This window comes from Colossoma macropomum, unplaced genomic scaffold (assembly GCF_904425465.1).
Source record: "Colossoma macropomum unplaced genomic scaffold, Colossoma_macropomum, whole genome shotgun sequence".
Taxonomy (NCBI): domain Eukaryota; kingdom Metazoa; phylum Chordata; class Actinopteri; order Characiformes; family Serrasalmidae; genus Colossoma; species Colossoma macropomum.
Window position 1 is genome coordinate 20,661,966 of NW_023494784.1, and position 121,896 is coordinate 20,783,861.

The 121,896-nt window shown below is 38.1% G+C and overlaps 4 protein-coding genes and 2 non-coding genes across 15 annotated transcripts in view; 1 reads left to right on the forward strand and 5 right to left on the reverse strand.

Annotated features, from left to right (window-relative positions):
- The window catches only part of tfcp2l1 (transcription factor CP2-like 1), a 13,288-nt gene extending 3,616 nt beyond the window's left edge, over positions 1–9,672 (reverse strand). The window contains exons 1-11 of one of the 2 annotated variants that reach the window (XM_036591595.1): positions 9,289–9,672; positions 8,701–8,849; positions 6,756–6,829; positions 4,329–4,434; positions 3,539–3,645; positions 3,265–3,417; positions 2,937–3,047; positions 1,702–1,799; positions 580–631; positions 367–433; positions 169–259 (exon numbers count right to left, since the gene is read on the reverse strand). In XM_036591595.1, the coding sequence (XP_036447488.1) occupies positions 169–259; positions 367–433; positions 580–631; positions 1,702–1,799; positions 2,937–3,047; positions 3,265–3,417; positions 3,539–3,645; positions 4,329–4,434; positions 6,756–6,829; positions 8,701–8,849; positions 9,289–9,350 (1,070 nt within the window). In that variant the 5' untranslated portion in view covers positions 9,351–9,672. Of the gene's footprint in view, positions 1–168; positions 260–366; positions 461–579; positions 632–1,701; positions 1,800–2,936; positions 3,048–3,264; positions 3,418–3,538; positions 3,646–4,328; positions 4,435–6,755; positions 6,830–8,700; positions 8,850–9,288 lie in introns of both variants that reach the window. The other variant, XM_036591517.1, reaches the window with a different exon arrangement.
- Positions 9,673–12,246: 2,574 nt separating this feature from the next.
- Positions 12,247–94,387, reverse strand: clasp1a (cytoplasmic linker associated protein 1a). Of its 9 annotated transcripts, XM_036591720.1 has the most exons (43): positions 94,280–94,387; positions 92,270–92,882; positions 74,341–74,419; positions 74,082–74,185; positions 73,630–73,721; positions 73,276–73,351; positions 72,290–72,387; positions 63,375–63,445; positions 46,771–46,914; positions 44,203–44,279; positions 43,954–44,046; positions 43,662–43,807; positions 43,016–43,151; positions 42,394–42,464; positions 42,061–42,120; positions 41,517–41,594; positions 41,177–41,344; positions 39,528–39,574; positions 39,240–39,410; positions 37,327–37,434; positions 36,912–36,938; positions 35,949–36,104; positions 34,770–34,931; positions 32,914–33,017; positions 30,417–30,440; positions 29,374–29,618; positions 29,099–29,162; positions 28,819–28,821; positions 28,446–28,609; positions 28,055–28,133; positions 27,807–27,950; positions 27,496–27,591; positions 26,738–26,884; positions 25,902–26,008; positions 25,222–25,344; positions 24,505–24,652; positions 23,214–23,454; positions 22,023–22,079; positions 21,309–21,481; positions 21,043–21,171; positions 18,539–18,745; positions 17,861–17,977; positions 12,247–15,150 (listed from the first exon to the last, which is right to left on the reverse strand). In XM_036591720.1, the coding sequence occupies exons 2-43, from the start codon at positions 92,462–92,464 to the stop codon at positions 15,064–15,066; spliced, it is 4,818 nt and encodes a 1,605-aa protein (XP_036447613.1). In that variant the 5' UTR covers positions 92,465–92,882; positions 94,280–94,387; the 3' UTR covers positions 12,247–15,063. The 9 variants fall into 9 exon arrangements, with proteins under 9 accessions (XP_036447613.1, XP_036447697.1, XP_036447780.1 ...); XM_036591804.1 differs by lacking the exon at positions 25,222–25,344; XM_036591887.1 differs by lacking the exons at positions 34,770–34,931; positions 36,912–36,938.
- Positions 94,388–96,490: 2,103 nt separating this feature from the next.
- On the reverse strand, positions 96,491–101,571 carry nifk (nucleolar protein interacting with the FHA domain of MKI67). Its single transcript, XM_036592466.1, has 6 exons — positions 101,313–101,571; positions 100,046–100,168; positions 99,684–99,792; positions 99,403–99,614; positions 99,254–99,313; positions 96,491–97,356 (listed from the first exon to the last, which is right to left on the reverse strand). Exons 1-6 carry the CDS (start codon positions 101,433–101,435, stop codon positions 97,162–97,164), a joined length of 822 nt encoding a protein of 273 aa, XP_036448359.1. The 5' UTR covers positions 101,436–101,571; the 3' UTR covers positions 96,491–97,161.
- LOC118812574 lies at positions 98,263–98,389 on the reverse strand. The gene has a single exon (XR_005007563.1). It is a non-coding gene; the product is annotated as a small nucleolar RNA ACA64 (small nucleolar RNA).
- Positions 99,867–99,994, reverse strand: LOC118812568. Its single transcript, XR_005007562.1, has one exon. It is a non-coding gene; the product is annotated as a small nucleolar RNA ACA64 (small nucleolar RNA).
- A 1,488-nt stretch (positions 101,572–103,059) lies between the features above and the next one.
- Positions 103,060–118,610, forward strand: LOC118809448 (high affinity cGMP-specific 3',5'-cyclic phosphodiesterase 9A). Its single transcript, XM_036572792.1, has 14 exons — positions 103,060–103,262; positions 106,406–106,567; positions 106,761–106,812; positions 106,888–106,990; positions 108,998–109,140; positions 109,230–109,289; positions 113,345–113,522; positions 114,141–114,263; positions 114,366–114,458; positions 115,776–115,843; positions 115,925–116,027; positions 117,101–117,205; positions 117,363–117,509; positions 118,428–118,610. Exons 1-14 carry the CDS (start codon positions 103,175–103,177, stop codon positions 118,608–118,610), a joined length of 1,608 nt encoding a protein of 535 aa, XP_036428685.1. The 5' UTR covers positions 103,060–103,174.
- The last annotated feature ends 3,286 nt before the right edge of the window (positions 118,611–121,896 follow it).

The window sequence follows — 121,896 nt, forward strand, 5'->3', positions numbered from 1 at the left end:
AATCAATAAATTAATGCATTTTTACCATCATTGGGGGCTGTTACCATGGTAACTTGATTAACCATCACCATGCACAGGCCTAGTCAATCATGTATTTGAGTGTATCTTACAACTTTTGTACTGTTGCCCTTGAACAACAGTTTCTGGTGGTGACATGAGATGACTCACCTCCCTTTAATGTTGTTAAACAGGCGGATCCCATCCGCAGGACCACAAATCTGAATGAAGTCATCTCTACTCATCCTCAGCAAATCAGCACCTACAACAGACTCCTAAGTATATCTAGTCTCTACATTGGACTTTGAAATTTGGAGGCCATAAAACATAAGCTGTGGCATTCTGCTGAGGAATCCTGGTGAGCCCTACCTGAGAATCTGAAGAAGAGCCTACAGAATGGAGCAAATCTGTTCCTATGGAGCCACTCCTGTGTTTCCTGAGGGGAAAAAGATGGCAGAAGCGGCTACATGGCAAAAAGAAGAAGAGTCCTTGTAATTAGGGTAGCAGCCACTGTCTTCAAATACATGCCTAAAAAGATAAGAAAGCATGACATTAACATAATGACCAGCTCATCATACTTACATCAGAGCAGCTGGGCAGGAGTAGCACCCCCTGCTGGTTTGGAGAGCAATATCTATGTAAAAAGGAGGGAAAGCTTAGCTGTGATTGTTGATCACTGTTGATATAAGTATTCCCATCAAAAGTTTGAGATTATGTTCATGAAAGGTTATGATCAGGTCTTAAGACAAAAATACCTGCAAAAGCTCTTTTTTAACATAAATCAGCAGCTACAAATACTTTGGGTATATTTTAGCAAAACTCAGCCTTTTGTTCATCAATGTGTCGTCCATAGCACAAAGAGCAGTAAATAATGATTCAAATGATTTTAAACCACTGTTAAAAGTATATATTGAAAATCTTTCAAACCAGAGGGTTTTAAACAGCTGACATCACAACAAAGATATATAATATATGGGTATGGCAATATTCCCTTGTAAGCCCATTTGTCAGTTATTCCTTCAGTTTTATAGTTTATATAGTTTTATAGACACTATGGACATATAGCTTTGTGCTTCTATTTAATATATTCTATTAATATATTAACCTATTGTAAAACTGTGCTAATTTATTTTTATAATGCTAAATTCCCCCAAACTTTTGATGGCCAACAAATATCATAATACAGTATTACAGCTGAGAGGAAAATATTTGTTGAGTATTGTATTAATTTTTTAATACAATATTGGGATTGTAATAATTGCATTTTAGAGCTGCAATATGTAAGATTTGTTTGTTAAAAATAAAAGAAGTAACAAATTCTGAGTCTGCTAAAGTTTTTCAGACCATGTCATAAGCCGTTATGTAGTAGATAATTCACTTACATGCTCAGAAGTTTGGACTGAGTTCTCTTTGAACACTCTTTCAATGCACTTGCGATGATTAGATTCAACCACTCAGGAAAAGGTCCAAAGTACAATGTTAAAAAAGTTCTTCCACATTTTGCTTGCAGTTACACATTTCCACCAGAGAGGTCTCAAAATCCTCAAAACTTACATAGTGCAGCTTTAAATAAACGTTATGTAATTAACATTTTCAGCTAACTCTCTAACAATTTATGTAATTTTCCTCCTCAGTCCTTATATGTTTAAATATACTGAAGGAAAGACATGAACTGGCACATAGCTAATGATGGGGGAGACTCACGTGTCTGTGAAGCCGTATGAAGTGGTTGAGCTATGACACACAGCTGACGGACCATTGCTCAAGTCATTGATGGATGGGCTATCAGGCCAGGGAGAGCACTGCAGAAGAGAAAAAAAACATTAATTGCTTCCTCCACAAGGTTTCTGCTGAACTTCAATGAATTCTATATGTAGGCTACTTTCTGCTTTACATGCAATCACTCAAAACCTCCACCTCTTGTGAGAGAAGCAACCTTAGTTACTCTATTACTAAGGCTTGTCTGGACAAACTAGAACAAAGGTGAGAGAGTATACTTTAGACCAGAGATGGGGACCTCTAGTGCTGGTTTGCTGGATTCCTGCTCAAGCACAGCTCATCATTCAACTCATCAGTTAATCTCCAGTTTTAGTAGGTGTGTCAAAGCAAAGAAATCAGCAAACTGTGTTGGACTGTGGTTCCCTACTCTTGGTTTAGACCAAGCTGATCAAACTCCAAGGCAAAATGCAGGCATATACAGACAAACTCAAGGACCACTATAGATCCCAAAGTATGCAGACAACCCTCTTAATTAGTGACTTTAAGCTAATTTAGCTATTTTAAGGTGCACCCATTATTGACATAGACATTCAGTTGTACACACACAGTTTGTATAATCTCTATAGAAAAGCTTGGCCAATAGAATGGGACACCCTTGAGCAGCCCACATGAGACATAAGGTCACCATGTCCAATGCTGAGCTTTAGCCCAGCGCTGGGCTGAGGAGCAGTGGAACTGGGCTCTCTGGAGTGATGTAATACCATCCAATACCTGGCGTCTGTAAAGCAGAACTAATCATTCAACATCAGTACCTGACCTCACTAGTGCTCTTGTGGCTGAATGCAATCAAATCCTCACAGCAGTGTTCCACTATTTAGTATAAAGCCTTCCCAGAAAAGTAGAGGCTGTTAATGCAGCAAAAGCTGGGAATGGTTGGGTGGCGAACTCCCTTGATTTCAATGCTTGATAAGCAGGTGTCTACAATGTTTTGGACATACAGTGAATCTGCTATTAGAAAAAAACCTACTTATTTTAATAATAGTTTACTCTTTGGCTCTATTCAAGTTCTGTCTTTGTTAACCTAGTGATGAAGCTTTTCATGAAGTCACATAAAAGAACATAGTTATGTTATGTATTTATATTTATATTATGATTCTAATCATAGGATCAGTTTTATCCATATTGCCAACATTTTATCCATATTGCCAACATTGTCTTACCTCTGTGAGTATAGTGGTTTCATAGGATGGTTGATATTTTTCCCTGTCTAGAAGATTCTTCTTCTCAATCTTCTCTCTGTCTGTCTTCAGTTTGCGATCTGCTCCCTTTGGCTGGATGATAACGAGAGGTTTTATTTTTAAGAAAATGTCTCAGCACAGTGTCTACTAGTAATGTTACTGCATTTCAGATCATCGTACTTTGCATACTAAAGCATTAAAGAATAACATGTTAATTTAATAATATAATCTGAATATAATAATATAATCTGGATAGAGAGAACTCTGTTAGAGTACACTATGTTAAAGCCTCTGCTGTGGATGATTTTACCTTGAAGACTTTGATTTGGCAGCTGGAGGAGTGCACATGCTCCAGGTATTCTCCATGCTCATTCTGCGTGAAAGTATCCACCTGAATACGGAAGGGAACTCCTTTCTCTCCGCCGTGTTTCCTGAGTGTAAACTCAGTGCTGATGCAGTTTACCTAGAAACACAATAACACATGTAGATCACAGCAAAACACATCAGTCAATCGCTACAGGTTGCAATATAAGTGAAAGACAGTGAAATGATCATTAGTAACAGTGTAACAGTGGCAGAACTACCTGAATGAATACTGAGGCATTTTTGACAGGATTCCAGAGAAATTCAATGGTGTTGAGTTGCAGTGGGTGTGCACAAGGCTCTATTATCCCCACTGAGAGGGGAATATCTGAACAAAATCAACAAAATGAGTTTTTATACTACACTGGTATTACAGTTGAATGAATATCTTTTCAATTTTGTACATATTTCTTATGTAAATGTGTACAGGATAGAACTTTACACTCATAAAGTATCAAAAAACATTAAATAAACCAAAAAAATTGCTGGAATTATTACATAAGTCACTGACAGGCCAAGCAACTAGATTGTACCGTCTGAGCTTTCCCACCCTTACAGGGGTGGATTCAAGGGGTGACTACTTTGATGGGAGTAATGCTGTTTCTATTAAACATGTAGAGAGATGTAGGTTTTATTCCACTACAGGGCAACACTGCTTTCACTACACAGGCGGAAATATAAAACTTTAACTTAGTGCTGTATCCTTAAAATGTAAAACAAACAAACAAACAAACAAACAAACAAACAAAAAAACACTAGAAAAATAAGTCTGGTCGTAACCAAAGTATTGGAATGGACCAATGATTTTTTTGGGCATTGGCTGAATTATGTGTCAAACTATTGCATTTACATGTTTTCACCTGGCATTCCTTCAGTCTAACGCCATGGTCACCCCACAATAACTCTGAGCCCTGCTTTTGCCACCCCAGTCAAATTGGTACAGATCTGGCAGTGGTTGTGGTGAAACAGCAGAGTAAACCATGGCTGCAAAAGCCTGAGAAGAAGACCCACCGATATCAAGAATTCTGTCTCCTGGCCGGTTCCACCTCCATCCCTCCAGCTGCATGCGCTCAGTGTACTGCAGACGCCGGTCATGAAACACTACACGCACAATGCTCTGCAAACATTCCAGAGCAGCATTAAAACAGAGACAGTGCCAGAAGCTGAACAGTACACCATATTTCACACTTCACAAAACAGACAGATTTTTTTTTTCAGCTATTGAAACAGGGATTCACTGATCATTACATTTTATGGCTGATTGCTCTTTCTTTACAGATGGTCAATTTTTGGGATAATTTTTAATAGCCAAAGGGTTTTTTCTGTTGTTGTTTTTGTTTTTTGTTTTTTATAAACACTGTAAATCTGATAGAGACTAAATGAAATGCAATGATGTGAAGAAGTGTGGTGTTTCTCTTGAATGACACAAGATAATGTAGTTTCTATTCAGAATAGTAAAATACAACCCCATTTCCAAAAAAGTTGGGACGCTGTGCAAAATGGAAATAAAAACAGAATGCAATGATATGCAAATCATGTAAACCATATTTTTAAAGGAAAATACAAAGACAACATATCAAATGTTGAAAATGAGAATTTTCTTTTTTTTTTTTTTGAAAAATATGTGCCCATTTTCAATTTGATGCCAACAACATGTTCCAAAAATTGGGGGCGTGTTTACCACTGTGTTTCATCACCTCTTCTTTTAAAAACACTCTGTAAGTGTTTGGGAACTGAGGAGGCCACCAGCTGTAGTTTTGAAAGTGAGTTTTCCCAGTCTTGCTTGATATAGGATTTCAGCTGCTCAACATTCAGGGTCTCATTTGTCGTATTTTTCTTTTCATAATACGCCGAATATTTTCAGTGGTGACAGGTCTGGACAGCACGCAGTCCAGTTTAGCACCTGGACTCTTTAATATGGAACAATGCTGTTGTAATACATGCAGAATGTGGTTTGGCATTTGGCATTAGCAGATGTTGCCAAAACATGTATATTTCATTCAGCATTAATAGTGCCTTCACAGATGTGCCAGTCACCCATACCATGTGCACTAATGCACCCCTATACCATCATGAATACTGGCTTTTGAACTGTGCACAGATAACAAGCTGAGTGGTCTTTAGCCAGGAGGACACAGTGTCCATGATTTCCAAAAAGAATTTCAAATTTTGATTTGTCGGACCACAGAACACTTTACCACATCTCTGCAGTCCATCTTAAATGAGCTCAGGCCCAAAGAAGGTGGCAGCATTTCCGGATCCTGTTTCTATATGGTGTCGGCTTTGTGTTTTAGAGTTTTAACTAGCATTTGTGGATGCAGCAACTAACTGTTTTCACAGACAGTGTTCCTGAGCCCATGCAGTGATTTCCACTACAGACTCATGTCTATTTTTAATGCAGTGCCCTGAGGGCCCAAAGATCATGAACAGCCAATAGTGGTTTTTGGTCTTGTCCCTTGCATACAGAGATTTCTCCAGATTATCTGAATCTTTTAATTGTTTTTATGTACTGTAGATGATGAAAAGCAAAAGTTCTTTGCTATTTTATGTTGAGAAACTTTATTCTTGAACTGTTGCACTGTTTGCCTGAGGAATCTTTCACAGAGTGGTGAAAGTAATGATTTCACTTCTAGTTTAAAATACAAATCATAAAATTGCCAACTTAAAAAAAAAATCTTTTAACATTCAAATGTGTGCATGATTAAAACCCAAGAACACTGAAGGTACAATGCTACTTGCTGAATACATAGGCTGACCAAAGATGGGTAAGAAGAAACACTCCTACAGTTCTCATAACATTTTGCTGCTTGGTCTTTTCTCACAGTACAAACTAGATTTGTTTTCCCAAAACCTAACTGCAGATTCATGAAGGCTGAAAAAGCAACTGCATCATCCTCTAGCTGTATTACAAAACATATCATAACATTACATTATATACAAACAAAGGTTATGTACCACTGTTTCTTAACCCTTGTCCTGGAGGGCCACTGTCCTGCACTTTTTAGCATTTTCCATCCTCCCAACACACCTGATCCAACGAATCAGCTCATTAACAGCCCATTATTGAGTTAAAGTGGGTGTGGTAAAGTAGGAAAAGCACTAAAATGTGCAGGGCAGTAAGCCTCCAGGACCAGACTTGAGAAACACTTATATAGCACATCAGATGGCATATTGTTCTGATCTATCTGTACTGTAACTCTTCTTAGGTAAATGTTTAAAACATTATAATTAGATTGTAAAAGAATAACAAAAAGCACGAGGTTCAAGATGTAGTGATACTACCAAAGTCTTCAATGATGGCACTCAACCTCCAAAGTGGAGAGGAGGTTAAGCAGCCTGTACCGACAAAGAGATGAATACACACAGACAAAGACAACAGGTCATATCAGGTCACAAGAGAAATAACATATATACAAATATACAATGCCTTTTACCTACCTTTACACATTTGCTGCTTATATGTGAATACGCCCTTAGTTTTCTGTTAAGCATACGGATTTCATAGGACTGACCTACATTAAAACAAACCTGATTACAATCAAATGTTCATTCATCCAGTCAGAAACATAAGAACAAAAAGAAATTTATAGTGAGTTAATTTAGTCTTTAAACAATTTACCTTTGCTTTTCCCACATCTAATAAGATCACCCTTTCTAAAAACTGTGGCAAAAAAGTGATCATAAACCATTTCATTATTAGAATGAACAGTGATTAGTAGTGACCCTGCTATTACTCATTAAACACAACTATTAATTAATGAATTATACTGTTTATGTGAATAATCGATAATAATATTACTTAGCAGAACAATAGAGTGAGGGATAACACGTTTGTTTTTGTAATTTAATACACATCCAGTGCATGTTTCCAAATCAAGTTTACCTTTGACTTTATACTCATGTAAGCATGTATTAAACAGACAAACATGAATATCATTATTACTGTTGCAGAGACATTTGGTAATTACAGTATATTCTGCACAGACTTTTATTCTGAAAGGTGGGGCTGTGTGTTATAGTTGCAAGCTTCAGGGAGCCTCGCAGTAAAGTTAACAGTAGGAGCCAAGAGCCTTAGCACTGATATATATATATATATATATATATATATATATATTACAGTGCTAAGGCTCTTGGCTCCTACTGTTAACTTTACTGCGAGGCTCCCTGATATATATATATGTGTGTGTGTGTGTGTGTGTGTGTGTGTGTGTGTGTATGTATATATATATATATATATATATATATATATATATATATATATATATATATATATATACATGTACTGGAAATATATTAAATAACAAACAAGTGTCTGGATATTTGTCCCCCTAATTGTGGTCATATGAACGGTTTTGAGACAAAGTTAAAAAAAGTTTGCATTTATTTATTTATTTTGCATTTAACCTTCTTATGATGTTTGCAGTCCTGCACAAGATCACAAACATGCACAAGTACTGTTCCTCACTTTCTGAGGACTGCTAATAAACATGATTTCCACTTGATGTTTGAAGTCCTCTACAGAAAATTATACACCAATAAGAATGTTTTAACAAACTCAACAAAACATTGGGGTTAACGCAAAAATTTTACTTCTCATGGAAAATTAGGCAAACGTAGAGCAGAATAAATCAAAGCACACTTTTACACTTGACACCAGGATATTTAAAAGAAAAGTGAACTGTACAGAGACAGCAGAAGTAGAAGAGGAACTCAGCAAATGCTTAAATCGGTGTTTGCTAACTTTGATGTGATGATGTCTTAAGTTTTGATAAAATCACACAGTAACTGCATTTATTAAATCATGTACCAGAACAGATGTGTTGCTGCCCTTGATTTTAAACCTTCGCATGACAGGGGACAAGATGAATTCACACAGCCCACATATATCTGCATTCAATAAACAAAACATTTTCACTCACAATAAAAATACATAACCAAATTAAATATTACTATGTAATCAAATTAACAGTCATTAAAATTTTAGAGCAAGTTTAGTTTTAACAGTGAATCACTATGAGGTGGTCTTTATTTATTTATTTATTTATTTATTTATTTTATACTAAATTAATCATTAGAAAAGCTAATAATCTCCAGGTCGTTCAAGTATAAATCTAGCCTTCAATCAAGACATGCACACAACCCTGTTAGCTTCCTTTCTCAGCTACATTTTATCTCTGTATAACAATCTACAGAAAAACAGCCTTTTCTGCAAATACTGAGAATACAGAATCCATCAACAGCAATAACTACTGTATACAAAGCAGTCCTTGTAATGTTGAAACACAGAGATATAGGAGTCTGAATATCAGACCAGGTCAAAATGATCAATGAAGCGTGCATAAATCTTTCCTCTAAGTACCTCTATGTAGATAACAGTAGATACCTTGGTTTAGGTAGGTGAGCGTTTCATCTTGAAGTTTGGCTGCAGGGGATGTGGCTGCACAGAGAACATACTGAAAGGGGGCCAAGGGAGTCGTGTTTTCAGCAGATGGCCCCTCGGTCTCATGCTTCATGAAGGGCGCTAGTGCTTCTCTAAAGAGCATGGAAACAGAGTAAACCAGAAGCAGAGGACAAAATGTCATTACTCAACATGTGAGTAGATTATGAGAATTGTGCTGGTTGCTCCTCTAAAATGGATTATAAATGACATCATATGCTGGAGATCTAATACAGAGGCAGTAATGAAGAAGAAAAAATGAGTTATCTGTCATTTTCTTGAGTCACTATACCTGTGAAGCACTGAGCAGTTCTTCACTTGATAGTTCTCAGTAAACTTTGATCAAATGTTTAAAATTGGATCTATAAAAAGATGTGAAGTTGAACGCATCCTACTCTGTTAAGCAGCTCCAAAGTGCAAGAGTGTCAACATGTGTAAATCATTTCAAACAGAGACACAACTGCATTTAGAGTTCACAAAACAGACAGACATTGTCTCTTCTAAGCTTATTTGAATGATGCTGCCCGTCCTTACCGTATAGAACTGGCCTGTGTCCTTTGCTCATATGTTTCTGGTTGAGAGTGCCAGAAGAGCATTATGTCCAGCTTTTCTCCTGCCCACAGTAAAGGTGATGTTTTCCCCACTGACTGAAGCTCCTCAGCCCTTTTTATCCCTGCAGGACAAGCAGCTTATTAGCATGCCTCGGGCGACCTTTGAGAGAGCCTGCTGTTTACATCATCAACGCTTTCCACCAGCCCAGTTCAACACCAGATTATTCTCCCACAGCTTAAAAGTCCTGGTGCAACCACAGCACCAGCTCCCATCTATTTACTTACTAACAGTAAAGACACATACTGCCCATGATGGTTTTTGGTCAACATTAGTGCTGCGCTCACTACAAAGAAACCTACACAAATCTAACATGGCTAGGATGAGGCAAAGTTTCCTTCTGTTAATCATTAAACCGAAGAGTACATCCCCCAACACACACACACACACACACACACACACACACACACACACAAACAAACACCTCACCATTACTTGTTTTTATACAATGTCGTATGTAGTGTAACACATACTCATATGTGTTATATACGGACCATTTAGCTCAAACTGCAGTCCTACTGTAAAATATATTAAAAACAAACAAACAAACAAAAAAACAATTGAATTGTTCAGATGTATTCAGACGTTAGATATTTACAGGTATTATGTAATGATCTACCTAAAGGCTTTACCATTAATTGAGAGAGTAATAAGCTAAATACAACCATTTCCACAAAAGTCGGGCCGCTGTGCAAAATGTAAATAAAAACAATGCAATGATGTGCAAATCATTTAAACCCTATATTTAACAGTAGAAAGACAACTTATCAAATGTTAAAACTGAGAAATTTTTAAAGTTGAGACAGGGGCAACAAAAAAAACTAATTTTTTTTTTTTTGGTCTGGCTGTGATCTTCGAGCCCTCAGGCTGCTTTAAAAACAGACATGATTCTGTAAAGGAAATCACTGCATGGGCTCAGAAACACTTCTGATAACTACTGCAGGTGAACACAGTTTGTCACTGCATCTACAAATGCAAGTTAAACCTCTACCATACAGCCCAGACTCGTCACCCATTGAAAACATTTGGCACTGTATGAAATGAAACATAGGACAAAGGAGACCCCGAATTGCTGAGCAGCTGAAATCCTATATCAAGCAAGAATGAGAAAACATTTTACTTTCAAAACATGCAACGCAGCGCTAACATGCCCCTGTCCCAACATGTTGCTGGCATTACATTCAAAATTGGCATACATTTAAAAATAAATAAATAAAAAAAATCTGTTTCAACATTTGACAGATTGTCTTTATGCTGTTATCAAAATAAATATAAGGTTTGAATGATCTGCAGTGTTTTTATTTACATCTTGCACAGCGTCCCAACTTTCTTGAAAACGGAGTTGCATATATAAAATCATCTTTTATAGCGTACTTCACTGTTGAGAGGTGACTGTCCCAAACCCTAACCCCTAAATTTCAATTACTTATGCAACTTCTTTTTCCTGTATATGCTTTTCTCTTTTTAAGACTTTTAAGATTTATTTTAAAGTGAAGCAGTAGATATACATTTCTCATGAGATTAATCTTTAAATCAAAAGTTCTTTTAAAAACAACTGTCCTGTATTTTCATGCCACTACCAAAACATATGCAGAGTTTTAGTCGATAGCTGGAGCCTTATTTTAGCCACATTACTGCATTTCAGAGCAGGAAATGAGACTTCAGCCCCTCATGGTCACATAGTGAGCAGATAGATTTTGTTGTTTTGAAGTAAAGGTGTCCCAGAGTCTGAAAATCAGTGTGTAACAAAATATTCACTCTGTCTAATCTAAACACATAATTTCTGTAATTAAATAAACTTTGTTTTACTGAAAATATGATTTTATATGTGTATGTTTAAAGCTGTGTTTGCTGGTCATGTACTGGCTAGCATTTTTGAGTTATGCTCAAAATCAAGTAAAATTGGCACTACTGAAACAGTCACTACAGAAACATTTGGTGAAGTTTCAGTACTGTAATCATTGCATTTACACTATCACTAACAGAACAGTGTTTAATTATTTATTTGAATAAACTGAATTAAGCCATGTTATTAAATAAGGTCAAAATATGTTCTGAGTGTTGACTTCGAGCCATTTTGGTAGAGTGATCCATACAGAGTCATCTGATAACACTATTGGAATAAATACAAATTGCATTAACACAATAAGTATTAATGAGCAGTGATTTTATGTATCTCAATGCTTTCTTTGAACCAGACTTCTTATGGCAGCCCAGCAATATTTGTAGTTAGCATCCTTTACCTGTTTTGGCTAATCCATCCTTTAGGAAATTAACCTGCATTTAAGTTAATCTGAATGAATTTTGTGTTTTTACAAACAAAATGCTCAGTACTGTATAACTAGCTATATGTAATACAAATTCTCTAAGCCTTTTCCTAAACCTTACCCTAACCTTGATCTTAACCCCATAAAAAAATGTTTGCTCTTTCAGTTTTAAACAAACAGGTTTGTAGCAGAAATGTTTGTTGCATCCACTGTAGACCAGCTGTCCACAGGTAGGGACATTTTTTGTAGGGATTCTGATATTCAATATCCTCCATGTACAATATCTGCTGCTGCCAATATGTAAACATCTATGAAGTGCAGAAATGATGTCTGCTTGAATTAGCATTACAGAGTAATATAATATTTATACAGAGAGACAAATGCAGTAAAATGAAAAAAATGCAGACATTTTCACCTAGTGTCCCCTAAACATTCAGCCCTTCCAGAAAACAATAACCACATCAAATATCGCTTTAAATGTTGATCAGATCTAAATATCTGACACCTGTAGTAAATAGAAAAGCCAACAGATTAAAGATGGAAATGCACTCTATGCACCTGTCACTCAACACTCATCAATTTCAGTGGTAGCATAATGAAGCAACAAATCAATTAATAAACTTTCAGGTTGGTTTATTTCTAGGGCAAACAGACTTAGGTTGCAAATCTATCACAGGTGGCCCTTAAAAAGAAAGGAGGAAAAAAAAAACAAAAAAAACAAACAACTGTACAGCTGTCGTGATAAAAGAAAATAAATGTATAAATACAGATATGAGCGGTAAATGACAAAACAAAGTTATAACACACAGAGAACAACTGGAATACTTTTTTGTGGCCCCCACATTTCCACAGATTATCAAGAAGGACTTAAAGCTAATACTTGCAGTGTTAAACCTCATAGTTGGCTCCTTTTACTATTGGCCCCAGTTCAAACAATATTAAAGAGTCTTGCATGGTCCATGGTTGGAATCAGTTCATGGCCACTTGACAAAGAAAAGCTGCATACTACCAAGGCACGCACACGTAGTGTACCTTTGTAAAAGCCACATGCCCCAAAATGTAGTACTACATGGAAACTAGGATGCCTTCAGCACCTGCCCTCAAATTGTACAACGGTTTTGTTTATGGAGAAACAGATGGATGAAGTTTTGGTCGACTGGTTAAGCCCTGTTAAAATTTCTGTGCTCAGCTGCCTCCTCTCGTGGGGAAAAGAATAATACTGTATTTACAGACTGACCACGCTTCTCAGGAGGCAAGTTCTCTGAAACAGCAACAAGGCCAGTCACTGCACCGCAAGATGGTCAAGTTCCAAAACATGCAGGCTACTTGCTAACGTGCAAAAGAGTGCAAAACCCAAATATTTTTGCTCTTCTTTGTGACAACTGCAAAGCAACGGTGGAAATTTATGTACAAAAAAAAGCATCTGACAGCAAAAGCTGCAGAAGGAAAGGTGAAAAGTTTAGACAGTCGACAATGTAACACGGTATTTAAAGTTCATTTCTTTGAGAGCCAATTTCAAGGGACTTCGTGGCGCCATGGACACATGCACTGCGTCTACAGCGCATTTTCACATTTCAGTCAGAGTGCACGCTCGTTAGCAACCATCGTAGTGGTCAAAACATACTATGAGAAAAGAGAATATAAGGCATGGTAGTGTTCGACATTTCTGTCACTATCCACGTGTCCCTCAAAACCACTGTCAATTGTAGGATGTTCAACAGAGTCTATGTATTTACGCAAAGCTTTATTGTAAGCAGCAGGATCATTACAGATTTTAGAGTTCTGGACTTGGTTTAGGATTCAGTGGCACTGTGATTCAGGGACATACAGACTGAGAGCAGAAGTTTCAGAGTTTCAGGTTTGCTTCCCTGCTTGTCAAGTTTCGCTCATTTCTTCCAATGCAAAGTGAAGCACCTGTGAACTTTTGTGCCTGAAATGAATTTGATTTTTGTAACACCCCGTAAATTCTTTTTTCCATCACTACAACTTTACATCTTTTTCACTGATCTAGATTTCAGATTGTCTTTTTATTTTTTCAAAACAAAGAGGGCTTCTTTTAATATCTCTGTTCATGTAATATAGTTCCACCCAGGATTCTGTGATGCTCTTTACACTGTGGCTTTCATTATTATTTTGTAGAAATTGATTCAAGTTGAATATATACACTAAAACTAGTATTTTGGATATCTGCTGTTAGCAAAATGTGAATGTACCAATGTAACAGATCTCAGCAGGTCAGAACATCAGTCCTTTGATTGCATTTGCTTCACTTCTAGACATAAAGGATGTCATATGAAGTTTTCAGTGTGATTAAATAGTTTAACATGGCTCTTGTGATTTTCGAGGAAATTAAAAACAGCATCATTTTACTGATGAAATTTGCTATTTTTCCACACGAACACATTCACTACTTGACTGGACATTAGCCGCGGTAATAGTGGCTAGTATTCAACTGCTATGACATATCGTGAGCCACTGACTGCAGAAAATTTGTGCTGAATTTTGTGAATGGATATGCAAAATCCTGGGATGGCTCTATTAGGAACATACTTCATCCAGTAGCTTGTCCTTGTTCTCACGTGTGGTTTTGTACCACTACATCTGGGCATAATTTACCATAAAAACTAAAAAGCTATTTCATATCTTTATAAAGAAAAGCAACTCAAAATAATTCAAATCCACAGACTTTAAACAGCCTTTAGACTCCACAGCCTTCAATGATGAACATAAAGCATAAAATTCAAAGATAAAAGTTTCTCCACAATATTTTCTGTGTTGTAAGGTGTGCAGATCTGGTGGCATGTCATTTTGATACAAATAAATTTCTACATTTAGTCTTACATTTTTTGGTTGTCATTTTGCCTTAACCTTAAAACAACTCTATATCCTTGTTTATGATCACATTTAAATCACTCGGCCAGCCAAATGATCCTCTACCACTAACTGAGATTCAAGTGACGTACTCAACCTACACAACTGTTCCCTATTTAAAACGCCCCAAATGCTCTTGTAAAACTCCATTAAGCAACAAACAACAATGTAAGTATTGCAAACACTATAGATTTGAAAAAAGACCACATTATTAACTTTAAATATCAAGTCTTAAATCATTTCTTCAGAGATGAAGAAAGTCAATGCTTCAAAAACAACAACAAAAAAAAAACAATAACCTAAAAGGTGATGCCAGTCAAGGAGGATCTGATCCCTAATAACACACTGGAAAAGAAAAACATTTCTCTTTCTCAGTTCACACTTTCTTTACATTCAGAAAAGAAATAAAGGAAACAAAAATCAAATTGGGCAAAATGTCTTCCCTGGAAATATCCAGGAAGACAACAAGAGAATAAAGAGGAACAAAGAGGTCTGAAGGAGGCACAACTAAGTTCCCACTGGTGACTGCAGGGCACTGATGAGCATGTCCTCTAAAATCGGGTTAGCTGTGGGACGACACATCAGAGGAGCTGCTGCTGTTGCTGTTGGTGGTCTGGGCTCTTTTGATGTACAGGTTCAGCAGCTTCATCTGTGGACAGAACATCCAGCATTATTGTGAAACATGACCACAATGACAGTGAAATGCAGCGACTAGGTTTGATGAAAATGTTAGCAAACTGAGCAAATTATTTAGCTAATATTTTTATAAACCGTTTCCAAAACTGTGTTGGTTGTTCTTAGGATGTATAAGAATTAATGATGAATAAATTAATAAACTAATGATGAATAAAATTACTTAACAAGTACTAATGTTGAAAACTTTAGTTCTTAACTGAAACAAATGACCAGAAATACTATTTATTTCATAGGTGAGTTTTTGGCTCACCTACCTATAATGTTAGCTTCAAGCGCTTTTGACTTGCTGGTCCAACATTCCACTCGAGTCATTCTGATCTGGATTTGTTTTAGATTATTACTGTCACAAGGTCTATTTTTGATTCTCCTTCAGCTTTTTGAGAATTAATAAACGACTAGAAAATAGGTTAATTTGGATAAAAAAAAACATGACCTATAAATTTAGGAGAAATCTCTGCTCACAAAATAATAGTAAACTTCATCAATAGGTTACACTGGCCTAAAACAACAGGTCAGTGCAAACTATTGATCTTTCATCTTTAGCTGAGAGAACAAAAACATTGAGAACTCACTTGCTTCTCAAGTTAACTGACACCTTGAAAGAAGGACACGATATTCTCTTTGATTATATAATCTTGGAGAACACTGTTGATTTAAATAGCACACGATTTTTCATTGTACACATTTTTGTGTGCTTAGAGAAACTGTAAGCATATAACCAGTGAAGCCACCACTCTGCTATTATGCCACTATTTAGTGTCCCCTAAAATGGGGGTCACAAATACAAATAGTATAATAAATATACAGTAATAAAACATATGTAGAGAAAGATAAGAAACTATCTAGCTAGCTTGTCAACTGAAAATCAAACTGGCTAAATGGCTGTTGTTTCAATACTATGGAAACATCTCATATTTTAATGGATATTGACAAAACTTGAGTTTTTCCGAAAATCCATCAATATTGATGGCAAGGTAGGACTTTCAGTTCTTATCAGAACATTTCAAATGGAGTATTTTTCAGAGTATTCAAAGTCTCTAGACTCTACGTAGATGAATATACCATTCAACAAACCAGGTTTAAAACTGACAAAATAAGAGAACACTGGATTTTCTTTCTTTTTTTTTTTGTCCTGAAAAAGTAAGAAAGCTAGCCAGAAAACTAACTGCTACTCATGTATCCTCACAGTAACAGGGCTACTCATACTGAGAAATACTCTGCAGTGTTCTTGATGGAGATGCATTTAGTGTGTTATATGTTTCATTAGGTTGGATGTATTACAACACTCAGGAGTTACCAGATTAAGGCATCTGGGGGCTTTACTTATAAAACAAACCTTAATTTTATACTAAATTCAGTTCTCATAATTTGTGTGTGAATGATTTATAAAAATCAGTGTATGCTTAAATGGATGCATGCAACTCTGATTTATAAATAAACAGTCAAACAAATGGTCGTAGAAATGAGGGCACGTAAATGAGCTTTACAACCCCACCAATCTTTTAATTGACTGGCGTCTGATTGTTTCCTGCAATAAATGCTAAGAACGTGAGAAAAGATTGTGTGTTTTCTTCCACAGAGTCACTGGTTTAACAAAAAATGAATGAATTAATAGTATTTGTTGTGCAGCCTAGTTGCCTATAACGTTTGAAAGAAAAAAAAAATGTATCTGTGTAAATCAAATTTTATTTAAACTATTTTTATTTTGCATAATCTACAGTGGAAACATCATACTTATCATATATCTAAGAGAAGCATGTGTTCACCGATCACACACGCTCTGCACACTGGTAGGCACAGCAGGCACGGTGGAGGGGCAAACAGAGCTTCTGATACAGCTGCATGCTACGGTCTCAATTTAGTTCATGTTTTGTGACAAATGTAAGTATTTGATCCTTATTTGATTTTAAACTTAATCCCAATCCAACAAGAAAATAGATCTAGATCACTGGAGGAAAAGTCCATGTGATTGAATATATGCGTGGTTTGATAGGCTTGATTTCTTATTAGGTAAATCCAGTGAATGGGTTAAGTTAGTTTTGCCCTCATGTCAAACTGATCCTGTATTAGGGACTGACTGCCAAAAATGTGTACGTCAGATTGGAAACACGTCAATTTATGCACTTTTCAAATCAAAATTTAATTTTACAAATCACTACTTTAAACATTAATTTTCACATGTGACTATTTTAGGATCAAATCCATGCATAACCATCTTTAACAAATGTGGCCCCTGGTATTTTTCCCCATTTAACTTAGCAAGTCTTTTTACCTTCTTTGGCCGCACTGTTAGAATATCAAAAATTTCAAAGATTTCTGAGCTTTGTTTCCATGACTTTACATGACTTTATTTGAGTGACTACTTAGAACTTGTTTTGGAGCAGCTTTAACTAACTCAAGTTAACTTGAGGCAATGTTTCATGCCAATAGATGATCAACCAAGTCACGGTCTCCAGAGGTCAGGCTAAAAATGCTCCCTCCACACCAGTGTAAAGCAATTCAAGGACAAATTACTTGAAATTGAGATAAATATAACTGCTGCTCCAATACTTGGAAGAGACAGCAATAAAAGGGAAGCAAATAAACAAAGGGGAGAATGATAAAGGGGTTGAACTGAGTGGAGAGGGGCAGAGAACTTTGAGCTAGTAAGCATGAGACTGTACCTTACTGCCCGTCAGCTGTGCCAGGTGGGGCTTGAGCTCCTCACCGATCACAGAGTAGATGGCCACCAGGCAGAACACACTGGCCTTGCGAACACTGCTCTCGGTGTTGTCGTAGCCCTGCGGGCAGACAGAGAGGAGAGTGTGACTGACAGAGAAGCACTCATGTCATGCACACATAAGGGTCAAAGGATAGCAAAGGGACTGATGGCAGTGTGGTACATGAGTAAAGAACAAATAAGGTACAAATAAGACAGAGTGTTCCCATTTTAGACTATGCTAATACAACAAATACTGACCTCTTTTTCTCTGCCAGCTTTGCCAAAGGTCAATTACCTAGAAAGCTGTGGCTCCAATAACATTAATGGATGAGGATTTTGTTCTGTATTGACCATGAAAGGTACTTGCTGAATATGAAAACTGATCATTTAAAGTTGAATTGAATAATAGTAATATGATACAAAGAAAAAAAATATTTTCGACCCATTTTTTATCTGTAAAATTATACAGTTTCTGTCCCAAAACAAAAGGAAAAAAAAAAAAAACAAACAAAACAAAACATTATATATATATGCATTTCTACTGGTCCTTTCACTGGAAATTAATAGGTTTATTAATACATTTATGTTTATTTATCTTAAAAAATAATATGTTAGCTAATAAAAAACATAAGGCACCCACTTGTAAGAGTCCAGGAATTATGTCTGGCAGCAGTTGATGGAGGGATTCCTTGGCTATGCGTTCGATGACTTTAGTTTGCATTTTGATAGCCGCCAAGTTGATGGGGTAGTCTGCGGTCTGTACAATCGGACACAGAACCTTGATGCACTGTTCTGGATGGATGGAACCAGCTAGGGTGGAGGCAGACTCTTCAGCAGCCCTTACAACCTGTGTGTAAAGCAGAAAAAAGAGAATGCATTCAAGTTCTGCTGCATTAAACGTCAACAACAAACATCAAAGCCTTCCTTTACAAAATTCTTTAATCCCTGTACACAAATAATATATGTATATAACACTGACAGTTCAAAAAGGCAATACTGAAGGTAACAAGGAAACAAAAGTATTAAAAGGTTATTAAAAAGTATTAAAAAGTATTAAAAGATTTTTAAAAAATCTGGTTCCTTATTGTGCTTGCAGGGGTGACAATGTTTCTCACCTGCATAGTTTACCAAAAACACTAGAAGTCTGCCAGTCAGGAAAAGGGCAGTGGATAACATTCCTCTGTATTTTTATCATTACCATAACATCCATAATCACACTGAAGTCAGAGGAAATAGTTTTGTTACAAATGTGATGTGTTGGAACCTTGCTGGACCTCCCATTTATATAATCCAGTATTTTTTGTCCAAAACCATTACTGATATAAATTACAAAGCTATCTATTCTTTTATTCACAGAAATTACTCACAAAGTAAGTGACCAGTTTAAGCTAACAATGATGTGCAACTCAGCAAAGAAAACTGCAGGTAAAACATTCTTCAGTATCTTTAATTAGAGAACATAACTGCACCATATTCAATAGAAACTATATAATTTAAAGGCCCTGCACCGCTTTTTGAAAATCTGAAAAATATTTCAGCAAATAATTTTATCTATTTCAGTTACCTTCTAATTTTTCCCAAAAACTATATTAAATTGAAATCTGACCATAAACAGTACCACAGAGAAGCTGCTGCAAGACTGCGATTTTCAGGTTCTTGCTCAGAATCTCCTTCTTAACGTTCAGACAAGTGAAGCTGTGTTGATGTGATCCTATTTCCAGCCTGTGTCATACTGAGGTGCCTACACCTTACATATTTGTTTGTTAGTTAAGCGAAGGTTTTTCATTTCAACTACGTGTTAACACAAAGCTGAATTTAACTTCTAAATCACCAGTTCCTGCTCTAATTTTCCCGTTCCACCTTAAATGGTGCAGCAGGTATTATAATAACTGCTACGCCATTTAAGGTGAAATGGGAAAATTAGCTGGCAAATATGAAGCAAACTTCAGCCTCATATTATTAGCTGCGAATTTGTAACTCCAACATGATCTGACTATGAGCTGGACTAACATTATACCGGCATGTTATCTCTCCCTTTCCTTTTTTTTGAAAAGTCAGGGGGTGCAGGTGCCCTACAGAAAACGGAAGAAATTAGAAAAAGTTATTGGTCTCAGATAACGTTAATGTTATCCAACGTTGGCTAACATTAATGTAGGGTTAGAAAGCTAAATTAGATAACACAATTAGCTAATGTTAGCCTGCACATGCAATATAAGGTAGATTATGAGTCACTGTAGTCAATGTGTTATCTGTAAAAAAAGAAAAATTCAGAGGTCATTTCATGCACTCTGCAGTGCCCAATAAATGTTGGACTGAAGCAGAAGTATGAATAAATTCACACGCTTGCTGCTAATGTAACATTTTCAGAAAGGAGGAAAAATACTGTGCTGGGCCTTTAAGTTATACTGACTCCACACAACCTTTCTTGTCAACAGGCTTTTTATTTTATTGTTCTGTTTTAAAACATCAAGTTATGAAAAGATACAAATATGTACTTTTTCTCCTGGGGAAAAAAATATTTAAGGTACACCTATTTAAGGTGGACATTAAATCCACTGTTGTCCCTTTGAGGGATGTTTGTACCTTGATGACTGCAAAATGTAGCTGCACAATACCTCTTTTTTCTGACAGTGTGAGCAGAAAAAAGTGAGTGTGAACTAAAGCTTTTCCTTGCAGACGTGGGTGTCTTATGCTTCATTTATTCATTCATTGATCTGTGCTAGGGGTGGGCTGCTTGGGATTAAGCTGTAACCAAGGTGTTCTGTTTCCACAGGTGCAGATGTTGGATTTTCTCTGGGATTAGAGAGACCAATTGGCTCACTGTTTTTCAATCCTGTGAAAAAACAGGGTAATGTCCCTGAATCATACGTAGGCTCTATGAATGAGGGGTTACTGTGTTTCTTGGAAAATGTCTACATGGTCTTGCGCTTGGGCATATCTTCTACCACAAAAGCGGTTTAGCCTTTTTAAGAACAATATTTAGAAACTGATGAAGTATTGAAGGGATTCAAATAAGACAGGTTTGTTTGACATAACTGGTGAAGGTGACCCGAGAAATCAATATGCAGAACAGCCCATTGACATGTAAGAATATGTACTGCACAGTTAATGCTAAAAGGAACATTAAAGAAACATGTTTTTAACCTCCTTGTGAGAGTCTTTGTGAGCTTCTAGTGTCTTCATGATTGTGAGTTCTGCATAGTTCTTAAAGCGGGCCGGCTGACTCCTTAGGATCTCCTTTAGGACACGCAGAGCCAGAGCCCGGATGGTGTGCTGTAAGAGAAAACGCAAAGTGACACACAGTTTTCACATATGAAGTGATAGTGAGACTAAAATTGTGTGTGACTTTTACAGATATTCAGCAGTTACCATGTCAGTGGCAAGTGCAATTGGCCATTTTTAAAACTCACATCTTTGTCTCCAAGTGTCTCTAGCAACAGCAACAGGATGGTTTTGAAGTGTTCATCCCACACAGCCATGCTGTCCTCCCGTGTGATCTTCAGTAGCTCCACTAGAGCCCCTTTTCTCTCTTCCACTCGCTCGTTGTGGTTGGACAGCTCTTTCAACAGGTCTGCCACCAGATCTAAGTGGTTCAGAGGAACTTTAGTCAGAGTAAAGCATAAATCAGGTAAAATATTCTACCTCAATTAGTCACTGGGCTAACTGTAGCATTGTCACAGAAACACTTCTATTCTAGACTAAGGTGACACTAAAGTTAACAGAGCCAAAACATAAGAGCTAGTGTTCTATTAAAATTCTGTTAGTTTGTTATGTACACGGTCTTGTACTGCAACTTCTATGTAGACAATAATCTAAGTTAAAGCTTTGTTAGTTTTCATCCATGGCAAGAAGCAATGACAAAGACTGGAAAAAAACTTAATGTTAATACAGTTTAAAAAACGTACAAACAAAAATTGTACAGTTTTAAGTTACTGCACTTCATTAGTGATTCAAGCATGAAAGATCTTTATAGCATTGTCAGCACAGAAGCAGCCATGCCACTTAAGATGAGACGGGTTAAATGGGAAACATTGAAATGAACTGGACTGAAAGGGGAGGAAACACAAATGCCCAAATGTTTGCAAAATGCAGCAATTCTCGTATTCTACTGTGCAGGCCTTTACCAGGAGCAAAGCCCTTGTGGAGCACCATCTTGTTTTCACCACACTCCTGCCGACGGCCTGTAGAGGGGGAAGGAGAGGAGGAGGGAGCATAGCAGGGGATGTGATGACAAACACTCGGTGAAAGCCAAGACCCTCCCTCAATTCTCCCCTACTCCCTTCTTCCTCCATAAAGTGTGCACACTATATACTATGATGCTGTAATCCAGAGAGATGGAGGGGGTAGCGGAAATACTACTGTTTTTCATACTCATTTAAAACTATGACTTTTTAATCCAATTTTCACAACCCCTTAGAATTCAACACACCTGTCTTACCTGCTACATCGTTGGCTAGGTTAGCAGTAGCAGAATAGCACTGACTCGCTATGCTCATGTTTAACACCACGTCCACTCTGACAATTAAAATAAAAGAGCAACCAAACATAACCAGTTTATAACTTTACACCTGGTATGCTGCTGCTTTTTACAAGAAGCACCTATTCTTTATTTATCTTCTCTTTTTATTCCTATAGCCTCCAGTCTCTGTATAAAACAGTTGGAACAATGGATTCTGGATGCTACACTAACTATGGCCACTGTTTCTTTAGGCATCTTGTTTCTTAACTTACCTAGCTTCAAACTAACTTCCTTAGAAAGGAAGGAAGAAAAAAATGTATAAATGATGTAAATTAATATTAATAATTTCATTTACTTATAATAAGATAGCTTAAATGATTTCCTCACAATTAGTTACCCTGTATTTTAAGTTGCACATACTACATTATGGGCCTTATAGCAACTGAAGTAACTGTTTATTAACCAGTGCCGTTTTTTACTCATAATAAGTAAATGAGCTGGTTTGATCTGTGGCAAAACTGCAACAGCCTTTACAGAGTTCACAAAACAACCCAAACTCCACTAAGTACCATAATAAAGTGCAAAGATAAAGGTTAAATTGCAAGCACACAAAGTGCTTTGTATTATGACCTAGCAAGTTCATTTTTGTAGAAAAACACTTTTACTGCAGAACACTGATAGCTGCACTGAGGAGTATTTTCATTTTATGTCCATGTATGACTTTTGTTCTGTTTATCTTATCTTTTTTATGTTTTCTCACTCTAACAAAGACAGTGACAGCTCCCGAGTATGAAGTGATATGGGACAGACAAAGTGAGCATGACAGAAATAAATTAATGGCAGAACAAAAACTTACAATCACGGAACTGGTCCACATCATCATCAAACACAGCCTCTTTCAGAGCACTTTTATCGTAACCTCCGATGGTGTCTCCGTAGCCATACGGTGCAAACTCGCGTGTCCTTGGCCCAGCAAAAGCACGAGGAGAGGGCGTGTTGAGCAGGGACGTCTTATTATCCAAGGCAGTGCGGCCTCCTTCGACTATATCCAAACCTAACCGAGAATCAGAGCCTGGAGATGCTGCTTCCCTGCCAACCTGGGAGAAAGTTGAGAAAGAAAAAAGTGCAATTACTGAAGAAGTACTTGAATATACATACAGACAAAAATTTTGTCTGACCAGAGCTGTCAACGGAATGCAAAATCCATAGAAAAATCAGTGGCGTAACTACAGAGAGGCAAGGGGGCAATCAAACCAGGGCCCCAAAAATCTTTTGGAAATATTAAGAAATTGCATTCTTTGAGAGCATGAACGTGCTTGAGGCCTAACAACAGCAAGTAAGCAAGCATATTCTACTGTCACTTTCTTTGATGGGAGGGTCCATTTTCTTTGCACTGGTGCCCATAAAATACTTGTTATGGGAAGAATTAAATCAGACACTTTTTATACATATTTTGTTGTGACACCCTTACAAACTTTTCAGTAATAATAAATATGTGAACCACTTTACACTGTGGTTGATTGAGAGCATTATGTATTGGTTGATACTGTCTTTTTGGGCTTATTTGGACTTTTCCATGCAGTTTCTAAGAAACAGCTTACAATGGATTTTGTAGCAGACACTAAGCAAGGTTAGGGAGATCAGGGTTGAAAGCACTGACCAAGAAAAATAATCTTCCCATCTTGATCTTTCCAAGTCTCCTTTCAAGATATTTTCATTGGTTGATTATTTTAAAGAAGCAGGCTTCTCTTTCATTTTATTTGACACATGAGGAGTAAACTACCGTTAAAGCTTATCTATGCAGCGAGGAGTACTACTTTTGCTCTGTGCACCCTGCATGGAACAGATCTTCCTGTTGAATAATAAAGATGTATACAGCGTAACCAAGGAACCAGTGAAAATTTACATTTGTCTTTTGTTATAAGTGAGCAGCCTTGCCAGCACTACCCCAACATAGGCAAGGGGTAAAAGGCAAAAGCTGCCTTTTTCACATTAGTGGAGTACAGGTTATACTAATGAATCCAAGCAAACCTTTTTATTGCATTATCTTATTCTGGACATCTGTGTATCCATTAGGTATAGTTCAAGGGGAAAAAAGGGGATACAAAAATATTGGACCTAACGATATTACTTTTAAGAGGACCTACCGCATCATCCTTCTTGCATTCACGTCTGATTGGTTCATTGAGATCTTCTTGGCTGCGGTAGCTAAAGCTCTGGATGGCTTCTGTTACACCACGTAGTGAACTATAGATCTCATCAGAGTTCATATTCTCTGTGTCAAACTCCAACATACTGTCCAGGAGAAGAGAAGGGAAGAAAAGAAAGGTATAAGTATCACATTTCACTTAAGGGTTGAGAAACAGTCAGTGGCTCTCTACTGTCTTGCAGAGTGCAAAATGAAATGAAATAAATTTGTGTTACTGAGTGTTCCTCCAATCAAATGTGAGATGCAAACAGCAAGTGGCAAGCAAAAATCACTCTTTTAAATATGACAAGATGACTCCCGACAGTCTGCATGTTACTTTCATAGAGATACTTTCAATTAATCTAGTGTACTGGAGAACAAAGCAAAAACAAAAAAAAAATGTCACTGTCGAAACGCTTATGAACTGCACCTCTTTAAGTGGATAGCACACAACATATGAAAGTTATGCAATATATAAAAATGTTTAGGCAATTAGTAGGATGACATTACATATATAACACACTTCTACTGTTATTTAGAAAGCTTAAACTCTGCAATATAAAAAGGTTTCACTGAAAAGCCAGATGTCATATCTTGATGGGGTTTGTCATGAGTGAGTGGGGTCTTAGCACCTGCGCCGCCCCTCCTCGCAGTGATAGGCTAGCGGCTGAGTTACCTGGGTGACAGTGCGCAGCGGAGGGCCCTGAGGGAGGGGGCGGCAGGGACTGAGGGGTGAGACGGAGGAGGAGGGGGAGCTGGGTGCTTTGAGAACCCATCGACACTCCAACCCCACAATCGACTGTGCCCAAAGAACAGCCAGAGAGGAAGAGAACAGGGCAGGAGGGGCACAAAACACACAGGAGAGGAGAAAGGAGAAGAAGAAAGTAGAGGAGGGAAGAGGAGAGAAGAGAAGAGGAGGGAAGAGAAGAGAAGAAGAGGGAAGAGAAGAGGAGGGAAGAAAAGAGAAGAGAAGCGAAGAGAAGAGAAGAGAAGAGAAGGGATGTAGAGGGCAGAACAGGAAGAGAGAAAAATAGGCTAGTTGGAATGTTGAGATTAGCAGTATGAGTTAAAGAGAGTTTAGAATGATGCAGAAACCTGTAAACTGCCATCTATGTTCTGTGAGGTGTGCTGCCTACTTTTAGAACAGTAAATAAAACTAGTAAATAAAACACAATAAAACTGGACTGTAACTCTAAATGTACGGAGCAACCTCACTTAGAACTAGAAAATAGTTTCAGGTTTTTAGGGCGTCTTGAGGAAAGCAATAGACCACCCCCCCCCCAGACTATCATGCCCAGAGTGTCATCATGCATTAGTGGGGTAGTGAAGTCAGAATGAGAGGAGAAGACATTATACCTGGGTGAAAGACCACTGTGGGAGCAGTTTGTGGGGGAAGTGAGGGGGCTGGTCCTGCTGGATGGGTGCCTGGGTTGTGTACGCCCCATTGTGCTGCTTGGGGAACTCTGTGATGTTAGAAGAAAACAAGAGTAAAATCTGTAGTCAATTCAGCAAAACACACAACTAGACAAGCAAGCATCAATGCAGTCTGTGACTTACAGTAACTGAATTTAATACAGAGCTATGTCAGCATTAATCACCAAATTCCATTTCAATTTTTCACAATTTTGCATAATTTTGCATCAAAACTCCATACTCTTGCATCGGTGATTGCTTATCTATGCAGCAAAGTACTGGGAAGGCTTTACACTAGATTTTGGATCATGGCTGCAGGGATTCACTTCAGCCTTAAGAGCATTAGTGAGGTCAGGGAATGATGTGAGATCAGGCCTGGCTTGCAGTCGCAGTCAATGTTTTAACTCAATCCAAATCTATCAATCTCTTATGGACCTCACTTTTTGCACAAGGACATTGTTATGCTGGGACAGAAAAGGGCCTTATCCGAACTGTTGCCAAAAACTTTGAAGGAAGTGATTTACTGAATATATTTGCACTGGGTAAACAATACACTCCAGGGAATGTTTCTCCTCAGCTCCAGAGTCCAATGGTGGTGTGTTTTACATCATTCCAGTCAACACCTGGCACTGTGCAGGGTAATCTTAGGCTTGTGTATGGCTTCTCAGCCCCTCCATAATGCCCTCAATGAACAGTTCTTGTGCTGTCTAAACTAATTATACAGGGTTTCAGAGACTCATCAACAGAAGCAAAACACTCAAGGGGCGGCAGACATTTACCACTCCACTGGTGTTGCTGGAGTTCTTCAGGTGGCTGTGAAGGAGCTTGGTGGCTCCATCCTGAAATGTCTTGGGCAGAGCTCCCAGGAGCATGGTGAACTCAGGCGTGTTCAGCTCAAAGAGAGAGATCAGCACCACCTGGGCAGCCTACACAACACAGAACACAGTCCATCAGCAATGCAAATCAAAGATCTGACAGTCTAATCCAAGCATGCTGAAAAACTTCATGGATGAAGCTGAAAACTACAAGAGGTAATACAGACAAGGAACTAATCACACAGACAATTCACATGTAAGACTTGTGTGTCAAAGTACAAATTCTGAATTCTGATAATCTTGTGATTTTACACAGTTTAGACCTGTTTTATCTCACATCACACATCTTTAGCTGTTACACTTATACATGCATGTGGTTTAAATCACTGTTATTTTGTCAGAACAAACAAAATGTGTTAGGCAGAAGAGAAAAGAGAAACAGCAGTTGTGCAGTGTGCTTTCTGCACAGCTCTGCAACTACCACAAATCAGAAAGACAGAGGACAACAAAATTAGAATGTCATTTCTGATCTGTCAATCTTATTTGCATCATTAACCCCTCTATCAAAAGGGGTAAGAACTGCGATGTTGAGAATTTATTCGGTGAGGCAGTAATATGCAGGTTAGAGACAGAGAGGTCACGTTTTAAATGTCACACTCTTGCAGTGGTTAGAGGCCAGTGGTGCGTGCTGGTTGGCGGTTAGACCAGTGGGAGGGCACTACCTGCTTGCACCTTTCCTCCAGGTTACTCTCTCCAGGCAGCAGGGCTGTAGTGCTGGGCCTGCCTGAAAAGTCCTCACTCGCCCAGTTATGAAGGGTCTAGGCCACAGCGGCAGGGCAGACAGTGTAACAGTATAAGACAATGACAAAGACTGATCGCCAACTCTAGGCTGCCTTAGGCTGCTAACACGGGAAATGTGTAGATCTTGCAGTACTGAGATGAAGTTCAACCATAATATTGCTTTTGGTTTCATCCATGTCTTGCGCTTATAGTGAACACTGATGACCTGTGATCGGTCACTGTGGTGACATACCTTTCTGACATCAGAGCTTTTGGGTTCTGTGGTCCAGGTGATGATACGGGACACAGCTAATCTTGTCTCGCTAGAATTCACAAAGTCTGCAGGGTCCATCTGCCTTGCCAAAGACTCAATATACTTCAGGATAGCCACTTTCACCTGTCATTTACAAGAGCATTTACTATACAAAGCCAAAACAATTTATAATTATTCTTTATTACCTGCATACTGTACTACAAGAAAGACTTGAGTATAGCTTTTACCTTCAAATTGGGAGTTTGAGTTTGATCAACAATGAACCTCATAAGGATGTTAAATTGCTGGTCAAATGGGAAAGACTCACTGCAAGACAGAAAGAAGAGATTAAAATGCAAACAAAGAGTCAAAGTAGCACGTACAGTTGTATATGCAAAAGTTTGAACATCCCATGTCAAACTGCATGTTTTGTTGCTTTTTCAAATGAAAATAGTTTAATGTAAAATAATTTAACAAATTTAAAAATGGCATTTTCAGTTACATTCATTAAAATGTGCGGTGCTATGTTCTCTGTACAGAATATGCGCTTATTTTCATTTATTCAGAAAATGAACAAAACTTTATTTGACCAAAACTTTTGCATACAACTGTTAATGAAGACAAAATGAATCTTCTAACCGAGTGACATCCAGAGCTTTCTGCACTTTAGCCTGAACTGAGCCCAAGAGATCAGCTCCCATCTTCTTAAGTAGCTGGGTGAGAAGGACAAAAAGCCAGTCCTGCAGATCCTCTCTGTGAACAGTGATGAAGTCTACTAGAGTCTCCAGGAACATGCTGAACACCTGAGACAGAGAATCCATTTATTACCATCATGGACAAAGAACTTAAAGTTTAAAACATGTAGCTGAAGGATGGATATCCAAATAATCTGGTTCTAGTCACTTATCAATGTTTGGCAATCTAAAAAAAAGAATGATATGGCACAGCATACAACAGTATAGAGATTAAATACATCTTTGAATGGAACAGTGAAAAACCAAGCTTCACTTACTCTCTGATATTAAAATATCCACACCAAGGGAGAACATGCAAATAACAAAAACACTCCATTAGTGGTCACAAACCAACATGTTTTGGAAATGTTCCCTAAACCTATGATGAGAAATATGTAGTGTGAGAAAGACATGCTATTTAACATGTTTATATTTATTAATGAAAATTCTACACCATCATCTCTTAAGTGTTTAAACCAAACAGAATTGGTAATTCACTTGCAACAGACAAAATTAGTACACAACTGAAAGCAGCATGCAGTCTTCCCTGTAGGTTACCTTGCTGTGAGGATCTGCAAACATCCTGGTGAAGATCTCACATAATCTTTTCAGCTCCACTCGGCTGGAACATGGACAAACACTGGAATTAGTGCTGTCCCATTAGTACTATCCTATGCAATTTGCACAGTAGCTCCAACTTCACATAACTATATGTCATGGCTGTAATCTCACATATAAAAAGGAACACAGGTTTAACTGGGCATATAAATAAAGCAAGAGATTACCACCTGGAACTTCCTTTACTGTGGACATTAAGGCTTCTCCAGGCTTACCTAAGAACACGTTGGCTTTTGAGCAAGTTCTGCAGGCCCAGAAGACCCTCCTTCCTCTCAGACCAATTGGAGCTGGCACAGTGGTTCAACACCTCTGCAACATCCTCCGTCTGTCGTAGGTAGTGCGGGATACCACCATTCCGTGAGCCATACGAGCGCTCAGAACAAGCACTGGATGCATCACTGTTGGCATCATCATCTGAATACATCCCTGGAGACTCATACCGCCGCCTCATAGGCTTGCGCTGGGAAGAGTGCACAAGAGGTTACAGAGGCTCAAAGTGCAAATAAAATCTATAGACTAACTATAATGTTATTACTGAGAGTTCAGCCAGCCAGAGGAGTTAATTCAAAAGATTCACCAAGCACAAGTCTTTTGCATTTTGTCTTTTGCCATGAGAAGGAAGCCATGCAGGATTTAAGTAAGAACAATACATGGCTATAATGTTAAAGATGGCTTTGAGATTTTCTTGGGATATTTATAAGATAACTGCTGAATGGCAAGATACCTAGGTATCCTAAAGCTCATGTATGTCAAGTATTTCCAACAGTTTAGCAATGCACTGAAAGCCAGTCCAGCTTATATCATTAGTACAGTAAGTGCTGATGATGTACTGTCTCACAACCGACCGAAGTAATTAAATCTAGTTATTTATGAAGATGAAAAATCATGTTACTGCTATACCAGTCTGGTTATTAGAGACTTTGGTGAGATATGCTTTGGTGGAAATGCATGGATTCACTGAGATGTGTCAAACACTTAGAAATCAAAACACCATACCAAAATGAAGTTTGCAAAATTCACCTGAACAGATATGCATATAATACTTCAATCACTTGTATTAACAAACTGTGGAAGATGCAACTGGTGAAAACCAGTGAGATGAAGGCGTTGATTAGAAACGCTTAATAAATTAGAAATGAAATGCTTGTGGTGGTTTCTGAAGTGCTTTCAGCCTCACTCGACACTCACTGCATGATGATATGAGTGACTTTGCGGATTAGTGGATAAGATGGCAATACAGTGTGAATTCAAAAACTACCTTATTCCTGGAGTCTCCTAACAGCTGAAGATATTACCAGACAAACAAGAAAGGAAGAGCAAAGAGACATATATATTTCAAAGAGGGCTCCGATACAGTTTGGAAATTGTACCCAGGCAATCACAGCTGTGTAACTGACATGGCTGCTACTGAGGTACTTAATTCAGAGGAATATACACTGGTTTACATAACAAAAGCTGTGTCTCAAAGTCATAGGTGCAGCGAAGGAAGCCTGTATTTCTCTGCCATTTTGTCACTGGAGACAGTCCCACTTTTTAGGATCCTTCGAATGCGGTCAAAAAAGGACCCATTCATTTCTGAGAAATCGAAGGACTTAACTGGTGTATCCTTTGAGACCTTCAGTCTCCCACAATCCTTCATGCATGGCGCAAAACCATAAAAAAAAAAAAAACCTGCCGCTATAGGCAAAATGCTGTTTCACCAAAGTAATGTAATAAACTGTAACAGTTAATGTTTGTTCAATGTATGCTTTAACTGTGTTACATTTTTTACATCAATACGCTATGATGTGTCTGTCTACAATGTGCGCAACTAAAATGCTCGAACCTGCATAAGTGAGCACTGAAGAGCAGCTTTAGTATAACAGTGCTAACAAGGTCTCTCCAACCTTGGCTGCAACCTTCACTTTGAGACACACCTAATGTTTAATCTATTAAAAGTGTTTTCATAGATATCTTAAGAGTTCAAATAATTCCAAGCTTGGCATTTTTAAGCATTGTATTGTAAGGTTAATTTGGTCTTTTATTTTGACCCTAAAAGTTTATTTCACAACAAGACAGAAAACAGACAAAGCCCCTGTTCACACCTGATATTAACTTCCATCTCAAGTATATTATAATACCTCACATGTACAATGAGATGCTGACATTTGGATTTTCAATGTGTCTTGAATGCATTTTCAGTGACCACTTGTGATCGGACTAAAGGAAGAATGCCATGTCATTTCACATTGCTGCATGTGTTGTCAGACAAAAATGTCCAGCGAGTATTTCCATTCATGTACAGTGAGCTATTAAGCATATTTAGATTGCATAGACTTTTAACTTCGCATTTAGACTAACAGAGAATAAGACACACAGTAAATTAAGCAGCCCTTTTTTACTGTCTGGGATGCATCAGGCCTAAAGGTCTGCTACCCAAGTGGAGCCCAATGGGGCCCGACAAAACACTAGGTTTTGGTTTGGGTTCAGGACTATTTTTCACGTGCAACATCATTCTTGGATCAGGCTTGGCTGGTTCTGGAACAAGATTTTTTTTTATGAAGTAGATTTTACACACTTATGCATTCTCTCTATCTCTCTCTATCTCACATGTGTACTTTTAATCCTCATCTGTGTCTTTCAACATCAGTCTCTGTAGCTCAGTGACAGCAGGAATCATATCCGAGGCTAACGCATCCGAGGAGCTAACGTGAGTTTATTGCCTTCTCAGAGTCTTTGTTGGTTGAGCTGTAGCTGAATGTGCTCTAAATCCAGACTGTGTGATTTTAGAAATCTTGTTCTGACTTGCACTGTAATTTTGAATAGACCATCACGTACGAACAAAGGCTACAATATATATTTTTTTCATTGTACTTTTCTATCCATGTTACGTCAAACACAGCCTTTACAGACAGCTCTGTTTTCAAACAGTATCAAATAAAGCTGCTTCACTGAAAATAACACTGGGACTGAACACAGAGACACTGAGCAGAGCTACTAATGCTGTGCTGTGAAGCTAAATGCCAGGTGGTGATGTAAAATAGGCTGTAGAGACACAGCATTGTCCTACCGTGTCTTACCTGCATTTGTTCATTAGCGTGGTATCTACAATGGGTTCGGAATCCGAATGTTGGTAATTGTGAATTCTTATGAGTGCGAGAAAATGAGCGCAGTATCAGACCGATAACGGTATCGCCATTGATGCAACCCTACTGGTAAAATCAAAGCTATTTAGTTTGTGGAGTGGGAGAACGCCCCCCCGAATGAAATAATGGATGATCAAAGGAGTGTGCTGGTTGGTGGAAAGTGGATCTTTCTCCTTGCTTCTAAGTTTGCCCAAACTGTGTTAAGCACTCCCACAAGTAGCAGCAGTGGTGAGAAGAACACAGCGGGGCTAATTCAACAGTAGATCAGAGGAGGGTGGATGTTGTTCTCTGACAGGTACGACATAATAATAATTTGATAATAAATATTTTTAGTGCAGATGTAAAAAAAAAAAAATACAGCAAAGCACTGTAAAACCATGCCTTTAATCATCCATCTCTGCAGTGGGCTGGGGTCGAGTTTGCGGTCCAAATTTAGCTGTACCAATCAGGCCAAGTCGCTCTCATTGCTGGTTTACGTGAGTAATCACTGTGCATGTCCAAGACACACTGGACCCTGTTCACACCTGTCCATTTATGATCTGATCACCCAACATATATGTTAATGCTAGGTGTGAAAGGGGCCACAGAGAGACACTGTAGGCTATAAATGATGGGGGAAAATAATCTTACCAGTGCATCAGCTACAGCAGCTTCAACCTCTGTCCCTGTGTTCAGAACTCTCATGGCATTGACAGAGGCAGAAATACGGGCCTGGTGGATTAGCCCAAACCGATCTGAGAGAAATAAGAGAACACCAGAGGAGGAGTTAGGAGCGCCACACATAGAATTAAAAAAAAGATACTTACCTTGCATGTCTGTGAATAGTTACATAGCTGGCACAACATTTGGAGAGAAAGGGAACAAAGACTGTGAGACGAGTTTACAGAAGATGGATATAAATAGAGACCAAATCACCAAAAAAATCATCAAAAAAAGCCTCTAGAAAATCAAAGAGAATGAATTCAATTATGAGCAACTGTAATACAAAAACAGGCAACAGCATAACAAAACCACACAGCATCAACGTCTTCAATAAACCACAGACCAATTACAAGTCACAAAAAGCAGATATTAATTCCATTTTTACATTTAGTAGCACCCAAAACTTGCACCACTGGGGCTCTTGAAAAGCACAAAATCCATGAATTCCAAAGGAAGGACAAAAATAACATGAAATGCATTGCACAGATACCACAAATGACAACTGAAGACAACTGAAAAAAATTATTCTTCTTATGCGCCAACAACAAAAACCCAGCAAACCAGTACTGTTTGCACCAAAAATAATTCCTTAAATAAAACTTCATACATGGAGCTAAACGAAACAGAACTGTCACTGTCCCAACAAACAATTCAATCAGATGAAGCTACAGGCAGCTAATAAGCATTATCTAGTACAAGGATGAGCAACAAAAACATCTGCATGAATATGGCACAACAAGCGTAAAACTTCACACTTCAGGATACTTGCTCCAAAGAAGTTAAATGTACTTCAGTGTAATCAACTAACTGTTTAACATACGATAATCAAGTCCGTCAGTTGAAGTGTGAAAATTTTAGCCTGATTGAGCAACACTAGGTCAACAGAATGAAGGCATGCTTGAGTGGAGGGCAGGGAGAGGGGGGCATGCAGGTCACCTGACTGGCCCACGGGGTCTGCCGTGGACAGCGCACTGGTGGAGCGAGAGTGGCGTCGGGAGGCTGCAGGGGACAGGAAGAGGGGGGTAACACCCCAGGTAGGGTTAGTGCTACACTACACCACCCAAACAGAGTGCCATCCGTGGCAGGAGACAAAATTCAGCATGCGCCCTTCAAAACCGAAAAGCTATCTAACTATGAGCAAGACATACAAGTGGTACACTGGTAGCTGCGGCCAAGCAGCGCGAGAGACGCAACATTTCTCCATTTGCCACTGTAGGAGACATTCACAAGCAGTGAAAGCAGATTAGCAATGAACACAAAGTACAATGAAGTGTACATTGCAGGTCACTTGCTGCCTTTTTTCTCTTAGTCATGTCTCTCATTGAAAGAGTAGACTCTGTCAGATTTTACAGATTAGCCTTACTGAAAAAGCATGTAGTAAGCACAAGTATGTAGTAAGTCAGAAATCTGAAGTAAATGTATACTGTCTGGACAACATGCAAAAGTAGTTTATATGGGTTTTAAAAAATAAATAAATAAATAAATAAATAAATAAAAATATTCAGGGATCTTAGGTCATTTGGAAATGCAAAGTAGTGGCACAGCAGTAGTGATTACTGTAGGACCTTAAGAAAATTAATACATGCAAAACAGAGGGCAGGTAAGAGAAGGAGGATCATTAAGGGGGACTGTGGGAAGGGACCGTTTGATTGGAAGATCCATAGAGAAGGGCCAGAAGGATTCTTGTGTACTGGGGGTTTGGGACTAGTGAAGGGATTGTAGAGTAGAGGGCAGGGTAGTCTGCTGATGGTGGGCTCCATCAATCACCTGCATGGTTTACTCACCCAGAGGAGTGAAGCCCCGAGCGGGGCTGGTATCACGGCTGCTCTCGCGACTGGTGTCACGGCTGCACCCCTGACTCATGCTGGGGCGGGGGATGCGGCTGCTCCGGGCTAGCGTGCGGTAAGGAGAAGCAGCAGGAAGAAGAGCTTTACCACACAGCCTGGCTGTTAGGACACACGTTAGGGCGTTAGTGAGGCCACAGTGAGGCCAGAACCAGGACAAAGGACGGTTGCTGGAGAGACAAGGGCTGCGCTAGGAGCTTCTGATGTCACTCCATTTTAGAAAAGGTTAGATACTGAAAGCAAAAGCTCACCATTTTGGTTGAATTAGTCTGTGCAGACAGTCTAGGTAGCCTCTGACAACACAATTTGCAACATTTAAATATGAACCAACAAAAAACACAACATGCTAGTGAAGTATCAAAACATAAAATCTAGACAACAATTTTAATTAATTAATTTATAAAATTTAATTCCTTTTTAAAAAGAAAACCAAAATCAATATTGAATTCAAGGTATTTTCAGTAAAAATCAGTATCAGAAATATTTACTGGTCAGATCTTAAAAGAGGCAGCTTTTCCAAATGTACAGACATGACAAAGGACTGGAAGACACAATGATATCAACGCATAGTGACAAAGCTGATGAGAGGCACAAATGGAAGGATCTGGTTAGTCATCCTTACCATTATACTGTAACAAGTATATCAACTACATGACCAAGATAGCAGTGAGAAGCCACTGACTCAGACAGGAAAATAACAGCATCAGCATCCTAATCAACAGCTGAGCCAAATGCTGAGCCATTATTCCTTAGAGAGCCATTCCATGGCTCTGCACTGATGGTATTTGTAAGGAGAAGATGATCCTACAAATGCTACAAACAGTTCAGAGCATTCTGAACACATCGCTGCAGCTTGCCATTTATGTAGTGTAATTCTTCAAACCACATTTGATGTGAAGACTCTTACCTTTCCCAACAAATGTTAGCATGAGGCTAATGACAATAACAATAATTCTACCTTATTTGTGTCTGTAGAGGTTCCACAAGTATTGCTTTGAAGGCTTCTTGAATTTAAAAAGATTTTTCTTAACAAATCTGCTAATCTTAGGTTAGTGGATGCTCTCTTTAGGCTTCTAAGCTTTGAGAACCTCTCATCCTTAAGACACCGTGTGCCCTTACCTAAGCCCAGCCTACTAGGGCTGGTCTCTCGGCTGCAGCCCTGGCTTCTTGGGACCCTTGTGCGCTTGTCAGTTGGTGTAGCCATGGCAGTAGCCCGTGGGATTCTGCCATATGTGTGTCCCAGGAGCTTTCCAGGGGAGCTGGAACGGCTACCAGCTGCCAGGAACAGAGCCAGAAGAAACAGTGAGGATTAGTGACACAACAAACAGATCACTTTCTGCAGCAACTGGAAGTGTTCAGTAATAGCTCCATTCTTCTCACAGAATACAATTTCTACTAATTCAAAGCTGAATTCATTATAGCAGCTTTTAAAACATCCAGGCTACTTATCTCAAGGAGTTTCTGTACTTAGCATTTAGTGACAGAAGGACAGCTGCATGGCCCACTTTCCGCACTCCAGAATGTCTTCACTGATTTATAGTACGGCACTTAAAATACTGACACCTATAATGTGAGACTAGAACAATTAAATTCCAATCTTTCATGCCAAATAGAAGACAGCACATATATCATAGCATCTGTACAGCTGTGAGCTGAGCTGACACTATGCCTATGACAGCATCTAGAGATTTCAGCTTTGATGGAATTCAGGTGCATAAACAACTGCAAGACTACTTTGATCCAGGATCTACTTCTGCTGTAGGGGGAACATTATGTGAGTAAGACAACATTTGTGCTGAAAGAACGAAAGACTACTCACATACATATAAACATAAAAAAACTAAATAAATAAATAACTAAATAAATAAAAGTGGGGGGTGGGGGGGGCGGATATTTCTTAAAATAATAATGACTACAACAACAATAACACCACCACTTTCTATACCTGAAAAGAAGAAAAAAAAACAACAGATCAAATTAAAACATGCTCTATGGCACAATGAGACAACGGGTAAGGTCATGCAGGGTAATGTTTAGGTTCGATGACGTAGTAGCTTTGCTTGGATGAACTTGGGGGCTTACCACCAGTGGGGTTAGCTGATCTGGATCCTTGTGTATGGAGGCGAGCCGGAGGACAGGTGAAAAGGAGCCAGTTATAAAAGATGCTCAATGTGACATGATAAACCAGCATGCACCAGGCAAGATGTTTCATTAATCCATGCACTGGTCAAATTAATTTAGTCTATTAGAGGACAATACAGTCCTGAACTGCATGTTAACCACTTTCAGCATGACGCCAATCTGTGTTACGAGAACACTGAAAACAGCCAACAGAGAAGCAAGATGTATGATCACAAGGAAGAGGTGCCATACTGGAGGAGTATGCTTTACTGGAAATGGAAAAGGTGCTCCCACAGATTTGGGCTGTGGATAAGTGATGCCATCTGCTGGAGCTGCCTGGAAATGACTAAGAAGGGAACAGACTGTGAGCACTTACGCTGAGACTGAGACACCACTTTAGCTCTGCTTCGGCCTCGGCTGTCCGTTACTGTAGTGTTAGAACCAACAGCACTGCCAGAGCTCTGCCGTCTTGTGCGCACACGACCTGTCGATATCATATGCAGAAAGGACCAGTGTTAGAGTTCTATAGAGGTGGAGTGAAAGAGCTGGGGGAAAACATACAAGGAGAAACAAGCTTTTATGAATGAGAAGAGACAGACATTAATACAGGGGTAGGAATTCATGAAAATTCACCAAAGACCAAAAGGCACCAAAGACTTTCAAATATCATTTGGGCTGTTCTTGACATGCTTTGAGAAAAAAAATTTCTATTTTGTGTCTGCGAAACCTCTTTTGCATTAGTATCATATACTATCTGGTTATATGCAGCCCTGTCAGTGTTCCAAGGTTTATGTTAAAGACCTGAAAAGTAAGAGCTTAAGAAAGTAAACTGCCCAGTGAAAAGAAAAGTCCAGTGAAGTGAATGCAACGGTAAATTATGTAAAAATATGCAAATAAATCACTGACTAAATAAATACATACATTGACTAAATATCCTTGCGATTTGGCATCATACACATAACTGACAAAATCTAAGTACACTAGATTACAAAAAAGTAAACTATTTCATATGATAAAATGTATTTTGTTGCCATCCAAAAAAAAAAAAATCTTAATTTTTCTTTTTTTTCTACATCATTTGAATATAGCTGCCTCTTACAATGTATGCAACCAGAGAAATGCTCCAAAATTATTTGTAATACAATCTCTTAGATGAATTTATATTAGAAGTTGTTTTGGCCTTCCTCAGTAAAGTTACTATTTTACTATTATTTTTGTTTTTGGACAGTGACAATTTGCATTTGTGGTCAATCTAAAGAAGAGCAAATACCAAAAACATCTAAATGGTACAAAAAACATTTTTTGTAAAGTAATTATTCTTTTGTTTGGGGAAAAAAAACAACAACCAGATCAAACACTGACTTCTAAGAAAAAAAAAACAGTTTGTTATGGCTCCCTATTAAGTTTGAAAGGGGTTGGTAAACCATGCAGATGGATCATGCAGAAGTAGGGTCACCACAGTTAAGCTGCCTTTAACATAAAGAGAACACAGAGAACAACACTGCCTATAACCCTCCATAGGGCTCAGACCAAGACACGTATATACATAAATACATACACAAATCTTACCATCTATTTTACCAGGTGTACCATCTTTGGGGCAAAAAAACAAACAGGGGAGTGCAGGGTGAAGAGGAGAAGTATAAGAGGCAGAGATTAGAGTCAGTTAGGTTGGAGGAAGCGTGGAAGACAGGGCTGTAACCAGAGTTAGGTCTTGCATGGAAGCAAAGGGCGAGAACAATTTATGACTGCAAGTAAGGGAATGAAGACTAACCTCTATAACACATTGTAAAAGGTAAGGGTTTAAAACATCATTGGACAGGACATACACAATATTAACCCACATAAAGACCAGATTATATAGGTAGTGGCAGAGAAGTGTTTAAGATGAAAGATAAAAAAAACATTAACTACAGCAGCACCGCTCACAAATTTAAGCTGTTTAGTATGTGCCCTGACTTAAAAGACCATGATCAGGAAAGAGCAAATAAATAAATAAATACATAAATAATATGGAAAAAAGCCTAAAACTACATAAACCATCGTTAACAAAATCAGAAGACATCTGTGACACTGTTTGTCATTTGTTCCTCATCAGAGCACAGCTTAATAGCATCTATGGTGGCCATCAGCTTTATTAATGGGCTGCTATGGCCATAAAAGCCAGTGGTTTTCGTGAGCATTTCATTAGAAGTCCTTAATTAAGGATGAGATTAGAGAAAATATGGACAGAGAATTTTTAACAGCACAGCCCTCAGAGCTGATCCTGAGTTCTGTAAGGGGGCTTACCCAGGGAGGCATAGGATCCTGGAGGCAGGGCTGCGGCAGAGCTGAAAGGGGAAGGTGAAGGTGTGGTGGACATGCGGGACTTGGCACTGGCAGCAGCATTCACATCGATGTCGCTGCGAGAACGCTGGAGGGACCCGGGCGTGGAGGGAACTCTGGAGCTCACAACCTTACCTGGTGCAGAAGAGAGACATACCAGACATGTTTTCAAAGGACATCTCATGAAACAGAAAAAGTAATCTTTGATGTATCATTGAATATGTGTCTGAACACATACAGCGAGAAACTTACTTCTGGTCATGCTGCCTCCTATAACGCTCTTCACAGACAGCGGCCGACTAAAGAAAAAAGTTAAATAAGATTTGTCAGTGACAAATCAATAAGTCATTTGTCAGTGACAGCAATGGTTCTGAAGGGGCTAAGAAAAATGGACAAAGATTTCAGATGAGCAGTTTCCAAAAGGTGACAGGTCTGTCAAGCCAAATACTCTGCAAAAACACTACAAACTTAAGGGTGAGGGCAAATAAGCTGACAACAAAAATGAGGATCCAAGAGCTTTTCTGGTAGCACTGAGGAGATTAGTTTTACTGACAGATTAAAGCAGACAGGGCTGCTATGGCAACAGAACACAACTAAGCTGAATTCAGAAGAGCAGAAATCACGTATTCACACAGCAGTCGCTGTTATGTGTTTAAAATTTAAATTAGCCTATTCATGCAAATAACATCTTAAATCTTATCTATCTTAACCTTCAGAGTTAGGGCCAACATGACAGGGGTCAAAACCTTTCTACATATTTGATATGGTTAGTATTAGCAAATATGGTTTAACTTTAAGAATCTTATTCAGCTACATGTTGCACTTCTCTGGTGAGAAAGGTGATTCTAAGTTTTGTGAACAGCAGCCATGGTGACTGTGTTTGGTGTTTTGTGTACTGCACTCGAGCGACGATTGAGAACATCACTCCAGCACTTCAGCGGTAATGCAGGGAGAGTGATGATCTCACTTTCTCTAAATAGACAAATCAAGCAGATGCTAGAATGTTGGAGATGAGATCATTGCCCAATATCCAGCAAGATATCATTATGCTGGGAAACACATGCTTCGATCACTGCGCATGCTCCTTTTGCCAAGGCTGCCAAATCTTTCTGCAGTTAGAGATTACTGCCACTGATACAATAAGATACAATGGTTGCTTGGCATATCAAGCTGAAAAGGTGACTTCAATATAGCAAATTAATTGATTAGTGAAGTATATCAGTTCTTATTTTGAAATACAGTCATTCAGGATTTAGGACGCAAACCCATGCAACCCTGTAGTACCTTACATTTCTCCCCATGTCAATTAGCATTAACAGGAAATTTCATCCATTTTTCAAAATGTCTGCATATTTAAATGTTAAAGATGTAAACGAAGTTGTTCTGAAGGATTTGATTTCAAATGGTCCATTCTAGAGAAAGTTACCGAGTTAGTTTCGTTCAAAGGATTGGTGATAGGTACCAGACGTCCTAAATGTTTAAATGTTTCCAAAAGCTACATCACAGGAAGCCATTAAACAAATAGTTACAAACAGGCTTTCTGATGCCTGAAACTTTTTTTTTTTAATGTTTTGAGATAAGGTTTTAGCCTAAAATGCATTTTTAAAAATACCTTAATTGCAGAGAGGTGTTCTAATGCAAAATAATCCCCCCAAAAACAATTTTTTTGTTCAGATTTATCACTATTTTAACATGATCATCATTACATGTAAAACTCCTGTCACCATCATAAATAAATCAGTCACTAATTTTTTCAACAACGCACCATTTCACACCAAACCACCTTGAACAGCTGTTTACATCTCAATGATTGAATTATGAAGAAATTTTGATAAACTGGTGGAATTCCCTTTTAAACAAGCAGAGTAAAGTGTGTGTTTGGGTGTATTAGTGTGTCTCACTTGAGGCTCTCCTGTGAGCTGGAAGAGGAACGGTCTGACTGAGGCAGCGACACTATGCTGTCAGAACTCTTCAAGTGAGACTGGAGGGCTTTCTGATAGGTCAACTCGAGAGCCTGAAACAGGTGCTCCGCCTCTCGGCTGTAGTGCCCATGGAATCCCCAGTAACACCTGCAAACAGCAGACAAATATCAACTCCTCAGTCTTATTCCGACAGCTGGAAAATACTGACATGCAAACACAAATGAAATGCAGGGGCCATCATTTTATACTCGCAGCAACTCTGTACTATTTTTGAATTAATCAACTTAATAACATGCACCAAAATACTGAACAAACTTACTTTCTTGCTACAGATCTGGCCTCCGAATCAGCATCATGAATCCCTTTTTTGATGGTCTCTGTGAGAACTGCAACATGCCTAGGATAATATGGAAACATGGCTAAGCGCAACTCAAACCAGCTGCAAGCTTCTCACTCTTACACCAGTCTTTAACAAGCAGCGACCCACTGTCTTTTGAAACTTCTTGGACCTGCTTCCAGACCTTTCACAACAGCAAAAGCAGCCCAAAGAGAGAGAAGAGAGAGTCGGAGCCCAGTGCTCCTTATAAAAGGGCTCTAGGGAATATTGCCATGGAAACGGTGGGGACGCATGGTTGCCGCTCATCAATTAAGGGCCTTGAAAGGAATCATTGGTCACCCGTTCAGCCAAGATGAGACAAGTAACACACACACACACACACTATACAAGTTAAATGTCACAAAAACTGGAGCTGATCAACACGTGTGAATACACACCCTCCATGTGAATGAAGAAAGCGTTTTTTTCTTCAGGGTCTGCATTATGCGAGTATAAAAGGAATTCTATCTGGACTTTCTGGACTCACCTCTCTAATGTATTTGTCTGCCATTCCTGCAATAACAGGTCTAAAAATTCATAACACCGTCTGAAGGAGAAAAGAAAAAAAAAATTCAACATTTTACAGCCATCTAAAATATTTAAACAGGAGAGAGTTTCTGCTAAGCAAAACAGCAGGCATCAAAGTTCATTATGAAGTGGTAATTAATGCCTTTATATCCATTATTATGGAGTGCATTTATATCCATTATTGCCATTTTAAATAAATGGTTCACTGAAAAATCAAGTTTACACAACTTTCTCAAACAGTCAATCACCCTATCCTTCCATATTCATTACCAGTAGAAGTGAGTGGTCTTACCTTCGAACAGCCACTGATTTGGATGTACAGTTACTGGTGATTATAGGGATGAGACGAGGATAGTGCGTATGCTGAGAATAAGAAAACGGGCGATATGAGGACAAAAATTATTTTCCTGCAAGGATTGACCTGTGACACTAATGTTCTAAATAGTGATCATTTCGATTATGATGCTTTAAGCACCATAAACTACCATGCTGCACACTTTCAAACATGTCTATATAATCACAGTTTCTTCATCATTTAAAAGTAATGTAAACTAACAAAGAATTGTCAAGATTCTGTCAGAGTTTTCTCTTTATGATCCAAATTTCAGGAAAGTGACCTGATGACCATCTTGGAATTCTGAACATATACGTCACATGAATTAAACAGTGTAACATCACTAAATATAAGGCTTTGAAAAAAATTTGTACTGATTTTCACTTGCAGTTCACTTCTAATAATTGCTGGGTTTCAAAAAAGATTAATTTTTATGATATTTATGAAAATGGAGAAGTGCAGCAGAATGCCTAAATAGTTTTAGGTTAAACAGTAGTGATGCAAAATAAAGCTCTTTATACAGGTGAAAGGTCTTTAAGATACACTAGGGAAAAACTTCATATTCTCCACAGACACTCACTCGTAAGATGAGGCGGATGGCGGCCACGCCTGATGTGGCCATGACTTTGGCGCTGTTGGGCACAAGATTAAGCAGTGTGGGCATTATAGTCTCTGCTCCGTGGTCAAATTTGTTCCCCAACACTGAGGAAAGATGCCTGAGAGATGACAAACAACTAATCAGTCAAAAACTTCAGTCAAAACATAAAAATAAGCTGATTACAGGTTGAGAGACATGTATCAGCCAGACATTTGGATGACAGTAAAATATGAAGCCTGTTCATATATCCATCATGCAGCTGCTCTTTAAAAGCAAAATTCTACTCAACGCTTCAGTCAGTTCTGTCTCACCTCATTAGAAACACATTAAGATGAAATAATTAAGGACCTGCACTGGAACATGCTCCATCACCATAATCCACACTAAATTTTAAAAAGCCAACATGAGTTTCCATATAAAATTTGTGTTTGATGTAATACAACTTTTAAGAGGATAAGATGGAATATATAGCAGAAACTGACATGTTCGCTCAGACAGGGGCTTATTTTTCTTCAGAACCTTTTTCTCTAAATTTTACCCTTGTTTTTAACATATTACTGCAGTTGACAAAATGTAACTAATCATATCATAGTACAGGGTGTGGAAAAAACACAGGAGTCATGCGTACCCAAGGGTGATGCATGCCTCCCGGACGACTTGTGATCGCAAGTCTTTTGCAGAGAGCTTGAAGGCACCTTCCAAAAGTCTGAGCTGTTGAAGAAAACCTTCATGTTCCGTTGCTCCAGCCAGGAGCAGTGACCGCACTTTCTTCAGCTGGGAAAAGCGAAAAGAAATAATACCTCTTTATCTCCATTTAAAGCAAGAAAAGAACTTACCAGAGCACAAACACTCTAAAACTGTGCAGGTTAAGAAATATGGTGGAAAAAGTGAAAGATCTTGGCAGATTGAGCATCACTTACAGCAGCAACTCTGTGCTCCCAGTCATGTTTGTCATCTGACAGCACCTCACGAATCTTAGTCACAGAGTCCTCCAATTCCCTACTGGAATAGATCTGTCAAAACAATAGTGGTTATACAGTACATTCATAGGTTTAGATAATAAACTGAAGTAAAAGAAAGCAAAGAAAGAAAACAGTCTATTCTGCATTTACTTCACATTTGGTCTTACTGAGTCATGCTGCGTTTAAAAAATCATTTGTGTGCCTTACCTGCACAGCAGGAACATCTTCAAAAGCCTTGATAAAGTCTTCCTCATCAACAGCTCCTGCACTGGCTCCCTCCTTCCCTGTAGACAAAATCAGCATATATACTAAGTGGCTAAAATGGTAACTTGTTCAGGAAACAACAATTGTTTTTTTTTGTTTTGTTTTTTTTTTTCAAACCAGTGTCCTTACAACAGGCCTGTCCTTACACTAAATATTTGAAGCTGAGATTAAAACATCTGACAAAAATATCAGAACACAAAGAGGCTAATTATTTCAGTTCAGTGTAGGAACGGTCACATAGGAGCAGTCAGTAAACGAATGGTTATTCCATCTAACAACAACAACAACAACAACAACTAATAATAATAATAATAATAATAATAATAATAATAACAACAACAACGTTCTGTTATAGCGTCATTTCTATCACTGTATAAATCCCTTCATGCCTTGCCCAAAAAACAAAACCAACATGTACCCAGTGATGTTACATAATTCAAATCTGATGGCTTAAACGTGTACTTTTGTTCCTTAGGTGTCTTCCAATATCATTCTTTCACAGTTGACTGCTCAGTTATTATCAGACTACTACTCAACAATAGTGTGCAGTACTGTACCAAAGTCATGTAAAGGTGTTCATCTGGGCTGTAAGAACTTATTTGTTCAAAAAAATCCTAACATTAAAATGAACACAAATAAATAAATAAATAAATAAATAAATAAGATACAGTGTGATTTGCTTAACCATTTCTAAAGCTCTCCTTGAAGAAGTTCAGTATTAACAGTTAGCATCCAATACCTAGTTCAGCTAATCCTTCGATAAATTAAATCAGTGTTGCTGTTGATGGAATTGAACAAATCCTGCAGAAAGAAGTCAGTAACTAAATGTGTTCTTCTAATGGTATTTATTTAAAGAAGATATTAATAACATTAAAAACAAAGTCATTCTATGTTTTACTTTTTTTGCATTTATTCTAAAATTGTATAGTGTTTTGACTGGCAAAAACACAGCTGCTGTTACTTTTGCACAGTACTATCCAAGTGGCTTATTTGTCAGCTACATTAAGATGACAGCGGCTTGAACGACTACTTGTGCCAGGGTTTGTTCTGATTTGTTAACCTGCTGTATTAATATCTACATAACTAGATTATACAACCCCATTTCCAAAAATGCTGGGAGTTTCGCTGCGCAAAATGTGAATAAAAACAGATTGCAATGATGTGCAAATGATTTAAAAATTGAAACTAGTACAAAGGCAACATAACATATATAACTGACAATTTGTTTACTTAAAAATATATGGCCATTTTGCATTTGATGCCAGCAACACATTTCAAAAAAGGTAGGGTCAAGGGCATGTTTACCACTGTGTTGCCTCACCTCGTCTTAAACAACACACTGTAAGCATTTTGAAACTGAGAAGACCAGTTGCTGTAATTCTGAAATTGAATTTTTTCCCCATTCCTGCTTGATAAGATTTCAGCCGCTCAACAGTTTGGGGTCTCCCATGTCATATTTTTCACTTCATAACATGCCAAATGTTTTCAAGGAGTGACAGCTATGGACTACAGACCGGCTAGTTTAGCACAATGGCGTTTTTACTACAAAGCCATGCTGTTGTCGTATGTGCAGAATGTGGTTGAGCATTGTCTTGCTGAAATAAGCAAGGCCATCCTTGAAAAAGATGTCATCTGGATGGCAGCATATGTAGCTCTAAAATCAGTATATATCGTTCAGCCTTAATTGTACCTTCACAGATGTGCAAGTCACCCGTGCCATGTGCATTAATGCACCCCCATACCATCACGGATCCTGGCTTTTGAACTGTTCGCTGATAACAAGCCGAATGGTCTCTCTTTCACTCTCCTTTTAAGTCGAGGATGCAGCGTCCATGATTTCCAAAAAGAATTTCAAATTTTGATGGGTCGGACCACAGGACACTTTTCCATTTTGCCTCGATGCATCTTAAATGGTCCTTGGGCCCAGAGAAGGCGGCAGCGTTTCTGGATCCTGTTTATATATGGTTTCTTCTTTGCATTATAATAGTAAAGCCTGCATTTGTGGATGCATGAACAAACTGTGTTTACAGACAATTTTGGAAGTGTTCCTGAGTCCATGAAGTCATTTTCACTACAGGATCATGTCTTGTTTTTAATGCAGTGCCGCCTGAGGGCCCAAAGATCATTACTAGCCAATATTGGTTTTCGGCACCGTCCCTTGCATGCAGTGATTTCTCTGGATTCTGAATGTTTGAATGATTTTAGGTACCATATATGATGAACTTCGCAAGTTTTTGGCTATTTTACGTTGCGAAACCTTATTCTTGAATTGTTGCACTATTTGCCCATGCAGTCTTTCACAGAGAGGTGAATGTCTCCCTATCTTTACATCTAAAAGCCTTTCTGGGATGCTCTATTTATACCCAATCACATTACTGACCTGTTGCCAATTAACTTAATGAATTTTTTGAAACATGTCAGATTAAAAACTGGCATATATTTAAAAAAAAAACATTAAAACGTCTCATCAGCTGATCAGCTGAAGCTCTGAAGAGTAAGAGAGTGAATTACCTGCAGCCCTGGGCCCGGAGGCTGAGCTGGGGCGTCTCATGGAGCCCATGCTGCCTCCTCTTCTGCTGCTGGAGAAGCCTTTAGAGGAGGAGGAGGAGGAAGATCTGCCCCCGTCCACAGAGTCCTCATCATCAAAATTCTTATCTGCAGAGAAAAGGTTCAACATATAAGCAATGTGTTCCACACTTTCGGCAATTACAAACAAGCTGCACTTTTGCTGGAAGAGGAATTAATCTCTCTCCACATATTAAATCTGGTACAAAGTGTAAGACAAAAGTAGCCCATTTATATTTTGTAAAATCCATAAGAACATTACTGAATCCATGTTTGACCACATCCCTCAGCAGGCGACAATTACAGCACTCTAGAGGACATCAGCAATCTCACAAACAGCAGTAAAGTAGAATATCGGCAGTCAAAACAAATGAAAAAGAGTGTAGTGAGTGTAGAGTGGAGTGCAGCTTACAGGCACAGATCTTCTTACACATCAGCTTCCTCAGCATGCTTTCAGCCAAGATCAGCCACAGCTCTAACACTCGACATCACAGACAACAGAAGAGCTCCTTCCTCTCCACTGTGTGCTCGTTTTTGCGCGTGTGCACATGCTGGGACGCTTTTTAGCCAAACAAAATGCTGTGAGAGGGATCTTCTGAGGTAAACTGTCAGTAACTATCCCAGTTCTTCACAGGCAGTAGGACTGAGGCTGCTCATGACCATGAGGTGAAAGGAGCTACAGGGACATCTCCCTCTGAGGGGACAGTATACATCCACAGGCTGTAATGTCACCTTCATTTGCATTGTGCCCTGATCTCTGCTCTGTGGCCATTTTCCAAAAGCTACAAGGGAGTGGCAAACACTCTGCTCTCAGCTTCATGATTATTTGCCTACAATAAAAAGGAGTAAGTGTTCATTGATTTGGGTCTTAAGTGTGTTGACTAATTACTTTGCAAAAAGATTCTGAGGCTGCTGATTCACTGGTAGGCATGTGACCAAACTATATTACTAATCATTCTGACTAAAGCACAGTATTCTATGAATAGAATGAAGAAACCTCTTTACACCAACTGAATGCAAGTTAGATCATGAGTTAGGGTGTAAAGTCTAACCTAAACCATATTTGAAAGTTTGTTATCATACAGTATCGTAGCACCGACATAAAGAATTTCAGTTGCACCAAAGACACATAACGCACACCATAACTAGTGCTAGGGGTGGGTGATATAGGAAAAACATAATATCATGATACCTGAAGATATTTTCATGACACACAATAAGTATCAAAATATTTCATTTCTCAGAGGTCTGATAAGTTGGAGTAGACAAAAAATGGTGCTACATTTAAAAACAAAAAACTAAGAATACAATTTTTATTCAACATTTTTACATACTGCGTGGCACTAAACATAGTTAAACAGGACTAATGTTGCATTCTTTGTAATAAAATATGCGGTTGGTCATTTTTAAGTGCAAAGAATATCACCAAAATACTCAAAAAACACACTGTAACATAGTAACTGATCACTCTGACAAAGTTTAAAATTTATGTTCCTTTATTCACAGCACAAATATAATAACTAACTGTGCTGGACTTTTTGTGTGGTAAATCGTGGCTGTTAAAAAAGTAAAAGATTAGTAGCCTACGTTGAAAAAATCTGAATTTCTGTTTAAGCTAAATGTGTGCTAGTCATTAGTAGCAAGCAGGTTCCTGCTCTGCATAATATGACAGTGTTTTTTGCTTTTTGTTTTTTTTGACAGTTTGACCCATGCCTGACCCTGCATATCACACAAAAACAACAGACTATGGCTGGTCACTTTACATGTCAGTAAACCAGTGTCTTCCTTCAAAGGTAGGTGGCGATAGCCAGGCGACAGGCGAGACCAGAATGGATCACTTGCATCTTGCACAATCTAGACTAGACCTGTGTATATAAGACAAATGAACCAATCCAAATGCATTGAGCTTTAAAATAAAGAATTGTACTCAACGTATTTATGTCTTGTATTCATACTCGATATTTGTTCATTCTGCCCTGCTGCTTATGGTTTTCAGTATAGGGTTGTTAAAAACGGGATTGATTTTCAAAAATAAAAACAGCAGACTTTGCACCTGCTAAAGTTATGTTTTAAGGTGAGGTTGAAACTTTTTTTTAGAATCTCATTAATTCAACTGTAGGTGCAGTTTATGTTCAAATTAGGCTATGGCTGAACACGTGCAACTGGCTACTGTTGTCAAAGTAAGCTTCCAGTTGGTACAATTAACTTCTTCCACTTCTTTAAAGCAATTTGCAATGAAATTCTACACCATTTCTAAAGCAATTTGAGGAAAAAAAAACGTCTAAAAAGGGCAAGTCAATACAGAATAAAAAATGCTCAGAAGACCCATTATGCACATGAAATTTAATAGAAGAATCCAATTTTCAACAAAGGTCATGTGGATGGGACACCTTAAAAAGAGCAAACACCGTTGTGCATTTAGTATTCTGACTAAATTAGTGAAAGCAGTACTCCATCAATCGGTGACACAAATGTTAAGCTGATTAATCTCCAAAAGGACCACAAAAGCAAAATTGTGCATATTCTGCAAGGATCCCCAAACGATGAGCTCAAATCATTGTGCTCTCTTTATTATTCTCTTATTTTCTTGGCACAGGTTGTGCAGTAACTAAAAAAGCACCAGCTACTATTGTGAGACATCTTTCTTGTTGACTGTAACTTAAGTCTCCATCACAGCAGGATCGAAAGCTTTCAGATGTCAGACACTATTTATGTATTAAAGTTTATGCAGGTTATGATTTATCATATGGCAGGGACAAACTCTCAGCAAACACTAGGCTATTCATTTCCCTCTAGGAGTTACAAAACATCTATTAGTCACCCATGAAGATATGCTGTGCAGACACTGTATCATGAGGCACTGGATCTATGTCAAGGTAGGTATGCCTCCCTCTGCTGGTAAGAATTAAAACCACATTATTCAGATCAAAATCTACTTAACTGAATTTACACAAATATAAATATAAATATAAATATATGAAATCTACTAATGTACACAACCCATCAAGGCATAGGCATCACATCATTGCAATATATATGAAGGACCAAAGTGCGAGTACTTTGACAAGAACAGAAGTCAAAGCATTCAGGCCAACAGGGCTCAAGGTTTGCTCCATATCAATGACAAAGAAAAAAGGAAGAGGCACTGGTGTAACAGGAAGGAGCCAGAACAGGTTTAACCCTGCAGTTCAACAGATTTGGAGCCTCCCATACAAATACCAGTCAAAAACAAGCATGAGAAAAACATGTAACGCTAACCCAATACTCTTAAAAGAAAATGAAAGTCAATACACTTAACAAAAAACACTTAACAAACGCAGATACTTTACACTAGACAGACACAGAAAGTTCATAAAAATCCACAGACGGATGCGTTTAGAAGCGCAAATAAATGTAGAATAGTCCGTTTCTAACTCTTGGTACACCTCGTCATCAGTTTGCCTAATAGCCCTGCTGCAGAGTGCAGTGTTCAATCCTCTACACGGTGTTGTGCTCTCAGAGCTGCAAGCAGAACTGCAGGTTGCAGAATCCTTATTTCACTCCATTCTGAATCCTCTTTTTATGCCACCCTTATAATCCCCAACCAGAGATTTCTGTTTGGGGATTTTCAGAACCTCTGCCATCATCCATCCTACACTTCTCCTTGGCCACAAATGAAGAATATGGTTTCCCTGACTTATTTTGTGTAATATTAAGTTATTCTGTGAAAAATTAGAGACAGGCTTACAGAGTCTGACACTTTCTGAAACATTCTGAAGATTCCTTACTAAGTCAGTAGTGGTAAAATTTAACATTTTGATATTTTCCAAATATCTCATTGTATGATGGTATCTGATTATATTCGGGTTTGCATTAAAAATTTAATGAACTGATGATTCCTGAGCACTGCTACTCCAGAGCTTGTTTAAAGTACTGTTCTGTTTTATTTTCTTGAAATTACCCCAAATGGAACTTTACATACTGTGTTTATATCAATGTGGCAACAGCTACTGTACAGAACATAAATGTTATCATGGACATAATACTCTATCAATACCAGTGTAGACAATACTGGTTTATCAATACCAATATATCACCCATCCTTTTGTAAAATTAAATGTTGGTAAATATGATGCATATCATGTAACAATAAAGAAGAGTGGGAAACGACCTAACATTTTACTTTTTGCTAAATCATTTTATCAAATATTTGATACAAGCAACCTACATTTTGACCTTTAGCGGCATGTAAGCAAACGTTACAACTTTCCTGACAGGTGGGGTCTGCTCTAACAAACTGAAGGGCAAGTTGTAACATTGGCTAAAAGTCTGGCATGTTAACACAAACACAATTTAATATAATTCAATGTTTCGAACCTCTTGTGGTCCACACTACATTGAATTAAATGGTTTTCCAAAATACAACCTTCTGCCTCATAGCAGGTCAAAGCTCAAATACAGCCCAGCACCTTTATTCATGTAGTCCATTTACACAATAAGATTGTGCTAAGAAGCATGTTCACTTATTTCGTTAAGCATCTAACTTTAGAACCCAAAGAGTGTCTGCTTCTCCACCGCCAGATAAAGTTCTCAGAGAAGGCTGCTTGTCACTTGCCCTGAAGTAACTTCAGCTGATCTATGACAATATTAGCGCTGCTGAAGAGTACAGACCAAACACACATGTAATGTTTGCTCACTCAGTTCTCACTGAGATATGGGACCATGTCAGCTGCTGCGGTCCTCCATATTGAACAATAGCACTTAGGGAGAGGCACAAGGTTCAAAATACAGAGAACAAAGAACATTCTAAAAGATATTTCTGACATAGCCTGCAGTGCTGTTGGTATTAACAGAGAGGCTTTAGAAAACTTCAGCGGAATTAGACACACTCTCAAAATAGATTTTTTTTTTTAGTGTTTTCCAATAAACCTTGTCAAAATTCTGAACAACACTGCAATATTTCAGCTTTTTGAACTGAATTATTTACAGAGCTGTGCAAAAGTTTTAGGTACATGAGAAACCTGAATTTCAAAATGAACTTGGTGGTCCGCATTATTATCAGAATAAAAGCAAATATTTTAATCTAATACAATAAATAGTGATTGTATGTGTGTCAATGTGCTTATATAACCATTTCTAAACCTCTTCTTGTGGAAGCCCAGTATTAATTGTAGTAACCATCCAATAGCTGGTTTGGTTAATCAATCCTTATGTTTAATCAGGAGATGAATGTGGTGGCGTCAAGGGAAAAAACCCAGAATCAAACTTGCGTTCTTCTAACCAGTTAAAGACACCAACTACTAGGGGTGGGAATCTCTAGGCACCTCACAATTCGATTCGACTACGATTCAGAGGGCTGTGCAGTGATTATAAAATGATTATCGATGCATCTTGATGCATCTTTTTTTCTATACAGGATTTCTATTTTCTCACTGTGTCAGGACTTGGTACTTTTAAAGCAATGTATTTGTAATGATCCATAATGAATTTACTTCCAATATCTTTTATTAATAAATCAAACGGAAGTGATGTGGCAAGTGAACTGGAAGGCTCTCATTCCCTGCTATTAGTTGGAGCACATGAGACGCTGCTGCCACTCATCTGTGATAAAATGCGCTGTTAGGGTGAAATAAGATCCAGTGGTAATGGATGTCCACGCAGCACTTGTTACAGCTGTCCTGCCCATTTTCTTTAGTGATTTTATAACTTTGGTTTTGGTCTCGTTCGTTGTAGAGACGGGAGGGGGGGGTCCGTTGTGTCAGTAAAATATCTTCAAGGCAGGACGTGTGCAGCATAGCGTGAAAGCCCTGTTTCGCAACGACTGAGAATTGGCGTGCAGACTGCAGGTCACGTAGCAATGATGCGTTATTCGCATTTATAAGCAGCGCAGTTGATTCCTGGTTAGTTAAATCTGCAACGAGAGACTGTCAAACACAAAAAGTTGTGAAGATGAAGTCGCTTCTCTTTCGAATTTTCCTGTTCCACCTTAAATGGTGCCGCATTTACATTTGGCGCCTCAGTCAGAATTTAAGGTGGAACGGGTAAATTCGAACAAGAAGCTGGAGAATAAGAAGCGACTTCAGCCTCGGAAAACAGTTGAACGTTGAAAGACATTTTACAAGAAACTATTCAATTTTTGAGGAAAAGTTTTCTGGCGGAGATGGGAGGAAAGCGGCTATAGCTAAAGCTTAAAACAGAACAGAGTCTGTGTTTTCGTATATTTTTTAACCCAGCTTATACTAGGACATTCGCACATACTGAGACATACTGGACATAAATGTTGTGGCTGCCACGGTGGTCTGATTTTTGTTGAAAGGACAAAATGGCTCTTCTTAACATTTGTGTTGCAGCTGCTGACCTGACCTGGCTTTAATGCAGAGGGAGCCGGTCGGATTTCTCGCTCATCCAGTAGTGTTTTTGTTGTGTGCCGCCACAGACTGTCCGGGCGCTGCACTTACCCACTTCCAAGTTCCGCCTTTTGTGTTCCGTCAACATTACGTTATAAATTAAATATTTAGAAAATCGATTTTTGACATTTGTGAATCGATTCAGAATCGTTCACGTCCGCATTGCGATGCATCGATTTTTTCCCGCACCCCTACCGACTATTATTTTGAAAATAATTTCATAATTTTTACTTTATTTATTTTTATTTGTATTTATTCTAAAGCTGTCAAACAATTCAAATAATTAAGCAAAAGCCCATTATCTTGTGTAGTCAATCACAATTCATTTTTCAGTAATTCAATAACATTATTTTCATTGTGTGAAGACAGAATTTTCATAAACCTTAACATGAAAAGCACATGAATGCAGGGTAATCATAAAAACAGGGTGAACACAATTTTCAAATTTTTATTACTTATTACTAGCAATGATAGTTGCTGTTCCATCTCCTCTGTGATTATAGCCCTCTCGCTCTCCAACCGCTACGTTATATCTTGTTTTAATAATAGTTTTTATCCATTGATTAGGCCAAGGTTCTCTCACAAGCACCTCCCAGTGTAGTGTGATGTTGCAGCATCAGCATGTTTTGGGCAGCTGGGCTTCAAGGTGAAAATATGGATGGTTCAAAGCGTAGAAAAAATCTTCAATGGTGCTAAAAAAAAGTTAGTGCCATAAATATTTTACAGTGCTAACCAGTCAGTAATGTCTGAACACCACTAATTTATTCTAATGTTATATAGTGTTTTTACTTGCTAACACACTTTCTGATTAGATTAATTGTTTTATACTATTTGCTTATGTGCCTAAGACTTTTGCACTCTTCCCTTTGTGTCTAATTGTGAAATTAATTTAGAGCCATGTAAAGAACAAGAGAAAAACCAGAAACAAGATCATGGTCTGTATTCACAAAGCTTATGATTCAGGATCAGATTCCTCTTTTGTTTACTTTGATTTTACCGACTGGAACATCTTGATGCCTCAGTGCAAATGTGAAACATGCTCCTCTTAACCAAAAACAGAAAGAAATTAGCAGTTTAGCTTATGTTATCTGCAAAAACAAGTTACAGAAATTCTAAACTTTAAATACGTGGTTTGATAAACACAAATGCGAGTAAGCTCCAACAAACTCTCAGACCCTTGGTAATATCACTGAAACCTTGAATAATCTACAGTGAACATTATGGTCACACTAATTTGTATTTCCAGTAATGTTTTTTGGCTACCTTGAAAGATAATATTGGCTGTGTTAAGCTTGATCCACTTCTGATTGTTTGCTACTTATGCTGCTACTGTAGAGATGACAAAGAGGCACTATCCTCAACCAGGACAAAATGCACCACATGTGCAACAGATATTTTTGGTCACTGCTTTCCTTTAAATTTTTAAAAGGTACAGTAATATTTAACAAGTAAGGTTAGGGAGAATGAAGAAAGATGACATTTGTATTAGTATTTACCTTAAATTTAAGTCTAAAATATTGAAAATAATAAATAGATATTGCTGGGTGAGAGAACATAGAATTATATTACGGGTGTTGCTCACTCTGAGGCAATAGACTGACCTTTCTGCACGTTTAAATCACAAAGGCAGCAGCTTAAAAGTCAATAGTCAGTATTTATGCCCTGGCCATCAACATATTTTATTGATTTTATTGACGAAGTGGAAAGAAGTAAACACAACCTCTGCTGCAAACTATTTTAAATAATAACATTTTATGCAAATGTAAATGCAGTTACTTTAAATTTTATGAACGTAATCAGAACCAATTTAACTAATTAATTGACTCATTAAAACTGGTTATGCAGGTAAAGAATTGTCATCATAAACTGTCAGCTGATGAATATTGCAGAGTGTAATGTTTCTCTGACTCTTCAAACCTTGCTAAAACTCTAAAATCATGGGCCCCTCTAAGCAGCTGGCTGAGAACCTGAAAAAGAAACTAATTTATGCCTACAAAGGAGACTGTAAAGACATTGAAACACTTTCAGCTCACAGTTTTCAGGGTCATTGAGAAATAGTAGTTAAGGGGAACTGTGGAAGTCAAGACGAGATCTGAAAAGCTACAAAAACTCTTAGAACTGCTCATATGCTTGTTAGGAAAGGCAAACAAAACCCCATATTAGGCTTGGGTGGTATACGGTATATCAGTTTGCAAAAATGATGACGATACTTAAAAATGGTGACGCTTTTTCAAAGTTATGACGCATCCAATTTCTATTCCATGTCTGAACAGATAAATAAACACACTCTACGCATTTATATTTTAGAGGGCTCACTGACTGATGAATCAGCACCCGAACCGCACATTCACTCCACAAACCAAAGAACATGCTCAATTACATCTTTCATTTCAACACCAGTCACTCGACTTTGCGCTCTCCTCTAAACAAGTGTGCTGCTCTGGAATACAATCAGGTAAGATTGTGGTAGTAGAGAACAGAAAATGAAGGAAGCCAACTTCAGCATCGTAAAAAAACAAACTTCACTGAGCTTAACCAAAGCTCAGTTAATTTAAGGGCCATATGACCATCATAAACATCACGACCATCATGAGGCTAACCAGCTCCACTCTAGCAGCACTGTTTAACATTTATCAGCTGTTCTGTAGATGGTTTGACATTTATTGAATGATGGCTTGAAAACGCACTGTGTTCACTTATTTGGTAACCACATAAAGCAAACTACTTTTCTTCGATTTTGAAATAATCCTAGACGAGACAGAAAAAAGCGTTAAAAGTGACTATCACCAGCAGCTAATGTTTTTTTTAACGCAAGATAAAATATATTAGGTTTTAGGAAGGTGTTAAGGTATATAGAAAAAAAGGTGCTGCTCAAGCCTACCCCATATGACAACAAAGGGCCTGCAGGAAGGTTTAGCTGACACAGGAGTGGTGCACTGTTCTACTGTGCAGCACTGCTTGCACAAACATGACCTACATTGGAGAGTTATCATAAGGAAATTTTACCTGCAAACTCATCAGAAAGGGGAAGGCCTGAAGTACACAAAACAATATCAGAGACATTTTGAAAACAACTGCTGTGGACTAGCAAGGAAAAAAAGGAGCAGCATTTGATGAAAAGAACAACTTGCCAACTGTTAAGCGTGGAAATGGATTGATTATGCTTTGGGGTTGTATAGCAGGCAGTGGCACAGAAAACACTGCACCGGTAGTTGGAAGAATGGATTCCACCAAATATCAAATTCCAAATTTTGGAAGCAAATGTGGCAGTCAGACAAGAAACTAAAGCTGAAAAGAGGCTGGCTGTTACAACAGGACAATGATTCAAAACAAGCTGAAGCTGGGATGGCTCTCAGTCACCTGAATTACACATCAGTGAAAAATATACTGTCTGTGAAAGTGAAACCTACCTAAATTGTGTGGTTGGATTATTGATAATAAAACTGGACTGAATTCAACATTAAAGTACTTAGATCGGATAGGGGTGGGAGAGGAAGAAAAACGGATCAGGACATCCCTATTTAGCTTGTTTGGCGCCAGCAGTCAGCTGAGAGATGATCAGAATGAGGAGGAGACTCAGCAGTTTCTGATATCAAACTTCTCTAAAGATAGCAGAATATGACAGCAGTGCAGTGGAAGTGTTAACAAAGGGCATTTTCCAGAACATGAACCATCTGAAATACATAATTCATAAGACAGGCAGAAAATTAATTTATAGAACTGAAAAATAAAACAATTAAATGCTCCTCAATGATACAGCTCAAACACTGATTCACTGTCTCACTTCCATCCGCACTTAGAACATTATTCACTTGCTGCAGCTTTGATCAAAAATAAACCCATAAAGTAGGACACCTCCAGATGCAGTAATTACAGCCACCATTTTTGAAACAACATAGGTGTAATAAACACAGTAAACAGTGGTTTTCCTTTGAGTCACTCCATCACTGAACTGCCATTAGAGTTGAGTGATAAAAATATCCAGCCTTCATGTCATAAAATCATATGATTTCGACATTAAAAATACAAACACGGTTCTTGGAATACTGCATCTAAATGACTCAGTGTGTGACCTGATGTCAACCAGGCATTTTAAGAGTCTGGCAGCAAAAATTGTAAAAAGAATGACTGCTGTAAAAATATATAAACACATAATAACATAAACATAACACAACCACATAATACATAACAGACAGTATAAAGCTGTACAACCATACAGATTCTTGAAAAGTATCAGTTTTAGAGGCCATATTAGCCACCTTACACCGCAACCCCCCATCTGCTCTGAAGCTTTGCCTAAACGCTAGGAAATGGAACAACTACTTATTCATTATGGATTTCAGCTGTAACTTATACCCTTCACATGCAGCTGTTGAGGGTTAAGTACCCGCTGTTTTCACCTCTGCTGCCAAGGCCATGCTGCCCATGTGTGAGGATAATGGCTTCTGTAGAATCCATATGTTCTAAAGAATGCCTATTTGTGATGTAGGCTGAAATTCTGGGTTAGTAAAAGCAACAAGACATTGAAAATGACATGCAGTACTGTGTAAACGTTTTAGGCACTTGATCCGCTTCATCAGTAAGCATTTATTTTTATCAGAAGAACAAGCACAAATAACATTAACACAACAAGTAGTGATTTAATGCATGCTTTTGTGTTCATTAAACCATTTCCAAATCTCTCCACAAGGCAATCCAGTATTATTCGTAGTTATCATCCAATACCTGGCTTAACTAAACTACACTTTAAATCAGGTGTGCTGGTGATTGAATTGAACAAATCCATATCAAGCTCAACTAAGTAAGCATTACACTGCCTTCTAAAACTGTTACAGCACAAAGTTAGAAATTACAACGTCTTCACAAGACCCATAATGTCTCAAATGTGTTTTCCTTTTTAATACATGTTACCGTTTGTTGCAACATAAATGTGACTGTGAAAGCTAACAAGTGTTGAAAAGAATTAAGTAACAAATTAATTAAATAACTATGACTGGCTCAAATAATCACAATCAGGCGATAATGTGACAATTGTGACTACCAGTGACAAATCCATGAATGTACCTGTATCTGTACAATACCAGTTAAAGGAAAGAGCTAAATAAAGCCAGCAGTAATCAAATGACCAGCAGCCCAGATCTGACGCTGTCATTTTAACTCTAGAGCTCAGAAATAAAGAGATGCTCTTACATAATAGTAGAACATACACAGCAAATCTATCTTTGTGTTTTCAGCTTCTCTATACCACCCAAATCCCTCCTCCTCCTCTGCACACTGTTGCAGAGTCATATATTATTACCTGTTTTGTGTTGACAGAGTCACTGAAGTCCTAGAAGTCTGCAATAGCCATAGCACAGTTAACTGTTACTCAGCACCATCCATTTTTTTGTTACTGTTTTTTTTTTTTTGTTAATTATTTCGTCATCTTCTTCTTCTATATTTTTAAACAAACTTTAAAATGGCAACAGCCTTTTACATTATGTTAAAATTTCTTGATGAATGGGCCAATAGAAATGGTAAAAATGGTCAAAAATAAAATCTTGATCCATTCAATTTCGTTCAAAGCTGAAAAGGTTTTTTCCGTCTCCTGTAAAGTTCCTGTTTTGGAGATATGAGGTTTTGTTGTGACAGAGAGGATTTGTGGCTTTGGAACTCCCACCAAGCAGTCTTTCTCCAGCGAAGGGTGCTATTAGCACATTTCAGATCGAAGGGAAAACATTGCATTTTTTAATTAATCACTATCTCTCACTTTCATTACCATTTAAAATTATTTGTTAAGTGATTAAGATTCACATTTCATCACATTTCCTTTTTTAGTGCCTTTTTTGCTTTTTCCAGTCAAAATTTTCTGCTTTTTTCTCTTTTGGTCAAAAAACTGAGAGAGTCACTTTTAACAAACTTCAAAGTAAAATTTTTGGTGGCTGCAATTTCAGCACATCTCTACTTTTTAGACAAAAAAAAAACAAGCAAGCAGTTTTCGCTGGTGGTGCAATGAATAATTCTGAACTGTATGTGGTCCTTCCCAAAATAGACAGCAATAGAGTCTGTTTAACATTCCACTCATCAATTCCAGACAAAACAGACAAAGAGAGGGAGACAAAGAGAAGGCAAATAAAACCAGTCCAAAACAAAGGAGGGGGCGATGACTGAAAGCAGGAGATAAGAAGAGTGGACCACAGAAATATAAAAGAATAACTGCAAAGAACACGAGGCAATGGAGACCGCTTTCACCAGAGGTTTGTTCTCATTGGTCAGGTGTAGTGAGGCATTACAGTGAACAGTGATACATCTCACTACTGTTTTTGTCAGACCAAGCAGAACAGTATTTAGTACTCACAGATAACGATTTAGATACCATACCATAGCCTATTTAAATCTAAGCAGTTTTTCATACACACACACACACACACACACACACACACACACACACACAGAGTTAGTATTGGTGCCTTTTTATGAGTACGAGTAAACGAGCACGGATTCATGCCGATACTCGATACTAGTATCAGTATCGAGGCATCCCTAGGGAGGTGCAGAGGATGACGTCACATGAATGCATGATATGTCTATTACATCCTAAACACCTTTAGAAACAAATTACAGTCAGTTCTGTTTTTGTTGGTGTTTTTAACAGTTGATTGCAGTTATTTTTGTAAAATAAATATTTTGGTTGGTTCAAAAACTCCTTGAAAAAGGTCTTCTCCATTTATCAGAGATATGAGTTGGCAACAGAACTGCATGATTAGCTGTTCTAGCTGACACAGTTCCGCATCAAAAATAGAAATGCATAACAGGCTTAAAATTCCATCCGATATAAAAGACTAACTGACAAATAACCTTTAACACCTCATTATTACTTACATAAATGTGATCAATAATAATCTAGTTCAATACACTGTGATCTTACATGAACGATTCTTCTTCATGCACTGAAATGTTCATCTGCAGAACCTTTGCCAGATTATGAAAAGCAAGGAAATCCTGCAATGCTGAAACGGTCACTTAAAGAGGGAACAAACTATTCCGATCAACTCCAAATCAGATAGCACAGCTGGCCCTTTATATGGGGTATATCGAACCTCTAACACAATCCTCTTCCTTGCTTAAAATGACTGAAGGCTAAACATGCCCTGAAGTAAGACTCCTGAGACCAATGGAAAAAACGCAGACTGCAGAATTAACACACTGACGTGTTAACATTAAGAACACCACCTTTCCACCAAAACATGCACACTGATTCAGAAGAGCTGGGCAGAGTTCAAAGATTAGTTGCCAGGCATTCCTTTTATCATTTGTCCTTGAAACTAAAGAGGGTTTTCTTTTCTGATCCTTACCTTCCCCTGTTGTCATAGTGTAAGCGTCTTTGCCACTCATACAGAGAGAACACGAAGAAAGCGCTGCCCTAGTTCCTTCACAGTCTCTCTCGCTCTCTATCTCTCTCACTATCTCTATGGTCTCCTGTCCCCCTCCCTCTCTTTCCTTCCTACTGCTCTAGTCTTGTGACTGCACCCAAGACAAAAGCCACCCTACTCTCACTCCTCTAACAAAAGGCTGGAGCCACGACTACAACGTGCCAGAATTTTATATTGCTACGTAAACAGTAATTTCGTCTGTCTGCTCTCTTTTTGCTCCCTTATATAAAGTGTATAGAAGCGCCTGGAGGGTGAGCATGTATCAGTGTGCAAAACACTGCCCGCACTTCTCCACAGGAAGCAAAATGTCCGGATGCCCCAGGCCTAGGACAGCAGATTTATAAGTGCATGGAATATTAACAAATGAAAGACACTTCCTATTACAGAATGTTATTAAACTTTCACAACTGCAACACTAAGATGCTTTATACAGAAAAATACTGGAAGTCAAGTGGCTACACAATTTCAGTAAACGCATGCCCCTCACATTCAGTTTGGTTTCAGAGTGGTCTGTGCTACCACAATTAAGAGTTTTTTCTTACTATATAGGTCAATACAGAGTAAGCAAGAGCTACTCAGGCTTACGCTTGCTCTTCAAAACTGGAAAATGAAGCAGATCCTCCAGATTTATGACACAAAACTGGTCTCCTGGCAACCATGAGGGAACATATACAACTACAGCACTTGTAATGGAAGTCGCTCATCACAAGTGTTTAGTAACTCAGTCAAAGAAGTGTGAGTGTAGAATAACAGCGCTTGCCAAAAGTTGAGCACTCATGCGGTGAGGCAGCAGCCTTAGGCCACTCATAGTCCCTAATAAATACAGTGGTGAGATGTAATAAATTCAGCATCAACAAGCTTCTGATAAATGATTTTAATCGCCTATAAGCTAATAAGATATTAATAAGGCAGATAGGAAGTATAGACGCACCAAAATTTCAGCCACCAAAAAGATTTGGCTGAAAATGGTACTTTTGGTCTTTGGCCAAAAGAATAAAACGGACAAAAATTGTGACTGAATAAAAGACAAAAAACTAAGACTAAATATGCCTATAACGACGTGTCACCACCTAAGACTTTACAAAGAACTTTGATGGTAATAAAAATAAGAAACAATGATTAAAAATTTTGCAGCTCGAGACACATTTAAACAGCTTAGCAGATCAACAGTGAAGATGTCAGCTGTGTAGTGTGCTAGACAAGCGATTTGCAATTACTGTCCATGTTGAGTACCAACAAGGGTTGAATAGCCAAGCACTTCTCCACGACAGACTTGATACAACTTGAAATCACGATATCCCACTTGATTTGTAGAAAACAGCAAAACAACCCAATCAGAATCAGCCTACAGACTGTGATTATATTACTAAGTTCATTTTATGCAACCAGCTTTTAACTTGGCTTGACTGAGCCAACTTACTGTTCTTCGTTCTATTATTCTATAACTACCTGGGATACTACAGTAATGACCTAGCAACATCTTAGCAACAACCTACAGTACCAAAGCAACAGCTGAGCAATATCTTAGCAACCACCAGGGATACCACAGGAATGACCCTGCAACACCTTAGCAACTCGCTGAGATTTAATGGCAAGAGCTTTGTCAAGCCAACTTAGAGTTTGTTCACAAACTTTCCCCTTCTAGTTATTTCTTGTCAGCTTTTTTCAGTTTCAGTTTTTGGCACATTGCGTCCTGAATTTTGGTTTTAGTTTCGGCCAAGAATTTCATTTTGATGGATCACTAATATGAATCATCTATTTCCAAACATCTTCATCTAAAAAGGGGCAAATTCCATAGAAATAATATTTTTGTTGAACACAATGCTGTTAAGAACAAAATGGGGGGGGGGGCATTATGGACCACTTGCTCGCCACCTGAATAAATTAACTGAATGCCATGTGTACTTGTTTGCCTTTTCACCTACTACTTTAGTCTGCGATGAGAGAATGTAACATATGAGGCCCCATACTGACCCTCCTGTAGGCAAACTCAACTACTGAGCTCTGAGCTACTGAGCAGCCTGCAACCCTGGCTTTCAGCCCAACACAAAACATGTGGGACAGAGAAATAAACACATACACACACACCCTTATCAGAGAGAAGGAGAATGACCTTGAGTCTAGGAAATAACCTATGGCCCTATTTGAAGTACATCCAAGTACTGGTACTGGTATTTTAGCATCTCAGACGGCAGATTCAAGTTTATTCCCTGCTCGCATGCAAAATATTGCATACATTGCTTTCAGTGAGAACGTTGCCGCGATCAGCTTCGAAAGGGATAAAAAAAAGGGACGTCTCTAATTTGGTAAGAAAAAGAAACATCAAATCATGCCAAGAATCTGGTGTTTAATCCATCTCTTGAAATAAGAAAGGAAGCTAGATATCCAACATGAGCTCCCTGTACTACACTGTAGTAGTGTTCATTCATATCTCTTCACAGAAATAACTGTACATTTACTGGGTTTACATGCCACATGGAAACCATGCCCAAAAACCTAAAGACAAGCTGCAAAGTTCTGTAACTCAAGAATCCCTGTATGACTCAGTTATCTTAGTGATCAATGTTGCAGACAGGACTTCAAGAGCTTATGTGCACTTCGCGTGATCAAACCTGCATTCAATTTAATTCAGCTTCTCTAAAAGCCTTTTAAATAACTGAAGCACAAATGGACAACTAAAAGCTCATTTATTCCAATGAGCCTCAAAGCAAACAGTCTATAAGCCATATTGTTAACATCCCCCCTGTCTTACCTGAGCCAGAAGAGAGGATCATGTTCCCAGATCTTTGGACTTCATCAAATCTGCTGAAAATTACATTCAATCTGAAAAACAAAGGGAGAAACATAGAATGGGTTAATTTGCTCTTCAATAACACAACAAAGAGGTGCCTTTATATCTGTTCTCTGTATTTCAGTGAACTGCAATCACTACCCGAACAACAGTTATTTTCACAAATCTGCTAGTACCTATAGCGGCACAGCTTAAAGGCATGCTAGTAATAGCCTGTTTTGTAACGTCATGGCCGCTGATTCTCAGAACGACGTCCATATGACTGAGGTTAGTGTCAGGTATGTTGCATAAACAGACATACAACATGCAGTTTCTGAACAGTGCAGCAAGAACAGTGTATACCAAGGTCTGCTTTACCTGCTGTTACTGCTTTAACACTGTATCTGAAAGTTTTAGAATGAGCCTGTTGTGCTTCTGCAGAACTTTCAAGTTAAATAACTGCTTTACTCCAGGTAGTAGTAGTACACAGGCTTATCTGGGGTCAAACCCAGGGAGAAAGGGGGGGCATCATATGCCCAGATAAAACAAAATATGGGAAACTGCTTTGCTCCTTTTATTCATCCCAACTGGCTCATGTCTTTGTAATCAGCATGAATGAATCAAGAACAAAACACATACATGACTACAGCTGTCTTATATAACGAAAACTTTCTTCTTGCGCTATATTACACATAATGCATCAAGTCTTCTACCACACTGAAAAATACAGTGAAAAATCAGATTCCAACTCTGATTAGTTTGGCAGCCAGAAGTGATGAGCCTTCACTAGGCTTCATGCTAGAGATGAAACGGTTACCGGTTTCACGGTAAACCGCGGTAAAATTAATGACGGTTAGTAGTACTGTTTGAACTTTAAAGTATCGTTAAAACCGCGGCCGATTACCGCGGTGTGAAAAACTCGCTGCACAGAGTCAAACAAGGCAGATTTATTCCCTCAGATGCAGCTCTGTGTGTGTGTAGAGGGGAAGGGGGAGGGGGAGAGAGAGGGAGAGGGAGAGAAGGGAGAACATGGCGGAATATAGTGACAGAGATTCGGAGATATTTCAGCCTTCTAAGGAGACCAAGTCTGACGTTTGGTCATATTTTGGGTTTTATAAGAATGCAGAAGGAAAGTTAATTGAAGATGACCACCCTGTCTGCAGAACAGGCCTAAAGAAAATAGCGGCGAAAGGGGGCAACACATCCAACCTTACGAGTCATCTTCGCGACCACCACCTACTACTTTTTAGAGAATGCAAGGTTAACTTTAACGTACAAGTCTGTGGGGACTTTGAAATAGAAGAAATGTCATGGTTTGTGTGGTTTAACTTATGCTTATGGTTCGTTAATAATATAAAATGAAGCTTTTAGCATCCAAAAAAAAAAACAATCAACTGTGAATCGAAACTAAAGCTTTTAACACACATTTCTGTGGAGCAGCGTCTCCAAAATGAGCTCCGAGTTAAGAGTCACACAAGCTCTGGAACGAGACGCTGCAAAAGTTCAATCTGCACAGCTCCCCTTTCTCGTCTCGCTTGCAGTGTTTACTTTCTGAGAAGAGAATAGCACTGTCTCAAATCACTCAATGTTCCCTACATAGTGCGCTACTTTTCTAACAAACACGATCATCATTAACAAGCAGCTGAGGTTTAAATAGGGAATTTGTAACCTGTTGTTAATGTTGATTATAGATGACTTAGTCGAACATTTCCTGCACTCTTTGGGTGAAGGATTTGCTATTTCATGATCCACGAAGTGCACTACATAGGGAAGATAGTGTGCTTTGAGACGGGACCTCGCGTGAGTAAACGCTGTGCTGCTTTTAGGAAAAGCAGAGTTTCAGAGATTAAACTTCAGGAGTGTTTCTGCCGCAGCTCAGATGCATGTTAATTTTAAGTTATGTTTTAGTTTTCAAATGCTTTTAGAGAAGCAGCTCCACAGGTGAAGACACACTGTGTGAGTTCTACACTGTCTGCAGCTCACAGCACGGTCATGCAATTTCTCTGTGATTTTGGCTGTTTATCCTGGTGCACTGTATTGATTAGGAGTACAGCGACAATAATGCTGCAATTGCAGTTCGGACAGAAATCCCCCGAGTGCAACACTTCTTAGAAGTAGTAATTTTCCATTAAGACCCACCTCAGAGTTGGTCCAGATTTAATTCTCTATGCAGGGAATTCCCTAGTTATTGTAATTGTTATTATTATTATTATTAATAATAATAATAATAATAAAATAATTACAGCAGTAATAATAATAATAATAATAATAATAACAGTAATAATAATAATAATAATAATAATAATAATAACAGTAATAATACATTTGCTATTCTTTTGTTCACAGAGTATTACAAGTATTGCAAGTAATACAAAAGTAATACAACAAATGTATTGACTATATTTTTATGTTTATGCAAACAAAAAGTGCATATTGCTGCCAATTCTATTTGTGTTAATATAAAAGTTGGTGAAACGAATTTCAGTTTGTATATCAGTATTTATTTTTTTATTTATTTTACTTTAACACATTTGAACAATATCGCGATAATCGTGATAATTTTGGTCATGATAATCGTGATATGAAATTTTAATATCGTTTCATCTCTACTTCATGCATGATGGAGATTACAAGTTGCAAAAGGGGGCTACATCTAAGATCACAGCATCAAGGACAACCAGTCAAAGCCTTGTTGAAGGTCAGCAGCCACTGCTGAGAAATATTAAGCGGCATGGCATGCAAGCCTGAATAAGTAGGCCCAGTATGCAGCAAACCCTCTCTGTGTGCACCCTGAAAGCAAGAGATTCACATTCTGGACACCTCCAGAAAAATTCCTCCTACACCCTCTCATAGCATGCCTCAATCAAAGATGAGTGACTCAGACATACTTCCCTAGGGCACTGCGTATGAGAGATGAATCTATCCAATCTCTGTAAAACTCTCTGCAAGCTTATTCTGCCGTGCTGGATGGAACAGCACCTATGACTTACTGACAACAGGATTTAACTATTATTAGAAAGGTTTTCCGTTCAGTTCAGAGAGGTGGAAAGGGGGTTTTCCTACATATTCATGCTATTATAAAAGGACTGACACAGGAAGTGCTGTTAAAGAGTTCATCTATTCAAAGTATGCTAAATATACAAGAGGCACACCATATGTATTGGGGTACTAGCTACAGCGTACACAATCTGTGGTACCAAGGTTTCATCATCACTCAGCATTATATCACTAAACAAAGCACCTGACAGACAGAAAAATCGCATGGCCACACTGGCAGGGTCCAAAAGTCTATGTCCTATATTTGTTGTATTTTTATATACTCTTATGACATTTGCGTGGTATTATGTACCAAAAAGTCATTTTTTTTTTTAACATAATCATTTTCCAACCTGTCTTGCTGAGAATTAAACAGGCTGACTGTGTTACTGTGTGTTTAAGTAATGTATAAGATATAAGCAATGACTTCTGTTCTGATTGGCTGTCTTGCGAAATGCCTCAGTCAAGGCTGAAACACTTGTGATAACGTCACTGTTCATTGTAAGATCTAAGCCACTGCTAGCAGATTAGGTGGATATTAATGACATCACAAAAATAACACAGTCAAAACACACTGGCTAGATTTGCAGCTTACTTTCCATTTATGGACTGTATGGGCTGGGAAGTGAACGGTACATTTAAAACATTTAAATATACTACATTAAAATCCTTTTTTACTACATGGCAAAGGGAGCTTGCTGGACATTCCATTCCAAAACCATGGGCATTAATATGGACTTGGTCTGCCCTTTGCCTCCACTCTTTTGAGATGACTTTCCGCAAGATTTTGGAGTGTGTCTGTGGGAGTTTGTGCCCATTCAGTCTAAAGAGCTTTTGTAAGGTCAGACACTTATGTTCATGAAGGCCTGGCTTGCAATAGACGTTCCAATTCATCCCAAAGGTGTTCACAGACATGCCAACCTTGGGAACATATTTTGCACAGCACAATAGTACAACAATATTTATTAAAAAAAAAAAAAAGAAAAAAGTAACGCTTGCACACAGTCATTTTTCCACTCACTGCCATATCAAGTTTAGTTATTCAACAGGGTCTACTGCTCTCTCTTCCAGTCAGCATCCTCCTCATCTGATGTCATGTTTATTTTAACTGTAAGGCGCATGCACGCACACGCACAAACACACCTACTTTCTAGGTAACGTTATTTCTGCAGCACACACATTTGCTTTTTTTTCTATCCAGCCATGATTTGCTTCTCTCATTACAGTAATAATAATAATAATGATCATGAGCGGGTTTGTGTGGGGCTGCACAACATGACTTTTGCATGTGAAAAGTCACGTTTAACAGTCTGCAACACTCAGACAGTATAACTTAGCGTTACTTTGCCAACATAAATGCCTGATGAACAAGCAAACTAGCTTGCAAATTCCGTAAAATTTGGCTAACATTATTAACATTACCCATTTTCCCCAAGGTTGGCAGGTCTGCATTAACTTAACTCAATTCACAATTTCAACTTTCCACACCCACCCCAGTTTGTTTACCTTTGCAAAGGAATAAAAAGCACTTTCCTGCCTTGTAGAACCAATGAGACTGAGTGAGGTGGGTGAACAAGAGGGATAAAACCTGTGTTGCTGTCGATTTGCAGCCTCTTGAAATGACTGACATTACGCATTTGTCATCCCTGGGGAATGAACCCAGCACTACCATTGGTCGAACTCTTCTTCTTTTGTTTGTCAGAAGGCTAGACACTGCTGCCAGATACACAGCTAACATGAACAAAAAGGCATTTCACCACAGTTCTGCTTCAAGTTTATAGCCAAACAAAGCAATTACTCGTTATGTATTTCACGCTCAAACTTCTTAAAAACATTTTGCATGTTTGCATGGCTAGCCAATTAGCTCACTGAGGCTAACCTGCTGGGGGCAAGTGCTTCTGAGTAATATGCTCCTGACTATTGCCTCTTTCCTGACCATGCACATACGAGTGGTGAGTCAATGGAGCTCTTGTCTTTATGGACCTCACTTTGTACACAGGAGCACAGTAATGCTGGAACAGGAAAGGGCTTTCGCCAAACTGTTGTCAAAAAGTTGTAAGCATGTAATTGTGTAAAATATCTTCGCATTAACATAATCCTCCCCTGGAACTAAGGGGCCTAGCTCTAATGCTGAAAAACAGCCCCAGACCATCATTCCTCCTCCATCAAACTTTACTGCTGGCACTATGCATTCTGGCAGACAGCATTCTCCTGGCTTCCAATAAACTCAGATTTGTCTATCCGACTGCCAGATAGTGAAGCATGATTTAACACTCCAGAGAACACTTTTCCACTGCCCTGGAGTCTGGCAGCAGCATGCTTTATACCACTCCAGCTGATTTTTGGCAAGGCACATAGTGATCTTAGGCTTGTATGCAGCTGCTCAGTCATGGAAACCAATTAGCTCTGCTGATGTTGCTTTTAGAAGCAGTCTGGAACTTTGCACTGAGTGACACAGTGGAGGATAGCCTTTTTTAGTTTGTTTTTGCTTTAACATGCTACACGCTTCAGCACTCAGCAGCCACACTCTGAGTTTATGTGGTCTACCGCTTCGTAGCTGTTCTGTTGCTGCTCCTAGATGCTTCTATTTCACACATTTACAGTTGACTGGGGCAGATCTAACAGGGCAGAAATTTCCCAAACTGACTTGTAGCAAAGGTGGCATCCTATGACAGTGTCATGTTTAAGGTTACTGAGCTCTTCAGTATATAACCATTGGAAGGGGTGTCCACGTACTTTTGGCCATATAGTGTATATCAAAAAAGTTGCTTAAAGTCTTCACAACCAAGTGACACAAAGAGTCTGAAAATTAGAGAACTACTGAAGTGAGCCCTTGCCTTTTTGAGTCCAAATCACATTTTTCTCTATACTTTACATTTGGTGAGCAGTACAACATGCCTCTTTTACTTTAAATGTAAATGAGGTAGATACATACCAACGCTGATTGCTAAACCCTTATACAATCTAATGCTTTTAAAAAGAGATTTCTTTTTGCCTGACTAAATCTATGCAAATTGTCTGTGTAGCTCCAAATCAGATTATTTAGCATCTACTTCTCCCTTAATGTGCCAGGGACCACACTACAACAGTACGGTCAATTTGACAGGTTCTTTAACTCCACATTCCCACTGTTGTGGCACCTTTAAAGTCTTCCAAATCTTTTGTTTGGGCACCACTTTAAAACAAAGGGATGGCATAGTAACTGCAGGCTTAGATACACAAAAAAACGATTCTGATGGAACATATGGGCAGAAGAACTCAGCATTTTAATTCAACCCTTCTTAATTGTGTGGTAATCTCTTACAGTAAAAGGATTAGAACTGGATCCACAGACCATGGTCACAGGTTGGCATGGAGCTGAGCTGACTGAGCACCCACCAGGAAAATGCCACTAATCTAATTATTAGCTCTTCTTTCTTAAATGGATCTAAAATTAGCAATTAAAAATAGCTTAAGTAAGACTGCACCACAGAAGATTTATGTTGCACAGTTGTAACTTGCAATGTAACAATTTGAGATTTCGACAAAACAATGGACAAGGAATTTTTCCATGAAAAAAAAAATATATATAACATTACATTTTTAAAATGTATTAAACTTTTGAAAATAAGGCACACTTGCAATGGAAAAATCTGCTCGTCTTGCAGTAAAAGTGAAAAGGACGAATATTTATACTACTCACTCAATATAAAACCAACAATCTCAAACACAGACATTTTCTCCTTCCATAAAAGTATGTTTACATTTATTTACATCCCTAGTCTAGCCTGAATGTGAATGGGGAAAAATTCTGGCATACAGACAATTGATCACAGAGCCACTCCAGCATCATGCTTTCATCCCCAGGCAGAGTCTAATAGAACCTCTCTCACAGCCTTATAAACACAAATGACATGATCTGAGGAACAGACGCTCCCCTCAGGCTGACCCCAGTTTCAAAGGGAGGGTAAAAGAAGCTCAACAGATAAACATCTCAGGCCACACAAATAAATAAACAAACAAATAAACAGGTTAATATATAACTGAGCAAGCTTTCTAGAACTGGGTGATAAAGCTATGTAAACACAAATTGATGATGATTGACAAGTAAGCCAAAAACAAAGATTCAAAGACAAGAACTGCTATTTTGTGAAAAAGAAACAGAGGAGACTAGAGAAGACTAATTTACATTTTAACAGATTGCAAATAATATTTACATGTATTGTTTTACCCTTCCTTTGCATCAACGATGGAATGTGTCTGTCATTTAAAAATAAAATCACATGGCTTTGAAAATTATTTCTTTATAGCACATAGTTTCTTCAGCAGGGAGGCGCTATTAGCAAACAAGTCACTATAAAGAGAAGAAACACAAATGCATGTGGTTTGCAGTAACTATTTTCAAATCGACAGGTGAAATACTTTAAAAAAAAGTTGAGTTTTATAAAAAAAAAAAAAAGTGCTGAGCATTATATTATTTAATATGGAGTGGGCCGTATTAAATAACACAATGGTTTAATATAAGGTCTAGGTTGAATTGGGCCACATCTGTATGTGTGTATCTGTATGTGTTTCCCACATGGGAGGGCAAAAATTAGAAATATAACTTCAAATATAACTGTAATTTCTTTAAAAAAAAAAACAAAAAAACAATTATTTATATAATAAAATACACCTAATTATTTCGTATATTACATAGTCCCTTGTGGCAGACATCTCACAAGTGCCTGTCAAAAAGCTACAGCTCAAAGGGCATGAATCAGCTATGAATCACTCCGACTGGATTTCCTCTCAGTATGCATGTGTTAGCCCTGACACAGCTGTTCCTCAGTACAGAGAGCAGAGGAGCTAATCTTACCATTACAGTGCTGGTGTACAGAGTTAATTCAATTAAGCTGAGAGAGAGAACATGCAAACCCTTTACCAAACACCAAACGGCATGAGAGATTGGACGACTCACACGTCCCTAGGGGTTTTATTTTCAGACTCCAGCTGTCACACAAAAGTTGCCACTGAAAATCAGTGTTGGCCAGAGGCTGGGAGCATGTCTTCTTCGGAGCGGATCATAGCAGCCAATAAAACTCAAAAGTTGTGATATAGGGCCCCATTCCAAGCTTCAAATTAGCACTTCTCAAAAGGCTCAGATATTGGACTGGATGTTTTTGCTGAAATTTCAGGCTATCCTGTCACATCACTGTTTTTCTAAGGCTGTTTTCATATCTAGTTTATTTACTCCAACCCACAGTGTTTAGTTTTTTGTATCTTATTAACTTGTTCAGTCTATTTCATATTGCAGCAGTAAGAGTGCATCAAATTGTACACAAGTGTTTGTTGTTTGGTGAAAAACATGGATACATACAAGCACTCAGTCACTTTCACGTTGGCCTTCATTAGCCCCAAAAGTTAGATTGCGGTGTGTCGTTTTTTTAATGATCGATTAGTTTAATTCTGTACTGATTTGATTATAACTAATCAGGCTGGTGACGCCTGGCCCCACTAACGGAATATGTTCCATGGTCCATGTGACAAAATACATTTTTAAATGCAATATTCTTCTATCACTCATCAGCCCTTATTAGCAGCAGCTCATGCTGCAAGAATGATATGAGCATCTGTCAAGAATCAAATGTTAAAACGGGTGCATTAAGAGGAAAATAACACTGATGTTCAATACTTTGAATGCAGTCCAACTTGGCTCAATATACCATAACTACAAGAAAACTTGATCTAAACGTGATCCACTTGTTTATGATTCAGTGGAAGGGTGTTTAAGTTGACTTTGCAGCGATGTGGTATGTAGTTTGTATGAATGCAAGAGAAAAATTTACAAAAAGAAACCAGAGAGCAAAAGATGCATGCACAGATTGAAAGGCCTATCTCACCGTGATTGTGGCAATCCTTTTTTGCTGAGGTCCACCCTCACCCTCTCTCCAACATGTCTATATATCTCCACAAGGCAATTCATGGCACTGTCCCTCACCTGGAAGGACACAGAGGAGGGATTCGGTACGTTTCTAAAACATTTATGAAGTACAAAGCACTTATCAGAAAATAAATACGGTAATACAGAACATAACCCTGTTTGTATCTGTTGTAAAGGTTAGAGTTCTACCTCTAAAAATGAAAAAGGAAAATTAAGATAATTTCCACAGAAAAATAGCACAAACAAACTCAAATATGGCATGTATCAATGTCTAATTTATTTAAATCGGTGGTGATTTTCTGACCAAAGGACCGCTGGAGTCTGGATATTTTTGGCTGGCAGACTATTCTGGTTTAGTTCATATGCACAAAGTTTAGGTATCATTTTAGTATTTCATACCAATCATGGTAAAATTTGGTAACATTTTCAGATATTTTTTGAACATTCATTCTTAGAATCTGTTTCAAGTCTTTTATTTCCTTATATAAGTTGCAACACTAAAAAACGATTTGATGTTTGAACTTGCCTTAAATTTTGAGTTCACTGAACTTCTGATAGTCAATTAATTTTGAGAGTTTTACATTCTCTTGAATTATGTTTGAAGTTCAGTTAACTCAACATTTTAAGGCAACCAGATTACTTGCTTTAAATTAAAACACTGAACACATATTAACGCATGCAAAGTACACACAATTTGTCAAGATATATTTTCAGGGTCACTAGCTCAAACAACCACCAGGGGGCACAGTGGACTAAAGAAGAACAGAAAGAGATTCTGGGAACAAAGGCAAAGCCAATGCTTTAGATTTTTAATGGACCATATGAAGAAGATTATCTTACATGATGCAAGTTGAAATAATCTTTGAGTCATTATTTTAAAACAGGGAATACTGATGTCCTTTGCTTATGCTCAAACTAACATGCACATTATAAAATATAACATACCTGACTTGTGGGGTCTCCTAGCAGATTACATATATGTGGTACAATTTTGCTAAGGGTTAGGCCCTGGGCACCATATCTGAAACAGAAGAGACACATTAATGTGTGTGGATTAGATTTAGTAAATCAAGGAGAATAAACAGGTCTATCTACTGATCCTCCAATGAAGAAACAACATTACAGCAACCTGCAGTTACTATTAATATTTGTCTTAACAAGTTGAACGTATTTTGTGATCAATTCTGCCAGTATTTATAAATCCATATTATGTCTTAAAATCTAAGGTAGCACAGGTAGCAGTTTAAAGTGCTGCATCTAAAAGAAATTACTGAAAGTGTCCATTTTACAGAGACTTACGTGTTTAGTGTTGCAATGAGACAAAGACAGACTCCTTCCCTGGTCCTGTTGTTTTTGTGTTTAAATCCTCCCAGCATTCTGTCCCAAACATGCTGCAAGGACAATCAGACAAATGCATTTGCTTTAATTCAATTTAATGTCTGCTAATCTTATTAAGGATCTCACAACTCCTTCCTCTCTGAGCCTGGAAAATTGCCTATCAACTAAGTGAAATCTGTTCTTTAACTAATCTCCTGGGATATTCCTCTTTCAGATAACCAAAACCTAAAAACTGTACACTGTCATAGTTAGTGACGCAGCTATAATAATGCTAGAGATTACAAAAAACATGCTTCTCTGCTCATACGCAATGCTCATACATGCATACCTGTGAAAATTCACCTTTGGGCACTTTTTTCCCCACTTTATGAGCATGGTTCATGCTTTCATGCGTTATTCATAATTTTAGCTACCTGGGGATTAGCAGCCTGGTCCATGATCTTCAGCAGCAGTGTCTGGTCCTGGTCTCTGACTTGATCTTTGGCATCACCTAACCGATCAATCAAGCTAGGTAAAACTGCAAGCAGACAAAATAGCATGTAAATAACCAATACTCTGCAGTTAGTCACATGAGAAAGAGGAAATACACATCTAGTAGACATAACTCCTTGTATAGCAGTTCATACAGAGACACAAACATCTTTTTTCTTTACATTAAATATATTTGACTACCTGTTCCAACTTGGGTCCGAAAACGGTCTTGCAATCTCGTCACTAAAGCAGACAAAATGTCCATTCCCAGCAGAGCCAACTAGGGGAGAAAAAAAAAGAACAAATGAGTAAAGATTAATAAACATGAACAGAAAATGTGTGCAAATGACAAGTACTGATTCTATCATAAGCCTCTGGTCCTGTCACTCCACTGCTTGATCAAAAACTGAATAAGCAGGGCAGAGAGGGGATGGGCGATACAGAAAAAAAATGGAATTTTTATTCAACATTTCACATACAGTGCTGCACTAAATCTAATAAAACAGGCATAATTATGCTCTCTTTGTAATGAAACATGCAGCCAGTAAATGTTCATTATTTTTTAATTTCATTTTTTAATTTCAGTATAAATTTATGACCATAAAGCAGTCAGAGAGAAAATCATAGGCATCAGAGAGAATACCAGTAACAATGGAGAAAGGCAGAGATTTGAAGTAGTTTGCCCAAACTGCTAAATACAGGAGCAATGAAGGAGTTAGCCCCACTCAAAAATTTAACAAGGAAATTCCTAAGTAATTATACAATAAACTTCTTAATGAGCACATGGTCACACAGCCATAGACCTTTCACACATTTTACTACATTTCTAGCCTGTTTATACGTAAATGTTTTGGAACACAAGCAAGTAAACAATGTGTTTAAACAATTTCAAAAACAGCTTGATCATATTACATTTTCATATTGGGTATGATCTTGATACAGTACATCACTTTGCTGGTGTAACATTACTAAGAGTACAGGAGTCTCTTTGGTTGTACCGCGAGTAAACACACAGACACGCCAATGACTTTTGCAGTTTACTCCCTTAAAATGTGTCCTGACATTTTAATACCATAATAACCTATCAATTCAGTTTAAAATGTTTATTTACTACTTTGGACATGTTCAGCTGCTTACTATTTGCATTAATCTTAAGCTACATCAGAGTGATGCTTAAGCAGATTATGACTGTGTCCTTATTTAAGATTGGATTCTCATTCTGAAAAACTGTTGCATCTTCAGCAACTGGACAGAATAGATTTTGGAATGGATGTTTTAGAAAGACTTCAATAACTGCTACAATCAGTGTGAGAGATTATAAGCTTCATTAGAACAGACTAGCTAAAGCTGAGACCACCAATCAATTTCACAACTATTACTGATAATAGCTCTGAAATTCATAGGTAAAATGTAACCTGTTTTCCTCCTTTTAGCATGGTTTTACGTCATTTATATGTGCAGCAATAAATTGCCTTCGCTAGCTGCCACACTAGCAAATGCCATCTGAAATGGCAGGATATCTGTTTCTTAATTTCAGTGGAATGTTCAAGATTAAAGCTTTGAAGCTTTGTCACTCCCTCTGGGACAAATGGAAACTCTCCAAGACATAACAAATCCTCAATTGTTAAATGTGTGGTATTTCATAATAATAATAATAATAATAATAATAAACAGCTCAATTAAACAACTGTTCCAAATTGTTTATAGTACCAGCACCAGAATAAGGTGATATTTATATATTCTTTCCTCAAATGGACCTATGCGGCTGCCGTCTAAATGCTAATCCTTTTAGGGTCACCATTCTATGCCTCAACCAGATCACTAAAAGACATCTTTTCAGTCTTCTACTACAAATACACTACTATCAGAGCACTTCACTGTACCTACACACTCAGAGACGTGTGCTCCATCAGCAGATGGGCTTGAAGGTATAATCCTGATCCTTTGTTCTTAGACAAAAGAGAATTACAGTAATTATGGTGATGTCTTTAAAAGCAAGCTCGGAGTCAGCCAAGCCACATCAGCTGAACAGAACAGACTTGCAGGCAGCAAAAGAAAAAAAAAAACATTTTTGTCCATCTGATAACTGAATAACTGATGCATTTTTTTAATGAAGTTTACTTCTCCTTTAAGTTTTAGCATGTCTAACTCCACATTATAATAAACTAAAAAATATTATAAAAAATAACATCCACCTCTCTAGTTAGACTCAGGTTCTGGCTAAGGTGGAATATGGTGCACAGGACTGTAGCACTCGCTGTGTGCCGGTGTCCAGGCAAGACAACAGGGCCTTCCTCTGCCTCACTGATTTGTCAGTCACTAAGGCCACTCTCAGCCATAGTCACTGGCCTACTCCCCTCAGACAGACAGACAGATGGTACAACCCCGTCCCACTGGCCTGCAGACCAAACCCATCCTCTCATGAGCGAATGGCTGCTTTCTTTTTCTCTCAGACTTCAACACTCTTCATTGCTATTTTTATCTCTCACTTCCACCACAGAGCCTGGGAAAGGAGGGGCATTGTCTTCCCTGAGTTTTTATTTCTACTGCTTTGTGCTTCTTTTCCCCCTCAGTACATGCTTTTAACTGCTTTAAATCTAGGCTTATTACTCAGTTAATAACCTTAAGATTTAATATTAGTCATGTACAATGATATCAAAATCATATATTAATTGAAAAAAAAAAAAAAATTAACGACATATTTATTGTAGCCCAGAAGAGTAGCACATTCACATGGAGGAAACTGTGGTCTACTGCCTTTTATTCATTTTACTGCATTTGTAACACTCTACAAATGTTACACACACACACACACACACACACACACAAACAAACTACATATCTCTTGTCAGAAGAAAACCTCATATCTCCAAAATGCAGCGATATACATACTTATGCGCACATACACACACACACACACACACACACACACACACACACACACACAGGTAACACAGTTAAGCCTGTCACAACTGTTACATCATCTTTTGATCCTAAGAGCTGACAGCAATTATTTAAGATGGGCGCTATTTCTTTCTACAACATACATGTAAATAAAAAAGAAAATACTTTTAATGAGCCACATCACGGGTCTAACAACAAAACATCAAAGTGCTGTCCGGTGCTTTAGAGGACATGTTTAGAGGACAGCGGTAAGTACTGCGTGTTTATTTGAGCTCAAGACGTGCCTGTCATCATTCGGGAGCTACTAGGTATTGACAGCAAGATATCAGTCAATGACGGCACACAACATACAAAAAGGACAATTAAATTGTTAACCACAATCATTTATACAGCACTTACTCATTGGCTACAATTTCATGATCCTGATAGGTCTAAACACAGCATTGTCCCCCTTCATTGTAATGAAGTCCACACTGGAGCACTGTATCCAGGCCAGTTATACTACATCCACACTACCCATACTGCAGCACTTTATACAAATGCACAGTTACGGAAGGGTGCAAATATCTCTGTCCACTAACAGGATCAGTACAGGATTACAGGATGAACTGGTAACTTGAGAGCATGTAGAGATGTAAACAGCCATGCTAAGTAACAGATACCATGACATGAGGGAGAAACTGTCTTCATTTGCTTGGCCTCCATAAAAACATTATAGAATTTTTTTTAATAGGCAAAAACTGTTGTAGACACTGAATTGTGAAGCCAAAGTACAGACAAGCATTTTTAGTGACTTGTGGTTACATACACCATATACGTACATAAAAAAACAACATATAACTAAGCCTCCAATCTGTAAATATCATTCAAGAGATTTGTCTGAAGTTGACATGTTATTTCCTGGTGGCCAAGAGCCATTGAATAGCATTTCTCTTTTACGTGGGTCTGTTTTTGTTGCACTGTCTTGACAATAGTCAGGCCCCACGCATCAAGCAAAAACAAATTCTGTCACAATTATCGTACGAATTATTGTATGTCTGATCTTTCAGCTTATTTATCCCTATATGCTGACCAGTAAGATGACCACAACTATTTTCTATATTAATTTTCTATGTTGCAAGAAGGAGAATGTGACTTGAGTGCATCGGTTGGGTTGAAGCAAATAAATGAAAATAAAAGAAAATAATAAATGCAATTATTAAAATAAAAATAAAAGTTCTAACTTGTTGCCATAACCTGTTTAAAAGGTAGCATTGAGTAATGTTTGCTCATTTGTTCTCTGGGTAGCAAATGCTAACAATGTTAGCATGTATGCTTGCGTATATTAACAGTATGTTAGCATGTCTTGAGAAGTATGTAAGTTTTGCTTGACTCTACATATGATAATTATATTTGGCAATTTTAAGTACTGATTGCAATTATATATATGATAATCATCAGCTAATTTTTTTATAGTGAAAGGCCTAGCAAAACAGTTTGTGATTGGTCAATCTGCATGTCACAGCCTTTTCTTGTCAAATCGGGCAGTTCTTGGCCATATTGCAATGCAACCTACCAGATTGCCTGCTGACAAAAACTGTAGCCTAACAACACTGCCGTGTCATGGATTCAGGTATAACTCAAATTTTTTCTCAAATTTGGTCACATACTATGCAAAATCACTCTGTGAATTTTGTGTAGTATATTGATAGTTCATTAAATAACTATGTAATCATCTACTAGTGACTAACTCAGACCAGTTTCCACCTTTCTTGGCTGGGGCACACTGAACCTTGCTCCCAAAACAACATACAGTACGTCTAAATATGCACCTACTGCTATGGTCAATATCTTCCCCTGTGTTAAAAACTGTCAACAATAAGGTGGCCAGCTTTGCTTGCAGTCACGCTGCTTTCTTTGTGATCCCTCACTCTCTGCAGTGATTTTCCATGAGCTGAGAAAACAGCTGGGCTGAGTTACAGCCGAGTGAAATCAACAGGCCCAGACAAGGCCACAGGACAGAAACACAGGCTTGTTCTCTCCATGCTATCATTATTGTCTCCATGTTACCTACCTTATCACGGAGAAAGAGGTCTGTCCAGTCGTGAATCAGCTTTAACTACTGTCAGTGAGCTGTGAGTTCAAAGCCCATTTACCAGTTCAGTTCATCCCAGACCAGTGCTTGGGGCAGAGGGAAATAAAGGCAGCTGTAACATGAGGCTTATGTTGCTCAACAGCTGCTCACAAGCAGAAAAATGACTCAGTCAGTGACTAGCAAGAAATGCCTTAGGGATGAAGCTGCCAAAGAAGAGAAAATATCTACGATGGCCAACAAACCAAAGTAACACACAGATACATGCCCATATGTTTTTATCCCTCTTTCAATTCAATTCTATGAACTTAAACTGCCCTAAAAGCCTGTTCATCCACAGCATAAGTGCTTCCTTTCCACACTGTGTGAATCTGCATACAGCAGCACTTTCAGCATTTACTCAGACTTGCTTAGCATGCCACTGTTATGACTGTACTGACAGGCTGTCTGAGCAGTCTGTAGTCACAGAGCTCTTGTGAGCAGGCCTGATTCCAGTGCTGAGTAACGCAGGTTAGATTTAGGGGTCAGGAACTGCCAGATAAGCTCGGAGGAGAGTATAAACTGCTGAGCCCTCAGGGATCAGACACAGCAGGGCTTTGATGCTCCCTGAACTACATCACTCACTACCAGAGCTATTAAAAAACCCACTGCTCATGCCAGCATGAGCCCATCTACGATAAAGCCTTTAATTCACTCAGAGTTTATAAAAAAAAGAGATGTCAGTCCTAAACCCATAACAGAACATGCTAACACTAGCATACTGGTCTGTTACCAGCACATCAAAGGCACTTCTTACTTCTCAGCTGCATGAGAAAGCTAATGTGGCTAAGCAACCAAGTCCACTGGGTGCAGCAGTAGGCATACACTAAATATCCTATCATGAGAGCTATGCTGATATGCCCTGAACTCATGGGACCAATCACTGCAGGGATGATGATTATCTCAAAACAAGCACAAACTACGAGGAGCTAAACATGAACTAGCGCCTGTATCAACAAAAACAATCCAGCTCAGTCAAGATATTCATTCCAAAGCATGCCCGTGACTGCAATGTTGATAAAACATTTAGATTACACAATATTAAGATTCCAGGTTTTGTAATAACAGTTATTTAAATGTAATAGTTATTCTGTATTCCCAAACTTTGAATCAACCCCAGACATTTTAAGTGGCATGAAACATGGCATAGTGGTAAATAACTCATGTGGGTTTCTGTATTTTTCAATAATGACATCACTCATACCACTTCTCATCTACATTAGACAGCTAATCTGGACTACCATGACCACTATGCTACCCTTCTCACAAAATGACCTACCTGCTCCTAGTCACAGATGGTAGTGACATTCATAGAACTCTGCACTTACAAAAAGAGTGCTTTGGCTGGTTGTATACAGATAATTGTGATTTTTCTGACCAATATCAGGGTTTAAGTGATCTGTACTGGAGGATAGTATTTAACACATATGAAACTTACACATTTCTCTTGAAAACAATCATGAAAATAATTAAATGAAATGATGCAGTTGTTAGAATTACTGTTTGTTTAAACAACCAAAATGTTGAAGATGACATGCTGTTACAATAGCTACTACTATTGTTATTAATTCCAACAACAACAACAACAACAACAACAACAACAACAACAACAAAGCAAACCAATTAATTAGAAATAATGAATCTATTTTTAAGATCCGGTTCAATGACCGTGTAAACCAAAAGCAATTCACAAAACTGCACACAGCAACACAGTTCATGCTGCAGAAGAAACTCAAATCTGGGTTTCTGATTAACAACTATGTCTACTTATTAGCTAAACAATAACCAAAGCTAGACGTATGACCTTACCCACAAACGGTATTTAAGACAACTCAGAAAACCACTACATACAAAGTAAGGAATGTTACTTGAATGTCTATTATAATCTTAAAACATTCATGTCTGCGACAATCAATCTCTCAGAACCTCCCTAAGACATGCACTTGCCCTTTATATATTTATGCAATGAACATTATTGTGAACATGACTGATGATCCTTAACCTATTTAACAACAACAACTTCATTCCCTAAGAGGGCTGTTACGATCATTAAATTTTAGCCGACAATTCTTGGACATATACATAATTGTGATTAAAGATCTGTCTTTTCTTATACATTATATGTATTAAATTACAAGCCAAAAGTGGCCAAATTGGCTTATTACCCATCTTGCTTCCTAGCTATGTTTACCAGATAGCTAACACATGTAGTATTGTCAAATTGATACACTACACTGTACACTTTCAGACAAAAGTGACAGTTACACAAAATCATGTGTAGGCAAGCAGAGCAATATTTTTTCTTGAGCGTGGAAATACAAGAAAGAAAACTCTCATTCTGCCAGAACACACGAAAAAAAAACATTAAAATAAGCTACATAGCTACCAAACATTACTTGTGCTGTCCTCTAAACATCTTAGAGCACAGAATTAGAATTTAGAACTTACGCCCCATGATGTGTCACAATTAATTAATTTACTGTTTTCTTTTATCTACATTCATTTACCTCAACTCACCACACCTAATTCACTTCATATACTGTGAAATCTAATATGGAAAATGTGATCATCTTGTGGTTGGTATAGAGACTGGGGTTCGAACACACCCCTTACCCCAGAGTTTATCAAAGACTGCATGGCCTGCCACAAGAATATACTTGCTGTTTATAAGGACATACAATCAGGAATAACTATTATCCACGCGCACACACACACACACACACACACACACACACACACACACACACACACACACACACAGGCAGAAAAACGTACATACTACAAACACACACCAACCAAGCACAAATGAAACTGTCTTACTAAAGACACAAACAGTGCATGAATAGTTCATAAATAACAAATTGTTCAGGCAGCAAGAACATTGACTGAAATACTGCGTTTGACCATCAGTACCACAAGGGCACATGCATCCAGCAACAAAAGAAAAGAAAGGCAAAATCTAGAGCTAAAGGAACTGTACTGTATTGCATATTCAATCAATTTTCAACTGCAAAAAAACCCCAAAATGTTGTGCGTTGTAGTTTTGAATGTGCTGCTTAATTTCATTCTCTCAGACCGTACACTGGCAATTTATTGTCTAAGCTGTTTACAGACCATCAGAATTTGTTATTAGAAATAAAATGCCTAGATTTCCCAAAGCAGCAATGAAGTCTCTGCCACGGTGTGAGTGGAAGGGGAAAAATAAATAAATAAATAAATAAATAAATAAAACACACACACACACACACACACACACACACACACCACAGTAGGACGCTGTGTGTCTGGTGAAGAAACCAGGCACCGTTCCACCATCCCCCCCAAGCACTGTCAAACCAAAATAATAGTGCACATTACTTGGAAATCTGCAACAGAACATTCTAATGACCCGCCAACAGCAATAAGCTAGTGTGATTAAAAAGTAAAAAACATGTTACAGCATGGAGCAACCCCTTCATTTCTTAATGAGTACAATCACAATTTATAAAAGTTTATCAGTCTCAAGACTGCTACTCTCTACCTAGGTATATCTGACTGGAAAAAGTCTGGCATGAAGTCACTGCAATGGTGCTTATGTGCAATATCTGTTAGTTCTCTATTACATGAAAGTTGCTGTTAGTTGTCTCCTCAGAAAATTTTGCTTAATGGTAATACTGCATGCGTCTCTCATTGTGAGATGGCAAGTTCTTGCGCTACCTTTCTGAGCAGAGCATGCATGAACAGTCAAGACTGGATATGTGGTGGTACACCTGCAACTGCAGTTTTAAATTAGTGTTTCGATTCCACACATTTCACTCCAAGCAACAGTGTGGTCAGAAGAAAGTTGCCAACAGGCCCCTCTTTTGAAATGAAAGTCTCAGGATCTAATAAGAGCAGTTATTAGTTACAATATGACATGGATCTGTGAGGGGCATATTAAAATTCTTCAGTATGTCGAGTGTGCTGGACTAAATTCAAATATACCGTACAAATTTTTAGAAAATAGTAGTTTTTTGTCAATACTTCGTTTTTCATGCTCATATTACTTATGCAGATACATAAACATTTATAAAATGTAGAAACTGGGACGACTACCACTTGGATTAGCATTGCAGAGTAATGTAATACTTATACAAATGCAGTAAAACAAATAAAATGCAGAGGTTTTAGCAAATCAACAATCTGAAATATCAGTCAAGATATATATCGGAATTACAGTCAATATAGCTTGCACATGTGCTGTCGCTACTACTGGAGACACTATTTCTATTGTTTCCAACTCAAATTGAGTAAAGTGGATAACACAACCATCCCTCACACAGAGGACGCTCAGTTCCCAGCTCAGGCAGGAAAACCTCGACTATGCCAAAAAGAGTCCTTGACCAAAACTGCTAATGTTGCATTTTAGGGCTGCAACTAACAACTAATTTCAATTAGTTGGCCCATTATCACTTTGATTAAATAAAGCAAAACACCTATCCCAAGTTATAGTTTACGTTTTCTGTCTTTCTTTTCTATTTTCTGACACAGCAACTGATTTTCTACATTGCTCGTGAAAACTATGTTTTTGAAAGGTGCAGAAACAAACACACACAAATCATGCATGACCGTCTTAGATATGTTGGTTTTCTGTATTTCTCCTATAATGATACAGCAAACATGAATTAAATAGTCTCTCTGTGGTCCATTACATCTTGTAGCCTAATAAAATTTGATATAGCAGATCACACACTAACTGTGAAGTCATCAACCTGTCAGATACGGAGACCTAAAGCAGCTCATCACATGTAAAACGGCAATGATCATGTACATGATGCTGGTGTTTTAAAATACATACTTTTAATAATTTCATACTAATAATGTAAAGTATCCGTTTAAAATGTAGATGTTTACAATAATTGCTGCAGATTTTTCTGTGTCATGGCTATGTGAAATTCAGCGATTCATCCTTAGAATTTTATCCTGCCTTACACTCACAGCCCTTTTCCTATGGACTACAGTGTGAACTGGTTTTAAACTGGAAAAAAAATATCAGTTTTTGATATTGGTATCAATCAACAACATATTAGTTACTGATTACTGTTATTGAGCGTGTTATTGTTATTGTACATCTGTGAATCCCAATTCGTACTACTCCAGGAGTGAAATACATTGCAGTGTATGTCTGGTTTAAACACACAAGCGACTGGGGTCATGACATCATATTTCCAGAAAAGCATTTTGGTGGAAGCTTTGCTCAGGCGACATGTGAATTAACAGAGCCTGACACATGTCTAAGTCTCCCCATGCAAGAGGTGACACCTCATCACTTTTACTGTTCGTTCATTCCCTGCCTTACAACTCAGGAGTGGCTGATAGTGAGGCTTTGCATAGAAGACTTCATTAACATCAATGTAATGCGTTATTCTCAGCGACAGGACAACAGGGCTGTCACAACAACTGTGCTGACTGACAGAACAGGGCTGGGCCTTATGCTCTGACATCAGAGTATTAAGCTTCATTCAGCTTTGTTATCTTATCAAAGTTTAATGAGCAATGAATGAGCGCACTCTCATGGAAACACGCTTTTTTTAGTTTTGGGGGAGAGAAGATGGGATTCTTGTATCTCAGCCAAAAAAAAATAATCTCTGCAAGGTCTGGGTGGCATTCAGGTCACATGACACAGTGCCTACTTTTCTGAGCCAATGTAAAGCAAAAAGCAAATAGAAATTTAAAAACAAAATCAGAAGAACCATTCTGCTTCCCTTCCAACTATTTTTCTTTTAAATATAGATAAACTCAACACTTGGGGTGAACTGGAGGCTGATTTCAGGCTTCAAACAAAGAGTAAGAGAAGGCTAACGTCACTCTAGTGTAATTCCGTTGTGACACAAAATGACAAGCCCACATTCCAGCTCAAAGGCATTTTGCAAGTGATCTATTGTTCACTACAAAATGTAAGTAAGTAAACAGCAGTGAAGGTTCAATGAGAATCAGGAATAGTGAAACTCTACCATATGTTTAAAGCCAAAAAGAGATCAGCTAAATTATGATCAAAATATTAATCTCAGAAATCATTAGATAAGCAGTCTTCCAAAGAATCTAGCAAATACATTTCATGTAGCAGTTCCATCATATAATCCAGCATTGTAATGAACCCCTAACTACATGGTTACAAGCAGACAGTTCAGCATTAGAATCACATCCAAGGGTCTAACCAGTGGAGGTCTTTCAATAGTAACAGACTTCATTAGGAGGCTCAGAATAATAGGCAGCTTTGACAGAACACAATGACAGAACAGATACCGCATGAGTGGGAGAAAAGAGTGGTTGAGCAAAGAAGGAGAGCATAAACCAGTCTGTGTTCCTCACAGAGAAGTAGTGATACAGTAAGATATCTGTGTCACATTAGTATCCTCAGAAACCTGCCTAAAATCATATTAGGATCAATATTAGGATTACAGCATTTGGTTTAATATTAGGATTAGTTCCAATAGAAGGATGCATTAATGTTTTGGATGAGCACTTTTGGATCTGCACAGAATGTTGCTTTATGCCATAATGGTTGTTTTCACATCAAATTTGCTGAACTCACTTTATTTGACGGTATATGTAGATACAGAACTGGAAACATCAATTACTGGCATCAGCCCAGAACTTTCATATTGGTTTATCCCTACAACGTGCAGCCTAAGCCATTTAGCCACAGACTGGAAAACAAAAAACAACTCAAAACAAAATACTTCTTCTACTTAAGGCACCTGGGATAAAACATGTGTCAAGTCACTAAAGGAAAGGTAAATATATGATAGAACGGTAATTAAAAAGGCCACTGCTGATAATTACCATTAGCCTTATAAATGTTGCTAAACAAAAAACTGGTCCAACAGTCTATAATACAACTGCATCAAGTAACAAGCCTACATGCAGTTAAACAAGGAAACGGCAAACTGATTATACAGTTTTTTTTTGGTTGTTGTTTTTAGCTGTGTTCAGATCTACCTAATCACAAAATACAACCAGCGCTAGGAGGATGAAGGCTAGCACATCCTATGAACCACGTTAAGCCGGCCCCTACAGCTATTCGAACTACCGCTAATTCAACATCACTGGACAGTTAAACACACTTGAAGGAGAACACTTATTGCCAATTTGGTTACCTCAGCTAACAGATGCCTGCACTAGCTAGCATCATGCTGAGTTATTGGAGGAGGGAGGGCCACCCAGAGAGAGAGACTAATTGTGCTCTCTTGGACTGCAGGCCACGGATGGCTGACACTCTTTTTTGAATGCAGAGAAAACAGAACAGCATAAACCAAAAGCTATTAAACTACATGTAGCAACACTGTTAAGGTTCGCCGTGGAAAAAGGACCATCTGATTGCTTTGATTCTGTTAAACACCTATGTTTACTTACAAGCTAAACAATAACCAATGCTAAACTACACTGCATGTTTGCTGGGTTAACAAAGCATTCTCAGGAAAAAATACAGGGGCTTGAGACAGTGAGAAAAAATACAATGCACCTGAATCAAACTATCAGAGCTGAACCAAAACAGATCTGTAGTGAATCAAAGAATGATGAACATACTAACTGTATCACTTTTGTATCATGTATCTAGATGCAGTGTGTTTGAAAAAGGGAGACTTGCAGCTAAAAATGACATTACTGACCACAGTCACAAACTGTTGACAAAATGTACTATCATGACATACAATGACCTTTTCACAATACAGAATATGTACCACAAGATTTAACTTTCCTAAGATTTGATGAGCAATAGTGCACTTAAAAATGCTATAAAAATATGTTTATGATGCTTTATAAATATTTTTATTCAACATTTTGCAAATGTTCCACTAAATCCAGTTAAACAGGACTTATTATGCAATCTTTGTAATTAAACATGCAGTTGGCCAGAGTTCATGTACTGATGATACACACATTTTGCTCAGACAAGCGTACTGTGATGTGTTGTGACATAATTTATCACAATACTATAAAACATTTTCATATTGCCTACACCAATTAGACATGAGACACAAAACCACCAGAGCTAACAGTTTTAACTGCTCAACTGAATTTCTGACCTGGAGAAGCACAATAAGTTCAGCTTTCCTGGCCTGTCAAATGACCACAGTAGGTTTCAGGATGAGGAAGGTGTATCTACCTGGGCTAAGCTGCTTAATTAGAGCATTCTGGCAGTGAGTCTGTCACAGATAACCACCTGCCTTCTGTCCAAGTGATGCTCCTGCTTTCTCTTGCTTACAAATAAAGGCTGACCATTCATTTGTACTATTTTTCATCCACAAAATACTGCAATAAAATCATTTACATGCATATAGCCTTTTAGCTACTTACACATCTTGTGGGACCCCCCCCCCCTTCTTTTCGAGTCAGAAAGAGTGCCACTAATTTGATGATCAGACTTTCTACCCCAATAATATGACATTTTTGTTTAAAGACATCATTAAACATTAACAACTTTTACAGTCATATATTTACATTTTTGCAAATCAAACAGTGGCTTAAGGATAAATCTGTTAGCCACTTCTATGAATTATGCATTAACTACTATGCACATTCCAAGCCACATGGTGCAGCAGCCACTAACACTCTTCTTCCACTCCTTAAGCATCCCATCCTCCCCTGCCTCCTGCATCAGTAGCATCATGGCGCTCTCCTGCTGCCAGCCTGGCTCCACACTCGTCACACACTGATCAGCCATGGGTCATGAGACAGTTCTGCGCATGCACACGCTACGATCAACACTCTGCTCCAAGACTGACAAAGAGCCGCTAGACATATACGGATTTGGCTTCGAAGTGAATATCCTGTTGTTCCCCTATTGCACAATCATACACTAATAGGAAGGCAAGGAAGGCATACTTTTTCATTGCAAAGGGCTGTGAGAACAGAAAGGCTACATCAAGGCAGGTTGACAATGTACAGTTTTCACCACATAATGCTGTCGTGGACAAACACTGCAAATCATGAAAATTCTTTGATCGTGAGTTAAAATAGGAAGTCTTTGAAAGAAAGTGTGAGGATGTAAGAAGTCAAAACTGCATTTGCATGATAAAATCAGATAATCTGACTTTTACCTCATGTGAGCATCACTGATGTCACAGAATCTGACACAGAATTCAGCTAAGATATTAGTTGCAGCATCTCACTCAGTGTAGCATGCAATAAACATATAAGACTGCTGTTATCACACAGTTTACAGCAGGCTTTACCCGCACACATGGTCAGAGTGAAATCTTACATGTGCTACTCCTGTCTGAAAAGGGAATCGAACCCCAGTCTCTTGCTGGATAAGTGTCTCCTCCACCACACCATCCAACCACTTTCAAAACAGATGCACATGAATAGCAGTACAACTATTTAAACGAGACAGCTGTTTTGAATCCCAAAACGTGTCAAGCAGCGGTGGCTAGCAGCATGGGGAATACAACAAACCTGTATCACCATAAGGATCTTTCTGAAGAAACTATTTATATATTACTTATATTACTTATTATGTTTTACATTTTTGTATATTTTGGAGGCGTTCTTAAGAAAAGCTGTTCAAGAAATGCTGTTTTCCTAACAATTTTATGACGCAAGACACATTGAAATCATGTTTATCATAATTTATCATTTCATATGATAACAGGACAAAAACTTATCATGTATTGCATTTTATATCCACATCATGCAGCCCTAGGAGCCAATATAGCTTCACCAAACACAGACAGCTCTTGGAGCAAAGTTCCCCACTAGCCAATACAACCATACTGTCACTGTAAGACTGTAAGAAGAAAACTTCATCACAGTCAATCAAGCTATTAATAAAGGGATATACAGGATTATTTTATTTTCAGAACTGTGAGGCCAAACACAAAATGCTCCTGAACCTTAACCTACCATCAAGATATCTATATTCTAATATGGCAATAATGACAGTAGTAAATACTAAAGTTATGTATCTGACATACAGAGTTCAAAGACAAGAGCTGAGCAAGTCAGCAATTAAGAGAAATGTGAGCATAGTATCTCACATTTGGGCATGCTTCATTTAGGGAGTTTACCATGAAGGCTGAAAGGTTAATTTGCTGTTGTCAGTTAAGCAGACTTTCAAAATAAATGCTTTAATACAGCTCATGCAGCTCGAGCCTGAGCTGAACCGAATCAAAAGGAGCCGTAAGGCAGAGTCAGACGGCCGCCTGCCACAGCGGAGACACTGCCCTTCCTAATACCAATGATGCCAAGGGTGGCACAGAGAAGGACAGAGAAAGCCTCAGTACCCCCAGCACAGCATATTTCCTCTTTAATCTGCTTAAAGGCAGAATATTCTGCTGTGGGTGAAGCGCACTGCAGTGTCACCATTTGCCACACATTCCTCAAAACCATTCACGGCTGACAGACCTGAGCAACAATAAAGATGTAAAGAGAAAATCTTGTTTAGATAGAGAATCAACCCAGAGTGTTGCTAGTCAAGTCAAGTTTAATGTCATGTGCAGTGAGAATACAGACCATCCAATATACAAAGAAATTACAGCAGCATATGTCTGCAGACAACAAAGTGTCTGGGAAGAGAAGAAAATAACAGTCACAAAGAAAAATGCGCAAAACAACTACGGCTGCAAAGAACTCTGAATTTGTCTGAAAAATGCGATAATTACATATTAAAAAAAGGGAAAGTAATCTGAATAACTGGGACATTTACCTTTTTTAATTAAAGCACACTCTTTGGTGCATCAGTTTTTATCAGTCCAATGAGAAACAAAGTTGTGTTTATGAATCTAAAGACAGCAAGATAATCTGCCTGCACATCCCAGGAAAACAGTGACTTATGGTTAGCCTTTGTTAATGGTCAGTCAAATGCTTGTCAAAGGCACAGTGGCATCTCTGCAGTAGTCAGAGGCAGGGCTGCCCAGACTCCATTCCTAACAGTCTGTATTAGATCTCAAATTGCAGCTCTCTTCTGCGTTTTGTAGTTTTGTATTTTTTATTTAATCAATCAAGTGAAACATATTTTGTGCTTTTCTGTTTCTTGTAGAACATTTGAAGACATAGAATTTGTTGCTAATTCCCATCCACTATCAAAATCTTCCCTACTGCTGGAAAGCTACTATCCTGGCAGGGCAAGGGCGAACATGTGGGTCATTGATGACACAAAACAGCTCAATGACAGGACAACCTTGTACACTTGTTATGCTGGCCTTACACCAAACAACTTTGCAAGCAATTTCACTGTTGCAGATAAATTTCCAATGTTGGAATAAAATCATAAGAGCCTTGTTACAGTTATGTCACGCTCTTGTCATCCCGATTGTTTGATATAAGGTGCTCAGGATAGCTGTCTTAAGTCAGTTTGTTTGTTTTTTATGGTTTAGTTCATAACACCCAATCAACAATGTGGAATCGCTGCATGTTTTGTTGATGTGTAAACGCTTACATTAAATAAAATAATAACTGCACATTTTACAGGTTAATTAAAAACTCTGTGACATTGTCTATAAATGTGAGAGGGTGTCAGACTTAGTCTTCTACAAGTCTTTTCCGAGTCTTTTGGTGTAAGGTTAGCATAAGTCTTCAAATCATATGAAATCATAGACGCTTTCACTTTGCACCACAGAGATTCAGGCTGACTGTACAAGGTTAACAGAACATTACAAGAAAAGATATTACATATACTGTCATACTGCATTTTGTGAAGCTTGACCCAATATACGTAGGTGTTACTACTAACTTAGTTTGCACACTGCTCACCTCATTAAATACAGTCTATGCTAAGACACGCTTTGAGATCAGCGTTTGCCATTAAATCTGAATGAATTCAGTGCCAGACAGTAGAAATAGTGAATGGCTTTTCTGTCCAAGAGCCAAATCTAAGCTTAAAAATCAATAGGCTGCTTTCTGAAAATAATTCCCCAGATATTAAGCATCATTCCAAGAATAAGGTAACAGGAGAAAATGTACATCAAATTATACATAAATAATAATGGCTACTGCTCATACATGACGTTACTGAAGTCCTGAAATCCCTCTGTACTCACAAAGGCCAGGACTTTGTTAATTATGACTAAACAAGGGCAGAAAAATGAATGAAACAAGCTCCATCAATTGCTTTCCAGTCTAATTATTGTTTCAAACGCCTGCCAAAAACAGAGCCTCAGCTGACCATGAGCCCTTTAACCAGCTCTAAGGGCCAACAGCTTATGAGAACAGCTTCATAGGGAGCAATTGTGGTTGTTATCTAGTGTTCCCATCCCATGATAAAAGCAAAGCTGTTAGATGCTTTTAGAAAGAAGTAAGGGAATGGTTGTATAGGACTGATTGTTTGACTGTCTTGCTCGAGGGCTGGATAAAGTGGCCATGAAGATAAAAATATAAGCAGACCTGAGACAAAATAACCGTTTAATAATGACACAAGAAAACTGAACTCACAATACGGAGATTCACAATATTAAGGTGGACAAAAAACTGGCCACTCAACATCAGAGTGTAGCCTGGTCCATGTTTCAAAGGGAAAGTGCCCCGACATTGTTTCTAAGATGAATTCTGGCACAATTCCCAGACAATAGCTCCATTAATTACAGCAGACATTAGAGCAGCATGCTGTGGCCAGTATGACTTTGCACTAAGGGACCACTCAGCTAAGAGACATACTGAGAATGGATTCTAGCACTCAAGCATAAAAACTACCACAGTCTTAAACATTACCTTGTATTCTACTTCATGTACATGGGTGCTTTTGTGTGCATTCATGCACTTATCTACTATTTTACAAAAATATCCTGAAAGGAATACCCCGCAATGTAAACTCAGTCCTTGCTACGAAAAAAAGAAAATGAAAAATAAAAGAAATAAAGAAATAACTGAGCCTAAAGCCAGCCTAAATTGTTACTGACACAACGATGGCTCTTGCTTTGCGACTGATCATGGAACCTGTCAACATGAATGAGTGCAAATTCACAGTGTCCTCAAAAAGCCAGTGCCATCTGAGGTGATTGCACTTACAGGATCGATTATGGGATTGTCTTTACTGCCAGTTTCAGGAAAATAGTCATTGAGCCCAGTAAACAATCTTCCACCAAAATCATTGCAAATCCTGAAACAGAACGTTTATCTGCAGGCCATAGCCTGGAGTTTAACAAACAGTGTTCTTACCTTGAAGTTGCTGGAGTTGACCCAGGAGGTGGCAAGGCCATCCACCATTTTATCTAGCGCGGTCTGGTCCTGCTCCAGATCATGGGACTTGTCCCTGTCACTGATGTAGTCGATGAGCTCCTGACCCACCTGCAGCCTCCGGCCCACATCCTTCTGTAGCACTTGTGCCAAACAGTACTCCATATTGGGCTCCATGGCGTACGTCGTTCTACCACCACCTCAGAGGCAGTGGGGTGAAAAACTAAACAAGTTCTTTAATGCCTGATGCCACGCCTTCCTCAAAATCAAACAACCAAACACAAAAAAAAAAAACTCACTAAATGTATTAATATCCAATTTGAGGCCAGATCCTATGTGCACTGCAGGCTAGCAAGAGGCTGAGCCTTGGGGATGCAGGCTTGGGAATGGCAGCAATGCACCATATGTGCCCAGACAACAGCTGATATGAATTGTGAACTCTCCTTTTCTTCTTTCTGATAGACCCAGCCAAAGAGCTACCAACAGCAAAACCGATGAGCCTGGGAGCAGCATTGAGTGTGGTAACTAGAGCTCGAGAGGGAGGGTCCACTGGAACACTGCTTCATAATTCAGTAGTCCTCTGCTGTTGTACTGCCTATGATCAATAGAACGGAAAGAAAGATTAACCTCTGACACGCCAGTGGAGTTTAATAAGCATGTTGCATGGTAAGAGAGTGACATACAGTTGGGTGCATTGCATTTGGCTATGCAATGTCACTTTAAGCCCCTACTCATTAATGATTACTTTCATATATAATATCACATATCAGCTTTTGTACTGCTGTTGTGTGGAACCTTTCGGAGAAAAACAAGGACAATTCCACCTAAAATAACAGGCAGAACATTGCCTTTATTAAAATGTGCACACCTCCTCGAATAGAACGGCATTTGAACTGCAGTTTTACAGGTTTTAATCTGCTGATCTCTGCTACACACCCTCTACGGTCCACTTCCACACTTTCAAAACAGCTGTTACTTTGATTGAAAGAGACAGCTAAGACATCTCAGCAAACAAGCAAAACAGAAATTCACATAGACTACCACACCTCCACAGTCATCACAAAAAACTGGACTTGAGACATGAGGGTCAGAGATTATCCGCTGCGGTTTATGCATTAACGTTACTCTAATGCCATCAAAAAGCTACAGTGACTGGTGCTGCGAATAAAGCTATCCATGGCTAAATACACATAAATACAAACAAACTGAACCAGGACGACTAAGTTAACTTGCCGTCACTTAAACTGAACCTCTGTTTGAGACATGTATTATGTGCTGAGACATTAATGATCCTAAAATCCCTTTTATTTCTGGTTAGGTTCAGTTTTACCTGCTTAAATTATGTGTATAACGTTGTTACCTGGTCGTTTGACTATTTTTTCGATATAATTTAAGTCTATTTGACTGTCTAGAAGCTTTAACAGGCAGGGAAACGGCGGAGGGTAGCTAACATAAACACAATAAAGCGTAAGAACAAAAAGAAAACTATACAAATGTACCTGTGAACAAGATTAGAGCTCAAAATTAAAGACACCTAACTAAAGGGTGAGTACTAAAACATGAGCTATCTTTCATGAACAATAATAAAATTAACGCTGGAAGGCAGGCAGTGGTCTCTGCATTGTGTCCTGGTGAGTCTTGTCATCGTCCTGTTAGCGTTAGCCAGAGGCTAAGAGCCTCACTACAACACTTACTACGCTACTGTGCCAGCCCCGAGGGATATAACTCATATATAAATACGATTCACGGTTAATAATATCCTCAGTAACACGAACAACGTCAACAGCGACGTTAGGGGTGTTTTATAAATGTGGGTCTGAAGCCAAATCTGACAGCAGCTCACTGGCGTTTTCATTGATTATTCCCAAAGCTAACCCCGCTAGCGTTAGCTCACACACAACACCGCTGCAGCTCACTGACAGGCTCAAATGCGCTTTCACTGAACGCGTACATGTGACGAGGCCGCCGGAAAATCATAGCGTGTTGACTCACCCTGCAGATTTGTGCGTTTAAGAAGAAAAACGGAACAGGTTTCGGACACAGAAAGATAAGAGCAGCATGGAGGAGCCGCTCCGCTCTCAGTGCTGTGTGGACAATGACGGGCTCTGCGTGTGCGCATGCGCCAAAAATCAGCACATTACGACAAGGCTTTGAGCGCTGAACGGAATATTCAAACTTCATAACTCATAACTTTATAAAGATCACTACAGCTACAGACCACAAACTACAGCCACCTGGAGTGGCACATATTTATCATGGGGTCAGCGGAGGGAAATACAAAAATACAGAACACCAAAATAGCTTTTTTTACTTACTTCTACTTTTCAAAAAATGTTGCATAATTCTGTCGCTGCAATGTAAACAAAGTCATTTAGAGTGGTTTGTTTTAAAATGGTTCATCGTAGAGAAAGTTACAGACTCAGGGTAAAACAGTGAGAAACCTGAACAAAAAAAAGTTTGAGGGGGGGGCGTATTTTGCCTTACAACCCCTGCAGGTTCCCCTCCGTCATGAATCAATTAAAATTCGCGGATTAATAAGACGTTTTAGGCCAAAACCTTGTCTGAAAACTGTAGTTAAACCGTGGCTCAAACATCAGGCAGCGTAACTATAATAACTATATGCAATGACGTTTTGTGATGGAGCTTTTAGAGGCGTTAATCTTTTCGACTGTGAACCATTCTGAGTCAGTAAGTTCCTATACAGAGGATTATTTTACATTAAGCCACCCGGAATGACTACGTTTACATTTTAACCCCCTAATTATGCAATAATTCTGAAACGCGGTGGCATTTCCCTTTAACAGTCTTGGGAGGTCGCGTCGAACAGCCCAGACAGTAGATATTAAAATAGCTCTGGCGCCTCCTCGTGGTTACTCTAGGAAGTTCAACACTAGCCTTTGTTTCTAAAATCACCCCAAGAATATAATTACTATCCACAACGATCAGGGCTCGCTACACGACACTGTCAGCATTTTAATATTCGCAAAGTCTAAACACGGTTTATCCCGGGGGGTTTGGGAACTGCTCTAAATCTCCTCTCTATTCCACGCTAAATATCTACCAGACACAAACATCAACCTCACTAGCAAGGTCTTTTCAAGGCTCATATTATTGAGCAACGTGAACTTCGTGTTAATTCCACGTGTATTAATTGTTAGATGTTTATGAATTTAAATGAAAGTACAATGAAGATCAGCCTTAAGTGTGGAAAGCCCCTCTGTATGGTTACTCACTGCTTTGACATTTTAGGCCTAAATAACACCTACACTAATCTGTGTATGGGTCATCATTGTGTTGTACAGTCCTGAGACCAAGGGGTCCACAAAACTGGAGGGGATTTCTCAGTAAACTGGATCACTAAATCCAAAGTTTGAGCATTGTCCAAAAGGAGTGTTCTTTAGCTCATCTCCTATTGGACAAAATTATCAGTCTGAGAAATCCTGCTTTCCAAAATACCTCCCTGGTTGACTTTGACAAGCCTGTTTTACGGCCTGTTCTCCCTGTAGTCCAATTTTTTTTCCCACTGTGCCATAAACCTTGTTACTAGGGACATATTCTTTTTTTCTGACCTTTATTTTTTCTTCTACTTACTAAATCCCAGCTGAAGATATTTTTCCACTCTCCTCTATAAAATTGTTAAATTGAACTCAAACATACAGCAGCACAGGCCTCCAGAAAGCCACATGACTAAGGGGTGGGCAATTATATACATAAATGACAACAACTTAACAATATAATTAAAGCTGCACTATGTACATTTTTCTGTTTAAATTGAATACATACTGAGTCAGGAGGAAAAAAACACAGTAACGTGTTCACTGATGCAAGTCATCCTGAAGAACCTGAAATTTTATTTAAAATGTCCGTTGCATTGGATCGATTTAGATTTTTGGACAGTCATGCACCTGTCTTTATGTATTAACGTCAGATGTTCAGGCTCAAAAAGAAGGTCTGGCTCAATGTTCAGGTCTCAAATGCAAAATCAGCACTATACTAATGAAGAGATGTTGACAACAGTACATAATACACATCCTTCAAGTTTTGACTGAATTTTCTTTGTACACTCAACACACTCAGATTCACTGACTCAGAGACAGGGTCCGAAGCACAACCAATATTACAAAATGTTATTCCACACATGCCATGTAGTTACTCATTTCCAAGAGAGAGGTCTCCAAATCCCCAAAACTTCATAACTGCAGCTTTAGGTACAACAGTTTTGTTTATTCATTCCACAAACTGAAACAAATATACATTATACTTTATGATACAGTTGCTCAGTGTGGTTAAAGTCCTGAAGATATCCATGATATTCTCAGAAAAGCATACTGTGACAATTTATCACAATATTATATAACCCACCCTACACCCAGCCATAACATATATCTTCTATCTGTTCTGCATTCTGTATTCTAGCAGGTTCTGCTGTGTAGTCCTGGTGTTTGCTCCACACTTTCCTCTGCTGTAAAGCATTAACACCACTTCAGAAAAAAACAAAAAAGCACACCCTTTTAAACAGGTGGTATGTACAGTTTTCTGTATGATTCTATGGTTATTTTGACTTGTGTTTGAAGTCTGCTTGTCTGCTTTAACAAAGCAGCTGACATGCTAAACCATAGCCATGACAAGGTCACAGATAAAACATCTGCATAAAAACGTTTCAATTAAACATGTACAAATGCTGAAACAGTTCCTCAGGTTAGAACAACGAGGCCATCAGCTGTGTGTTTCTCTCCTGTAGATCAGCAGGATGAACTGAGAAAGTTCTATATACAACCACAGACACTGCAGTTCAGGAGGATTTTTTCCAAGTCCCTCTACAGAACAGAGGTTCAAGCCTTCACACCATCTGATCCTTTGTCGTCTTCTGGCTGTTAATCTTCATCCTCCGATTCTTCCTCATCATCCTCCTCCTTCTCCTCCACAGTGTCTTCACAATCTTCAACATCTTTACTGTTCTCTGATCTAGGCTGCGTTTTGATGATAACCTCATCATCAACGTCATCGTCGTCTACTTTCATTGACCTTCTCTTCTCCAGGACTGAAGGGGTGCATACAGGCGTGGCGTCCTACAAACCATAGCTGAATCATTAAAAAGCACTGGTCTAATCAATACTTGTAAATATAAGATCTCAAAACAGGAAAATTATTACAACACAATTTTCACCACACAAGAGTGCACACTAACGCAAATAAGTCATGTTTTAATGTTTACTTTATTGAAACACAGGACCACCATCGGCTAGCGAACTATTCTGAATTACTTTAGGGGCAATTCCACTCATTCTGCAGAACTCAGTTACTGAGATGAAAATCATTTAAAGTGGTTCGATGTGAAATGGTTTACTGTATAAAACCTTACTGATTTCTGGCTGATTTCTTTGCAGTGGTGATAAGAAGAACCAGGAGTTCATGACATATACAAAGCAAACAAAGCCATTTATTTACTACCCAGAAACACACTCCTCTACCATGAGTTTAAATTATTTAAAAAATGTTTTAGACCAAAACTTTCTCAAAAGTATTGAAAAACTCAGGCATCAAGCAGCAAATTTTCAACCAGTTCATGTAGCAACTTTCTGTGAAGGAACATTTAGAGGCACTGAACTCTTCAGATGTCTGGTTCCTATCACCACCACTATGAACAATTCTGACATGGCAAGTTTCTCTGTGATAGAACATTTCACATCAAACCACTCAATGATTTTGTTTACATCGTAACCATTTAACTACAAATTTTTTTTTTTAACTCAGAGGAATTCCCCTTTAACATACACAATGACTCCTTTCAACCAGGTCTTAAAGCATCAGCTTAATATTTTATACCTCTAAAGTAGAAAATAAAGAAATTTAGTACATTATAATTTTTTTGTTGTTTTTTAGTACATTATTATTTTATGAGCTTAAATTACTAAAAACTTTACGAATCAATGGGAACTCTGCACTGATTCATGAGCAGGTCTTTAATTTCACTGGCATGTTGGCACATGGGTTTCATTGTGCAGCTACATTAGCTGACAATAAGCTTAATGTACCAATTTTATGTTGGCACAGTTATCTTACTCCAGAAAACGTAAACAACTGGGGTAATTTTCAGACTGTGCCTAGAAATGTGTTATTCCATATCCTCAGAGTTCTCAGCAGCTGCTGCCATTCAAATAATGTACAATTACCTACAGCTTGTTGACAAGCCATGCAGTGCTTTCGGTAGATTTTTTTCAGGTTGGGTGGTAGACCCTTCATGGCTACCAGTGTCATCATGCATAGGTGGCATCACCAAACACACAGGGGCTCATGTAATATTACACAGAATTATCTTTAAAATAGACTACAAATGTGAATACATTACATTAAATATTTTCTAAACACTTAAATTTCAAGAAGTGCAATTGTGACTGACAGTTTGTTTACAGTCAGTTACTTTATATGAGGAGAGCTCATGTATGACTGCTTTACAGTTCATACTGAGTCAAGGATTCATTTAACTATACTTCTACAGAAATGCATATGAAAAGTGTTAATAGTTCCATGAAAAGTTATGCCGTACAACCTTTTTGTATCAACACTAAATACTGTTTGGACTGTCAGGTCTCTAAGACAACCCATGTAGAAATCCACTTGATTATATAGTTCTATGAAGAAGTAGTTTATATAGCTTATGTCTATAAGCTTCCAGCAGGGGTCTTACTCATTTTACTAGACGATTCCCTTCATTATTGCCTTTTCAGAAGGACAACACAGATTTTAATAAAACTAATCTCTCCCCAAACTAATATCTCAGACCGCAGGAAAAAAAATACATTTTCAATAAAATTCTGTGATTAGATGCTAGGAGACTATGCGGCATAAACCAGCTCGCCTATGCCAAACTGACAGTATCCAAGCTGTATGTGGGACCTGAACGTTGTGCACTTTTAAAGCTGAAAGAGAGAAACAAAACATCATCTGCATGCTGAAACAGCTTACCTCACTGCAGACTGATGTGTCAGCACTGGACTGAGCTTTCTTTGCTGGAACCTGAGCTGCCTGTGAAATTATTGCAGTTATTTATTTCATCCAAAAATCCAAAGAACAAAGTGAGAAAACATAATTTGAAACGACAGAATTCTACTTACAAAGCCTGGAAAATCGTAGTCGATGCCTTTTTCTGCCAGTCTCTTTCTAAGCTTGTTTTCTTTGTGTAGAAGCTTTCCAGTAAGTTTCTTCATCTGTTCTGGATCATGATCTCTATTATAGCGAGAGACCGCAGGCTGTTTGGGCTTTGAAAACATCTTCCGCGAACCAACAAAGAGCTTTTCATGAACCTTCTCAGGAGGAATCACTTCACCTGTACGCATCACAAAAGTGATCTTAGCAACAAATTTTCCCTGCACAGCTGTAACCAAAATCTACTCACATTTGATCAGCCTCTCCCCCATAAGGTAGTTGTTCATGGTCTCAGCCACAATCTTAGCTACCTCATCACAGTCAAATTCCACAAAGGCGTAGCCTTTACTTCGGCCAGTCTGTAAATGAAGGAGAGATCAATCCACAAAAAAAATAATTTATGATAATAAGACAGCTACAAAACATTTACACTTCTTGTAGGCACATGGGTTTCATTGCACAGCTAAATCAAGTTGGCAATAAGCTTAATGTACCACTTCTCTGTAGGCACAATTATCTTACCCACAGCAACAGTCATGCTGAAGGTAATTTTCAGATTGTGCCATCTACCAAACGTCCAGCAGACAACACTGACAGCTACAGTAAAAGTACCTTTTTACTTCTGGAAATTCTTAACCGGTTAACTTTGCCAAACTGTGAGAAATAAGCTCTGAGCTGCGGTTCAGCCAAGGCTTGGGGAAGGTGGCCCACATACACCACTCCTGGCTTCAGGGTCTGAGAGGAAACATGGAGAGGAGGGAAATGCAGAACATAGACACACATTACTGTGAAGCATAGATAACCTGAACATATTGTGGATATAATTAGAACTAAAACAACATAAAATCACTATATGATTCTTTATAAAGAGGTAAATAGGCCTTTTTAACTGGATTTTCGTAAAGTACTGTGTTATTATATTTTTGCCATACTACCAAGTAAACTAACGTCAAGATTTAGTGTTACATCCAAATTGTTCTACATATATTTTGATTGCTTTCAGTCCAGAGGTGGACAATGTGACTACCACTGTAAACTAAATTCTGAGCTCAGTCAGGATATCGACATGTGATTCGATGATGTACTTATCGTACTCCAGAAAAGAAGGTTACTGGGCCAACATATCCGTATATTATTCATTTTACTGCATTTGCAACCCTAAAGACATAAATGCTACAGTTCTGTAATATATTTTATACACGTTTATATAGCATAAGATATGTAGCTAAATGAAAAACATCAGATATCAGCTTTACCCCACAATTCCCATATACTGGCATATTTTGTCTGTTTCCAATTATCAACCATGAGAGATATCACGATATCCTGTATCATCAAAATTTGTTGAAGTATCGTGATGTCATATCTTTGCCATATCGCTCAGCCCTAGCGTCTAGTTCTTTTGAATAACTGGGTGATGTTCAATTAATTTTAGGCTCTTCAAGTACCGTAATTCATTTAACTTTTAAGAATTTGCAACAGTCCAAAAATTGGTTCAGGGCAATTGTTCATACGGTGTGGACAAGCAAGATAAACTCTACTGTATAACAGACAAAGATCACCAGAGAAAATAAGAAAACTAATCCTCTTTACTTGACAAGAAACTGAAGTCAGCTTATTATTTACCGTTCCACCTTAAATGGTGCAGCAATTACATTTAGGCCTCAGATGCCAGACTGTAACTGCTGCACCAATTAAGGTGGAACGGGAAAATTCGAACAAGAAGCTGCCGAATAAGAAACCGACTTCAGCCTCGTCTACTTGATGGCAAAAACAAAGCAGCTTAACACTTTAAACCCATGAAGCACAGCTCGCATCCCTCCTTGCGCTTCTCAGCTAAAACTGAGCGCTGAACACGCCGCGGTGGAGCTCCACTCACCGAGCCGGGACGGGTCTTTTTGCTCTTCACTTGCTGTACTTTCTTCTGAAACTCGGCGTCCTCACTGGGGTTCAGGGCGAGCAGCTTCTGGCTCGACTTCGAGGACTTCTTGCCCTCCGTCATTGTTAAAACAAGTCAACAAACAACAGACACTGCAGTATAATAATTAAAGAGTAACACAGACACACACAAAGCGCAGCAGCCCAACAAACCACGTTTCTCCACTGAGGAAGAACAGCGTGACACATGGCTGCAAATGCGTGACTTTCCACAATAAAAGTCCCGGAACGAATACCACAGTAAAGTACAGCGACCCCTTCTGAAGTGGAGTATACCGTATTTCACCACACTCGTGGTTACAGGTCACATTAATAATCCCCACATATTCATCAAGAATCTGAAGGTCATTCCATGAAATAGGCAACAATAAAACTGTAGTAAGTAGATAAACTCCCCATTTTAAAATCAATGTAAAACACACAAATGCATCTTTTAGGAATTTAAATCATTTTTATTTTAAAATGAATCTTTCTTTTTGAACAAGATACACTGTGTCTCCATGTGTCTTAACTCCACATCTACCATATGTTGTATGTACTAATTTCAGCGGAGGATCATTTTCATTAGTGCCTTTTATTTCAGAAACAGTATTTGGACATGCACCATCTTCACTGCAAGTGCTTGATCAACCTCATTTTAGTTTTCAACCACAGTCTGTCACACCTGCTCCAGCTAATGGGGTATAATATTTTACATGATAGTTTGAACTAGAAGGAGTGTTGGTGACCGCTGTTTTATGTGGAATAAAGAATTAAAAAGCTTAGCAAAGGCACATAGGCATAGCAACAACTACAACAATAATTTCAGAAAAATAATAATAATGATAATAATAATAATAATAATAAGAAGAAGAAGAAGAAGAAGAAGAAGAAGAAAAGAAGAAGAAGATAATGTGATATATATATATATATATATATATATATATATATATATATATATTTTCTAAAGATTTATGTTTTGTTTCATTTTTCTAAATACGCTAAATTCAGCAAATAGCCATAACTGTGCATTAACAATACATGATATGCATCATTTTATTTCATGTTTCTGAAGGTTGATGAGTAGGAACAGACAAAAACCTGTTGTTATTATTATTATTATTATTATTATTAATTATATAATTAATTATATAACTACAACAATTTTATTCAGTGTTTTACAAACTACACTGCACTAAATCTGGTTAAACAGGCCTAATTATGTTTGCGTTGTGATGCTATCCACAACGTGCTCAGATGACACAGTTTATCATGATAATGATAAAACATCGTCACACTGTCCACCCCTAACAGAAAAATAAAATGTCATTTGACAAGGGGTGTATGACAAAAATGGACAATGAGTGTAGATACATGACATGTAAACTTAAAAAATGCCTAGTGAGTGTATATATTTATATATATATATATATATATATATATATATATATATATATATATATACATATACACACACACACTACACCCCACTGTGCACTGTATAGATCCTAAAAGCTTAACATTGTGACAACCTCAGATTTTAGCCTTTTAACTGACAGCACTGATGTTTAAATGAACATTACTAATAGCATGTTGAAGTGAAGAGCAGACTGCCAGCCTGTAGCTCTATAATGATTTGTTGAATATGGACCAAAGAGCATAGGCTGAATAAGGAAGGAGAGAGGGATGAGAGTGGAAGAGGAGGGACAGAAGAGGAGGAGGAGGAGGAGGAGGAGGAGTTGTGGAGTGGCACTGTGTTAAATAGATGTCACTCTGTAAACACCTCATTCAGCTGTGGGGAGTGTGGGAGAGTCAACGTCTGGCATGGAAACTAAAATCATTTATTTCACAGTGAATGGAAGACCCGAGCAGGCGGAGTTCCCTGTTGACTGTCCTGCACAAGACATCAAAGGTAAGGAGAAGTTTGATTCACTGTCATGTTTCATTTGTTACTCTTTGGTGTAATAAAGTCTTAGTCACCTGAGAAAACTGTTTAAAACCACTTAACTCAGCAGTAAATGTGTTTGTAAGTGAATAAATGTGGATAAATACAAATTAACGTTATAAGGAACAAAAATTTCTTGCCCTTGTTAGAAGAACTTGAGTTTTGGTTCCGTATTTCTCCTGGATGCCTCTAGCCATCACAGTGATTTGTTAAATTAGTTAAAGATTTGTTGAACAGTTGAAATCCTGGTCGTTGGGTCCAGAGTGCAGAGACAGAAACTCTCTCCCATTTTAAAATCTTTTACAAAAATTCCAGGTCTTTTGTTAAAAATCTTGGGATGTTTTTAGACCCAGATTTAAATTTTGAAATCCATATTAAAATGTGTGTTTTATCATCTTAGAAATATTGGCAGGGTATTGACCACTATAATGCTCTTCTCTCAGGTTTCCTTAAGAAACATGTCCTCACCAAGACCAAAGAGAGCACTCACAAAGCCCCTCCACTAGTTACCCTTTGAGATTAGAATTGATTTTAAAACACTTTTATCAGTTTTTTATATCTATTCATGAACGACCCCCAAATATATGTTGGACATGATTCAATTCCATGAACCAAACAGATCCCTCAGCTCCTCTGGCACTAATCTAATCACAGTCCCAGGGCAGAGACAGAGACATATGGAGAGGCGGCTTTTAGCATATATGACTCTCACCACAGGAACAGCCTGTTAGAGGACATGAGGGCAGTGCAGTGCTTTTTGTTTCCTTTCATTCTGTTTTCAGGGCCTTTGTCTGTGTGCTAATCTGTGAAGCACTTTTAATTACAACTGTTTGTAGGAAAGATGGCGCATAAATAAAGATTTGATTGATTGATTGATTGCTTGATTGATTGCTTGATTGATTGATTTTAATTCCATTACTAGCACATCTAATTTAAATAAAGAAGAACTGATCAGCCAAAACAGGTATCAGTTGATAACTACAATTAATACTGGGCTTCCACGAGGAGAAGTTTGGAAATAGTTCAAAAACACATTGTTTAAAAATCCTATAAATAAGTGTTATTGTTATTTATTATAATATCATTGTTTTTGAGCAAATAAATTTTAACCACCCAGATAAATAGATATTTTACATATAATTTTCCTGGGCGGCTAAAACTTTTGTACCATTCTGTGTATACAGATTATGTCATTGGTTTTTGTATTTAGTTCCAAATAAATATAATACAATCTTACTCATTCAAGTAAAAAAATAATATAAAATAATACAGAGCATATTAGTGACTTTGATTCATCCACAGCGATATCAACATAGGCTTCACTTTTTAAACCTCAGCTCAGAAGTGAATGTGGTAGAAATGAGGCTTCGGTCAATAACCAGACCCCTTCAATCAGTCTGTTACAATCAGTCCAGATGAATGAAGATGGTGAGGAATCCCCTCAGCTGTGAATATGCTGTTATGATGGTGGTCCGCTGACCTGAATGACCAGCACAGCATGAAAGATGATAGAAACCATACATGACCTCATACCACATACTATTAGAACTGGACACTGTCTGTAGTCATAGTGTCTAATGAGCGTCGGGTCATGGAGACTTCAGTATTTGTTCACATTGATTTGACTGATTAATTTAGTTATGTTATAAAGGAAAGATGTTGGTGTAAATAAAAACGGTGGTTGGGGGGTGTTGAGTGTAGTGTGTGTGTTTGTGCTCAGTTGAAGAGCACGGGCCACAGGTGGTGTTGACAGAGCTCTGCTCAAGTGCCAGGCTGTGCATCAAGCATGTGCTATTCTTCATCCTGTTCTGCTCAGAGTCACATAATGTTGAGGGTGAGAATTATAATCATTAACCATGAAAAAGTTCAACGTTCTGAAATTGTACTGAATTTTACTGATTATGACCAACAAACTGGCCCTGGCTTTGTTAAGTACTTGTTACAAAATCTGCCTGTTTCATTAAAAAAACCTGATAGAATGTTGCTTTTTGGTTACTGAGGTTAAGACTAGGATAAGGTTTAGGATTAGCCACTCCTAGGCCAGTTTGGAGACATAATCCCTCCAGCGGGTCCTAGGACGACTGTGGGATCTTGTCCCAGTAGGCCGTGCCTGGTAAACCCCCACCAGGAGGCGACTTACATCACTGTCCAAAAACAAGCAAACAAACAAACAAACATGTACCCCCCAGAATAGTCACTTTATGGGAGAAAGCAAAGACATTCTTAACTTTAGATCTAAATAAATGTAAATTGGTTTTATTACAATCAGTTTTGAAGCATTTTATTGGCTGGATTCTTCGTGAAATTTTCAATCAGCAAACTATGAAACCTCAGCTGACATGTTAAAATAAAATAAAAAAATAAAAACATCATAAGTTAGAACTGTTTTTACACTATTTGAAAATGAACACTTGCCTTTACATTGTGTTAATGGACCAATAGAAATGCTAGTTGAAATAAAAACTTAGTTTTCTTTCATATGTTTCCCAGAGCACAAATCAGAAGAATTGTTAAATTTGATCATATGATGTGTCAAAAATATGAATTTTTGAAGATTTATTTATACAGCGCTTTTTACAACAGACATTGTTGAAAAGCAGCTTTACAGAAAAATCTGGGTCCAAGCCCCCAAGAGCAAGCCAATGGTAATTTTGGCAAGAAAAACTCCCGAAGAGCAAGAGGAAGAAACATTGATAGGAACCAAGACTCAAAACGGGAACCCATCCTGGTCAACACCAGATGGCAAACAATAACAAAAGAGCAACATAGACAAGTTTTTCATTATTTAATTTATCAGATTAAATCTAGTATTTTTAACATGGGGCTACAGATAAAAAAGTGGAAATTCAAAATTTGAAGTATGTGAAGTATGAAAACAACATGCATTAGTGAGTCAGTGAGTTGAAGTGAGTGTATTAGAGTGAGAAAACACTACAGTGTGGAGGACAGGCAGGGGACCTCCAGGACCAGGGCTGGCATCCTGTGCTTCTTGGACATGTGAAGTTTTGTTACAGCTGCAACAATATAATCCACATGAGACATATGTGTGACTCTGTGTCCTGACTTTGTACACAATCAAGTGTTTGTGTGTGCACACACTTCTCTTACAGATCTTTTCCGCTCAGCAGCTGAAGCTGGCCCTCATGACATCCTAAAGCTCTACAACCCCAAAGGCAACATCATCAACATCTCCCCTCAGCTGACCCCCAACAGCCCTCACTCCTGCTACAAGTTGGAGGTGGTCGCTGCAGACTGCAACAGTGAGCCATTAGGTATTCTCTGCCTTAAAACCAGGGACAGGCCACAGACGGGCTGGTGGACTAGAGAAGTAGCCATTCTTTATGTACTGCACAGCTAGTAGATTGTAGATGATGTGAATGTGAATGATTGTATGGGATTAATGGGATTATAAAGTGGATGAATTGTAAGGAGAATGGTTAACTCTACAGCTGTGCTCTGTTTTAGGTACAGAGCTAGCAGTGGCCTTGGGCTTTGATCTGTCCTCCATGGAGAAAAGGTAGGCATTGTTGAAAACTCACCTCATTTTTTGAGACATATGTTTTGTGTACACTCATAACACTTTCTCAACCAGGTTACAAAGCCTGGAGAAGAAGATTCTTATAGAAGCTGGTGAGACTCCGGCCATTGTTTATGAGATGAAGAGACAGGTGGAGTCATTCAGAGAAAAGCTAGAGGTAAACACGCAAATTCATACAGACACCAGCAGACATTCCTGACTCTGACCCAGAACCACATCCATCTACAACAATCCAAAGACAAAATATAGATGTTTAATAAATGCTGGTGCAGTCAGTGAAACTGTAGACAGATTAGACAACCTTTCAAACATCACACATAGTTTTTATAATTGTTAGCCGTTTATGTCTTTATGAGTAAATAGCACTGAGCAGTAGGTCTACACCAATATGCCATGTTGATTTTTGGTTTTAGTGGTATTGATGGACAACATATGTTATATTAAGGATAACGTAAAACACCAGTGTCCCTGCTTGTTGTTAGCTCTTTCTATCTCTTTCTATTCTAATTTTGTTTTAAGGACTTTCCTCAGGGCATCCTGGGTCTGAGTTAACTGTAATGCATGTCATTTGCTGGGTGTTTCACACTCTTTTGCAAAAAAAGGAAAAAACCAACCAAAAAACCAAGTAAAATTTGCATGATTAACATTTACAATGTCATGGAGGGCTGCCTTTGATGTCCATCCATCCATCCATCATCTAAACCGCTTATCCCTCTGGGTCGCGGTGGGGTGCCGGAGCCCATCCCAGCTGTCATCGGGCGAAAGGCAGGATACACCCTGGACAGGTCGCCAGTCCATCGCAGGGCAGACAAACAGACATATACATCCACACACACACACACACTCACACCTAGGGGCAATTCAGCATGTCCAATCAGCCTGACTGCATGTTTTTGGACTGTGGGAGGAAACCGGAGTACCCGGAGGAAACCCACTGCCTTTGATGTCATTTTACAAAAACAAAAATCAAAAAAACAAAATGTTAAAAACAAGCTCTGTCAAGTGATTCCACTATTGGGGTGCCTTTTTGCCTTAAAACTCCTAAAAATTTAAGCTTTTTTTTTTCATTTGTCAACATTGACCCTAAGAAAACATATATTATTAAAAATATGTTAACCCACAGAAATGACATCTCATTTTTAATAAAGCTTATTTGCTACCATTTTTCTTCCACCTATGATATTCAGGAAATGTGGATAATTGTGAAAGTGCTTTAATAAATGCACTTAATATTAATAAATATTCCAGATATTTCACAAGATTGAATGTGTATAGGCAACGGTTTAGAAAACTAAATAATACATTTCTTAACCTGTAATGAATGCCTCATGAAAAAGAATGTTCCAAGCATTCTGGGTTCACACATTAATGCTCTGCATATGAAGCATGTACACACACTCTAAAAGTGATGTGTTAAATGACAACACACAAAAATATTTCAACATATTTTGTTCTAAAAATTAACATAAAATGTGTCCTCTTCAACTAAGCACACTGATGTGTCTAGTTAGAGACAGAACATGTTATTTTTTAACACCTTTGTAGGTTGTTGTGAAGGACACTTTATGTTTAAAATGGTCTTCCCTTTACTTTACATATGTATTTGTAAACGTAAACATTCGTGTAGCACAGCATTTGCATAATTAAAGGGTTCTTTGCATCGTGAAATGGTTCTTCAGAATGATGGAGAGTGTGTTATATATCAATCTATATAGAACTTTTTTGAAAAGGGTTCTATATAGCATTGCTACAGGCTTGACATTGTAACTATAGGAGAATGTTTTTTGGTGGTGTATAGAACCCCCATCTACGGCACATTCTACATCAATCTGAAGAACCTTTAACAACACAAAGGACTCTTTAATCATGCAAAGGGTTCTTTGAGTGTTCATGGTGTATATAAAACCATTTTCTTTACTAAGGAACTCTTGAGGAACCATAATTTTTTAGAGTGTAGGACGCCTGATTCAACTCATGAACTAAGTAACACGCTCCTTGTGTGCTGTGTCAGGTGTAGTAGAGTATGAGAAACACTGCACTGATCTTGTTAAGCACCGTGTTGAACCGTTTTTATGATTCCTTCTCAGTAAATAAACTTCATCCTCTGCAACTCTCACAGCTTTATGAGTGCGGCGTTGTTCAGTGAGTTTATGCTTCTGTTTAGAGCGTGGAGCACCTGAGCTGGCTGGGTCTGTTTAAAGAACTCTCGGAGGGAACCCACAAGCCCTCACCATTCTATCATAAGAGAACACTGCGCAAGACACGTGAAGAGTGCGAACATGTCAAGGAAAAGTTCCTCCAGATGAGGTGAGCCGGACACTCTGACAATCAATCACTGCCCTGCACACGAAAATGTGGTTAAATCAATAAAAATAATCAAAATAATTTTCACACAGTTCTCTGGAGGTCTCTGAGGAGGTGAGGCAATACCTCAAGACACCTACCTTTGACAACTGGTGAGTTCATATCTAATAACAGTGCAGATGCTAAATTATACACTCTCAGAAATAAAGGTCTGAAACTGTCACTGGGGCAGAGCCCCTCTTATCACTAGGGTGGTACCCTCAAGGGTACATCTCAGTACCTTTAGTCAGGGAACATAATTGTACTGTAATCCACTGAAATCATATTTTGTATTGACTCCACACACCCCGTCTCATCTCCAGGCTTTTCATTTTATTGTTCTGTTTTAAAACATTCGGTTGTGAAAAGGTACAAATACGTACTTTTCACCTGGAAAAAAACTTATTTAAGGTCCACAATTGGACCTTAAAACAGCTGTTGTACCTTTGAGGGTACATTTACATTGTTTGTATCTTGATGAACAAAAATTGTACCTGCACAGTAACTTTATTTCTAACAGTGTATAAAAATGAAACTGTCAAAAACAGTTGTTCAATAAAACTTAGTGAATGTGAAGAAAAGGGCACAGAACAAATTGAAGAATTATTCCTTTAAAGTCAACCTCAAATCAAAATAGCCTTTTTTTACCTTCTTTGGTCATATTAAACATAGTTCATTATATCACTCAAAAGACAAAAACTGTATTTTTCTGTAACCTCGTTGTCTAAGTCTTGATTATGTCACTGTGCACCAGCAGACGGGAAAATGCATTTTAACCAATAATTCCCACCAAACCCACCTATCACTGAATGAAAAACTCTGCTAGCTCAGAGACCCCTGATAGCATGTTGAACTCAAGGAAGGAAAATTAGAAAAGATTTCTGATTCACATTGACTTCAAAAGTACAGTGCTTGTCTCTTGTACCTTTTGAGGTTAAGTGCCAAGACATAGAAAGTAGTACCCAGTGTTGGGGGCAGTCGAGGCAGTCGAGGCATATATATATATATATATATATATATATATATACGTATATATATATACATATATATATGTATATATATATATATACGTATATATATATATATATATATATATATATATATATATACGTATAATGGTTGTATCACGGGGAAGGGCGTTCTTTGACATGACGCTAAGCGGAGTGCCTACAACTCGCAGTCACGCACTGCCTCGAGTGGCTTATTGCTTTTATTAAACGGCGGTCAACATAAAATATCTTAAAATACACAATGTTTTAGATAATTATTTAAGTTATTATTAATAATAATCAACATAAACAAGTATTCCACCAAGAAATGTAGTTCCTTTAGAGTGGTATTGTTGCTAAGCAACCATTGACTGCTGAATGAGGAGAAGAACGTTTGGTCGCTAATCACTGTAAACTGCAGATATTTCATGATTTTTTAAAGCTTTTTTTGTGTAACAGTGGACATATGTAACACAGCACTGTTTAATGCAAAGTCTTTCAGTTTATAAGTACTTTTTGGTCACCAAATTATCACTTTGAGTCTTCTGTCAGTCTGATGATGCCACTTTTCTCACGCTGGGGCTGAATCTCACACAGCTCCCTGCTCCCTACATAGTACACTATGTAGGAGTTTAAACACTGACTCCTACACCACAACAATGCAAAACATCGCGATAAAGTGGTAATATGGGATTCATCCACATTCATACTCGACAAGCAGTGCATTATTTCATAGCAGAAGCTAAAATTTCTAAACGTAATGTTACACAGGACACTATTTAGCTAGGGAGTATGGAGCTGTTTGGGATTCAATCTGGGTTTGATGCTACTTCTGATTATAACATGAACATTTGAAGCATGTAAGACATTCAGGTGACATTCTTCAGACTTTATATTGCCGTTTTTCAGTGAATCATATCGTGAGTACTACAATTCAAGCCTGTGATATTAGTGTTGGAGTTGTTTAGCATGTTTGCTATCTTTTAGCCTGTTTGCTAGCTGACCAGCCTAATTCTATTAAAGAAAATAAGTTTTCAGCCCCTCAGTTTAAACAAAAATGGGTTCATCAGTACACTCGGTGCTCCGTGCGATCAGCATTAGAGTCAAATCCATTAACAGCAGAAGGGTTTTTCGTGCCGTTTTCCATTAGGACTGGAACTATCCATTTAAAATAGCATTTTTTTTCCTCTCCACTGTATCACTAAAATTCTTAGTCTGAATGGCATGTTTCTATTAATATTTCAGCAAAATACCCCAATAATGATAAATATGAGGATAATTAAGAAGAAAAATGAAAGCACTATTGATAACTTGATATCTTTCGCTTACAGCTCCAGAATCAGTACCCCCTTCCCAGGTACTGGTATAATTTGCTGCATATTTGAATGCTCTCGCAACACAACAACACTCACTTCCTGAATGTGCTCTCCCATGTACCCAAAGGCATTGGTACTGTTGTGTTATTCAGTCCTGCACATTATTTGTTTTTTAATAAGGTGGGCAGCCCGTTCATTATCTCTCATCACATGAGAACAATGGTAGTGTCTATAACTACTGAAGCAAAGTGAACAGGCCTTATATCACACAAGCATGTACATCGTTTCAATTATTCAAGGTCTTATTTCACTATTTTTGCGTCTATATATATTGATAAATGATTTCCTGTAACTTTCTAGATAGATTTTCTTCTCCAGGCACAAGGTGCTGAAATATTAAACATCATTAGCCTATGTGCATCTTTCAAATGAGCTGAGCACCTGCTATAGCTAAATGAACATTCATTACAGAAGCAAAAGCACAGCTCCTCTGCCATGCATGAAGAGGCCAGAGGAGATTCAGTCCTTTCATCTGGCCGAGAGGGCTCATATCAATATGAATGGTTGTTTCAGGGGCTTACCAATCAATAGCAGTCCTTCAGAACAGAGCTCCACGCTTCAGGCTTTGAAGACTGTATTTATGCAGTGGTCTTCTGGCTTAGTTTTTGAACCCAGTCTTTTCAGACAAACAAAACAGGATGTGGGTTTTCCACAGATACAAAGGACGTGAATGTGTGTCATCCTCATGCCTGTTTTAAAGAACATTACAGAAGCCTGTAATGAGTAATAAAGGCACTGTATTAACGGGACAAAAACATGAAAAGCATGAAAAGCTGGTGAATGTACTGTGCATATTCAGTCAGAATCAAGGAATCAAAATGTCACACTGTGTAGGACATTATATAAAAAGATGATCCTCACACTGTAGGTCAGTTCATATGTGCACGTTTGTTGTTTTTGCATGTTTTCTGAACAAAAATGCCTTTACTGTAGGAAGTCTGGAGAAAAAGTGAGGTGACCTAAAATGGAACAATGAACTGAAAATCTTAACTTTGTAAAGTGCTTTATTGAAAGAGCTACATATTTCAGTTTTAAAGCTGAAAGGTAATAAACAGTTTTTTTGCTTACCAAGATTGAAAGTATAATTTAATAATAATCTGTATGAGGAGATAATTTATATATATACAAATATATATATATATATATACATATATATATATATATATATATGTATATATATATATATGTATATATATATATGTATATATATATATATATACAAAATGTGCCATAACTTTTGCACAGGCTAGATTTTCTCTTAATAGGTTCAGCAAATAAACGGTAACTGTGTGCTAAAATGTGCAGAACTGTTTTCTTTGTAGATGATGTGTTGACTTCTCTTCACTTGGAAAATCAACAAAACATGACATTTGACCAGAAGAACCCAAAGATTTCCATACAACTGTACATTAAAATCATCGGATATCGGCCACAATGTCCACGTCGGTGCATCTCTGCTTATCACAGACAATAATTTCCCTGCACACAGCAGAAGAACAGAAAACTTAACAAAGCACACTTACAACACTTATAATGGGACTCCAGTGGAAAGTTGCTTCAATACTATTATAAATTCTATTACATTGTCTATAATAAATGAGTTTCAAGTTAACAGTTTTCTCTTCTTTTACTAAATGCAGATAAACATGCTAACTGACTGTATGCTACAGTTGCAGAAGATAGAGATTAGGCTAAAAATGCTGGAGTATTACTTTAGGGTTACGTTTAGAATCAGCCTTAGGAATGTAGGTAGACCTGCCACATCCTGATAAAGAGTTTAAACAAAAATGTGTTTGTGTGTAGGCAGTGGGAGGATGCTGAGATCATGGTGCTGCTCCAGGTGATGTACACAGACTTGGACTTTATCTCCACCTTCAACATAGAGCTAGACGTGTTGCAGCAGTTCCTCTACGAGGTCTACAAGCGCTACAACAACATCCCCTTCCACAACTTCAAACACTGCTTCTGCGTCACTCAGATGGTGAGAGAGAGAGAGATAGAGAGAGAGAGAGAGAGAGAGAGGATGCAATCAGCTCACCTTGGCTTCAAGTACTTAAATTGTCCACTCGTCTATTTCAGGCATTAGTGAAGGGCACAACCTTCAACCACCTTCACTTCACCTATAACTATTGCTTGATATAAACCCTATTAACAAACATGTTTGTCATTAGTTTTTCTGTTATTTCACCTCATTTTAACTCTATTTTTCTGATTGTGGTTATTGTTTCTTGGAATCATAAAAAGGCTGGAATCCACTCTTCATCTGGCTAACCAGTTCTAACCCTTTTCAAGGGGAATTCCACTGATATTTTACAATTTCTGCATTATTACATTGAAAAAGTGTAAAGAAAGTCGTTCAGAGTGGTTTGATATGAAGTTCGTCATTCTTGAAAAACGTATGGTGTCAGAATTGTTGTCAAATTAAATGGCTATATTTGTGTTGTAGCCATTGTGACTTCTGGTTCCTATCAGCACCACTGTAAAGAAATCTGAGCCTCTACAATGAACCATTTCACATCACCACTCTGAATAATTTTGTGTGGAAGAACTTCTGAAGAATCAGTGGAACTCTCTGCATCAGTGGCTCTTCTGTTGGCAGATGTATGGGCTGATTTGGCTGACGGATCTGAGGAGTAAGATCGACAGCATCGATCTCTTAATCATGCTGACTTCAGCTGTCTGTCATGATTTAGACCACACCGGCTACAACAATGCCTACCAGGTGAGAAAGGCCTTTTGAGCTCTGTCTGATTTAGCTGTATGGTTATTTCTTACTTCCATTGCTGGAGGGGCTACAGTGATAAAATCGTCTACTGCTTTTCAGATTAATGCTCGCACTGAACTCGCCTTGAGGTACAATGACATTTCCCCTTTGGAGAATCATCACTGTGCTGTAGCATTCGAGATACTAGAAAAGGTAACTGTTTTATGTACAGTCGTGTGAAAAAATTAGGACACCCCATGAAAACCTTTGTCTATTTTAACATATTTAAACATTTGATCTTCATTTTAACAATATTGAGAGACTAAACAATTAAAACTGAAGAAACATCTTTAAAAATGATAAAATGTAATTAATAGAAACACTTTTTTGTGAGGAAAAAGTTAACACACTGCACATTTTTTACTGTCTAAAGTGCCTAATATTAGAATAAGGTGCACCACATCAGCTGCAAAGGACTGGAACATCATTAGAAAGGATTCTGGAGGAGGCTGTCTTATTTAAACCTCAGATAATTAGTTTGGTTTGCTTTGATTGCTCTAAGAAGCTCTCTGAGGACTTCAGAAAGCAGGTTGTAGATGCTTATGAGTCTGGGAAGGGATTTATAAAGATCTCAAAACAATTAGAAATCAGCTATTCTACTGTCTGGAAAATAATTTACAAGCAGAGGACATTTAAAACACCAACCAACATGGCCAGGTCAGGACGTCCTAGCAAGTTCAGCCCAAAAGCAGACCGCATGATATGATTTCAGTTGATGTCAGAGTACATGCGTCTATCATCAGAAAGAGACTGCACAAGGTTGATTTTCATGGGAGGTGTGCAAGGAGAAAACCTTTGCTGTGCTGAAAAACATGAGGGCAAGACTAAAGTTTGCCAGAGAACACCTAGACAAAGATCAGGACTCCTGGAACAATGTGCTTTGGACAGATGAATCCAAAGTTTAAATATTTGGACACAGTAACAGAAGACATTTTTGGCATGAACCAAACACAGCATTTGAGCACAAGAACCTTATACCAACCGTGAAGCATGGGGGTGGAAATGTCATGGTTTATGGCTGTTTTCCTTCAGCAGGGCCTCGCAAGCTCTCCATCATAGAATCTACCATAAACTAATAATAACCAATAAAGAGCCAGTCAGCAGTTAATCAATTAAATGTACAGTAACTGTGAAGAGTATACACTTTTTGGTGTAATGTGCAGGATGTCAACATGGCATCAATAAAAGTTATTTAGGACTACAGCGCCATGACGTAGTTATTCATCATGTGTCACCCCACTGCTTAATGTGCATAATGGACATGATGAACTGCAAATATGAACACACTGCTGCTGTCGAAATAAAACCTCATATCTCCATTTGAGTAGTTTTTCAGTTTTTGACAAAATTTGAAAATGCCAGTTGTTCTTTACATTGTGTGTAAATTTCATGTTGAATGGACCAAAAGAAACGGCCCAAAATCACTTTTTTTATATACATATGCCTGAACTTTTATTTAATCTCTTTCAGACTGAGAGCAACATTTTCCGGAACCTGACAACAGAGCAGTACAAGAGGATACGAGAGGGCATAATTAAGTATGATCCATTGTGCTGTTTCATTGAAACAGTTTTAAAACACCACACCAGAGCTTTGATTATTATTTGATTTTTCCTCAGGTGTATTCTCGCCACAGACATGAGCAGACACACAGAGATCCTCAACAAGTTTAAAGCCATTCTGCCAGTGTTTGACTTCAGCAACAAGGACCACAGGGATGTGGTGAGAGCAATGCCTTTCCTACGATACATATATGAGAAACAGTTTTAGTTAACATAATATTCCAGCATTTTTCAACTTGATCTCTCTGCTCCATCTTAACAATGACAATAATTTCCTAGTGCTTGAAATAGAATAGGAAACCCATGGCCAATTAGTTTCTATTATAAATGTGCTATAAGACTATTTTTGCTTCCACTGAGTACAGAAAACCATGCTGATGTTATTGTTCATGGTAATGAGCTGTCCTCCTCAGATGCAGCAGATATTAGATTGAAGAACGTTGGAGTATTCCTTTAATACTTTAACACCATCCATTTGAGATTATTCATTTCTTTACTCTGACAATCAAGAAGTTCTAAATAGAACCAAAAAAACTTTTTGACCTGTAACAATGGTAGAACTCTTTTTGATGTGGTAACCATTTTTAAAAAGGTTACTTTAAAGAATCATAAAAAAATATTTTCCATCTTACAGAATAACCATTTAATCATGCATTTAATCGGATCTTTGAGCGTTCACAGTTCTATACACTCTGATCAGCCATAACATTAAAATTACCTTCTTGTTTCTATGCATTATTGTCCTTTTTATTAGCTTACTATATAGGTGCACTTTGTAGTTCTATAATTACAGACAGTAGTGCATCTGTTTCTCTGCATACTTTGTTGGTCAGGACCCCCACAGCACTGTTTGAGTGGTGGATCATTCTCAGCACTGCAGTGACACTGACGTGGTGGTTTTAAAAGTTTTACTGTTATGGCTGATCAGTGTATAACCATTCAATGTAAGAAACCTCTGAGAAACATTTTTAAGGACGTAAGTAACAATGTATAATCTACTGTGTTACTAATGGCTGTTTACTAATGTCTACTAATTACTGTCATAAAGTTGCATCTCACCACTTGAGAACTGATACGGTTAAAAGACTAAATTAGAAGACTTTCCAGATGATAAGATTGCTGGAAAGGACATTTCGGATACAGATAGAAGTTTTGAGCTCACTTTATTCAGCTACAATTGAGATAAGATGAACATATTTTAGGACAATTCCTGTCTGCTTGTCTCTGGTCTAGCTGATGATGATCATGATCAAAGTGAGTGACATCTCCAATGAAGCTCGGCCCATGGACGTTGCAGAGCCCTGGCTGGACTGCCTGCTGCAGGAGTTTTTTAACCAGGTGACAAGAAGAAAAACACCTAAAACAACTACTTTTTCTGTATGACGGAAGAACTGTAATATATAGGCCTACATTTGGTTAAAGTATTGTGAATAACGCTACTTGTACTCAATGAATGAGATAATCAGATATATGCTAACACTAATACACTGTTTAGAGTGACATGGAGAAGCTGGAGGGGCTCCCTGTGACCCCATTCATGGACCGAGACAAAGTGACCAAACCCTCTTCCCAGACTGGCTTCATCCGCTTTGTTCTGTTCCCTCTCTTCATCGAGCTAGCCAATCTCTTCCCCTGTCTGGAGGTGAGGATGAGTGTGGGGTGCATACAGGGCTCATATACTACATTTTTCTTTTCTTCTTTGTTCTGAGGTCTGCTTATAACCTATGTGTGGGTGTATGTACCAAAAACAGTCAATTCATTTTTACATGACCTCTAGAATTAAACAGGCTGTTTTTATTATTGTGATACCTCATTCAAAAAGGTCCTTGGCTAAAAACTCATAATAACTTCAACATAAATGGGTGGGGCTTAACTACTCTAAGTTGTATACAGGCTTATTTATGTAAACAGGTTGGTTTTCATGACATCACAAAAACTGAATTCAGAACAAAAAAGTTGTTTTCGCAGCTTAGTTTTCATATATGGACTGTGTGGTCTATGGAGAGAATGGTATGTTTTGAATTATTAATAATGCTTCTATACTACATCAAACACATTAAAAAAAAAAGAAAACAAGGAAAATGATGAGATATGAAGATATGGGCTCTTTAATGCAAATTTACAATATCTTTATCTTACTCCAAATGCAGCTGGAGTCCAAAGTTTGGTTCTTCAGTTTAGAACTAGACTTACGAGACTAATGTAGCTAACAAATAATGGAAGCTTATAGGTACCAGTTGGCAAAATGTGTGCCTAAATACAGATCAAATAGAAAAATAGACAAACAAAAAGTTTGTTACAGATTACTTAAGAACTTGACACAGTAGCTGTAAGTTCTGTTACCTGTTACTTTGACCTCATAGCTTCAGTCCAACACTAAAGAAGCAAACAATTACCATACATGTCTTAGCTGCTGTTATCTACCCTGTTGTGGGGTTGGTGGGGTGAGTAACTTTGGTTTTTGGCTGTATCAGCACTTTAAACCCTGGGCATACTAGGTTGTACATTGAAATGATGACTCTGCTATCCAACCCAGGTTGTATGTCTTTGTGTCCAACAGCAACATATCATTGATCCAGTGAGGAAAGCCCTGGACTACTACACAGAGATGGAGAAAGCATTAGAGAGAGAGAAGCAGAATCGGACCCAGAGTGAAAAGACCAAACCCAAAGAGAGTAACACACCAAAGGAGTCTGAGCTTCCACAGGAGACGGGACCAGCACTGAAACCAAGCACAGTGTAATCATTATATGCTCACAGTGTGTGGCTGTAAAATGTACATATAAAAAAGTAATACTGTACAAAATATTCAACTTCAGTCTAACATCAGAAAACAGAATGAGTCTTTTCAATGGCTTCCAAAGAAAGCAAAGGGTAGACAAGGGTACTGTACACTGAAAGCAGAAGAGTTTTAGTTCAGATTCTGTTTGCAAACTGTGAAAGTGTGCTTTAGTGTGTGTTACACTTCTTTAAAAAGGTGCCACAATTGTTTCTTTTAACAGTGCCATATAATAACCACTTTTGGTTCCCTAAAGTGGCAGTTCTTAAAGTCACCCCCCTCCAGGTCATTACTTGCACTTAACAGGTGAGGACCATATCGTATCAGAACCTTATCTGTCTTGCTAGCTTCCTCTGCTGCTATTTCTGACATGCACATACAAAAGATGTCACCCTCTTCTCTGACACTACAGATAACTCATTAACTGGCCGCAGTATGGCTGTGAACTGTGATCGGTTGGCACTTACATATTTATGGATATATAACAGTAAACAAGTACAAGTTTTAGATATGGCCAAAGCATTTTAATGAACTCACCAAATTAAAACTTTTGGTAACACTTCATTTGAAGGCTACCTACCTAAGGACTTCATTACACATGAATAAGCATTGAATAACATATTTATAAAGCAATACTTGAGTATTTATGAACAGCTTATGTTATTAATCGCAAGATGACATAAGTTGTTCTATGGAGTAAATAACACTGTACTGATATAAGAGACCTTAAACTGAAGTGATGGAGAGTTTGTTTTATTTATAACACTGTCATAACTATGTCCTTCTCAAATGATGGAGCTTATACAAGGCTATGCAGAGGCCCAGATAAAGACATATCAATTGTATTTATAAGTACAAAAGTTCAGTTTTTAATATGTTACCAAAGGAATAAATGTCTATCACCCTTATGTCAACACCGTAAAATGCCAGGCTTACTACATTTACTTCATAAAACATTCTATATCATCTTGTGATTAATGGCATAAGCTGTTCATAAATATTCAACTATTGCTTTATAAGTACATCATTCAATACTTATCCATGTGTTATAAGTAATGTGTTTAAGTCCTTATGCAGGTAGCCTTCAAATAAAGTGTTACCAAACTTTCTAAGTAGAGATATTTCAGAGATTTTTCTGTGGCCCCCCCTTAGCATCCCCCTGCCGCAGTTTGAGAATCCCTGCCCTAAAGAACTGTGTTTGAAAAAAAGATTTATGATTGTGGGAAACCTTTTTAAACCTTTTTAAAGGACCATCACACAATATAAATCTATTTCTTTTCAATAGCAATTTAAGAGTTCCTTCCTACAATCTTCACATTATGTGGAAGTTCTTTCAACTTTATAAAGGCTTCTCACACTAAATAATCTCATTTACGAAACTGATTCTCTAAAGAACCATCCAATGAAACCAAAGAACCAAAAAACCCGAAGTGGTTCCTTTATGGCATCATGCAAAGAACTCTTTTTGGCATCATTATTTTTATGAGTGTATTCTTGTCTATAAAACTGATCTTCTATACAAATTTACAGTATAAAGAAATGACAGAGTGAAGTGTTGCTTTGAATTTGTCTTTTAATGATGAGAAACTTGACAGCTTTCAACTTCTATACTGTCTTTGTTGTATTTTGGCATATTTGAATTCGTACTACAAATAAATTGAATTGCAATGCTATTCCATAAAGTGTGTGCAGTGCTGTTGAGACTTATTAATGTTAGTCTTTACTGTGGCTGCATTCTGGATAAAATGCTCACAACATTTTACAGTAAAATGGTGACATCTGCCAGTATAATGAAGTTCATTATTAAGGCAGGTTCAATGAGTTATTATGGAACTGCGGCCTATGGTCAGTGATCGTATGGCTAGTGTCCACGTCTGTTGTATCCTGCAGCTGAGTAGTTCGAGCCTATTGGCGTCAGTCTAATCTCCAGACTAATAAACATGAACCCGGTTGAACTGGACAAATGCAAGTGTTTCACTCACTAATATTGTCAGAGAAGAAACACGTGAATATTTGCTAGTGCTTTGCTCACTAATATCCTCATGGAGAATCAAAATCAACATGACGTTGATGATGGAGGGCTTCACATCCCTCTAGCTGACTCATGTGCAGCTGTTCCAGAGTGACCCATTTAATTGACTGTGGTTTACTAAGGAGATTATACAAGCTGTATGTGCACAATTAAATGCCTGTGTCAGCAGTGGGTGCATCTTAAGGCAGATGAATTCACCAATCAGAAGAGGTGTCTGGATGCTTTTGGATATATAGAGCCAATCTAGACTTAGATTTAGCCTAAAGCTAGACAAAAGTAAATCACCATTAGCTCTGTGATTAGTCCAAGGTGAGGCTTAATCTATGTCAAGGAAACCAGCCCATAGTGTATGTAAGAGGAACATCAATATGTGTGTTAGCCAAGAGGCAGCAGTAGGTGGAGCTAGAGGTAAACACAAGTGCAGTGGAAGACCAGCAGTGTGATAAATGAGAGTTTCATGACAGAGTGAATGCATGTAATACAGCTACTTGCTTACATCTGGACCGTTTTGCCATAAAATCTCATTGACGCACAGGCTTAATATAGGAGCTGGCTCATAAAATCCTCACAAGCAGGCTGTAACAAATAAACTGACACTCATTTCACTATTCCTGGCTTGGAAGCTGTTCAAACAGTGCAGGTGCACAGCAGTGAGGTGAAGAAAAAAGAGTTACAAGAAACAAGACATAAGATCTTATAGGCTCAAATTTATTTTACAAAAGAAAACATTAACAAATGCAGCTCAATTCAATTGTTCATTTTGTTGTTGTTTTTTTTTTACATAGATATTTCCCCACCCCCTCTCCGAAAACATACCATCTTCCTTTAATTTGATTCATCAAAATGGAACTGAATGCATGCACTTTCGCATTGCTCTCGAACGTCAACCTTCACGAAAATAATAAAACCACAATTTCAACAGAACTCAAATGAAGCTGCTAGGTCGCAGAGGGAGGTAAAGCGTCAGCATGCAGCACTGTACACGTTTGCATAGTAAATGGTTGTCATTTATTCTAGATTACATATTCATCCATTTTTTATTACTAACAAGCCTTCTCATGAATGTGCATGAACTGTGACCTACAAGAAGGAAACGTCCCCTGCAGAGAGGAGTTGCCAGAGTAAAGCTGGGTTTACTGGGGCAGCAGCAGCAGGAAAAAAAGCAACTGATTGATTTTTACAGTAGAATCTGAAGGGAGATCATCTGTCTGCATCGCA

Excerpts from the sequence above, each read along its gene's own strand:
- nifk (XM_036592466.1), bottom strand. The coding sequence starts at position 101,435 with ATGACGGAGGGCAAGAAGTCCTCGAAGTCGAGCCAGAAGCTGCTCGCC. Across the intron at positions 99,793-100,045 it reads GAATTTCCAGAAGTAAAAAG|ACTGGCCGAAGTAAAGGCTA; the intron begins GTACTTTTACTG and ends CTTCATTTACAG. Across the intron at positions 99,314-99,402 it reads ACTACGATTTTCCAGGCTTT|GCAGCTCAGGTTCCAGCAAA; the intron begins GTAAGTAGAATT and ends ATAATTTCACAG.
- clasp1a (XM_036591720.1), bottom strand. The coding sequence starts at position 92,464 with ATGGAGCCCAATATGGAGTACTGTTTGGCACAAGTGCTACAGAAGGAT. Across the intron at positions 36,939-37,326 it reads AGTGGTGTCTCAGTCTCAGC|GATCCAGATCAGCTAACCCC; the intron begins GTAAGTGCTCAC and ends TCCATACACAAG. Across the intron at positions 17,978-18,538 it reads TAATTCCTGGACTCTTACAA|GGCTACGACAACACCGAGAG; the intron begins GTGGGTGCCTTA and ends GTCTGCCCGCAG.
- LOC118809448 (XM_036572792.1), top strand. The coding sequence starts at position 103,175 with ATGGAAACTAAAATCATTTATTTCACAGTGAATGGAAGACCCGAGCAG. Across the intron at positions 106,568-106,760 it reads CTGCAACAGTGAGCCATTAG|GTACAGAGCTAGCAGTGGCC; the intron begins GTATTCTCTGCC and ends GCTCTGTTTTAG. Across the intron at positions 117,510-118,427 it reads ATCTCTTCCCCTGTCTGGAG|CAACATATCATTGATCCAGT; the intron begins GTGAGGATGAGT and ends TGTGTCCAACAG.